At 42.0% G+C, this 144,179-nt stretch overlaps 1 protein-coding gene across 1 annotated transcript; it reads right to left on the bottom strand.

Moving 5' to 3' along the window:
• Nucleotides 1-70,956: 70,956 nt before the first annotated feature.
• Nucleotides 70,957-119,872, bottom strand: LOC147432340 (Transducin family protein / WD-40 repeat family protein). Its single transcript, XM_086492321.1, has 12 exons — nucleotides 119,720-119,872; nucleotides 119,495-119,545; nucleotides 104,109-104,215; nucleotides 103,911-103,989; nucleotides 103,646-103,819; nucleotides 103,297-103,564; nucleotides 103,110-103,216; nucleotides 72,844-72,983; nucleotides 72,074-72,146; nucleotides 71,836-71,948; nucleotides 71,624-71,741; nucleotides 70,957-71,448 (listed from the first exon to the last, which is right to left on the bottom strand). Exons 1-12 carry the CDS (start codon nucleotides 119,801-119,803, stop codon nucleotides 71,326-71,328), a joined length of 1,437 nt encoding a protein of 478 aa, XP_086348447.1. The 5' UTR covers nucleotides 119,804-119,872; the 3' UTR covers nucleotides 70,957-71,325.
• Nucleotides 119,873-144,179: the final 24,307 nt, after the last annotated feature.

Raw genomic sequence — 144,179 nt, 5'->3', positions numbered from 1 at the left:
TTGTTGCAAAAAATTGCAGATTTTGGCAAATCTGAGTATGCCAATGCGTCTGGAACGCCCAAAAACATAAAGATAGACTCTTGGATCACTGTATTTCGAGTTCGGGTGAGGGAGTTATGACCAAAAAACCTCTCTTTTTTGTTGTTTTCCAGAGCTGCGGAAACCTCTGTATCGACTGTAGCTCCGCAAACTGAGCTCTGATACCACTTTGTAGAGTGCGCAGGTGATGGAGAAGGTAGAAAAGAAGACTACGCATACACACCAACACACATCGAGACACACACACACAATCGTTACCCTGCAGCAGCCATTCAACGTGCTGCTCTTCTCTTCTTCTTCTCTTTTGAACTATTATCCAAAGTATATTTACAACATAGTATAGTGAGTGTCCAGTCGCCCATAGCACAATGGACATATTCTTTAACATCATATTCTTTAACAGGAGGAACACATCTTTGTTTGTGGCCTTCTTTGCGAGGTTGACCTTGTGCAGAACGGGAAATAGGTTTTCCACAATGCCATGCTCTTTGAGGGCATCCTTTAGGAGTTGGAAAATAGCCTGATAGGCTTTGGTGCTGATTCCAGCCTCATTACAAACTTGTTGCACGTCATCATCACTAACCGCATTTCTCAATTTACGGATAAGGTCCTTGGTGACTGCATCCTGCTTACCTCCAAGTGATTGTAAGATAGAAATCACATCCTGGGTATTGAGACAACTAGTGATAATGTTGACTCGATCATCTTGGCTTGTTCCACCGCATGCCTCCTGGATGAAGTTTCTAGCAACCAATAAAAATAAATGTTAGAAAATAGTATGAAGTAATAATACATCATGCAAGTAAAGACCAAATCACCTTGTGGCTGCCACTCATCGTTTGCATGCTCCACCCGAATGTGCAAGAGTTTCGATGGATGAATACGTGCATTTTCAATCCCTTGCACCAAGGGGTGTTTCTTTCAAGTATGTGATGGTGTTGGCAAGCTTCATAATGTGGGATTCCTTTTCTTATATTTGTTTTTTATGAAGAGTTTCAACCACCCTCTCCGAAGAGGCAACTCTTGTGTAATGCGCCATCTTGAGGTGAAGATCTTGACATTCGTGCATCCACATATGCAAAGAAGCACCTGCACCCATACACAACCGATTGCAATAGCCTAACAAGCCTGCTTCTCCCCTCCCAAGAAATTAAAGAAATGTCAAAAGGCTATTAAAGGATGGATGGAAGCGGCTTATAGGATCGTAAGGGTACAAATGGCCATCCACCCAAATGTCAACATTGATCTCACTAGCAGCACGATGTTCCTGTGATGACCTTTGATCACCCTCACATGCGGTCTTCGGTGCAAAGTGAATATGTATGCTTTTGGAGCGCGGAGTACGTGGTGGTGGAAGCAAACAATTTGTGATGCCCGTGAGCACCATGGCAGTTGTTGCGTGAGGAAGCAAAGGATGAAAAGATAGAGGGGGATGGGGAGGTATAGTGGGGAAGATGGGAGGAGAGAAGGAGAGAGGGGGGGAGGAGGAAGGTAGGGACAGGGAGGTAGAGGAGAGGGAGAGAGGAGGGAGGAGGAGGAGAGAACAAAGTGTTTTTTACTGTTTGGGGGAAAAGTTTTTTTTTTAAATGGACTTTCTAAGCTTATGGGTTTAAAAATGAGTCAAAAAATGATTTTTGGATATGTATATATGTGGGAGCGAGTTTTAAGTAAAAACTAAGTAAAAACTAAGTAAAAAATGAATTTTTTTTTAAAAGTCAAATTTTGACTCTTAGTGACCCACGTTTTTGCTGATGTGATCACATCCCTATACTTCCTTCACTTTAAAAAATCTAGAGAGAGAAAGTAACCCCTTAGGTCCACATCCTACATCTGTCTAAAACAAAGGCAAGAAAAGCCTACTCAAAACTACCTTCTTCAATGCCCTTGTCCCCTTAACCCCACACAACATTAGCCTTAATCCCTAAAAAATAGGATTCCTTACAAGGCCCATGCAAGGTCCATATTCTCCTAATGGGCAGTTTTATGTTGATCTTTGGGATCAACCAAAAGTTGATTGTATCCCAAAAAGCCGTCTAAAATGTTGTAAGCTTCTTTTCCTGCAACTCGTTCTAAAACATGTTCAGTGATTGGAAGAGAAAAGTTGTTTTAATGGTAGCGGCATTCACTTTCTTGAGATTGACACACATTCATAATTTTTCATTTTTCTTGGGTACTACCACAATTGGAGAAACCCAATTTGTGTTTTCAAATTCATTATTGAATTCGGCTTCCTTTAGCTTTTCTATCTGTTCTTTGATCTTTCTCGCAAATGTTTCATTGTAAGTGTATAGCCTTTGTCTACTTGGTTTTGCATCATCTCTCATGGATATGGTATATTGACAGATTTCTGGATCAACACCCTTGAGATCCTTATAAGACCAAGCAAAGATATCTTGATATTCTTTTAGTAAGGTTAAGAAAAGCTCTTCTTCTTCTTCTGTTAGGTCATCTGCAACGTAGGTAGGTCTAGGCTCTTATCTTGGTTCAGCCAAATCTATCTTTTTTGTGTTTTCAGGTCCTTCGTAGGACTCGCCCTGTTTTCGTAGTTCCCTGACAGGTTGTTCGACTATGATTTTTTGATCTTGGAGAGTTTTTTTTTTGTAATGAGATGGAACACTCATTACTTCTTTACCTTCCTCCTCAGTGGTTTCCATTTCAGTTGTATATATCTCCTTTAGAGCTTTTTTCAACTCTTGATACTTCGTTTTCCGTTCAACTCGTGTCATTGTTGAATTCTTGTCCTGGTGTTTTGGTTTTGCTTGAGTTTCCTTTCTCATTTTTCTCGATGTTTTTGATATTTCCTGTTTTTTGTTTGAAGGATATCTACCAGTGATTTTGTCATTGACACAATCATGTGCATCTATCTACATCAAAACACTGTGTTCTACTGGAGACTGATGGCATAGGTCTAGCTTTCAAGTTTCTCGTGTCTCTTTTTCTTCTATACCATTTCTGCCTTCTTGGTTTTTGGTTAGGAAAGTCAAAAAACTTTTCCTCTCCTCATTTCATAAGTAGCTTAGCTCTCACATGTTCTTTTTCCGACCCCGAATCATCTGAGGTAGCTGAGTGTTCTTCTGACTCATCTGTTGTATCATAGTAGAGGTCTGAAAAGACTTGTTGAGCTTTCATCTAAAGGAGTACGAGCAGAAGTGTGACGCGAGAGAGAGTGCGAGAAGAAGAGAACGACGATATGGTGAACTCGCTCTACTGTAATGTGTAGAGCATAGTGAGTTCTTATTAGGTTTTTACAAAAGAATATGTGTACATACCTGGCGGCCCGCCCACTTACCTGGGCGACCACATTGGGCTTTATACCCCAACAACCTCCCACTTAAAGTCCAATGTGGTACTTTAAGTGTGAGAGAAGCTACTATACAAGCTAATATACAAGAGATGTAGAGAAGTGATGTACTACCCTACACCTAACTGCTTGCGAAAATGCGCAAAGCTCTCTGAGGGAAGTCCTTTTGTAAGTAGATCAGCAGGATTTTCTGTGGTGTGAACTTTGACAAGCTGAAGTTTCTTATCCTCGAGCATTTCCCTGATGAAATGATACTTCACATCCACATGCTTTGTCTTTGAGTGATAAACTGGATTGCGAGCCAATTGTATAGCACTTTGACTATCACAATATAACACAGGCATCTCTTCTTTGATTCCCAAATCTGTTACTAGTCGATTAAGCCAAATTGATTCTTTGCATGCCTCTAATGTTGCAACATATTCAGCCTCTGTAGTAGACTGAGTAACACAATCTTGTAATCTAGAACGCCATGATACTGCTCCACCAGCCAATGTAAAGACATACCCTGACGTAGACCTTCAGTTGTCTAAGTCACCTGCATAATCTGAGTCTGTAAAACCCTTTACACTTAGCTCCTGACTCCCATCGCATATACGCATACTCTTTGTAGCTTTCAGGTATCTCAATATTCCTTTCACTGCCTCCCAATGTTTCTTGCCTGGGTTTGACATGTATCGACTTACTACTCCCACTGCAAATGCAATGTCCGGGCGAGTAGCAATCATTGCATACATCAAACTACCCACTGCAGACGCATATGGAATCTTATCCATTTCAGCCCGTTCTTCCTCAGACACGGGACAATCTTGTTTGCTAAGTTTCACATATGGTGGCAATGGAACACTCAGTGCCTTTCCCTTCTCCATATTGAAACGTTGCAAAACCTTGTCAATATACTCTGTTTGAGATAACCAAATCAACTTCTTTGATCTGTCTCTCTCAATGCGCATACCAAGTATATGACTTGCCTCACCCATGTCTTTCATGTCAAACGATTTTGCCATCTTTGACTTCAAAGCTGAAATTTCTTCCAAGTGCTTGCCAGCAATCAACATGTCATCCACATACAAAATAAGGATCAGCCAACTACCATCCTTAGCCTTCTTTGTATATAGACAGTGATCGAACTCACTACGTTTGTAGCCTTGAGAAAGCATAAACTTGTGGAATTTATGGTACCATGCCCTCGGTGATTGTTTTAAGCCATAAAGACTCTTTAACCAACTGGCATACCCAATCTTCCTTGCCTTTCTCAACAAACCCTTCTGGCTGCTGCATGTAAATTTCCACATCTAAATCACCATGCAAGAACGCTGTCTTGACATCCATTTGGTGCAACACCAAATCTAATATGGCAACCAATGCAAGAAAGCATCTCAATGTAGTCATCTTGACCACTGGAGAGAAGACTTCCTCAAAGTCAATGCCTTGTTCTTGCTTAAAGCCCTTGGCAACAAGCCTTGCTTTGTACTTTGGCTGACTATCATGAGCGGTGATCTTATACCTGTAAACCCATTTACAAGGTAGAGCCTTTTTGCCCCGTGGTAATTTAACTAGCTTCCATGTCTGGTTTTTATGCAGAGCTGTCATCTCTGACTGCATGGCCAATTGCCAATTCCCGGAGCCCTTCATTTGCACTGCTTCCTTGTAACATGAAGGCTCATTGCAATCAGTCAACATGACATAGTTAATAGATGGAACAAACCTATCAGGAGGTCACGTGACACGTCCAGATCTACGCACAATAGGTGGCTCAGGCTCAGCCACAACCTGTGGTTCCACTCTATCTTGTCCTTGCTCCTCTTAAGCCCTGACATTTTGTCTTGCACGTGTAGGTCCATCTTCTTGGAAGACAACTCTTCTAATCTCCTCAACCCTCTCTGTTTTAGAATGATATTTGGATTCATTAAAGTGAACATCATTGCTGCGGACAACCTTTCTGGATTCGGGATCCCAATGTCTGTACCCCATCTCACCAGAATTACCATAGCCTAGAAAGATGCACTTTCTACTCTTTGGCTCAAGTTTGTTCCTAAATTCCTTTGGAATGTGAGTATATGCCTCACAGCCAAAGACTCTGAGATGCTTGTATGAGGGAATTTTGCCTGACCATACCATCTCTAGCACTGAATCCTTCTGCAAAACCTTGCTAGGAGATCTATTTACAAGATGAACAGCTGTTGATACAGCTTCAGCCCAAAACCCATTTGGCAGCTGTGCATTAGACAACATACTTCTGACCTTCTCTTGTATGGTCCTATTCATCCTCTCAGCAACACCATTTTGAGGAGGATTGTAAGGAGCAGTAAGTTCACGTTTTATACCTTTCTACTCACAAAAGTCCTGAAAGGCCTTTGAAACATACTCTCCACCATTGTCAGTGCGTAAGCATTTAAGCTTCTTGCCACTCTGATTCTCCACAAGTGTCACAAACGTTTTGAAAACACTAAACGCTTCATCCTTGTGCTTGAGAAAGTAAACCCATACTTTCCTCGAGTAATCATCTATAAATGTCATAAAGTAAGAAGCTCCCCCTAGAGATAGGTTAGGCATAGGTCCACACAAATCACTATGAACAAGTGCCAACTGTGTATCTCTTCTACTGCTTCTATGCTTATGTGGCTGCTGTGTTTGCTTACCATACAGACAATGTTCACAGAATTCAAAATCATTAAATGAAAAGCCAGGCAAATAACCAGAACGAGACCAGATTTCCATTCCCTTCTTGGACATATGTCCTAACCGGCTATGCCACAAAGAAACGTTCGGCTTCTCGGTTACATTGATTACATTTTTAGAGACATTTGATACATAAATCATGTAAAGTCCTCCAGAATTTACTCCATGTGCTACTGTCATAGAACCCTTGGATATCTTCCACATGTTCTGTCCAAAAGTGGTGACGTAGCCAGCATCATCAAGTAAACCTGTGTTGATCAAGCTCTTTGTAATTGCGGGAACATGTCTCACATTCTTCAGCGTGAAAGAAGAGCCATTTTGAAACTTCAATTGAACATCTCCAACACCTAAAATCTCACATGTCTGCCCATTGCCTAGCCGAACATGATCTTTAGTGGTCACATAAGAGGTAAACCACTCCTTGTTTGGAGACACATGAAGTGATGCCCCTGAGTCTATAATCCAGTCACTCAGTGCATTTCCATCAGATGCTGTAAGAAGAGCTGATTCCATTGTATTCTTCAAGAAGTAGATGTCTCTTGACACTAGACTGTCATCCTCTGCAACAGTGTTTGTCACATTTATTTCTTGAATCTTCATTGAGGACTTGTTCTTCTCACCATGGTCTTCAGCTTTCTCTTTGCCTTTTTCTACTTTCCATTCTCTGCAGTCTCTTTTCATGCGACCCTTCTTGCCACAATGGTAGCATTCTATGTCACTCTTGCCTTTAGCACTGCGGGACTTGCTACGAGACTGATTCCTTTTTCCACCTTTGTACTTTTCTTTGGTCCTTCCCTTGACAACTAAGGCTGTTCCTTTGCCTTTGTCCATTGTCTTTCTATTGGTTTCTTCAGTAAGCAGACTTCCTTCTACACCTGCTATGTTCAAAGCATCTGGAGGTGCAGAATTACTCAAAGTTGTGCGAAAAGTGTCCCAACTTTCCGGCAATGTGATCAACAGGAACATAGCTCTAACAGGTTCATCAAACTTGACACCTTGAGCTGACAACTGACTATAGATTGTGTTGAATTCATTCAGATGATTGGACATAGGTGTCCCTTCTTTCATCTTCAAGTCAACAAGCTTCTTAAGCCAGTATACCTGTGAAGCTGCACTCTGCTTCTCATAAAGATCACTCAGCTTTAACCATGCTTGATAAGCCGACATCTCGTCTGCTACATTGAAGTAAACGCTTTCTGCCAAAGTCAGCATAATGGTAGAAAGTGCCAATTCATCCATTTCGCTCCATTCATCTTCGTCCATATCTTCTGGTTTTATCCCTTTGAGCTTTATAGGTTTTATCTGCTTCTTTTGTACCAACACGTGCCAAATCTGCTTCTTCCACAATGGGAAATTGTTTCCATCCAGCTTCTTGATATTGTAAAGAGCAGTGTCCTGTGATCCAGCCATAGCTACGCTTCACAGTAGTTTACTTTCCTGGGAAAAATTCAGCAGAGTTTCCCCTATAAACTGACCTCTGAACCAATATCAACCTGTCAAATGAACCAAGAAAGCTTCAGATTCTGCATAAATTTCGGCAGAGTCTCCTTTGTAAAATGGCTCTAGTGTACTCAAAAACAGACCAAAAAATAGCTCAAAAACACTGTCTCTCTGACACTGTAAGCTGTGGGTAAACCTGTCCTGCACATGTACTATCTCTCACTGTCCTGTCACTGTCCTGTAAGCATAGACTGCGACAATGCCTCAACGGCAGTAAAGCAAAGATGCAATCCCAACTGTCTAACTCACAGTCAATACATCCTAGCTGTCTATCTAAGGGTGCTCGAGGGATCGCTCCAAGACCTGTATCACCGAAAGGATCTCAACATTCGAGAATTCCCCCAGCTCAATAAAACCTCACTCGACCCTCAACAAAGGCTGCAGTAACTTTGACAGTACATAGACTTCCCACAAAGTCATACATCCACAAATTTCCCACTGTATGCTGTAACCGCTGCGGCGGTTGTTGCTGCGTGACTCACAGCCAGCAAACCCTCAACAGACATACATCATCTCTGACAATACATCCCATGTGGAAGTACCTGCAATGTCAGGATGAAATCTGGAATATCAAGCAGCAAACACAAGCTACCTGATGAACTAGTGGATGTCGCCTACAGTCTGTGTGTAGATGCGCCCGTGTCATATGTGACATGCCTCCAAGAACTGTGAGCCCTCCTTCAATGTGTAGACAGCCACAAATCAACACTCTTGGAGTGTCGATATCCTCAGCACCTGCAGTCGTAGGCCGAAAACCTCAAATTTGCAGAGTCGGATATACACCCGTCGAGACCACGTAGTCGAAAATGGCCTGCGCAGACCTTTGTCAAAGCCGAACGGTGGCCGAGATGACCTCAGAATGAAATTCTGACAACACCAAGTCCTTCGGGCCTCCCCACGAGATTTGGGGCCGTGTCTTCGCTTGTCGAATTTCACTCCAATCTGAGCTGGTGACTCTAGCCTCCTACAGTGCTGCCCCGAGCCTCGATCTGAGCTCTGATACCAGTTGAAGGAGTACGAGCGGAAGTGCGACGCGAGAGAGAGTGCGAGAAGAAGAGCACGACGATATGGTCAACTCGCTCTACTGTAATGTGTAGAGCATAGTGAGTTCTTATTAGGTTTTTACAAAAGAATATGTGTACATACCTGGCGGCCCGCCCACTTACCTAGGCGACCACATTGGGCTTTATACCCCAACATCATCAAGTCCTTGGATTCTGGAATTTCATCTTCAACGTGAAGGGTTGAGATCATTTGTATGGGAATTATGTCATAGCCATCCTCATTGCAAAATTGAGTAGGCATAGACGTATTTACACATACATCCATTGTTGCTAAAATTTGAGTCCACTCAAATGGCTCAACAAATGCTCTGGAAAGAGTTCAGGTACATAGGCTTTGTCTATGCAATCCCTTTCCAAGATACACTTTTCTCGTTTTAAACTCCCGTCTTCTAAGGCTCCGTATATCCAAATAGATGTGTCCTTGTTCAACCAAGATGGAAGCTTAGTTTCAACCGAAGAGACTGAGTCAAATTCTTGTATGGGGGTTTTCATGACATCTCTATAAGTGTGATCTTTTAGATTATCCCTTGTTATTGATCCCACTTGCTTCAAGTACAGATAATTGTTTCCCCAATCTTGGATAAGTTGTACTTGTTGCATGAAAGGTCTTCCCAAGATGATTTTGTAATTGAGTTTCTTTCCAAAGTCTACTATGGCAAAAGTGTGTTGATATTCAATCCCACAGGAATTAACTATCACTTTTTCAAGCAGTCCTAAGGGTCATCAACCAATTTCAATTTCAGTTGAGTTTGTCTAATGGCTAGTTGTCCCCATGATTCCCATACTGCTTTTGTGGCTATGGCTATGCCCGCCCCACTATCCAGTATTGCCATGGTTTCTATATCATTATATCTCACTAGAAGGGTTGTGTTTCCTTCTTTCCCTTCGTAGTATTCTCCGACTTTAATCATTGGAACATATCTAATATCTTTGGTATCCATTTCGTGTTTCAATTTTTCCAAAAAAAATTCCCAAATTTTTTGTGATTAGCCATGTTATCCCCACCTTCTCTAGAGTTTTTTGTAGATCATTCCATAAATATGGTCTAATTTTTGTAACAGTTATCCTAAAGTAAGAGTACATTGGATGGGTGTAGACATGATTGAATGGATGTTGTCTACTTCTAGGGTCTGTTCCACTCTCTTTATCTGAGTGGTTTTACACACTATGGATTCATCTTCGTTATCTCCCAAGTAAGAGGGTAGTGTTTTCAAAGTCAATGGTTTAGACATTCCTGAAGCTTCAGATCCGCAATCCCCATACAAGGATTGTACATCCATGTCCATATCAGGAGGTAGGTTGTCTATACAAAGTTCCTCTATAGGAGCTGACTTCAAAGTTAGTCTCCCATCATTAATCTCTCTAACTTTTTCCCATAAGTGTCATGAGCAGTCTTCTTCTACGAATGGAATTCCGTCTAAGTCATCTTCATTGTCAGGCACTATAAGTTCTGGCTCTTTTGTTTCAAGGTGGGGTTCTACCACCACTTTGGATTTTTCTTTTCCGGTTCCTACCACAAGCTCCTCAGGTTTTTCCATACTCTCAAGCTTGGGTTTCTATTTTTCTAGCATCTCTTGCGCGATTCTTACCAAATTTTGATAAGCTTCAAGCTTAGCTGCTTCCATGTCTGGAGAAGGATAGTTTTTCCATTTGTTTTCCATGTTTTGGCCTGCTTTAAGTCCCACTTGGTAAGCTTCCAAAGCTGCATTAATAGGCTCAAAAATTTTGTCTATCAAAATTGATCCTGCAGATTTTACGGTGGTTTCTTTGATTTCACTTCCAGTTTCTTTCACCTTTTCTTGGAATAGTTTCTTTGCTTTCTCCTCGATTTCAGCCCTTTGTTTTTTTTTTTCTCATCTCATATGTTTCTGCTTCTTTTGGTCTTTTGCAAGGAAATTTTTGTATTCTCCGAGTCATCAGAGGAGTTATGTTTCTTTTTCTTAGCCTAGGCTCTGGTGATCACCTTGATTGGAACAATCAGTTCACTCTCAGATGAGCTACTAGGTATCACTTGGACTACGTTCACTACTGTTTTGCCCTTGTTTAAAGGATTTTTCGGACAATCTTCAGGGAAATGTCCTCTCTTTTTGCAGCATTGTATGCAATAAGCTTCAACTGGCTTGAGATTTTTTTCAAGCTCTCGAAATTCATTTTTCCAATGATCATCTGCACCATAGTTATGACAGTTTCCAGTTCTTGGCTTAATCATGGGTCTTACCATAGGAGGTTTAACACCTTGATTAGCTACATAGTACATTGGTGCAAGCTCAGGTGTAGTATAAGTCACAGGTTCTTCCATTGGTGATGGATGTGAATTATACCAATCTCCTTCTACCATTACTATAGATGGACTAGGATCAGCATAGGGTGTAACAGGCACTAGTTCTTGTTCATCTATGACTCCCTTTGAATGCATGTACTTTCCAGGCACTGCATTATGTCCTGGATATGGAGGTTGTTGACCTAACATCGGTTGAAGTCTTTCCATACCCATCGGTGGTCTTTGAGCTGGGGCCATATTAGGTTGATATCTGTACATGGGTTGTCCTTGTGGCCTCGTAGGCACGTATTGAACATTTTCATCATACTTTGGTTAGTAATAGCACTCATTGGTCTCATGGTTGGTCCATTTACCCTCGATTGCACACCATTTTTGAGGTCTAATTGGTTGTCCCTGTTGAGGTATCCCTTGCCCTGGTTCCCTCATAGGTGCTTTTTGCATGTTATTCATCATGTCATTCATCCTTTTGAGCATGTCTTTCATGGCTGAAAGCGGTGCTGCACAGCAGCCTCCCACTTGTGTTGGTTTGGTGGATGTTGTTTTCTCGCTTTGGTTATCCTTAGGGACATCTTCTTCATTGAAAATATCACAATTGTCCCCTAAGTCAATAGCATCTGACACACACTCTTCTAGGGTTGTATGCTTCTTGCTATACAGTATAGCATGAAGTTCTTTGTTTAGCAGTCCCTCTAGAAACAATGATACTAGTCTTTCCTCTACAGGTATCTCTAGCTTTGGGCATCTTGCAATGTATTGCTTCATTCGTGTTGCACAATCCCTAACAGACTCACCTTGTTTCTATTTAAAGCTATAGATTTGAGTTACCGTATTGTGTTTGATCCCCGTTTTGGAACATGCAGCTACAAATCCTTGAGCTAATGTGTTTAAGTCCATGATTGACCTTGGTGGAATGTTTTGGAACCATGTCAGTGCTTTTTCCTCTAATGTCATTCCAAACCCCTCGAATTGAGTTTGGAAATCAAATATGTGTTCTGATCTTAGCACTTATTTAAAGCTTTCTAAGTGGTCATATGGATTCCTCAATCCACTGTATTTTCTGACCCATGTCTGAAAATCAGCTGGTCTAATTCGTCTATTTGGTTCAACTCTCGGTCTCCTAGCAGTTGGTCCTGTTTTGAGTCCTTCAAACCAGCCTGTTGGAAATAGTGACTCATGTAGCCCTGGACTGGCCTTAGTGTCACCCGGTTTTCTTTGTGATGAGGCGGTTTCTGATTTCTTAACATTACTCTCAAAAGATTTCTCAGGGTGTTCATCTCTTAGAATAGTTTCTGGTCCTTGGCCTAATATCCAATCCCTTATGGAGTACCCTTGGTATTTGGTTTGTTCCACCTCCTCGGGAGTCATCATAACAAAATTATTGTTATAACAATCCCTAAACAGGTAGGTTGGTAGATCTATCAATCCCTTGTCCTTGATTTTGTAGATATAAATGATCTTCATGGGCGTTAGCTGTCCTGATTTGGCATGAGAAGTCCAAAGAAGATCTTTGACATTTCTATCCTCCCAACAATAGACTCCGATACTAGGATTATCCGTACTAAGCCGTTTCAAAGGCTTCAAGTCAACTTGATAGTATCCCTCGAATTCTAAAGAGTTGGAGGTCCTTCTTTTGCTGCCATATCTGGAATTATGGTATTTACCTTTAATCCCCATTTGTCTATCATGTCAAGGTTTTCAACTTGTAAATACTAAGTTCCGTTTCTATCCATGTACATTTTTCCTTGTTTGTTTGCTCTAATTTCCTATTCAAACTCTATGCCATGTTCATCAATGCGAATAGCATACTCTTCATTAGGATCCAGGTAAACATGAGCTCCATGGCAATTAGTCTTATAAACAGAGAGTATATGCTTATAGGGCACCGTCGTTCCGGTTTCTGAATGAGTCGAATAGGAAGACATTTCAGGTGTTGAATCTAAAAAAGTTTATGAGACTTCTTCAAGGATAGTGTGAAAGGAATTGCCTTGATTCACACTTTCTGTGGTGGATACTCTACTATTAGTCTCTCCAAATATGCCTTGATTTGCTAGTATACGACCAGATCTAAGGTTCATATAGACTCGTGAAGCCCTAGATAGAGTACTTACAGTCAGATTGACTTATTGTCAATTTCTTTCACTTGACTTGATTGCAACTTCTGTCCAGCTGTCAATTCCTTGGCTGCAACCTGATTCTTATATCAAGGTTAATCAAGTTAGCTATTCTTTCACAAAGACTGTACAATTCTTGCTAACTATTGTGACTGGTCTATGTGTATCACTTCAAATCAAGCTAAGTGAGTCAGCAGTTGAGACTTTCAAATTCTACTTTTGCAAAAAGTCAAAGGACTAATCTGCAACCTGAAAACTGAGTGAACATGTACCAATTTGGATCTGATTCAACCCAAAATTGCCCGATGGCCTTGTATTATGTTGGTCTAACACTGTACAAGTTCAAAATTCAAAACTGGTGTCTCTGTGTAGCATGTAAATAATCGCGATTATTTACTTTTCTCAGTTTTTTGCACTTCTTGGCTTGATTTGCCAAGTATACAACCTATTAAGGTCTCTGGACAAGTTTCACTAAATTTGAACAAAATTTGTTCAAGTTATCAGTTGTTTTGTGTCCACACACTTAGTTTTCAAGAATCTAGCTTAAGTCTAACTTTTATGATCCAAATTTCACAAAAATTGATTTGTGTGGTCTACTTAATATGATTGACCTTGTGGTATACTCAAATGTGCTTGTAGCAGATGTAAATAATCGCGATTATTTACTCGAGCTATTTTTTGCAAGTTTTTGTCCCCATGGTTCATATAGACTCGTGAAGCCCTAGATAGAGTACTTACAGTCGGATTGACTTCTTTCACTTGACTTGATTGTAACTTCTGTCCAGCTGTCAATTCCTTGGCTGCAACCTGATTCTTATATCAATTTTAATCAAATCGGCTATTCTTTCACAAAGACTGTACAATTCTTGCTAACTATTGTGACTGGTCTATGTGTATCACTTCAAATCAAGCTAAGTGAGTCAGCAGTTGAGACTTTCAAATTCTACTTTTGCAAAAAGTCAAAGGACTAATCTGCAACCTGGAAACTGAGTGAACATGTACCAATTTGGATCCGATTCAACCCAAAATTGCCCGATGGCCTTGTATTATGTTGGTCTAACACTGTACAAGTTCAAAAGTCAAAACCGGTGTCTCTGTCTAGCATGTAAATAATCGCGATTATACTTTTCACAGTTTTTTGCACTCTTGGCTTGATTTTCCAAGTATACAACCTATTAAGGTCTCTGGACAAGTTTCACTGAATTTGAACAAAATTTGTTCAAGTTATCAATTGTTTTGTGTCCGCACACTCAGTTTTCAAGAATCTGGCTTAAGTCTAACTTTTGTGATCCAAATTTCAACAAAATTGATTTGTGTGATCTACTTAATATGATTGACCTTGTGGTATACTCAAATGTGCTTGTAGCAAATGTAAATAATCGCGATTATTTACTCGAGCTATTTTTTTGCAAGCTTTTGTCCCCATCTTGACACATATCTGTTAAGCATCTCAACTTAAGCTCCCTAGCCAAGTTTCATCAAGTTTGAATATTTTTTGTTCAAATGGTCATCAGTTTTGTATCTGCATACTAACTTATCAAATTTGGCCACAATTTTCAATCCAATGATCCAAATCTTACCAAATTTGGTTTGTGGGATTATTATAACATGGTAAAGCTGGTGGTATGCAGACTTGGTCAAAAAAGTTGAAAAATGGGACAGATGTAAATAATCATGATTATTTACTTCTGACAAATTTTTGCATCTTTTTGGTCAAGTGAGCATGTACACTTGTCTATCACATCAATATAAGCCTATGAATCAAGTTTCATTGAGTTTGAACAAAATTTTCCCCAAATTACACTCAAGTTCTCGAAAGTCAGTACAGAATTTAGTTTTTACCCAGTTTTTGGTCAGTTTGGTGATCAAAAGTCTATGTACCTTTACAAAAGTTGTTTGTACACATAAATAGAGTCTCTAAGATCAAACTTGGTCAGTTTTGAGCTGAAAGTAAATAATCATGATTATTTACTTTAGGCCCAAAATGAATACTTTTTTGAATTTTTTCATTGGACAGTCTTTTCATGAGTTATTTTAAGCCTCTAAGTCAAGTCAAAACTTAATTTGGCTTAAAATGTCAAGAAAAAGTAAATAATTTGAGTTTTTGCAAACTCTTGAAATTTTTACCTCAATGTGTCCTTGAGCTTACCCACTGGTTCATACAACTTTTAAAGCTTACTCTCCAGTCGGATTGAGTGGTTGACAGTCTTTTGGTGCTATTTCTAGCCGTAGACCTGACATTATGCAACTTCACATAACAACCCACAAGTGATTCTTTTGGAGAGAGCAATGTTTTGAACCCACCTTGGATTCTACTTACCCTACTCCTAGGTTCTACTGCAATGGGGTTGTGGAATGTTTCCAAAACACTCGTTTTCTTGTTTTTTATGGTTTTCTAAGCCTTGATCTTAAGACTTGTCTCGTCCCTCAATCATTCTCAAAATACTAATCTGATTCTACAATCCTACAATCCTAAAGGTACTTAGCAAGTACAACTTACTTCCAAGCGACCTTTACACAGCAAAAGACGGCAATCTTAAGCTATGCGGTTTTAAAAAGACAGTTTCTACTCTAGGAGATCCTAAAGGAAATTAAAGGATAACTTCACAAGACGCTCGTGTTTTTCCCTAGTTTAGGTGTCTACAATCCAAGGCAACAGCGGTGCGAAATGTGGGACGGCTGTCTAATCTCACTCATATCTTTTTGTAGACATAACGAGAACCACGAATAAATTGTCAATCCTTGGGATGAAGCTAACTCGACTAGTACATAGAGGCTACAAGAGGTTGTCAATATCTTGGAAAACAACAAACAACTCACACCTACCTCAGGCTACACTCAAATGACAAAAATCACCAAAAGCCAATCGCTCATCGGCAAACAAATCACATCTGTTGCAGCATCAAACAACATCCAAGTGTAACGAAACTTCTAGGACATGTTTATAATACCTAAGCACACATGCTTATGGTCTCAAATTTCACTTTAGGTCGTGCAAAAATCGTGATTATTAACAGCAGTGAGTTTTTGACCTAGTCGTTTTTGACCCAGAATGCATCTAAATGCTTAGCAATGATACCCCAATACCTCACCTATACTTAGATTTTAATTTTGAAGTGTAATTTTCTACTTATGGTGAGATTAGGCCATGGATCTGCTACGCCAAAAGCTACAAAATACTGTGAAATTCTTACATCAAGCGTAGAGCTTTTACCTGCGGTTGCAACGCAACAGACACAACTACAATGTGACAACCAGGGAGGGAGTAGGAAGCACGAGAAGGAGAGAAGTAAGCTCCGTTAGCTCGCGTTTTGTATTTCATTATCCAAAACTTATGAAAAACTTACAAAAATTAGCTTGTATACCTTAGCCAAGGTTTTTGGTGGTCAAAACTAATAATCTAGAAGTTCTAACTAAAGACAGGTTAATACAATCTAAAAGCTTGTAGCCCTGGCTCATCAATTACAAAGTTTATCCAAAAAATAGGGAGTTACAAAATTCCGGATTCATCAAAATAATAAATGTTTTTACAATGAGAGCTTCGAAAAATGGTATCCGAGTTAGCTTGCTGCTAACATTAGCATAAGCTACTTCGAGTTGTAGTGTAGTTAAGGGGGATAGAGAGAGCCAGTGGGGAGTGCAGTTTAAGGTAATGAATCCACTATCTTTGCAAAAAATCTCCTAAGGGGTGAATTCCTATGAGATATTTAGAAGGAGAAGGGTTACCCTCCATTTTTTCAAAAACAAACCAAACCGACTAGCTCGACAGTTCAGGTTTTCAACTTGAGAATATTACACAAGGTAAATAGGAAAAAATAAGTTTTTTTGTTCTATTTATAAATCAAGCAATTGTATAGTTATACATGTGTGTGTGTGTGTGTGTGTGTGTGTGTGTGTGTGTGTGTGTGTGTGTGTGTGTGTGTGTGTGTGTGTGTGTGTGTGTGTGTAGTTGTTAAATCTTAGATAATAAGACATAATTGAATTTTTACATTCAAAAGACAGTTGGCAATGGAACAAGGAATAGATAAGTACAAAAACAACTCAGTATTATAATCATTTAAGTACAATGTTTGTAGGAAAGAGATCCCCTTTCAGTATGCAGATAGTAAAGAAACTTCCCAAGTCAAAAGTAAGTGTTCCATCCAGAGTAGGATAGATTGCCAAAGTCAAAAAAACCTTCCAAGATAGGATAGAGTCCTTATCTGCATCCATCCAAACAAGACAACAATTTAGTTAGCCTTGGATGTGTTTTACAAGTATCAATGGACTATATCAGTTGTTATCCATGTCCATCTTTTTAAAAAAATTACCTTTTACAAGCTAAGTCCAAAGTAAATCAATTTTATATATATATATATTATCACAGTGTTTCTAGTCAACAAGAACCTAAATCTCTTCTAATCCAAGTATCGAATTACCCTCTTTTCTAAAACCACAAGTGGTTTATCCCTTCAAAAAAACAAAATACTTGAGTAATACTATGTTGGAATAATTAGGTTTCTAATAGCAACCAAGCCTAAATATTTTTTAACGAGTAGGTTCTACGTTAAGAACTGATAATGTTTTTTGTTTTTCATAAAATGGAGTTCACTTCTTCCCAAAACAACAGATCACTACTGCTAGTCAAAAAGGTAGCGGCATAGCCTGTCTAAAAGCAGTGACTAAAAAGTGAATGCCAATATCGTATTATCTTGCCTTAAAAAAACAAAATTAATACTGATCAGGTCTTATGAATTCCGCGGAACCAAATTCCCACCAAGGTTTAGAGAAAGTAACCAACTTACCTTGTTCAATGGTCAAAAGAGTATATGGTTTCTTTTTCCAAAAAAATCCATATGCCGCACTACACAGGGTTTAAATAGATTGCAAAAGCGACAACCAGCAAGAAACCCAATCATACCAACTTCAGTATGAGGTGTAACCCTTTCCAAGCCCAGATCGGATGTTTACCATACGAATGTCAAGCCAAGCGGCCATATACTTACCTTCCAATTTAGTGTACCAAGAAAAACCCTTTTTCTTAAACAGTAGTAGCACAGAGCAGTGGGATTTTCCAATCACCCAGCAATAGTAGCATTGATAAAAAACCATAATTCCAACTCAGATTCCCAGTATCCCATAATCCCCGATGCTTCCGATGTTAAAACTGCCAAGAACACCCCGATTTTATCTTTTTTTTTAAACTAGTTAGACGTTATGAACCGACACACTCTGCAAATGGAAAAAAACTACAGAAGATAAGAAATTCCAAGGTACCATAGTAATATCAAGACCACCTATCCATTATAGGAGTAGTATTTACACCAGCTACACATAGTGTGAAAACATGAACCGACACAGTCTACACACGGGAAAAAACCTGCAAAAGCTAAAAAACTCCAAGGTACCAAAGTAACAACAAGACCACCTATCATTCATAGGAGTAGTATATACACCTGTTGTGCACAGTGTGACAAAAAGGACAATTAACGACAGCCCTAAAACCCATCCTAACCCAACATGATCACAAGCAGTATACGCCTGAGGCAAGGTATAAACCATCACCATGCTATTGTCCGACAAACATCTAATACTTACCTTATTGTGCCAACTAATAAAAGATGAATGCTCAATGTAGAACTACAGAAAAAAATTCCAACATAACTAGTAGCGAGGCAAGCCAAGGTAGAAAAAAACCCGAGACACCTGAGTAGTGAGCTCCATAGCTCCTTTTGTGAAGCAAGCAGTAAGTCTTCTCAGAAAAAACATGATAGAACAACATTGGCTAAGTGAGGGGCAGAGATGCGCCCTCACCTGTTTAAATAGTGGAAGGAGGATGGAGTGCCAGTCCTCTTAGCGGGAGCCATGAGTGAGCCAGGCCGCCTTCCTGGAGAATGTGTGTGTGTGTGTGTGTGTGGTAGCTCTAATCGGCACGCAAATACCCATGAGTGGCGAGATCCACTCAAAGAAGGAGAGGCCACCTTCACGGTGTAATGAAGAAGGAGAACGTAACCACGCTTGGCATGCCAGAGATATCTTTACTTTAGATCCTTAGTTTAATAATCAAGGGCTATGCCCCATGGTCTCTAAAAAGTAATGGCATTTTTTGAGTAGTAACCCTAAAGTGACCCAGCAGTTTCCAGGCTAGATCAAAGGGGGGGGAAGGGGGGGGATTTGTTTTTGAAAACAACAAGAATACCATAGTACCATTGTGTGCGTGCGTGCGTGCGTGCGTACGTGTGTGTGTGTGTGTGTGTGTGTATATTGTGTGTGTGTGTGTGTGTGTGTGTGTGTGTGTGTGTGTGTGTGTGTGTGTGTGTGTGTGTGTGTGTGTGTGTGTGTGTGTGTGTGTGTGTGTGTGTGTGTGTGTGTGTGCCCGCCCTGTTCCCAGGCACCATACACAATGGGTCGATAGTAGGCCCATTATGAAAAGGCCTACTACCTAATCACAGAAATGAGGTTAATGTGGTTAAAATGTAAGCCAAGCCAATCGTTTTGAGAAAGGGATTGTGTGATTCTATTAATTATGTCCTTTGCTTGAAACCATTTAGGCAAAATTTATGTATAATAATTTTAACATCTTCCCAAGCCAAGAAGCAGTTGGAAGAGGAGTAAACTATAAGGTATAAGAGGCTGATACATGTACTACGAGCAGCTTATAAGAAATCTCATCCGAGAATAATCTATTGTTGAGTCTTGATAAGTCATCCATGTATCTGTAAGTATGATTAAAAAGTGAAAGTTTATGATCTCACTCATGGTTATGAGAAACACTTTGTATTCAAAGAAGGTGATTACACATTACTTTGATTAGAGCATTGTCCTCCGGAGACAAGGGTACAGTTATCAAATACCCAAGATATGTAATTGAGTAATTTTACATCATCAAAGTGAAGGGGATGAGAAGATTGTGACTTTTTAATTATCTAGGTTGTCTGGAGAGCGATATCTAAAAGAAGCCATTAATTCTAGCATTTTTGAAGGCCAGCTTAATCATCTGAGATAGAACATCTTTCAGTCCTAATTCCCCATCCAAAGGTATATTCTCATATCATTGAGTAATATCTGATGTGAAGAGATGAAACTTTTGTTTAGGGAGGTTTAGAGTAACCTCAGTGGCATTTTATACCAACCAGATGGGTTATAGTGAATTTGAAGAATGTTAGAGTAGATTTTTTGTTTAGAGGCACATACATTTTCAAAATTTGCAAGAATAAGGTCAAGGCAAAGGGTAATATCTTTGGTAATATTAGAAAAAATACTATTCGAGGCATCTGATATCCATCTAACCTTATGCTAATGTGATTTATAGGTGGAAAAAAGTACACGAAGTTTGGTATTTTGAATAAAATACCCTATACTTTCAAGATGTTTTGAAATATTATAGGTGATTTCATAGGAGAAAGTATTAAGTGGTGTGAATTCCTTCCCAGAAATCGTAGAGTGTGCTGCTTTCCAGGCCAAGTTTTTGCATATAAGAGTGGGATAATTGGGCTTTTATCAAGTCCAAATAAACCAGTTATGTGAAAGTTTTTGAAAGTCGTTAGCTAGTTGTGGTGTGATCCAAGAGTCTTTAGTAGACAGCCATTGAAAAGGTATATGTGAGATCTTTTGAAAGAAGCATTTTTCAATAAATTTAATAAATTCTAGTAGGATTGTCTTCTCCAGTAGGAGAGTGCTGACAAGGTCAGCTAAACAGCTAAGCAAAGTTGTTAAAGCAAGATATGGGTTTTTAGGAAAAGTGGATATGTGATTAAGTCCAAGGCTTTTCTTGATTGTGGTATTTTCAATGAGATCTTGATTACAAGTGCAGGCATGTAATCCATAAGTATCAAAATATTTACAGTAAGAGATAAATTTATCACAATCACAAACATGCATAGTGTTGTGCCTTAAGAAATCATTAATGTAGACCACATTCTTAATAGGTTGTTGATCTTTCCAACCAATAAGATCATTATCAAGTATCTCATGGTTTCCAAAAAATAAGTAAAAACATTCACAAAAACGTGTTTTAGGGTGTACCCAATCCATAAGTACATTTTAAAAAATACAATGTTCATAAATATACATTTTGCCATATGCCTTTTGGTTGAGAGATAATCTTCCACAAGGACCAACAGCAAACTGCACAATCATAAGTGATCATAAGTCAAGAAGGTGTCTGATAGGGGTGTTCCTTCCTCTTCCCCTAGTGAAGCTACGAGATTTTCCTCTAGTAAAATTAGAGGAGGACCTAGGTGTCAGGAATGAATTGAAAGAATTGGGGGTGGCAAGAGAGGTGGGTCTTTTTAGTGAGGGGGAATCATCATCATCATCAATACAAGGCTTAAGAAGACTGGTGATAATCTTAACACCCTTGTAATTTGCATAGGTAGTTAAATAAGTCCCTGGTTCATCATATTTCAATTCTTTGAGGATATCTAGCATAAGCCCACAAAAAATTTTGAAAGAAATTTAAACAATAACTAATTTTTTGGCCTAGCCACCAAGCCAAGAGCAGATGAGAGACAGATGAAAGTCCACCGATTTTTCAGGAAAGAGCTGGTCCAAATGATTAAGGATAAACCACATAGCATGGTCAAACCACATAATGTTGGATTCACATGAAGCTTTAGGGTCAAGAAATTTACAAGTACATTTAACATAAGGTCGAAAAACATTCCAAATGGATTCCGTGTAGAAATCAGGATTACTTTTAGCAAACTCCTTGTTCCCTTTTGTCCATATGTATAGACCTATATTAGAGGATCACTTGGAGTGGTCTATTAGGTTGAGGTTGAAGGGAGCTTTAATGAGTTTTGCTTTGTCTAAGAACTCGCCTCCTTTTAGAATTTTGAGTCTACAATCCTCAGTAGTGGCAGTTGGGAGATTAGCCAGATATACCCAAGTTTCGCTAAGAATAGGTGCCGGAAAAGCTTTGTTAGGAAGAACCCAAAGCTGATGGTCCACACCAAAGGATTCAATTTCAATCTGTCTAACAGGAAGGAAAGGAATAGCCTTGGATACCTTGGGTACCATTTCTAAAAGGTAAGAGTCACTTAGGGAGCAAAGATTGTTTTGGAATTCCTTGACAGCCTCAAGTGATGTGCTATCTCTGCAAAATATTCCACCACTTTGAGGATTAGATGGGCAGCAGGGGAACTGATAAAAGACGGATCGAGCCCATACAACTTTTTCAAATTTTGCTCCAGAACAAGAAAATAAGGCAAGCTCTTGCTGATATTGTATAGAAAGAATAGGCAATTGGGCTATGTACTGGGAAATCATATTCACCCCATCTTTGGAGTCCTTGTCCAAGGTAGCCAAAATCTTGACCCAATCATTAAAGGACAGCATGTGTAAGATAGACAGATTTTTGTCAGAAGATAGAGCCAAATTATATATTAATTGAGAAGCATCCAAACTGCCAATACATCAAAGGATAAGAGAGGTCGCCACAAGAAGGGGCTTAGAAGATAGTTCCAGGCCTTGTGAGAGAGCAAGGGTCTACAATAGACAAAATTATTTGGTAAGTCATGGATTATTTGTGGTAATAAGTAACACGGTGTTGGGCCTGTCTAGCCAAAAAAGGTCTAGTTCTAACAACTAGGGCAATTTTAGTAGTCTGGTCCTTTAGGTAAAATCTAATTTGTTCTCAAATCCTTGTATGTTTCTCCGGGTCATGGTTTCCCTTTATGTGAGCTATCAACTTAAAATGTTTGTGATCCTAAAAGAAAGTATATATAAGATTAGTCCAATAGTTTGGGCCCGAAATCCTTAAACGGGCAAGGTCAGAGACCATGAAATCCGTGAGCAGGAAACCAAAATCTTAGTCTATGTAGGACCACCTAACACCAGCCAACCAATCAAGGATTTAAAGGTAGTGGGTCCAAACATAAAACCATGATTCAAGAAAGTTTCTAAAGCCAATGTCCCGATTTTTTCAAAAAAATGAAAAAATCTTATGCATAGGACGTGTGTGTAGCTATTTAAACTTATATAATAAGACATAAATGAACTTTTTAATTCAAAAGACAACTCGCTTTAGAGAAAAGGAAAAAATTAGTACAAAAACAACTCAGTCTTAGAATTATCTTTGTACATGGCATATGAGAATGAAGCCTCATTCTAGTATACAATGATAGTGATGCAATAAAGAATTACTTCCCTAGTGGTGGGAGCAAGTGTACTATCTGGCAAATAATAGCTTTAAGCCAAAAAAAATTCAAGAAAGGATAGAGTCCTCACCTGCATCCATCAAAACAAGACAACAAATGCCTTAGTCTTGGATGTGTTTTACAGGTGTCAATGGACTATATCAGTTGTTATCCATGTCCAACATACAATTTCTTTTTTAAATCTTAAAACCATTTTCCAAAGTGTTCATGTATTTCAGTCCTTTTTTTTTTGCAACCCCAAAGATTTTAAAGGAAGTACTTAAAAGTATGGTATTTATATATCCTCATTTTTATAAAATTTAGACTTTAAATAGATATTAGCATATATATATATATATTATTTTGATCAAAAAGTCCACCAACCCTTCTGAACCAAGTGTCTTAATCCTCATATCATCTCTTAGATCAGTTTTGTCAGGCTCCAGTTTTACTAGCTTTATTAAATACCATGAAGCCATAAAGTACAACACCAGCTCTACAGATACCTCCCATTTTTTGAAAAAAACTCAGCTAATTTTAGCAAGCCACTTCAAATTTCTCATACCCATATGAGCCAAAGCCAAGAAGTTTTAGTAAAAAGAACCTAAAGAGGAAAAACCCATATATGTTTAACGGCTCTGTCAGCGTCATGCTATATAAGATAATAAACGAGATCCTTTGCAAGTGTAACAATCCCAATAATGGCATAAGGGAAAAACCCCCATTACACCACGCAGTAGTATGTAGATTTTTCCATGTGTTACATAAAGAGTAAAACAGCCCCTACTTTAGGCTCCATTAGACCAGACAAACGACAATACCAAGTATCAAAAGGTCCCCCATTTTTTATTGTATGAATACTGCCATATCAAGCACCACTACTATGGTTATCCATGGGTTACCCAAAAAATCCTCATCCAAAATGAATTTAAGGCGCTGTACAAGTTTGTCAAAAAACCTTTTGTCACAAGAAACTAATCAACCTACTAAAAAAAACCAAAAAAAAAACCCAACAATAGTCAGCGTGATTAGTTCCAAACTATCACCATCTAAAAATGAGTACTGCAAGCCATATATTTTATTTCACCATCCATCCCTCAAACAATTAATTCGAGCATAGTTCTGCAGTCGCAGCATACTATCAAAACAAAAACCAGGTACAGCAAGTCAATAACTGCGTGAATAGCAAAGAATAGCCTAACCTCCTCATAGTAACAGGAAGGGGAAAAAAACCTTATTTGTATGTCATCAAGATACTATTATCAAGGTGAGTACCGACCTAAGATGGCAATTCAACAACCTCCATAGCTACTCGGTATCAAAGCCCTCACACCTCTCTTTGAAATACACATGCAGAGAGAAAAAATACCCACAGACTAAGTGAGGGGCCAGAGCACCTTCACCTTATATAGAGCACTCGGCATGCTCAAGGTGAGAAGACGCCCACGATCAAGTACTCATTAGCTACTATCTCCCTAGCCGCCTCTATGGCCACTCTTGCTACCATATGGGGAGTTAAGAGGGAAAGAGAGCAAGTGTAGGGGTTAGCATAAGCTAGTGCGAGTTGTAGTGTAGTTACGGGGGACAGAGAGAGGCAACAAGCATGCAGTTTAAGGTAATGAAAGCCACTATCTTTGCAAAAAATCTCCTAAGGGATGAGTTCTCATGAGATATTTAGAAGGAGGAAGGTTACCCCCATTTTTTCAAAAAAAAAAAAACCACACCGACTAGTTCAGGTTTTCAACTTGAGAATATTACACAAGGTAAATAGGGAAAAATATGTTTTTTTGTTCTATTTATATAATCAAGCAGTTGTATATGTATACATGTGTGTGTGTGTGTGTGCGCGCACGCATGTATAATCAAGCAATTTATGTATACATGTGTGTGTGTGTACACACACACATACACATAGAGAGAGAGAGAGAACAATTGATAGTAGAGATACCCCAAAACATCAGGATGCAAGAGGGTCCACAGGTCCAACGTTCGTGTACATGCCACAAGATCTATCCAGGCTTGCAATTCTATGCTTAGCATGTGAGAATGTCCTGTGGTGTTATCAGATGAAGTCGACGCATTGTTGAAATCACCACAAAGCAATGCATTGGAAAGCCATGGATAAGAAAATATGTCACGCCACAAAACAACCTATTGTCTCGAGGTCATATGCGCATAAGCACCACCAAATTCATAAATCTGACCATTGATTGTGCATTGGACCATTGTTTAATAACCCGACTGATCATTATACGCCAGAACTGGCTGCAACTCATGCCTTACCATAATGAAAACACAGAAAAAGCCCAACAAACCAACATATGCTATCCAGTGTCCTGCAAAATACGAGCATTGCCCAACATTATTATGCTCTTGTAAAACCACAATGCCTGCCTTACATGTATGTACATAGTGCCAGGTTAATCTCCACTTATCAAGGCTGCAACCCACGCACATTTTATGAAATGCATTTTACATGACTATGCATTCAAGAGATATGTACATAGGAAAAGTAATAAGGGACTACGTTGAGGTGCCCATAAGCACATCAACATCAACAATCCAGTATTCAGTAAGCCTGTCTCAAAGGCAACTAACGTTGCAGATGCTTGAGAAGTCCCATGAATCACTACATCCGTGTAAAAGTGCATCACCTAATTGTTCCATGCATCCACAAGAGTGCAATTATTATTACAAGGAAGAGGTTTTTGTCCTGCATATATTATCTCAAGAGGTACATAATTACAAGAAGAAAGTTTCGAACGCATCTTAATAGTGTTTTTGGGGGTTGCCCAAGGAGATCCTTTTGCCGAGTCCACATTCCCCCCTTGTTTTTGGTTTTAAAAGTAGAAATCAACTTGCCTTTACCATGAGAATTTGGGAAAGCACTGGGTTTAACCTTGCCTTTATCCATAGGTAACGCATCAGGCAATGCAGAAGTTGCAACAACATTAGATCTGGGATTAGGGACTTCTTTCTCATTAGAAACCGCAAGCTAAGGGACAACTGAAGGACAGGGTTGCAAATAATTAGGCTCAAAAAATTCAGATTGTATGTGTCCAAATTTCACACAACAAAAACATGAATTTGCAAATTTTCCCCATCTGAGCTTGAAAGGGCATTTCCCAATGAGTGGGTCCCCCAAATTGACAATAATACCCTCACAGATGGGAACATCCATGTCCCAAAGCACACATAAGAGATTTGTATTGGCATCGAGTTTGGGAGGACAAATCACTTTCCCAAACGAGAGGCGAGCATAGGAAGAAAGTGGCACCAAGTGCGTGGAGAATCAAGGATTTCCTCCCATATAGGGCACTTATGATGGATTAGGATTTGATAGTCCTTGGTAAGTGCCCACGACAATACATGCGTCATTTGAGTACCATAAAACAGACAACTCAAGCAACATGTTACGGGCATCAATGTCTACTAGAGAATGCTCTGGCACCAAAGTAAACGCCTCAAATCGCCTGATGTTTAAGAAGGAAGTCTACCCAATGACCCATGTCTTGCGGAATGGGCATCTTTCTTGGGAAAAACAAAATAACCGCATTCAAAGCATATTGTGCCACTAGGTCCATCAATGCTTGAATAGGAATGAGCACTTTAGTAGCGGGTTCCTGCCCCTCTCAAGCATTCTATGCACCGTCAAAATCCTCTAGTAGACATACTCGGATTTCACCCATTTCTAAAGACTTAGGTGCCATCTGTTTTCTTCGTTTATATGAGCTAATAAAGGGCACACCAAAATCTGACATACGCTAAGAACTGGTGTTTATGAACTACTGCCTACTTAAAACCAAAGAAATAGATTTTTGTACACTGCCCACAATATTGTACCAAAATAACTCTACTGTACACAAGCCTACTTATTGAAAATAAACTGCAATCAAGCTGGAGATATCAACACACACTATCGATCACACAGATAAACACGAAACCTGAACAAAAGATATAACGATCTTCAAGTCCACAGACACGCAGGGCTGCCCAAGAGGCTGCTGCAACAAGACGAGCTAAGACTGAACATGTTGGAGCTCACATCACCACGTAGACAAAGCACACGCGGGCTGACCTACCGTAAGCTATTGATTTGTGCAGGGGAAAATACACGTACAGGTGCTAAACCACGCGCAGGGAGAGGGCTTGTGCAGGTGAAAAAATGCGTAGGCAGAGGGCTCGTGCAAGTGCTATCTCCCACACACATACATCCACGTGTAGGCAGAGGGCTCACGTAGGTGCTATTTCTTTCTCTCACTTAATCTCACCCACACCCACACAGAGAAAAAATCTCTTTTGAATTGATGTATGAGGTCTCTTTGTATTGTTTCTATGAAGTTAAAAATTCTAATATTATTATTTTTATTATTATTTTTCTTCTCTCTCTCTCTCTCTCTCTCTCTCTCTCTCTCTCTCTCTCTCTCTCTCTCTCTCTCTCTCTCTCTCTCTCTCTCTCTCTCTCTCTCTCTCTCTCTCTCTCTCTCTCTCTGTCTCTCTCTCTCACACACACACACACACACACACAAAATATGTTTTGAGTTTGAGGCTCGTGTTTGAGGCCTCTTGATATTGTTTCTTTAGCACTAAAAGTCTCTTCTTGGGGGGTTGTGTGTGTATGGCAGAGGGGAAAAAAGAGAAGTCTTTAGTTTAATACTTGTCAAAATGATTCTTTAGGTCCCTTGAGACATATGCCTTTAGTTCAAGACTTGTTGAATTGGTCTTTGTGGTCAATTTGATTTACTCTCTCTCTCTCTCTCTCTCTCTCTCTCTCTCTCTCTCTCTCTCTCTCTCTCTCTCTCTCTCTCTCTCTCTCTCTCTCTCTCTCTCTCTCTCTCTCTCTCTCTCTCTCTCTCTCTCTCTCTCTCTCTCTGCCTCACAAGGGAATAAACACCAATTAAGGTTCAAAACATTGAAATTGTTAAAGAGCTACTGTCTCAAAAGCACGCCATTCATATGCAAAGGGTAAGACGTCTTCTTGTAGAGCACTTGCACTCCATCATATTTCAACAGACTTTTTTTTTTGCATATTGTACAAGATTAGATCGGTGGTATGTCCTCGGAACACTGATGTTATTCATGCACGCCAACTTTTGTTATCTACAATGCATTCAATTGTCTTGCCTCAGGACGCTTTGGCCATGGAGGCAAAACTTACAAAGAATGAATTGCACTCAGTATTGCTTGCTCTCGGAAGATGGCATTTGCCTTGTTGGGATGGGCTCACTGTGGAATTTTTTATGTCTTTATAGGAGCCTCTGAAAGAACCTTTACCTTATATGATGAATGTTGTGTGGGCAAAACAGGATTTTCCAATGTCTTGGAAAGAGGGTTTGTTGAAGTTTCTCCCTAAACAAGCGATTTGTGAGCAGTTCTCGCATTGGCGGCCGATTTCCCTTATGCCGGTGATCTATAAAATCTTGGCTAAAAACATTGTGAATTGTATCAAGGAACCTCTTATGACTGGTATCTATTCCATGCAATATGGCTTTATTCCTCATTACCAGTTTTAGGATAATCTGGCTAATGTATTAATTAACATAGAATATGCCAAATATACCCAACAAGATGTTCTCATAATGCATGTAGACAAAAGGCTTTTGATAAGGTTCAATGGGATTTCATTGTTTCTACAAAAAAGTGAGTGTGTGTGTGTGTGTGTGTGTGTGTGTGTGTGTGTGTGTGTGTGTGTGTGTGTGTGTGTGTGTGTGTGTGTGTGTGTGTGTGTGTGTGTGTGTGTGTGTGTGTGTGTGTGAGAGAGAGAGAGAGAGAGAGAGAGAATGAATGAATGTGCTTGGACGTCACTATTTTAGCTAGATGTATGATCTTATTAGTGTGCATGCAAAACATGCATAGCAATCAAATATTAATTATCACTTACCCCTCATTATGGGTGCACAAAGTATGCCCATATGTGTTGCTGCATTTATGAGGGAGGAGAGTGCTACAAGAACGAGACAAAAAAATTAGTCTTCCATACTGCTCTTTGTTGTTCCTACTTCTTGGTTTCAACAGTTTGATTTTTCTCAATTTCCTCTGGAATTTATTCAATCATAACTCCTTTACTTTTGGTCACGACTTGACTTGCATTGGTTATGGTGCCTTCTATTCAAATACCTTTAAAGGGTTTGGCAGCATATGGGCATTGAGCCGTATTTTCCATATGTATAACAATTCAGGATCCGTTTTTAGGGTCCCCTTTGCCTCTTCCCCGGTCAGTACCTCCCCCTGCCTTGTCAGTACCTGAACTGGTTCGATGGAGAAAATAAAAAAGTGGAATAGATGGAATAAGTGGAAAAAGAGATGTGGTAGAATTGAAGGGTTGAGAAGTATTCGCTTGTTGCCGTTAAGTGCACCCAAAAATATCATGGAGACATTGAAAATCCTCGCCTTCAAAATATGGTGAAGCGAAGAAATCTCCACCACAAATGGCACTTGCTTTAGAACAGATAACAGAGCATTGAGATAACAAGAATAATTTTTTTCTACAGGTGTCACAAAATATACAAGTTTTGATGAACAATACATATAGACCATAAGACCAAACTTGTGCAGCCAAAAACACAAGCACAAAGATGTCTTTCTGAAGATTGCAACCAAAGATTGTCCGCGGTCTCCTATTCATTCTACTTCCATTGAACCATTGACTACTCAGATGTCGTATTATATAATTCCGAACACAAAAATGTTTATTCCTTCACCACTATCTATTCTGATTGTTGTTCCTCAATCTTCATTGGTGGGAGGTGTTTTCCACATGATGGCGAGTAAAAATCTTTTAACCTTTTTGGATGATCTTTTACCCTTTTGATTGCTTGAATGAGGACCAAATTGCATGAAATTTCAAGTCTGTGTTATCAAAAATGATGGATCATGATCCATGCACCCTTGTAGAATCATACAAGACTTTCTAGATCTCCTCTGTATGCCTTATGAAGCCAGTTTCAAGTTTCTTCATGCACAAATTTCACCAATTAGCTTGAAGCAAGAGATGGAAATTAATCTACTTAACCTACTCTTATATGTATAAGAATGAAAGACCTCAAAAAGTAGTTTGAAAAACTTTAATGAAATTGAAGTTATAGCGACAATTTAGAAAGCATATGAATTAAAATCAAATGGACATGGAGTACGAACCAAAACCATGACAGCATAAATAAGAGAACTAGAAAGCACCACCATCTTCTAGCTTCCCTCAAGCATCAAAATTTAGTTATGTTCCACTGTCGTAGATGCAATAGAATTGGTACTCTATCTAATGTAGAAAACTTCTAAGCTAAGAATAGGTCACTCTACCAATCTAGATTTGATCCTCTGCAACAATGAAGCCAATGCTAGTAGGTTAACATGATGGTGGACAATCCAATATAGATCTCTATGTGCTAATATATCTTGATGTCAATACACACGGAGTCGACATAATCAAGGCACATAGAATATGTCATCTTTTTAGGAAAGACGGAACCATTATGGCTTATCCACATTGATCAATGAGATAACAAATAATAACAACATACTAAGTCCAATATGTAGACAATCTTGATCGCACACCTACTAACTAAATTGGACATTTTGAAGAGAAAACGAGCCCAAAATCCAACAACATAAAAGAGAGTGATGTCCTACTTAAATACAATGAGCTAGAATTGGGAAAAAAAAATCAGTCCAAGTCTGCCAAAAACTTGCAACCATCATTTTAAAGGTGGTCTAGCTGACATAAGCCGAGAAAGAAATTGTGACTAATGGTCACTACATATGCCACACAATAGGATGGGATGATCTAGTGGACTCCTCATCACTACATGCATATCTTCCCAAATGTCACAATAATTAAGTGAGTGTAGAACTAAAACATAGGCATCAAAATGGGGAAGAAAGACCCTCAACTTCAAAGAGGGTTACAATAATTGGAGGAAGGATCCAAGACCCTCTAATGAGGCTTCAATACAAGTGCTTCTTTCTCCTGAGGCTCCTATGGAGGAATTATCTATAGAAAAGAAGGTAAGGCTATCCTTATATTGATAGGGACTCTTTCTCATCATACATACTAAACACAAACAAAACATAGCATTTTGATGCATAAGAGGCATGTTGAAACGTTAATGAGTACCACTAAACAAAGATATGCCAGTCATATTGGCATATCTTTGTTACCATATACATGTGGTAGTGATGTGTGTGATCGCACTTAGGACCGTCGAGGCATTTTTCCCCTCACTAGGACTTCCCCCCCCCCCACCCACCCATGCATTGTATATACGCCCATCACTCTAGGGCTATCTCATCTTTCCATTGCACACTAAGTAATACACTCTCTATTGTATGCCTTCAGCTTTCTTCGTCTTCTCCAAGCTATGTGTATTTTCTTGCCACCCTTATTCCAACAATTGGTATCAGAGCAGGTTGTATCCTCTCGAGCTTAGTCACCGGTCGCTCCAACTCACGCCTACTCACTTTCTCTGATTTTTGTGAGCTTTGGCGAGTGTCAATAGGTCAATAAATACTTTGGGCCTAGCTCATAGAGCTTGCTCTGCTCATATTTTTTATTCGCGCTCATTTTGGCCTCCGTTTCCACGCAGTACTACGTAGGTAATTTCGTCATCTTGTGCAGAATTTTTGTCAATGTATTTTTCTGCATAACAGGTTCCTTACAGTCTTCTATGATTTGTGCTATATAGCACGTTTTGTTCTCGCTTTGTTTCTCCTCTTTTCGGGTAGTTCTCACATCAAGTGCAATATTTTTCCAGCTAACAACAACACAGATGTGTTCAACTTGTTTGTTGTTGAGGACAGAATGGATGGGGACAATTACCCTATATGGGCTTATAAAGATGCAACATTTCCTTGTGTCAAAGGGTGTTTGGAATATTATGGAGAGCATTGATGTATGTCCTGGTTCTGAGGATGTTGGTGATGTTGAGGATGTTGCAGGTTTTGGTGGAAAGTTTGATGTTGCCACAGTTGTTTTGCCTACAGTTGAGCAAGCCCGTTGGGATGTAAAAGATGCATAGGCTTATACTTTGATTCCTTGTCTGTAAAGAGCACTATTACTCCTCATATTCATTCAGCAAAATTTGCAAAACAGGCTTTGGATATTCTGGCTGGTCTTTATAGAAGTCGCAATGAGGCTAAAATTGCATTGCTGCGTAAAGAGCTGGACTCGAAGACTATGTACGAGAAAGATGAGATGGACAATTTTCTTGTTGGTGTAAAGGATATCAATGAGCAACTTATTTCTATAGGCAAAGTCATTTATGACAGTTTCTTGTCTTTATAGAAGTCGCAATGAGGCTAAAACTGCATTGCTACGTAAAGAGTTGGAGTCGAAGACTATGCATGAGAAAGATGAGATGGACACTTTCTTGTTGGTGTAAAGGATATCAATGAGAAACTTATTTATGCACGCAAAGTCATTTATGACAGTTTTCTTGTGCAGACGGTTCTTGATGCTTTGCCATATTCTTACCAGAATTTTGCTAGTACTTGGAGACTTATGATCCAAGGAAATCCAAAAGTTTTCAAGTTTGATGCATTATGCACATTGCTGCTACAAGAGTCACTTTCCAAAAAAAAAATAGGACTAGACAATGTACAGTTGAATAGGCCTTTATTGGTGCTCAAAGAAAAGGTGGTATCAGCAATGTAGCCACTTCTCATGGTTCTTTTGTGAGTGGTAAAGCACATGTTCTAATGCTTCTGTTGGCAGCACTTTGTCTGAGGATTCTTGTGATAAGGGCAAAAAGAATATGTTTTACCATTATTGTAAATCTAATGATCACTTGATTAAGCAGTGTTCGAGATTGAAGGCAAAAGAGGCTAGATCAGCTATAGGGTCCAATACAATTGCAAATATTGTAGAGTCTTCTATGAAAGGAGACTGTGATGTTGATTTAGATGCAGAGTGGGCTTTTAGTGTAGAGTGTACTTATGATCCTCATGTCCATGATGTATACATGTTAGTTGCTACAGATTCACATGCGTGGTATTTTGACACTGGTGCTACAAAGCACATTGCCTTTTACCCGATTCAAGGAGTTGGAAATATTGTGCTTACTGCTACAAATGGAAATTCTTTCACACTTGTTGATGCATTGTATGTACATGGGATCAAGAAGAATCTTTTGTATGTTTCTGCACTTGATAAACTTGGTCTTGTAGTCAAATTTGTGGATGACAGATGTATAGTACATGATCTCAATTTTGTTCATGAAATTGTTGCATCTGGCATTTTACGTCGTGGACACTATAAGCTCACTTTGTATGACAAGTGTGGGCAAAATTTTGCAACTTTTGTTGTAGATTCAAAGGTTGTTTCAGATGCAGAACTTTGGCAGGCACGTTTTGATATGGTTGCTTCTTTTTCGCCTCTTGAAGCACCTGTCAAACATGTTTGTGAATGATACACATGAACTGCCAAGCATGAAACAAAAACCACTTGTGGACAATCGCGTGTCAAAACAACCAGCCCAATCTGAGTCCGAAAAGCAATGTAAGCCTGGCGGCAATGATCCCCCCTTGGGATAAAACAAGCCAAGATGTAAAGTGCCACTAAGGTAGCGAAAAATCCTCTTGACAGCCTGCCAATGCTTAGACCCTGGGCTATGCATAAATCTGCTGACCTGTGAGACTACAAACTGAATATCTGGCCTCGTGTTGCATACATAAATGAGGCAACCAATAGCAGTTTGGTAAAGAGTGAGATCAGCAGGATCGCCAGCTTAATGTAGACTCAACTTCAAACCTGTTTCCATGGGAGTGGAAATAGGTTTGCAATCCTCAAGTCCAAACTTACATAGCAATGTCTCTATGGAACTTTTCTGACACAAGGCAATACAACCATCACACTGCTTAGACTGTATACCCAAGTAATGATGCAACAGCCCCAAATATTTCATCTTGAAAGTAGCATTCAAATCAGCCTTAAATTCAGCAATATGTCTCTCATTTGGTCCAGTGATCAGCAAATCATCGACATAAAGAACCACAATGAGAAGTACATCACCCTCACGCTTTACATACAATGTGCTTTCTGTTGGACTATTACGAAAGCCTTATTTGACCAAATGAGTGTCAGCTTTCTCATACCAAGAACGAAGAGATTGCTTCAACCCATACAAAGCCTTCTTACATCTTCACACTTTGTCTTCTTGTCCTTTTATGACAAAACCGCAAGATGCGTTACATAACTTCCTCAAATATGACACCATTCAAGAAAGCAGTAACAATGTCTCATTGATGTACATCCCAACCAAAATGAGATGCCAATGCACATAGAAAACGCACAGTAGTCATACGACAAGTGGGAGCAAAAGTCTCTTCATAATCTATGCATTTTTGTTGTGCATAACCCTTTGCAACAAGTCGAGCCTTATGGCGATCGATCTCACCATCCGGCTTGCGTTTCAACTTGTAAACCCACTTCGTACCAATGGCCTTTTTGCCAAGAGGCAAATCACATAAAGTCCATGTGTCATTTTCTATAAGTGCATCATATTCTGATTGCATGGCAGCCATCCAATTTTTTGAATTCTGTGCTTCATCAAAAGACAGAGGCTCCTCAACATCATATAAGCTAGACACAGCCAAATCATAACAATCTGATGCATAAGATGCATGGGAACGAGTATGACTAGACAAAGGTGCATCCAATTTACTGTTACGCAAAGTGTGCACCAGCCATTTTGGCATACATCTAGCCTGCTCATTTTCAGCCCTTTCCTCATCAAGTACATCATGTACATCTGCATCAGTAATAGGCTGATCTAGAACATTTTCAGAAACCCCCTTAGGTTGTACATTTGCCTCATTGGAACTTACATTCGTATTTCCACCACCAAAAAGAGGCAACAAAGTGTCATAAATGTCCTGTGAGCTTACATTACTGTCTCTAGTACATGACAGCAAGGGCTGAACAGAATCTTCCACAAACACTACATCCCGTGAAACCAGAATACGTTTTGTTTGCGGATGATACAACCTGTAACCTTTGCTTTCAGCACTATAACCAACAAAAATACATTTGACAACCTTATCATCCAATTTTTTGCGCTGCACTTGTGGCACTAAACCATATGCCAAACAGCCAAAAACACGCATGTGCTCAATAGAAGGCTTTCTATCATGCCATGCTTCATATGGAGTAATAGACTGCAAAGCTTTCGTAGGACACCTGTTAAGTACATAAGTGGCACACATGATGGCCTCAAGCCAAAGAGAATGTGGCAAAGCTTGACTTTTGACCATACATCATGCCATTTCCGTCAGTGACTTGTTTTTCCTCTCAGCAACACCATTTTGCTGAGGTGTATAAGGCAATGTACATTGGTGTTTTATCCCACGACTAGCCAGAAATGCATACAATTCCTGAGACATATACTCCCCCCTCGATCGGAACGGAGGGTTCCCATAGTACATTTTGAGACATTTTTAGCCATAGCCAAAAATTATTTGAAGCACATAAAAACTTCAGACTTCGCTTTAAGTGGAAATACCCATGCATGCCTCGAGTAATCATCAATGAAATTCACGAAGTAAAGGTAATTTCCCAAGGACGGAGTTTGCATGGGCCCACAAACATCACTATGCACATGCTGCAACCTGCATGTGGCCCGAACTAAACCAACCTTTGGAAACTTAGAACACTGTATCTTACCCAAAATACAGCCTTCACAAACATGTTTGAAGGGTGCTTCAGGAGGTGGCAAAGAAGCAACCATATCAGATTTCTGCAAACGCAGTAAACTGGCAAAATTCAGATGACCAAAACGTGCATGCCAAAGTTTTGCATCTGAAATAGCCCTTGAATCTGCAACAGCATTTGCAAAATGTTGTCCACACTCGTCATACAAAGTGAGCTTATACAGCCCACTGCACAAAAGGCTAGATGCAACAATTTCATCACCAAAACTGAGATCATGAACTCTACATCTGTCATCCACAAATTTGATTACAAGTCCGAGTCTAGCAAGTCCCAGGTACATAAAGTGCATCAACAAGTATGAAGGAACTGCCATTTGCAGCAGTAAGCACAATCTTTCCAACTCTCTGAACCGGATGAGAGGCATTATTGGCACAAGTGACTGAATTCTCATGAGGGACAGACTCGAGAGAGGTGAACAATTCATGATGTGAGGTAATGTGCTTTGTAGCACCACTGTCGACATACCACACATGTGAATCTGCAGAAACTGACAAGCATGCATCATGGATAGTAGGATTGTAAGTGCACTCTGTGCTAAAATCCCATTCTACATCAACATCATCATCATAGTCTCCTTTCACAGAAGACTCAACAATGGCTGCATTTGTAGTGGAGCCAGCATTTGCAGTGGAACCACCCTCTTTCTTCTTAGCCTCTTTGGCCTTCAACTTAGGACACGACTTGATCAAGTGACCATTAGCTTTACAATAATGGCAACGCATCTTCTTCTTGACCTTATCACCAGAATTTCCAAACGAATTGCTGCCAGCAGAAGCATTAGGAACATAATTTTTGCCACTCGCGGCAGAACCATAAGAAGTGGCTGCATTACTGTTACCACCCTTTCTTTGAGAAGCAATAAAAGCCTGTTCAATTGCACGCTACCTAGTCCTGTTTTTTTTGGAAAGTGACTCTTGCAACAGCAATGTGCATAATGCATCAAACTTGACAACTTCAGGATTTCCTTGGGTCATCAGTCTCCAAGTACTAGCAAAAGTCTGGTAGGCATCTGGTAAGGCATCAAGAACAGTCTGCACAAGGGAACTATCTGAATGACTTCTCCTGCAGAAATAAGTTGCTCATTGATATCCTTGACACCAGCAAGGAAAGTGTCCATATCATCTTCCTCATGCATAATCTTTGACTCCAGCTCTTTACGCAGCAAAGCAATTTTAGCCTCATTGCGGCTTGCATAAAGACCTGCTAGAATATCCCAAGCGTGTTTTGCAGATTTTGTTGAACGAATGTGAGGAACAATGGTGTGCTTCACAAACAACGCAATCAATGCATGAGCATGTGCATCCTTTACATCCCAATGAGCTTGTTCTACCGTAGGCAAAACAACTCTAATAGCAGCAATCCTTGCAGCAAGACCTGCAACATCCTCAACATCGCCTACATCCTAATGCCCTGCACAATGTTCCAGACGCCCTTTGACACAAGAACATGTTGCATCATATAAGCCCACATAGGGTAGTTGTCCCCATCCAACCTGTCCTCAGCAGCAAACATCTTGTACACATCTGTGTTGTTGTCAACCATGGTAAATGCTACACCTGATGTGAAAACTGCCCGAAAATAGGAGAAACCGAGCGGGAAGAACACGTGCTATTTAGCACAAACCGTAGAAGACTATGAGGCACCTGCTATGCAAAAAACGGCATTGACAGAAGTTTTGCACAAAATGACAAAATAGCCCGAATCAAAAATCTGAGCAGACAGAGCTCTACGAATTTACCTAAAATTTTTGTTGACCTGCGAACTCTTGCCAAACCTCATTGAAATCGGAGAAAGTGAGAAGGCGTGTGCTGGAGTAGCTGACGACTAAGCCCGGGAGGACGTAACCTGCTCTGATACCAATTGTTGGAATTAGGGTTGTAGAGAAACGCACACAGCTTGGAGAAGATGAAGAAAGTTCAAGGCACACAATAGAGAGTGTGTTACTTTGTGTGCAATGGAAAGATAGATAGTCCTAGAGTGATGGGTGTATATACAATGCTCGAGGGAAAAAACCTCCTAAAAAGGGAAAAATTGCCCCGGCGGTCCTAGTATGTTCACACACATCACTACCACATGTATATGGTAACATATATGTCTCATGAATTTAATGCATTTTTGGCTAGTCGTGGGATAAAACACCAATGTACAGTTCCTTATACGCCTCAGTAAAATGATGTTGCTGAAAGGAAAAACAGATCACTTACAAAAATGGCACGATGTATGGTCAAAAGTCAAGCTTTGTCGCATTCATTTTGGCTTGAGACCATCATGTATGCCACTTATGTACTTAATTGGTGTCCTACAAAAGCTTTTCAATCTAAGACTCCTTATGAAGCATGGCACGATAGAAATCCTTCTATTGAGCACATGCGCGTTTTTGGTTGTTTGGCTTATGCTTTGGTTCCACAAACACGGTGCAAAAAACTGGGTGATTAGGCTGTCAAATGCAAATTTTTTTGTTAGAGTGTTGAAAGAAAAGGTTACACGTTGTATCATCCGCAAACAAAGTGTATCTTGGTTTCACGGGATGTTGTGTTTGTGGAGATTCTGTTCAACCCTTGATGTCATGTACTAGAGCTAGTAATGTAAGCTCACAGGACATTTATGACACTTTGTTGCCTCTTTTTAGTGGTGGAAGTTCGAATGTAAATTCCAATGAGGCAAATGTATAGCCTATGAGGGTTTTTGAAAATTTTACAAATCAACATATTATTGATGCAAATGTACATGATGTACTTGATGAGGAAAGGGTTGAGAATGAGCAGGCTAGAGGTATGCCAAAATGGCTGGTGCATACATTGCATGACAGTAAATGGGATGCACCTTTGTCTCGTCGTACTTGTTCAGGTTCTTGCCATGCATCTTCTGCATCAGATTGTTATGCTTTGGCTGTGTCTAGCTTATGTGATGTTGAGGAACCTCTGACTTTTGATAAAGCACAAAATTCAAAAAATAGGGATAGCTGCCATGCACTCAGAATATGATGCACTTATAGAAAATGACACATGGACTTTATGTGATTTGCCTCTTGGCAAAAAAAACATTGGTACAAAGTGGGTTTACAAGTTGAAATGCAATCCGAATGGTGAGATTAATTGCTATAAGGCTTGACTTGTTGCAAAGGATTATGCACAGCAAAAAGGCATATTAGATTAAGAAGAGACTTTTGCTCCCACTTATCACTGTGCGTTTTCTATGTGCATTGGCAACTCATTTTGCTTGGGATGTACATCAGTTAGACATTTTTACTGCTTTCTTGAATGATGAAATATTTGAGGAAGTTTATGTAATGAAGCATCGCGGTTTTGTCAAGAAAGGACAAGAGGATAAAGTGTCCAGATGTAAGAAAGCTTTGTATGGGTTGAAGCAATCTCCTCGTGCTTGGTATGAGAAATTTGATACTCATTTGGTCAAATGAGGCTTTCTTTAACATTCCAACAGAAAGCACATTGTATGTAAAGTATGAGGGTGATGTACTTCTCATTATGGTTCTCTATGTGGATGATTTGCTGATCACTGGACCAAATGAGAGACATATTGTTGAATTTAAGTCTGATCAATGAATGCTTCTTTCAAGATGAAAGATTTGGGGCTATTGCATCATTACTTGGGTATACAATTTAAGCAATGTGATGGTGGTATTGCGCAGTTACATAGAGACATTGCTATGTAATTTTGGACTTGAGGATTGCAAACCTGTTGCCACTCCCATGAAAAGAGGTTCGAAATTGAGTCTTCATGATGCTGGTGATCTTGCCAATATCACTCTTGACCAAACTACTATTGGTTGCCTTATTTATGTATGCAAAACGAGGCTGGATATTTAGTTTACAGTCTCACAAGTCAGCAAATTTATGCATAGCTCTAAGCATTGGTAGACTGTGTTTTCCTACAACCCTAATTTCAACAACCTCTAGCCTATTGAGTTTTATCCTATCCTCATCAATTACATCTTATAGTATCAATGATGCTACATATCAGTCATCTTTTGTTATAGATCTACAAAATGTATTAGAAGAGCGTATGATCGAATCATTTTGCAATTAGTAATTCTTGATTTTTATAATCAGATACAAGAAAATCTCTCTCTCTCTCTCTCTCTCTCTCTCTCTCTCACACACACACACACACACACATATCAAATGGGAGGGCTACATCAAATTTGATGCTTGAGGGCTTGATCAAGAAAAGTTGAGGAGCTTTATCCACACACATATATTTTACAATGACTGGAGCTTCGTAGTGAAAGTAAATAGACGTTGTGAGCGGGATGGAAACACACAGAACGCCTCTATAACTACCCGACACACACTCTTGGAAAGATACACACACACACACACTAGGGGGAACCACTCGGCTTACACAACACACCTGGTCGAGACAGGACACACACCGATGGAGTGAGAGGAGAGAGACTATCCACTTGCCCACTCTGCACAGACACACACACACACACACACACACACACACACAAAACTCAGCTCAAAAGAGGAGAATTTATGATGTTTAGATACAATAGAGCTTGGGCCAACACCAATGGGGAAAATAGCTCACACAATATGGGTAAAAGATACCAGATACAATCACAAATTGGAGCAGAAGCTTCACTCATAGGAGAAACTTACACAACCAAAACAGACAAAAAAGAGTGAGGAATTTGTCAAAATGGACAGCGCCATCGCATCCGGAACGGCCCAAAACCTCAGTCTACAATGTCAAAGTGCTCAAATCCGACTTCGGATGAGCAGTTTACGGCCAAAACAGGCTCCAAAAACCCCTAAAACACACCTGCGGCTGTTCCTCCTCTTCTCTCCACGTTTTTTCTAGTCTTCTCTCAGTTTTCTCAGTTCCCACACTTACTTTATTAGTTGGGCACCCTTGGCCTTCTAGATGACCTCAAACGGACCCCGAACAGGCCAAAAACTACCTTGTAGTGCATAGTTGTCACCTTTTTGCATCATCCGCACACCTAGCACTCATTTCTTTTCAATAATGCGTCTCGCAACCACGTGAAGTGGCCCCAAAAAGTGGTCCTAATGATAACCTTTCTGCATAACTCTCACAAGAAAACACCCACGTTGTGTCCGTATTCATCCACGTGCAAATATTGACCCCGTTCGGCCTCCTGACGCCCCTAGATGCCATCTGACGCACCTGCTTACCTCATGTCGTCGACCCGTGGATAGCTTCCTCGAGAAGTTTTAAGCACTACCAACTCCTCATTATTGTAGAAAAAACACACTGGTACTGGTAATAGTGAAAATCGATGCACTATGTACATGGTGTCCTACCTGTAGACATGTGGGCCCCACGTAACCACCTGGCTCTGGAAAATGGGAAATCCTTTATTCGATGCACCATGCGTGTGTATGTACATATGCACAATCCCTTGCTCCAAAAAACTCCTGACATAATTTGCCCATCCCCTAGCCTGCTAGATCATTCATGATCAGCAGCAGCAGCAAAGAGAGATATGAGACTCGCCGCATCACAGGTCTCCTCATCCCTCACCAACAGTGCTTGATCCACAGACAGATCATCTTGCTCCACCATCATCAATCTAGCATGATACAATTTAAGACGCAATCCATTTACCCTTGACTTATGTAGAACACCATCCAGGTTAGCCAGCTGATATGTGCCATTTGGAAAACACTCCACTACCTTGAAAGGGCCTTCCCACTTAATTTGAAACTTCTTTTGGAAGGTGTTGTCCAGCTTACTATTGTAGCGCAAAACCAAGTCATGTTTCTTGATACCCTTACTTTTGACCTTTTCATTTATCTTTGCCAAAGCCTTATCCTGCATCTGCCCATAATGCTCCAATGTGCTCATCCTATCCAACTGAACCTCTTGTAACTGCAAGAGCCTCTCTTTGAATGCATCACTAGGCGGCCCAAGCAACTTCTCTAACATCTTGACCGCAGGCAACTCTACCTCCACAGGCAATAGTGCTTCCTTTCCATACACCAAATGAAATGGAGTAAACCCTGTACCTGTCTTCACCAAAGTACAGTAAGCCCATAATGCACTAGGCAATTCCAAATCCCAATTCTTTCCTTGGTGCTCTGTCACTTTAGAAAGAATTTGTACCAACTCACCATTGAATCTTTCATTTAAGCCATTACACTGCGGGTAATAAGGAGTGGTATGCTAGTGCCTAATCTTCATCTTTGCGCATAATAAGTCTAGCAGTTTAGCTCTAAATCATGGCCCCTTATCTGAAAGTAGCTCTAATGGCACCCCAAACTTGCAACATATTTCATCATACACAAATTTTGCCACATCCTTTGCAGTGATCTGTTTTACTGCTATAGCCTCTGCCCATCTATAGAGATAGTCCACTGCCGTCAAGATATAGCTTTTGCCCCTGCTTGTGATAGGTAACGGGCCTATTGCATCAATCCCCCACTTTTCAAACACATCAAACGCCATAATGGTTTTTCGTAGCTCTGGCTTCAACACTCTCTTCCCAAATGCTTGACACCTATTGCAAGACCTACACCAATGGTGAACATCCTTGTGCAAACTAGGCCATACATACCCCTCTTGCAAAATCTTATGCAAGGTGATCTTTAGAGAAAAATGGCCACCACATGCGCCTTCATGATTCTCTTCCAACACTCTGTAAAGCTCCTCCCGCCAAGGTACACGTCTCAAAACGAGATCAGCCCCTTTTATGTATAAGACATTGAGAGCGGATATTTTGAGATGGGGCTCAACTCAAGGCTCCCACCAGACAACCACTCCGTGAGACCCTACACACGTATATTTCTTAGGGGCACCACCCTCTTTTATGGAGAAAGAAGGAAACCAAAACAAACCATATACAACACACACACACACACATACTCACACCTTCCTTATGTGCTTCAACACAAAATGCCCTTCAACCATTCAACACACACTCCTTAAGCAATCCCTTTGAACACTGCACAAACTCACATGCAAAGATTGACCTTCACCATATTAGTGCTCATATACTTCTAAGAAAAGCAAGCACAAAACCTCAAAACTCAAAACACCATAATGCACAAATACTTGACAACTCCTTTCCTTTCCCAAAAGAAGAGACTACTTACACACATAAGGCGGCATGCATAGAGAGCTCTTCTCCATCTATGCAGCCCCAAGACTTACTTACACACAACATAAGGAGAGAAGCCAAGCAAATAGACACCATGGTGCACAAAAAAATTTCTCAACAAACAAGCAACCCAATGAACACAAAATATGAGAAGCTGCCAAGATAGGCTTACCAATTTTACATGCGTTTAGAGCAAAAGTGTGACGACGACACCCCAATTGCAACAATTTGTTGATCAAACCATGAGATAGATCATTGAACTTGATATCCTTGCTCTCATATAGAATCTACAATCCTTATTTAGGGATGAGTATGATAAGAGAAATGTTTGCAAGAGAATGGTAGCAATAGCATATTGATGCTCTCTCTATGGTGCCGCTTATGATAGCGAGCTTAGGAAATGGATAGGGAGACAAGAGGAGAGAGAGATTAGGGCTTCTTTAACCTTAGAGGAGCTTATTTGCAACAATGGAGTAAGTGTGTGTGTTTTTGTGCTTGCCAAAGGGCCTTTTTATAGCTGTACAAGACCTTGGGTTAGGTTAAACTTGACTAGGGTAGGTAATTAACCATAGTTAGGTTCCCTTTTGACCATTCCTTCAATTATGCAAATAAGGGACTTATTTTTTCATTAAAAGTAGCCTTTTAGGTCGTGGAGGCTCCATAAGGGTTGATAATGTATGTGGGCCGCACCATGATGTCCCTCCAGTGGCTCCTGCAGAGTGTCCCCATCCTGTTTGTCGTGTCTCTGGAAGCATCTTGAGCCGACCCCTCCACATGCAAGTGGTTTTTAACTCCCCATTGGTATTTTAGAATGTTGGAGAAGTCAAGAAAAATTTTCACCTTTGTGGTTTACCTGATTGTAACTTTGACCTGCAGTAACAGTGTCCGCAGCACCTTGTTTTCACCATAACTTTCAGCCTGTAACTCAGAATTGGGTGCTGTAAAAGGCAAAGTTGACCTTCTCAAAGTGTTTAAGATGATTTTGGAGTGTTCCTCAAGTATATCCATGAGCTAAGGAGTTCAAGATGCATCTAAAACACCTTTTGAACCAAGTCTCCTTGTAGGGGGCCCTTTAACATGCATCCAAGGTGTAGCATGCTTTTTCAAAAGAGATTCCACCTTAAACAAATGAGGTAGGCTCCAATAAAGTTTGATTTATTGGGGATATACATTATATTTAAGATTTGTTGACCAACACAAGTAAATGATCCAAGACTTGGGTCACATAATGGTGGGGAAGGGAAGGCCTACAAGGTTAACCCTACCCTTGAGAGAAGATGGGTAAGATAAGTGCCCATAAATTATTTATTTACAAATTATGGGATGTAGATAGCTATTTAAATTAGTAAAGGTAATTAGTTAAAAGAATGTACAGTAAAAAAAACTAGGAGAGTAGAATTAAGTTTACTATTTACATTTAGCATGAAGAGAGAAATGTGATGTAAATGCATAAAGATCTGAGAAGGGTAAGGTGTTTGTATGGAAAAAGGCTATTACGGAAAGAGAGAATGAACACTAGGTTAAAACTTTGATAAAAATATATATACATTTAAGTAGAAATGTAGTGCAAATGCAAGGTTACCATTTAACGCTACTCATATTAGCCCTCCCCCTTCATCTAGGATCATTCATGCTCCTAGATGAAACAAAAGAGTTTTTTTTTCTTCTTCTTCTTTTTTTTTTCTTTTTTTCTTTTCTTTCTTTTCTTTCTTCTTTTTTTTTCTTTTTTTCTTATTGTTCTGAAAAAAGGAGGAGCGATATATACTCTTTTACTCCATTAGACCTGCTTTTCATTACCTCAATCCCATAAATCGGAGATGGGAGGGTTGCCTTGGGTATGTTGAGATTCCAAGGCTGGTTCTTCTTTGCACATCAAAGCTTTAAAAATAGGTGGAGCATTTGCCAAGCAGAAGGGAGCCATGCCAATTTGGAGCTTAGACGATGTAAGTAGATGACTTCCTATCAACGGATTGATACGTTGAAAGTAGGGCTTTAATCTCCATCCATTGACTCTGGTCTTGTGGAGTTTTCCTGATAAATCTGCTAATCTGTAACTACCATTCCCAAACTTTGTTTTTATCATGAAAGGTCCCTCCCATCTTTGCAAAAACTTTTTGTCAAGTCGAGTATCAAGTCAGTTATCATAGCGAAGAACCAACATACCTTCCTTCAATCCTTTCCCCTTGAGCTTCTTGTTGATTTTGTCCCTTTGGCTTGTGGCTTGGGCAATGTAATAGTCGATGGACTCTTCTCTATCAAGCTCAAAGTCGTTGAAGATCTAAAATTCTTTCCTGCAAAGCTTCTTTTGGCCTCTTTGCTCCCCGTGAGAGAATGCGTAGGCTTGCAATCTCCACCTCAATAGGAAGGAGTGCCTCCTGTCCATATACCAAATGAAAAGGAGTGAATTGAGTGGATACCTTGAAAGATGTTCTGTATGCCCATAGAGCTGCAGTCAAATGGCAATCCTAGTCGTTTGGTCGATCTGCAACCTGCTTAGAAATGATTTTACATATCATTCCATTCACCTTTTCAACCAACCCATTGCACTGAGGGTAGTAAGGTGTAGAATGCAAATGTTTGACTTTTAACTTTGTCAAAAGATTATCTAGGAGCTCTGCTCTAAACCCTGGACCACGATCTGACAAAATCTCTAATGGTGTGCCGAATCTACTGCATATGTGATCAAAGATAAATTTTGATACCTCCTCGACTGTAATTCGTGTTGTACTTGCTGCCTCCGCCCATCGTGTCATGTAATCTACTCCCACAATGATGAAGACCTTCCCGGTAGATGTGCGAGGTAAGGGGCCTATTGCATCCACACCCCACTTCTCAAAAGGACCATACGAAATTATTGGAACTCGAGGTTTGTAAGTGAGTCGTCGATTTCCAGCAATCTGACAACCTTTGCATGACTTACACCAATGCTGGACATCACGGTGTAGACTTGGCCAAACAAACCCTGCTTGCAAAATGTTCCTGCTTGTAATATCATGAGAAAAATGACCCCCACAGACATCATCATGGCATGAAAAGAGGATTCTCTCTATTTCTTGAACAGAGGGCACCCTTCTTAGCACCAAATCTTTTCCTTTATGATACAGATCATCTCCTATGAGTTGGTAAGGAGTTGCCTTTTTTACCAACCTATGCCTTTGCACTTTATCCAAGTGTTTAGGGCACTCACCAGTTTGGAGGAAAAATATGATGTCCTTCAATTCCTCTTGGCCTTGGTACTTTGGTTCGTAGAGCTTCACACCTCCCACCATGATCTGAAGTTTCTCATTGGCAAGATAATCTGCTTCCTTGTTGAGGGTTCTCACAACATGCTGTACCTGTGTAGCTTCAAAGTTCTTTATCAAAGCCTTCACCTGTCTAAGCCACTCCACTAGAGTAGGGTTCTTGCACTTCCATATCCCTTGGATTTTCCTAATAACTAGTAAGGAATCACCTCTTATTATAAGTCTTTCGATGCCAAGTTTTCTGCATTCTTCAAGCCCCAACTTTAAGGTAACATACTCAGCCTCATTATTAGAATGAACATTTTCCAAGGTGATACCTTTCTTAACAAGAACTTCCCTTTGTGGACTTAGAATAAGAACCCCCCCTGCTGCCTGATCGTGTTGTCGTCGGTAAGCTCCATCAAAGCACAAAATGTGTGCATTGTCCATCTCCTCCTCATTATTTTGTGGTGTAGCTTTGTCTCCTGCCTTTGGTGACTCTTTCCTTTCTCTCACTTTGTATGTGAGAATGTCTGCAAGACCTGCCCTTGTGCTATCTTCCACAAGAAAAGTGTATTCAAACTCTTGAAGTTCTAGAACCCATTTGGCTATCCTAGATGAGAGGCTCATGTGTTGCACAACATATGGTAAATTGTTTTCCATGGTGAGAATGACAAATGGTGCAGGTAAGAGATATGATTGGAACTTTCTTACCGCAAACATAATTGTGAATACCACCTTCTCCATATCGGTGTAGCCCTTCTCTGCAGCGGTCATGACTTTGCTTGCAAAGTATACTGGCCTCATGTAGCATGTTTTTGGGTCTTTTTGCATGAGAACTACACCGATGGCCTCCATTCCTACACTTGGCGTGATGTAATATGTATCCTTTGGATTTGGTGGCATTATTGTTGGAAGAGAGTTTAGAATACCCTTTACTTCAGTAAAGCATAATTCGTGTTCCTCTCTCCATTCAAATGTGGGTTTGTTTGCTAGCTTGTGCAAAGGTGCAATAGCTTCCGCTAGAAGGTGAATGAAACGAGACATGTACCTTACTTCGTGGTTGAAAGTCATGAGCTCCTTGGTTGTCGTTGGTGGTTGTAGTGACAAGAGAGCATTTACTTTTGATGGATCCACTTGAATTCCTTGCAAAGAAACCACATGACCTAGCAATACCACTTGTGACTCTGCAATGTGACACTTCTCAGGGTTAAGCTGTCCCCCAAATTGATGAAGCCTCCTAAGCCCCTCCTCAACTTTTTGGCAATGAAGTCTTTGGCTACTATAGATACAGAAGTCATACATAAAAACCCTAATTGACTTTCCAAAGAAGGGCTGAAAGACAAGAGTTGTAAACCTTATAAAGGTACTAGGAGCATTTGTGAGCCCAAATGGCATCACTCTATAGGCAAAGCAACCCCAAGGTGTGATGAAAGTGGTTTTTAACTGATCTTCTTCTGCTATTCTGATTTGAAAATACCCTGAATACCCATCACACACTGTGTAACATTCATAGCCGGCTACTTCGTTTAAGATTTCATCTTGGAAAGGAAGAGGAAAATGATCCCTCTTTGTTGCAGCATTGAGCGGTTTGTAGTCAACACAGACCCTCCATTTTCCGTTCTTTTTAGGGGTTACTACAATTGGGGACACCCACTCAGAGTTAGACACGGGGTAAATGAAACCAGCTTTGAGGAGTCGGTTAAACTCTGTCAAAAGTGCCTCTTGTTGTATTTTTCCTAGGCGCCTTAGCTTTTGAGCCACAAGTTTAGTACCTGGTTTTAATTCTATGCCATGCTCTATAACATCCACACCTCTAATTTGTGAGTAATCAGTGATAAACAAATTGGGATACCTCTTGAGCATATCGATGTAGGACCGCTTCTCCTCAGGGGTAAGATCTTTTGCAAGCATCCTCTCAAAGTCTTCAAAGTGCTTGTGGTCACCTTTGTCATCCTTTGTTTGCTCCTTCGTTGGGTCAACCTCTATTGATGGAGTTTTTGATGTGTTGAAGATGATTCCCATTACCTCCAAAGATGATTCTTCTTCGCTATTGGATGTAGTGGTTGAACTTTCCTCGTCGCTTGAGCCAAAACTCTCTTCACTTTCTTCATCAGCCGTGGTCTCATAGTTGATGTCGAGCTGCTTTCCTTCATTCCAATCGTGTACTACATGTTGCCCCTTTTTGAGAATCAATTGTCCTCGTCCCCATTTTTGATCTGCATTCACAGCAATGAGCCAAGGCCTCCCTAGGATGATGGGATAGCCCTCCCCCTTGGCTGGCATAACATACATGTCCACACGTGCATCTATATTACATACAGAAACTTTTACATTCTCGATGATCCCTAGGCACTTCACACTTGCATTGTTGGCCAGCCTAGCTTGACAATTAGAGGATTTAGTGATTTCAAGCCCTAGTCTATTCATGGCTCTTTCCGTGATCACACACATTTGTGCTCCACCATCAACATACACATTGGATACCTTCCTACCCCTTATATAAGCATCTACAATAGGTTCCACATCTTGTTGTGGCTTTGAAGTCAATGCTTTATTGTCACCTTTTCTTTCTTTCTTGGGAGTCTTGTGCTTACAAGTTTGGACCAGTGCTTTCTCACTTTGGGTGATAGATGTAGGAGTTGAGGCCAAGAAATATTGGGCTTTTGAGTTTGCAAATCTTCTAAGATGTTGTAGGGTTCCATATTCTTTCCTAATGGAAAATCGCTGATGCCGATCTCCCTTCGCCTTGACCTCTACTTCTTGCCTCCTTCCTCCTTCTTTGACTTTTTCTTCCTCTCCTTCCTTGCAGGTTCTGACTCTTCATTCCTTGTGTCTTCATCCTTGTTGTGTGCTCTTGTGCGCTTTTCTGCTGGCATAACATCAAAATGTATAGGGCTCACCTCTATCTCCTCTTCCAGCTTTATGACATTTACTCCCCTCTCTTCCTCCACTGGTGGGACAGGAGGGATGTTTGCCACTGGAGGTGGTGGTGGTCGACGAAAAATTTGCGGGGCTTGAGCATGCTCTTGCTGCACCATGAGCGGAGGGGGTCTAGGAGGGTATATGTCCCCTGGAAGCCTTCGAGGGTGAGGGCAATTATACATGCCATGACCAACTTCGTTGCAATTCCAGCATCTCAACTCTTGTGCTTGACGTTGTTGATTGCGATTCCCTTCTCTTGGTTGTCGTTGTTGGGGTAGGCCCTGCACTAGATTCAAGGTGAGACTCTCTAGTTGTTGAGTTAATCTTTGCAAGATCTCTTGTTGTGATCCTTCCCCTATTTGTGAAGTTTGGGCAAGAGAGCCCCTAACTTGTGCTCCCATGCTTGGTGAAGAATCCCTCTCAATGACTTCATTTAGGTCCCTTGTTCTATGTGCTTGAAAATTTAACTTCTTGAATTTGACCATGGCCACCTCACGTGCTTCCTCAAATGTTGATGGGAATTTTAACTCTACCTTGGTCTTCAAAATTGGATACAAGCCAGCCATGAACGTATCTTTCTTTAGAAAGTTTGGTGCACCACCTTGGTTTTGTAAGGTAGCCTCCCATCTATCCCATAGGTTAAGGAAAACGGCCTCATAAGATGGGTAATCTTCAAGGAATACCTGTTTATGTTGAAGTAGACAATTCCAAAGACCCTCTGGAGTATCTCCTTGCCCAAATTTGGCAAGAAAAATTGCACGTAGCCTCTCCCAATTGGTTTTGTTTTGAGGTTGCAAGGCCTCGTACCATGCCTTAGCCTCCCCTTTGAGAATGAGTGGAAAAGCACGCAGCTTTACCTCTTCTTGATCTCTCCCAGAGATGAGGTGTGCCATCTCCAAATTATCCAGAAATTCTTGGGCATCCTCACCATTTTTAGAATGAAAGGTAGGAAAAGTGCTTGACATTTTTACAATACAAGGAGGTTTGTGTACCACAAAGTTTTGACTACGATGAGTGATCACATCAAAATGAAAATATATACATCAAGTGTTAGTTCATAATTTATCATAGGCAAAATAAAAGGGTTGATTGAGGCATTAATTTCATTAAGGCGAGTGGGTCCAAAAATTCTCCTAATGGTTGCTTGAAATCTAAATTTTGTAGCAATTATGATGTGCACAGATTGACAAGCTATGGGTGTAAAAGGAGAAGTAGCTCCAGGTTGGTTCATGTGACAATGTGTTCTCCTTTTTCTTTCTCCTGAAGAAAGTTTCCTTTGAGTGGATCGCTATCTAAGCGCCTCTTGTCCCTGCCTCAAAATAAAAACATGGACATCAAATGAATCATCATAATTAATGAATGGAAGAATGATGGGATTTGGAGATGCCAAGATTTCACCAAGTCTTTCTGCTCCAAACATAAAAACAATGCGTTGTTGGTAAAAAAATTTGCGATCTACACAAATGTTAATTATGATGCGTTGTGAAAAATGAAAAGCATATGGTGCAACTCTATTGTTCATGAGGAGAATAGAAGGCAATTAGGAAAGTTCCTCCGTGGGGGCACCACTTTTATGAGAGCGGATTTTTTGAGATGGGGCTCAACTCAAGGCTCCCACCAGACAACCACTCCGTGAGACCCTACACACGCATATTTCTTAGGGGCACCACCCTCTTTTATGGAGAAAGAAGGAAACCAAAAGAAACCATATACAACACACACACACACACATACTCACACCTTCCTTATGTGCTTCAACACAAAATGCCCTTCAACCGTTCAACACACACTCCTTAAGCAATCCCTTTGAACACTGCACAAACTCACATGCAAAGATTGACCTTCACCATATTAGTGCTCATATACTTCTAAGAAAAGCAAGCACAAAACCTCAAAACTCAAAACACCATAATGCACAAATACTTGACAACTCCTTTCCTTTCCCAAAAGAAGAGACTACTTACACACATAAGGCGACATGCATAGAGAGCTCTTCTCCATCTATGCAGCCCCAAGACTTACTTACACACAACATAAGGAGAGAAGCCAAGCAAATAGACACCATGGTGCACAAAAAAATTTCTCAACAAACAAGCAACCCAATGAACACAAAATATGAGAAGCTGCCAAGATAGGCTTACCAATTTTACATGCGTTTAGAGCAAAAGTGTGACGACGACACCCCAATTGCAACAATTTGTTGATCAAACCATGAGATAGATCACTGAACTTGATATCCTTGCTCTCATATAGAATCTACAATCCTTATTTAGGGATGAGTATGATAAGAGAAATGTTTGCAAGAGAATGGTAGCAATAACATATTGATGCTCTCTCTATGGTGCCGCTTATGATAGCGAGCTTAGGAAATGGATAGGGAGACAAGAGGAGAGAGAGATTAGGGCTTCCTTAACCTTAGAGGAGCTTATTTTCAGCAATGGAGTAAGTGTGTGTGTTTTTGTGCTTGCCAAAGGGCCTTTTTATAGCTGTACAAGACCTTGGGTTAGGTTAAACTTGACTAGGGTAGGTAATTAACCATAGTTAGGTTCCCTTTTGACCATTCCTTCAATTATGCAAATAAGGGACTTATTTTTTCATTAAAAATAGCCTTTTAGGTCGTGGAGGCTCCATAAGGGTTGATAATGTATGTGGGCCGCACCATGATGTCCCTCCAGTGGCTCCTGCAGAGTGTCCCCATCCTGTTTGTCGTGTCTCTGGAAGCATCTTGAGCCGACCCCTCCACATGCAAGTGGTTTTTAACTCCCCATTGTTATTTTAGAATGTTGGAGAAGTCAAGAAAAATTTTCACCTTTGTGGTTTACCTGATTGTAACTTTGACCTGCAGTAACAGTGTCCGCAGCACCTTGTTTTCACCATAACTTTCAGCTTGTAACTCAGAATTGGGTGCTGTAAAAGGCAAAGTTGACCTTCTCAAAGTGTTTAAGATGATTTTGGAGTGTTCCTCAATTATACCCACGAGCTAAGGCGTTCAAGATGCATCCAAAACACCTTTTGAACCAAGTCTCCTTGTAGGGGGCCCTTTAGCATGCATCCAAGGTGTAGCATGCTTTTTCAAAAGAGATTCCACCTTAAACAAATGAGGTAGGCTCCAATAAAGTTTGATTTATTGGGGATATACATTATATTTAAGATTTGTTGACCAACACAAGTAAATGATCCAAGACTTGGGTCACATAGTGGTGGGGAAGGGAAGGCCTACAAGGGTTAACCCTACCCTTGAGAGAAGATGGGTAAGATAAGTGCCCATAAATTATTTAATTACAAATTATGGGATGTAGATATCTATTTAAACTATTAAAGGTAATTAGTTAAAAGAATGTACAGTAAAAAAAACTAGGAGAGTAGAATTAAGTTTACTATTTACATTTAGCATGAAGAGAGAAATATGATGTAAATGCATAAAGATCTGAGAAGGGTAAGGTGTTTGTATGGAAAAAGGCTATTATGGAAAGAGAGAATGAACACTAGGTTAAAACTTTGATAAAAAATATATACATTTAAGTAGAAATGTAGTGCAAATGCAAGGTTACCATTTAACGCTACTCAACATCACCAATCAATTTGTACCTGTATGCTCTACGCACAAAGCCATACTTCTTAGACTTCTAAATCTCCTTTGGAATGATTCCTGTTAGCAAAAACTCCTCTTCTTGAGCCAAACTTTCCCGGCCATGATAAAGAGGTAAAGTGGTCCTCAACACAAATAGCTCCCCAATCATGCCTTGAGCTGCTTCATGTGCCTCTCCATTTAGAGCACGTTCAATGTGTCTGATGCTCCATGCTTCGAACTTTTTTAACAGGCCTTTTATTCTGAAGCACATTTCCTTCAATGAGGTGTTCTTACTCTTCCGCACACCCAGCACATGCTTCACCACTAACAAGGCATCACCTTTTATGCTCAACCTTCTAACCCCATGCTTCAAACAAATGTATAATCCAGCTTCCAACGTAGCATATTCAACCTCATTGTTACTATGCGCATCCAACTTGAACCCTTTCTTGCATACTAGCTTCCCCTCTGGATCATAAAGTGCTATACCCCCTGAAGCTGCATCATGGCTCTTTCTGTATGAACCATCAAAGAACAACACATGTGCATTGCTGATCTGTGGCACTTCTTCAACTACCTTTCTCACCACCTCTTCCTTAACAATAAGGGGATTCTCCTTGTAGGTCAACAAATCAGCTAGGGTAGCCCTTGTACTATCTTCCACTAGGAAAGAGAACTCAAACTCGTGTAGCTCTATTACCCATTTCTTCACCACATTTGACATGTTAGTACCATTAATTAACTGTGGCAAAAAGGCATAACTCGTCAAAAAAACCAAAGGTTGTGGTAGCAAGTAATGACGAAATCGTCGACAAGCAAATATTACATTGGCCATCACTAGCTCTACTTCCGAGAACTTTCTCTCCGCTACCAACTTCACTCGGCTTGCACAATACACTGGCCTCATATAATGGCTGCCCTTCCCCTTTTGCAATAGCATGGCTCCAATGGCATCATCCCCTACTGATGGATTTACATAAAACACTTTCTCCCAATCAGGAGCCTGCATGGCTGACAACCCCCCTAACACCTCTTTCACCTCTTGAAACACTTCTTCACACTTGTCATCCCATTGCAATGGATCATGCTTTGCCACTTGTTGTAATGGATAAAGGAGCTGCGAAGACAATGGAATAAACCGTGCCATGTACTTCACTTTGTGTATAAATGTTGTCAATTGCTTTGTACTCGTAGGTGATGGAAGAAGAATAATAGACTTAACCTTGTCTGGATCAGCCTCAATGCCATTTTCTGACACCATGTGGCCCAATAACTTGGCTGTGCTAGATGACATTTCTTTGGATTTAGTTGTCCTCCACATTCATCATATCGAGCTAATACCATCTGCAACTTCTCATGGTGTTCAGCCCTACTGCTATAGACACAAAAGTCATCCATAAAAGCTTTAACACAACTACCAATGAATGGTTTCAATACCCAATTTGCTCTCTCTTGATAGAAAGATGGTCCATTTGTCAACCCAAATGGCAATACCGTGTAGCAATAGCAGGCCCATGGTGTAATAAAAGTTGTCTTTGTGCGATCTTTAAGAGCAATCTTCAATTGAAAATAGCCTGAAAAACCATCACACGCACTGTACCTCTCATAACCCGCCACTGAATCCAAGATCTGATCAATGAATGGAAGAGGATATGGGTTCTTCTTAGTGGCTGCATTTAAGGGTTTAAAATCTACACAAATCCTCCACTTTCCATCCTTCTTTGGACTGACCACTACAGGACTCACCCATTCTGTGGTCTCCACTGGAACTATAAACCCTGCCTTCAATAACTTGTCCACCTCTACCCGCAAGGCTTCCATTTTCTCTTGACCCATCCTTCTTAGCCATATTCGTACTGGCTTAGCACCTTCTTTCAGCTCTATATGCATCTCTTCGCCCTTGAACCCTCTGATATCTTCATATGAAGTAATGAACAAATCAGGAAAACTAGCCAGCATTTGCAAATATATCTCCTTCTCCATAGTTGAGAGGTCTCCACTGATCATTTGTGTCATCAATTCCTACTTCTTTGACAATTCAACCTTGGTTTGCATCAGCCCTTCAATCACTTCATAAGGCCCTTCACTTTCATCCTCAACTTCATTTGCAAATGTGATTAAACCAGACTCCTGGATTTCTTTATCCATCAAAAGAAATGCAACATCAGCATCCTCATCACTACTGGTAGTGCTATCACTGTCCTCATCTGTCACCGTGGAAGAGTCTTCATCACTAGACCCATCCTCATCTTCATAAAGCTCCTCTAATCGTTTCCTTGTGTCCATATTGTATAGCTTCTTGGCACCTGTCTTTCCATAGAGGCTAATCGTACCATGTCGCCAATCTTGAACAGCTCCCACTGCACGTAACCATGGTCTGCCCAGTATAATAGGATATGCTCCCAACCCTGCTGGTGTTGGGGTATAGGCGTTTGTGCCTTGCCCGGCCGCCCAGAGTCTGGGCGCCCACTGACTTGTATACCTTATACATAGCATAAGTGTATAGGGGGCTACTCACTCTTTGAGTCTCCCCACCCACATCGTGTGTCTCCTGCTCTCTCTCACTCTCCGTCTGTGGTGCTCCCCGATCCCCTTCAATTGGTATCAGAGCTATGGTGACCGCGGAGAGCACGACGGCTTTGAGAGCTTCGAAGCGATAGCTCGCTCGCTCGGTCTACAACTTTGCAGAAAAAACTTTTTTCAAATTCCTCACCGTTTTGCTGATATTCAGCTCAGACTGATTGTATACAGAAATTCCAGATTTTCTGTTGTCGCATTGTGTGCGATTTTGATGCACTTTTGGAAGCACGGGAGATGCTTGAAGTTGAGTGCATAAATTCTGAGCTGAAGATGCAATTGCAGCTTGTGTTAAGCTTGTGGTTTGAGGGTTTTTTAGTAGACTTGGGCAACGAAGTACGGAGGCGTTTACACACCATCAAGGCAGTCTCTTGAGAGACGCAGTTTTTTGGAGCACACAGGTGGAGCTTCTTTCACTGGTTTTCACAGAATACTTTGGCAGTGATTTTGTGCTTGGATTCATGGTCTTTGCGGATGGTTTGCATATGGTTATGGCACATGGTTGATGCCCATTATACATGCATTTTGGCGAGCACTTTCAAGTGCCGGTGAGCTCTCTTGAGAGCATTGTTTTCGCATTGAATATGTTTCCGGATTGCAAATCTTTTGGCACTTACTTATGCGCGGTCACTCCGTTGATGTACGTTGAGTGCGGATTGCCATTGTATGTGAAAATGTGGAGCCATTTTGGCATTTCTACTCATTGGCATTGAGTAGTGTTATGGTTTATGGTAGAGATTGTAGTTGAGTTTTTGCTCAGTTTTCAGGGGAAATTCTGTCGGATTTTTCCCAGATTCTCGCCATAGTTTGTGATCGAGTGTTTACTCTCACTTTGACAGGTTTTGTCAGTTTGGACACAGTTTTGTGTTTTTGTATCCACTCTCGCAAGAGTGAGGAGTTGTGTATCTTTCTTTGCTTGAGACAATGGTTTGCTCTCAGGTGGGAGAGTCTTGTGATCTCGAGCATTGTTTGCCATAGTTTTGCAGAGCTTATGCATGTATATTGAGTGTAGTTTGATGCGCATTGATTGCTCATTGTATTGAGCTTGCAGGACAATGGTTATTTTGTGTTGATAGCCATTGTGCGTCAAACTCTGGCGAAATTTTCCCAGGAGTTTTATGCGTATCATTTATGCGATCTAGGTAGAGATTACGGGTTGCACTCAGCATTTGCGTGCGGTGTTCTTTGTAGGTGGGAGATTTGTGCATGTGTATGCATCGATACCACACAGTGTGGGCTTGGTGATTAGCTCACAGATTGCAGTGTGATACTAGAGCATGCGAGGCTTGTATTGACATTGCGGGAGCTCTATTTTGGAGTGTGTCTCACAGGTTTTACATTGTGTTTCTGGCCATATTTGTAGACAGTTTCCAGGTGTTATTGGCGAGGTGGTTTTGCTTTCTAGTTTGCTACATTGTGCTCATGGCAGAGACAGGTGATCGCTCAGATTATGATCTCTCCGAAATGTGCATGTTTGATGGGTCAGACTTTGCAGCATGGAGAGAGTGTATGCTTGATGCATTGACACAGCGAGGGTTGCATCGACCATTGAGTGGTGATGCAGGTAGACCTTCAAACATGTCTGACGATCAGTGGTAGGAGCTAGAGGAGATGGCACTATCTACACTCTCTTTGCACCTTGTGGAATCTGTATATGCTCTTGTTATGTATGAGGCTACTTCGAGAGCACTTTGGCGCAGATTACATGAAATGTATGATAGATCTGAGTCATCATGGACTCGTGTGAGACATGTACATTCACGAGTACGCCGACAGGTGATATGTTGGTATTGTGGTCATTCTGGACACGTTAGACGGCGCTGTTTTCGTCGTATGCGACATCGTAGGAGACATGACATTCTCAGAGATGTATGTAGTGATGCCATGGACTCAGTTGCTTTGACAGTTGAGGCAGATGTAGTGTCAGAGTATACTAGTGACGGGGATGTCACTTTTACCTCGAGCTATGCACGAGATGCTATACATATGGATAGTGCACTCCCTTCGCAGTGGTTGCTAGACGTAGATGCTATGTTTCATGTCACGCCGCATCGTGAATGGTTTTGTAGCTATTCTAGCGGGATGCTTGGCAGTGTACGTTTGACCGATGGATCGGTGAATGCGATAGCAGGTGCAGGAGATGTGAGACTGCCATTACCGAGTGGTGCATCTTACTTGTTACGACATGTGCGCTATGTACCAGATTTGACGGTGAGTTTGATCTCGATTGGTCAGCTTAGAGATTGTGGATGTCAGATTTCGCTTCGAGAGCGAGATTTTGTGATGCATTTGGGTTCGCTAGTGATTGCGAGAGGTGCGAGGAGTGGTACAGGTTACCCATTGCATGTGGATCACGGGAGAGACGGTGTTGTCTCTGTGATCACGCAGCCAAGTAGAGAGCGAGAGAGCAGGTGAGTCTCTTTTGCTCATGGGTTGCAGGGTACTTTGCATGGAGTGCAGAGTAGTGAGCTCGTTGTGCACACAGTTGGGGCACGACTTGAGTAGTCACACAGAGAGGTGACAGAGTCACACATGCATGCTTTGCTAGTGACTGAGCAAAGCAGAGAGTCAGTTGTGCGAGATACGTCTATGCAAGATAGACAGGTAGAGCGGTCTTTCTCTAGTGAGTCACGACAGGAGGACGTTGTGCAAGAGTCTATGTATACGGAGTTAGAGCATGAGAGCTCTAGTGAGTCACAGCAGATTGAGTGGTCATGTTTGCAGTGGATAATTGCAGAGGAGACTGAGATGTCAGCGATTATGCAGTCATTCCTTTCTATGCTCGACAATGAGCATGGGGATATAGTTGTGCAAGATATGTCTTTCAGCAGACATCTAGAGCAGCTGGTTTGCTCTGAGGTTGCACGACAGGTTGATGCATCTTTTGCGGACAGTCAGGAGATGCATGTGGCTGACACGCCTTGTCAGTCAGAGATGCCTATTGCCAGGGATATATATGTTGATGCATGCTCTGTAGAGCTAGCAGGGCCCGCTAGCATTGCATCGACATTCGGTGGTCTCATGTATGAGATGTTGATCTTGAGACTGGATATTGCAGCTGCAGTGGGAGCATTTGCAGTTGGGGTTGTCAGTCGTTTGTTGACTGATGATGGCATAGTGCACGAGGGAGATATGCAGGTATTGCGTACATACTTGCAGTACGTGTGCGGTACGTCTGGTGGTGTATGGACTTACACGGGAGCAGGACAGCCGGATGCACACGATCACAGCCAGCCAGTGGGCATCGGTTGAGAGCAGTTTTCTCTCGGCTTTTGTAGTCTTTAGACTAGGTTCTCTTGCTTAAAGGCACGGTCGCCTTTAAGTGGGAGGTTGTTGGGGTATAGGCGTCTGTGCCTTGCCCGGCCGCCCAGAGTCTGGGCGCCCACTGACTTGTATACCTTATACATAGCATAAGTGTATAGGGGGCTACTCACTCTTTGAGTCTCCCCACCCACATCGTGTGTCTCCTTCTCTCTCTCACTCTCCGTCTGTGGTGCTCCCCGATCCCCTTCAGCTGGCATCACATGAAAATCAACCACTGCCTTTACATTATATGCCTCCACTTCTAAGCTCTTTACAACACCCAAGCATTTTACTTTTTGATGGTTTGCTAATCTGATACGAAAACCTCACACCCCAGCCACTGTGAGACCCATCTTCTCAACGCATGAGTGTGTTATGACACATATTTGGGCTCCACCATCCACATAACCTTGTCCCAAATTTTTTCTTTTGTGCCACACATCTACTATTGGACAAATGTCTAGTAGCTCATCCATCGCCAACACCTTCACTGAACCTCTCTCTGGATCTTTCTCCATTGGGTTAACCATCCTCTTCCACTGTCGCTTTAGCTTAGGCACCATCTCTAGAAGCTGCCCAAAAGTAACATCTACCTTCCTGCTCGTCAGATCCTCCTTCAAGTCATAGCTTAATTGCCCATCCCCTAGTGGAAAATCTGAAACATGAAAATTTCGACGAGATCTCCTTTTCCTCTTGGCCTTGACATCCTCGCCTTCATGGCTCTTTCCTTTCTTCTTACTAAGACCTGGGGCACTTCTTCCTTCCTTATCCTCTGTGGTCCTCTTCCCAATAGGCATCACTAATGTATCCTCTATCTTTGATGCCTTCTCCAAGGTGACTACACTTAGGACTTTTGTCTTTCCTTTTTCCTGCTGGGTTAATCCACTGGTTCCTTCATCTCCCTTAATTTCGATGCCATAATCATTTAACCTAGTTAACACCTGTCTTGGCAATGGATACATGTCTCCCCCTATCCTTGGTGGCTTATCACATTGCGGGCTGATGTGACCCAACTCTCCGCAATTGTAACATGTGGGCGTCTGCCTCCAAAACCTACCATTGCTTTGTCCAACACCATTCCTAGGCCTTTCTTCACCTCCTGGCTGATTTGCAAACCTCCCTCGACCTCGATTATTTCCCACTTGACCTAGCATGTTTAGGCTGAGATTCTTCATCAAATCTACCACTTGCCTCATGTCTTGCCTTAGCCCATCATCTTGCACCGATGTAGTGACCACTGCTGGTATAACGTGAGTAGTAACAGGAACCACTAGTTCATGATGAACCCCTGACATGCGACCTTGTAAAGACTCTATAGGCTGAAATTCAGACCTCATGGGCAAAGACTCCACCCCTAACTGGCTCATTTTCCTCAACTTCCACTCTTTGTTCATTGCTACATCTAGTGCATCTTCATATGTCCTAGGCTTCTTTAGCTCCACTCTCCAACGTATATTCTCCCAAAGACTAGCCAAGAACCTGTCCTTCTTCATCATGTCAGACGGGGGTACCTGTGGTGCTAAGGCCTTGCACATACGCTCCCATGCCAATGAGAACTTACGTATGTACGCATCTACTGGCTCACCTTCCTTTTGCACCAAACCTTGTACTTCTTGCCACACTTTGTCAGGATCTTCTATCTTCACAAACTCCACTTCCAATCCACGCCTTAGATTGTCCCAACTCAATCTTATAGGTGGATCAGCCACACGCAACTCCTCTTCAAATGCTTTGGACCAAACTCGTGCATCACTCTTCAAACAAATTTGGAGAAGACGTAACATCTGCGCAGGGTCATGAATCTGGTTGCTAATGCAAGCAACCTCCATCTTTTCCAAAAAATCTTCCACATCTTCATCACTTCTTCCATGAAACTCCGGATAAGAGAAAGCCATGGCTACCCAAGTTACAATGCTTTGAGAACCCCTTTGAACACACATGCAAGAACCCAAAACTTTTACTAACTCAATTCCCAGAAACTTCAATGGAGCTCAACTTTAGATAAGGACAAACACATGCACATCAAATGAGTTTTCATAGTTGATCATCGGAATTACAACAGGCAAAGGACATTCCAAGATCTCTTGTAATCTTCTTGGCCCGAACATAAAGACTATGCGCTGCTGGAAAAAAATCTTCCTGAACACATGAACATTTATCTGGATTCTTTGAGTTCAATGCAATGGAGTGAATTGAGGGCCATTTTGATCATCCATTAAAGCCAATCATGCACCTCCCAAGAAGGCACACCTGACTTATCCTCTGATTTTGCCAAAATTTCAGCAGCATCACAGCATAAATGGCTCAAAAGACCAAAAAACCAGCCATCACAACTCGGAAAAATTTTGGCAGTGTTTCCCCAGAAGTAGAGCAGTAGGAACCCAAAATATAGACTGTATATGTATGCATAAACTGTCAACAATAGAACCCGAGCATCAAATAGGACTCACTAGTACGTAGCCTATGGCGAGGTCACGAAAAGGGTGCTCCAGCTACCTGTATCACCGAAAGGATCTCCACATTTGAGAATCCCCCAGCTCAATAAAACCTCATGCTATCGACCCTCACACGAAGGCTAATGCAAATCGAGTATAGTCAAGTCTCAGAAATGACTATCTTCCAGACCAAGTCTCAGAAATGGCTGGGACTGCCAAATAAAACAATATATGGCTCCACAAAGGCGTACCATGTCAGTTTCCATAAGTAACGTACAATCCAACAGACAATGCGCTCACAGGCACCAAGTGATGCATACCCACAACAACTTCAACTGACACCAATGCTAGTATATCACTGTACTCCAGATACCTGTACCTGTGTGAATCACCTGTACCTGTACCAGTCCCTGTAACATGTAACCTGTAACCTGTAATCTGCAACCTGCAACCTGTAATCCCGAATCTCGAAGCTTGAAGCTCGAAGCAGAAGGTACTCGAAGAAGATCCTCCGTGGGGGCGCCAAAAGAATGTGAGCGGGATGGAAACACACAGAACGCCTCTATAACTACCCGACACACACTCTTGGGAAGATACACACACACACACACACACTAGGGGGCACAACTCGGCTTACACAACACACCTGGCCGAGATAGGACACACACCAATGGAGTGAGACGAGAGAGACTATCCACTTGCCCACTCCGCACACACACACACACACACACACACACACACACACACACACACACAAAACTCAGCTCAAAAGAGGAGAATTTCTGATTTTTAGATACAATAGAGCTTGGGCCAACACCAATGGGGAAAATAGCTCACACAATATGGGTAAAAGATACCAGATACAATCACAAATTGGAGCAGAAGCTTCACTCATAGGAGAAACTTACACAACCAAAACAGCAGAAAAAGATTGAGGAATTTGGCAAAATGGACAGCGCCATCGCGTCCGGAACGGCCCAAAACCCCAGTCTACAATGTCAAAGTGCTCAAATCCGACCTCGGATGAGCAGTTTACGGCCAAAACAGGCTCCAAAAACCCCAAAAACACACCTGCAGCTGTTCCTCCTCTTCTCTCCACGTTTTTTCTGGTCTTCTCTCAGTTTTTTCAGTTCCCACACTTAGCTTTATTAGTTGGGCACCCTTGGCCTTCTAGATGACCTCAAACGGACCCCGAACAGGCCAAAAACTACCTCGTAGTGCATAGTTGTCACCTTTTTGCATCATCCGCACACCTGGCACTCATTTCTTTTCAATAATGCGTCTCGCAACCACGTGAAGTGGCCCCAAAAAGTGGTCCTAATGATGACCTTTCTGCATAACTCTCACAAGAAAACACCCACGTTGTGTCCGTATTCATCCACGTGCAAATATTGACCCCGTTCGGCCTCCTGACGCCACTAGATGCCATCTGACGCACCTGCTTACCTCATGTCGTCGACCCGTGGATAGATTCCTTGAGAAGTTTTAAGCGCTACCAACTCCTCATTATTGTAGAAAAAACACACTGGTACTGGTAATAGTGAAAATCGATGCACTATGTACATGGTGTCCTACCTGTAGACATGTGGGCCCCACGTAACCACCTGGCTCTGGAAAATGGGAAATCCTTTATTCGATGCACCATGCGTGTGTATGTACATATGCACAATCCCTTGCTCCAAAAAACTCCTGACATAATCTGCCCATCCCCTAGCCTGTTAGATCATTCATGATCAGCAGCAGCAGCAAAGAGAGATATGAGACTCGCCGCATCACAGGTCTCCTCATCCCTCACCAACAGTGCTTGATCCACAGACAGCTCATCTTGCTCCACCATCATCAATCTAGCATGATACAATTCAAGACGCAATCCATTTACCCTTGACTTATGTAGAACACCATCCAGGTTAGCCAGCTAATATGTGCCATTTGGAAAACACTCCACTACCTTGAAAGGGCCTTCCCACTTAATTTGAAACTTCTTTTGGAAGGTGTTGTCCAGCTTACTGTTGTAGCGCAAAACCAAGTCATGTTTCTTGATACCCTTACTTTTGACCTTTTCATTTATCTTTGCCAAAGCCTTATCCTGCATCTACCCATAATGCTCCAATGCGCTCATCCTATCCAACTGAACCTCTTGTAACTGCAAGAGCCTCTCTTTGAATGCATCACTAGGCGGCCCAAGCAACTTCTCTAACATCTTGACCGCAGGCAACTCTACCTCCACAGGCAATAGTGCTTCCTTTCCATACACCAAATGAAATGGATTAAACCCTATACCTGTCTTCACCGAAGTACAGTAAGCCCATAATGCACTAGGCAATTCCAAATCCCAATTCTTTCCTTGGTGCTCTGTCACTTTAGAAATAATTTGTACCAACTCACCATTGAATCTTTCATTTAAGCCATTACACTGCGGGTAATAAGGAGTGGTATGCTGGTGCCTAATCTTCATCTTTGCGCATAAGAAGTCTAGCAGTTTAGCTCTAAATCCTAGCCCCTTATCTGAAAGTAGCTCTAATGGCACCCCAAACTTGCAACATATTTCATCATACACAAATTTTGCCACATCCTTTGCAGTGATCTGTTTTACTGCTATAGCCTCTGCCCATCTAGAGAGATAGTCCACTGCCGTCAAGATATAGCTTTTGCCCTGCTTGTGATAGGTAACGGGCCTATTGCATCAATCCCCCACTTTTTAAACACATCAAACGCCATAATGGTTTTTCGTAGCTCTGGCTTCAACACTCTCTTCCCAAATGCTTGACACCTATTGCAAGACCTACACCAATGGTGAACATCCTTGTGCAAACTAGGCCATACATACCCCTCTTGCAAAATCTTATGAAAGGTGATCTTTAGAGAAAAATGGCCACCACATGCGCCTTCATGATTCTCTTCCAACACTCTGTAAAGATCCTCCCGCCAAGGTACACGTCTCAAAACGAGATCAGCCCCTTTCATGTATAAGACATCACCAATCAATTTGTACATGTATGCTCTACGCACAAGCCATACTTCTTAGACTTCTAAATCTCCTTTGGAATGATTCCTGTTGGGTCTTGAACTTTAACCGTCAACGCGAGAGACGAGTTGTCAAACACCTGGCCTACGGGCGTTGGCGAAAAGGGCCAACTTTTACATTGTAACCCAATGTGACACAAACTGGGCGCCCACCTCAAAAAATCTAGGTTGGGCAGGCGGCCCAATGTGATAGGGGCCAAAGCAGCGTTGTTTTTCTTGAGAGGCTCCTGGCCATGTGATTGGAGTTGTGGAAAATGGCTTGGATCATGCCAAGTGGCCACTTATGAGCTCAAAGATCCTGAAAATGACCTTTGGCTCACCAAGTAAAAAAGCAATGTTTTCATGAAAACCACCTGCCACAAAAGCGATGGATCCAGAAATTTATATAACCTCCTCGTCACCTACAAATTCACTAACATTGCAAGTTATCTCTTTCTACTTAGAATCTATCTCTTGTGCTTAGAGAGTCCATGGTGGTGGATGTGAACAATGTCCAACGTAATTCTCACCACAAGCCATCTCCAATTGGTAGCACATCTGCGGTTGTTCTCTGTGAACAGATAAAGCGATGGCTATGTTTTATACAGCAACAAGCAAGGAAAATGCATAATGCAAATTTCTTCACACTCAAGAGAAAACTCGTGACTTGGAAAGCAAGATGTCCTTTATCAAACTTGTCTATTTAGGGACAATTGAGAACATAGACGACTTTGTGATGCTCACAAACTCAATGTTTGATTTTTGAGAGAAACGGGATATATAGAGGAAGGGTGTAGGCAAGAATCTTGAAAATTGGGCTCAACATGATATCACCAACAGAGAGAATACAAGCTATTAGTGTGTTAAAAGAAAAGAGCAGACAAGATACGAGTCAAGAGGGTCAAGAAAGATCTAGAAATGTCGAGATGCAGGCCTTCTAAACGAGGGCACAACATCTCTAGATCTCCCTAGACCTCCCCGACTCAAAAATTTGGAGTTGTGATGAGAAGGGAGAAGTGGAGCGTGACACAACACGAGGATTGTAAATCATGACTGCTGCACGGGACCTGCACGCCCGCCACCTTTGGATTTGCTTTGAACTATCACGGGACAGGATCATTTACATTGCCCTCTGCTACTTCCCCCCTCAGGTTCCAGATTTGCCACTACAAAGATGGAGAGGCACAAGGAGGACAGACCATCCCTATATGCATGCCTATCAAATGAGATTATGGAGTACTCGACATTCGAGGAATTTTTCCTTATGGGAGACTTCAATGCCATTCATGTTGTGACCAGTGTCAGACATACGACATGGAAGACCTGATGGCACTGGAGACTACAATGAGAGATTCAGTAGACAAGGCCCGCATCACAGAGTACGGCCACCATCTGCTCAAATTAGGCTCTCAGCAATGTCTTGTTATTTATAACAGGATGGCCCAGTGGCTCACTTTAGGAGGGCTGACATGGTATACCACATGGAGTTACAGTCGGGGGGGAGTACCGTGGATTACATATGGGATCAAGAGAGGCCACCCACCTACTCAGCTCTTCACCAGCCCACCCATACCTAATGGAGCCGATCACACCTATCTTGCACTCTCCTTCACTGGAAACACCACACCCTCCACACCCATGACACGGTTCCCCACACACCACGATTCATTTCACACACAAGCTACCCCCCCTATCCTCGACAGAGGTTGAGAAGGGACTCCTTTTACTCCACCCCTCTACACCACTACCTCCCCCATCACATCCATCCTTCAAACATCGGCTATTAGCTCTTTCCCCTTCACCACCCACACATGTCACACCTCCTGCCAAGGGACTATGCCACACAGAACAGTTTGTATGATGATGAGTTCAAAGACCTTTATCACCAGTTGCGTGCAAAGCGGACCCTTGGGGAGATCACTAATTGAGAGGCTAGGCGACATATGAAGATACTCACGCGCCGAAAGTGGCGAGCCTTTGAGGAGGCACAAGAGCTAGAGTTATGCCGCTTATTCATGAACATGGGCAATGCCATAGCATGGTGAACCCTTCTAGAGCCACAATCGCCTACCCCTATTGAGGATCCACGAGTATGGCACAATTATGCAGAGAAAATATATGAGGTACCAAACTAGCCTCTGATCCCTAAACCACCTGGGCCTCAACCCATGAGCTCCTCTTTCTTCACAGCGGAGATGGTCAAGAAGGCCATCCATAGTCTATAGCACCATCGGTCTTCAGAATATACAGGATTATAGAGTGAGCACCTCATTTACGTAGCCACCACTATAGCCCCATTGATTGCACATGTATTCAATCGAGCTATAGGGGAGGGAGACCCAGAGGAGTGGACTTGACACCGATGCACAAGTATGGGGAGGGACACCTTGGACCCAGGGTATTACAGGACTATTATGATAGGTCATACAATGGCCAAACTTTATGGGGCAGTACTTGAGGCTGAGCTCAGTTCATATGGAGAAAATGAGGGCCTACGGGCTCCTGGCCGAGCAGGGTTCAGGAGGACCTTCTCCACTTTTTATCACATCTTCATTCTGCATTGCCTTATTGATGGGACAAAGGTGTGAAAGAAGAAACATCGATGAGATATCCGACCGCACATTACGAGCAGGAGGAGTAGCTAACCTAGAAGGTACCCCAATCCACATTATGCTATACGCTAACCTAGCACCAGGTTATGGGTATACCAAAACCCTTGGTTGTGAGAGAACCTAAAACTCACGGTTGACGAGAACACCAAAAACTCAAGATATTGTGAGAGTGATGTATCTAGTTCGGGCTTGAGCGGGGGATTGTTAGGTTTTCAAGCCCAAGTTTGTGGGAACATGCCCCATGGCATGCAAGCAAATTCACTTCTAGGTCAAGTTTGCATGGCAAAGTTAAACTCCATATATATGTAAAAAGCTTTTGAATTAAAATAGACATAGTGTTATTTTTTGTATAGTGTCGAACTCCTCTCTCTCTCTCTCTCTCTCTCTCTCTCTCTCTCTCTCTCCACCTGCACGCTCCAAGCTCGCCATAGTTCCTTCACATCAACACCCTCCATAGTTGGGATCTCCTACAGAGAGGAGGTGGAGGGTGAGGAGAACTTTTTTTGCAAATGCAAAGCTTACGATGATATTAGAGGCAAATACGAGTCACTTTTCAGAGGGACACCTACCCTCCGCGAGATCATGCACTCTTGAGATCAGAGACACTTGGGGCACTATCCGCTGGAGATACAGAGGCACGAAGACACACTTGTACAACAATAGCTTACAATTTTTTTGGACCACACACCCTCCACTCTGAGATCCACCAAGGGGAGTGACTCTCCAATAGGCTAAGACGAGACGGGCCCTATGACTCCACAGACCTGAGCGCGTTGAGCTACTAAGGAGGACGTGCCTTAATGATGGTCACCCATCTACGTTCATCCAAGCAACCCTTGCTCACGATCCTCCCATGTATCACATTTTACACCCTCCAATTAGCACAACATGGAGCTAGCTAGCTTGATGCATTTGCATGGTTGTACTACCTAAGCATATAGACATGTACATACCCCTAATACTAGAGCTCCATCCCCCCCATAGATCCCATCACAAACCAAGGTTTTTTTAAATCCTTATCCTTATTTTGTACAGTTTGGATTGTTTTGTCTTTTTTTATAGATGGAGGACAAATACACACGTATATTTGATTTGTCTCATAGGCTAACTTCGGCCTCACAAAGACGTTAAAAATATCTCTCTCTCTCTCTCTCTCTCTCTCTCTCTCTCTCTCTCTCTCTCTCTCTCTCTCTCTCTCTCTCATAGATCTTTAAGGTCTCTTGGGATAGTTTCCTACAACCTTAAAATTCTCTTCTTCTTCTTCATCCTCTCTCTCTCTCTCTCTCTCTCTCTCTCTCTCTCTCTCTCTCTCTCTCTCTCTCTCTCCCTCCCCATCCGATAATTTACCATTTGACCAAGCATGCCCCTAGGAGAACAATGGGAATAAAGAAATTAAAGACACTTGAGCAAATAAAACACCCAATTTAAGACACAAACAAATAGCACACTCAAAGTGATGGCACCCGTATACTGGAAACATAGTAATAGAGCTAGGTACATTAGCACTATGGTTTTTGATGATGTATAGACCCTTATAAGTTCAGAATAGTTTGAACTCACAAATTATAAAACACTCAAAAAAAATACAAAAGCAAGGGACACAAGAAAACAAGAAAAAAAGAACTAAATCACTTTATTTGCTACTGAATAACACTAGATAGAATAAACATTCTTCCCTAAATAATGTTTAGAAAAGGCATAAGCAAAAAAAGTTGAAGCAGCTTACTTGACTAAAAATTGAAACAAGTACTCAACTTTTAACTAACAAGGATAAGACATCTTAAAGACTTAATCATAGAAATCACACTCCATATAACAACTTCTAAACGAGCAAATTCTTAAATCCTAATGTAAGCTAAATACTAGAAAAGAATACCACTACAAACCTACAAAGAAAGGCTAAAAATAACCAAAGAAGTACAAAGATCCAAATATGTGACCTCAAGTTCGTTGCTTGCCCAAATAGAAATAATAAAATTATCACCTTTATCATGCATAGCTTGGACAACAGCTATAACATCCCTACTCACGTCATCATTGCCCAAGAGTAGGTGCACCTACGAAGGATCATGCAAAGAAAAATTCATGGTTAAGATAATTTTAAGAAAATGAACACGAGCGTAAATGAAAGTAGCAAACTTGATTATTGGACTAAATGAAATCCATCAAAGAAGTTGAACTTTTAGTCTTGACAGAGGCATATGAGTAGGTAGAATATGAAAAAGGTGGCATCGTCACTAGGATTCCAAACTCACATGTATACATCCCTACAAAGAGGCCCTAAAAAGGGGGAAGGATTTGGTAAGTCAACAAATGCATGCATAGGACAAGCCCATCTTCATCGAGGAGGAACCTCACATAGAGTGTATCATGCAACGAGTGTTATACAAGTAAATGATAAATACATGACTTGTGGATGTTGAGATGGCTACAACTAAGAGTCCATTGTGTTGCATATGGTGGATCAATGTTGTTAAGGTGGTGAGATGGTGCCATGAGCATTCCAAAGATGCCTGGGTTTTTAGTGAACGAGTGGAGATCGGGATATACACCATGGAGATAAACAAGTGCCTTACAAGGAGCAATGGGTGGTGTCTTTTCCCTTTGTTCATTGATTGTCCCAAAGGGAATCAACATCAAAAAAGGTACAAGCCTCAAATATAAATCAACAAATGTGTTGTGATGATCATTAGAATATAACATGTGTGTTTGTCTCCTTATGTCTGAGGCTCAAAGTGAATGAGAAAGGGGTGGAGAACGAGGACTACTATGCCACGTCAAAGAAGGGCAAGAGGAACGCCGACCAATGCACCTCCAAGCCTAGGCAAATTGAGAAGTCCCCCCCCCCCCCCCCCCCCCCCCCCCAAGAAGCGTAGAAAGTCGGTGGAAATTGAAGACACCAAAGAAGAGAAGGAGTGGGAAGATAGCTAGGGGGAGTCTCACCATAAACCATCACTCACGTGTTGAAGAGGGACTTTTGCATGAACGTATAATGACCAAAACTCACACTGACCATCCAATCGAGGACAATACATAACAATTAGAAAGAGATATCTTGAGTGCCTTTACGACAAGTATGTAGTTATTGTGGATAAACTCATGCGACATTAATTGTGGTGTCCTTATGGCTTTATGTCTCTAGAGACAAGTTTCAATATTTGATTGCAAAAATTAACATTGTTGTGGGACCTTGACGAAATTATTGATGATTTATACAACACACAAAGCAAAACTAATTAACGCTCTCAAAGACACTTTCAAATCCGTAAGGCTCAAATAATCCTTGCTTATGATCGACTTATTAGTTTGAAGGAATTTGGTGCAGACGTGACATCTATTTTGTAGATTGGCTAGGTTTGATGACATGGATCCCAATTTAGCTTTGTGCAGAGCCCAAGTGCTATGGCTCGGCCTTCCCACACGCGTCGCTGTGTCTCACTCTAGCCCTCTAGTAGCTACATGGAATGATATGAGATTTGATGTCATCAAAACTATTGTGCCTCTTAGACATTAGTATTTGTTAGAGAATGGCACTTTTATCGTCATCATGCAAGGTGATGACTCTCTAGAGTGGTCAACATTAGCACAAACGCAAGCTTGACACTTTGGCACGCTTTCTATTTGAATGCTGTCAGAGAGTTTTGGAGGTTTGAAAATGACGAAGACCTTGAGGTTGTAAGTGCGCCAGTCTCTCTTTGGCAACTTTGAAGTTTCTTTAGTGTTTAATCTCGTGTTATGTGCCAGTCATCACTATCTTCTAATAATCTCCAAGGCTTCGAGAAGGATGCCTGTGGCATGATAGACAAGGTGAGGGCATCCAAAAAGTAAACACATGCCTTGCCACTCCTTGTACAAGGACAAGGAGCGATAGGTAGTAGCACATTGGGCTTGCAAAACGGGTCCCATCCTTCGCACAATATATATCGATAGCCAAATGAATGAGGTTTCTCATTGTTAGTATGTACCTTGTGTGGATGCTCGACACTTTTACGAAGGCTAAAGACATCGTCCTTGAAATGTTTGTGGGCACAACAATGATATAGCAAACATGTCTCCAATTGCACAAGCGTTGTTGGCCTCGAGTACGAGCTTGCTTCTCAACTTGCTTGAAGGGAATGGAAGCTCTATCCCCAATCTTGGGAAGACAAGATATGTGGATGTCATCACTCAAAGCAAGTGCAAGTGTGCAAACAACATAAGGTACAACATTTGCTCCAAAATTTCAAGTGCTCAACATTTATGGTTTTTTGCATAAACGTCCTCGTGGGATACAAGTTTTATTTGTGTCTGTGCATGAGGCAACTTGTTTAATTTAGAATGAGCTATTTTGAGAAGTGCTTGATCCAAACAAAACCACAGACGAAGGTTTAGGACAGGCTCTCTTACTACAGACTAAACTTTACACCAAAGTTCTGCCCATGATGACTTTTGAGGAAAATTGAGGAAATTAAATTTCTTTGAACAGGAGAAACTTTACACCAAAGGCCTACACGAGTGATAATTTAAGGAAATAGCAAGACAAATCGGATGTAATGATCCCTCTTCATAGGGCTGCTTGCACTCCTATGCAGTAGAAGACCTTTGACAAGGTAAGACAATATGGTGAACATACCACTCACTCTAACCAGAGAACGTGCTGGACTTGCCCCTCAACAACTTGATGATTCCCATAGGCCCTCCTCGCATAACCTTCGATGACAAAATCTGCTGTCACGACGCATGTCCCTGGTTCTATTTGAGGGTCTTGTTCATGTCCAAAGTAGAGCTTCTTCCTACATGGGCTTTCCACTGTAAACTACGACGTGTTAAGGCTTTCCAGATTGGATGGCTTAAGCACATTGAAGCCATCTGCTGCAGTTGACATTAGTAAACCGGGAATTTGAGGATGCCAATGAAGCTCTTTCATGTCCTTTTGACCCTGCAAATCATGTGGTGAAGTCAAGTAAGCAATTACTTTTTGTGGCAGTTGGACTGGAAATTCACTACCACCCTATTTAATGGCATTTATCCTATAAATTTGAAACGCAGCCTGATGTAAATTTCGCTTGGCAGGATGACCAAAGTTTACTTTTTCCTTCAGAGATTTTAATTACCTGGTGTACAAACAAAAGCTGGGGAGGTAAATTCTCTGGAGCCTCCACCTTTTGCTTCATTTGAGCTTGAAACTCTGCTTCCTCTTCTGTATCCCGCTCCAGAGATAAATCCCAGATTCTGCATTATGTAAAATTTGCGTGTGTTATATGCAAACTCTTTTTTACATGAGTAGTTGAACTGGGTAGCCAAAGCTGGGAAAAGCACGCATTACGTTAATTGGTCATCCGCAGAGGTAACACCTATCGTTGATGCTTCATGACTGCTCCACTCAATCGATGTAATAGGTTCCTTATGGTATTTGAAGTGAGCAACAAAGGAGTCCTCCTGCAGCAAGGTGCACCTATTTAAATCAAAATGTCGTATGGTGCAAGTACTTTCCAGCTATTGGGAAAAACCCAATCATCAACGTCGCATAGGAGAGTTTAAATAAATTCAGACTTAATGGAAACCTTAAAAGCTCGCAAGTCCCATATACGGAATGTTCCATCGTCACTTCCAGAGGCTAGCATGCAGCTTGCTAGCCTGATACATGCACGCAGCAAGAAAAAGCTTCCTTAAGCATTCAGCACATACAAGGTCACCTCCTTACAGGCAGAATGATTCACTATATTATTTTGGCACAAGAACTTGCAACACTAGTCAAGCACGACAAAAAAAGAGGGAGAGACTACAAGAGCAAGCAGGTGAGAAGGATGACATGAGGAGCATGCCACAATAAAGAGAGACACAAAAAAGCTGTGAATCCAAACAGACCTACATTTGGAGCCAACAGACAGGAGTCAACTGAAGAATGTACTGGTCCATGGCCCAACAAAATGCAGAGAATGAGATGCAAGAGATTGGGCTGTGGGATGCACATCCCCAGTCACACACACGCTGTACATGTGTCAGAATCATGCCCTTATAGCAATGAGACCGAAAGCGCGATTGGCTGTGAGATGCACATCCCCAGTCACAGACGCTGTACTGCCCTTATAGCAATGAGACCGATGGCACGAGTGCTTCCACAAGGATTTTAACCACTTAACACGCTCTTAGTACCCACATCAACATAGAGTAGCACACAAACAACACATGGATTAAAAAAGAAGAGTCAATAAAGAGGCTAACATGCAACCACAGAAACAGAGACTCGTCATTTTGTCTACGGCATGCATGCTCCACCTCATGCACAGACAACCCTGTTTAGACGTTCACAAAAACCACATTCAGTGAAAACCTGTTCCATGAAATGACATTAACATCTGAATCATGTGCCTTGACTGAAAGAACCATCCCATCACGTCGTCGTGCATCCCAAATCCCTACAGTTGTATCCACCGAGCAGGATGCGAACACATCTGGTTCTGTCGGACTCCACTGCAAGTAGAAGAGCTCTTATCATCTTTGACATCTCAGCATTCTCAAAACATAAAACAGCAACAGCATTTTCCGACCATACAGTTTGCATGACACACTACATTTTACATGTTACAAAATAACAATCCCAATACTTTACTTCATCATTCTCAAGCTAAGACATGCAAACAGCTAATGCTGTGTACATTTTATCACGAATAAATTGGCCAATCCAAGCTATGAATTTATGTTTTGCAATAGATACCTTGGTGAACTACAAGATGGGGTAAAAACACTTGCACTAAAGACACAATCACCATTTCTTTCCTTTGCTTACATTTTTTAAGATCTACCTAAAAATGCCTTAGGCAAACAGATGGACAGAGTACACAAGAGAAGCTCACTTGAATGGAACTTTGTAAACAGGCTCAACTTTAACGCCAAGCACAGCAAGGACATAAGACTTAATTTCTAGATTTTGAAGTCATGCAACAACATCAACCTAAAGAGGGAAATGTGCGGAAGATTCAGTTTTTTATTCTCGCAAGAATGCACGATTGAAACATGACCTCACTCTCTTAAGTGCAACTGTTATAGGCTTGGGCACTCCAATGAGAAAATGAATAGCAACACACGAACAAAATCTGCAAACAACTGAACTTGACGGGCACGCGCACACGCGAGAGAGAGAGAGAGAGAGAGAGAGAGAGAGAGAGAGAGAGAGAGAGAGAGAGAGTCGACACGGCATGGCGGAGTTCCGAGCCAAGACGCACTAGCCCCAAAGACTGACCCCCCTTTCGGTATTTCTTTATTATTGCTTCGCAAAGGTACAACTCCCCAAGGGTACAACTTTCTCCGAGACTCTACGTCCATTTGCTCTCTCAAAAGTGACGCTCTAGGCACTTATAAACGTACGAGGGATGCCCAAAAGCAGAGCCCCAGAAGCACTAATCTCCAAAAGCAGTGGCTCCAATGCTGGCGCCCAAATTTGCCAAGAACAACAGCGCAAATTGCCGAAATCCGTACCTAGTGCCACAAGGTAGCAGCCAGCACAATTTATGGATTTCACATGTAGCCCTTACGCTTTTTATCAGTAGGGTTTAGGCCTCTCGCCTGGTGCTCCATAAGTTGGTAGGGGTTAGGATTTTTCCAATCCCTCAACCCTTGGGCCCCTTGACCCATCTTTTGGATTTACTTCCTTGTCCTCTTGACCAATTCTTTCAAGTTGGGTACGCCACGCCACCAACTTGTTCCTGAACAAAATGTAATCCAGGGCCCTCGATTACATTCCCTTGCAAAGCAACCGAAGGACAAGAAACTTCCTTAAGTAGACACTAACTCTATGTACCCATGCACTAGACTCCACAAATCTAGCACTTCTATAGAGACATCAATCAATGATCAATCACACTTCTGTCAAGGGTCTGAGATACAAATCATGATCATTGTACTTACTCAGCAATCACATCCAGACCACACTGATCTTTTCACAGATGTCTTGATCTACTAAGTCTTGTTACTATCAGATTCATATTCTTTTGTTTTCAAATTTCAAGCAAACCATGCCCATGACCATCACCACATGCAGTACATTCACGAAGCATACAGTTCACAAAATCATACACTTAGTTCACATTGAATACTGTGTTTCGATCTTTCAATTTAGCCATCTCATCCTATCCAGAACTCAATGCACCTAGATCACTCTTGTAAGCTGCAACGGAATGAATGTTTAAACTTTGCTCAAGATGAGTGCTCCGATCTGTGCTCAAGGTTCCTTTTTATTCTTATGGAAGGGAGAGCCTTCCGTTCTTAATGAGAGATTTCAATGGATACAAACAAAGTGAATGGACACTATGCGTGAAAGTGTATGAGACTGAGAGATAGAGAGAGAAGAGAATATGACACCAGAGACGTAAAACCCTCCTCCAAAGGCCCCACTCTCGTTGGCGAGAGTGGTCTACTATTGATTGCACAAACTGGTACAAAGTGGATGTATGAGAGCTGATGTAAGTCTAGGGCTATGTCGATGTCGACGACGTGGATGACGAGACCGACTCTATGGCTGAAAACTGGTGCACTTTCCCTACTATCCAAAAACGCCAATGGGCTGAAATCTGCTGATGCAAAACGCAGGTCCTTTATTGCTGAATTCCAGATGCTGTGGCGAAGCTGAAAACGCTAGATGGCTGGGGTCTTATGGCGATGCTACTGTGGGCTGAAAACGCCAGGGTGCTGGATCTCCATGGCGAGGATGACTTGATGAAAAACGCCAAGTGCTGGGGTGTCTTATGGTGATGATGTTGTGCTGAGGGTTCTTGCTTGGAGGAAAACCGCCACCAATGGGGGGGGGTCTTGCTTGAGAGAGAGAGGGGGAACCTGCTGCCTGTGGCATGTGTTCTCCTTCCTCTTTTGCCAATTAGTGCTAGCCTAGGTTTGCTTATATATTATCTTACCCAATTTGCCCTACTCAGTTCCCAACAAAAGTCACTTGAAATAATAAGTGAAAAATGTCAAAAATAGGAAAAATAGGTAAAATACACTGGAAAATTCCCCTGAAGGATTCTGATGGATTCTATTGGGAATGCTTATGATCGTGCTATGTGCAACCAGAGGATATGCATCTACACTAAGTGCCTGGGCATGCACGGTCTGCGAATAGTCTGCGAATATGCACGGTCTGCCGGAACACTTGCTAATCTAGACTGACTGGACTGACGGAACCCTTGTCGTGTTGTAGCTTGTCCACGGACACATAGAGTTGGATGTGTCACGTGACATCCTTTCCTTTTCAAAGTGAGATACTGGTACCGAACTGTATGGCGTCGAGGGAGATCGCCAATAGCATCCGGAATCTTGGAAGGGACTCTTCACCGGCACACTCTGATGTGTGGGTTGTGCGGTACTTGAACTTCATAAAGGTCTGCAACGCTTGCTTCTTTGGGCCGTGCCGAAAGCAACACAAAGTCTTCTGAGGCTCCTTCAATGCTTCAACTTCATCTAGAGTCATGCTTCTTTCTCCTTCAAGAATCTCCATGGCTGAAAATTCTTGAAACCATTTCCAACACAAAACCATGAACATATCTATTCCATGTAAATGTAAAGTGACTGGAAAAAAAATTGTCTTCCTAAAAGATTATGCATGCAATGTAGATGAGCAAAGAGACGGAGTGTCAAACCGTTCACCACACACACGCAAACAATGAGATCGAATCTTATCTTGCTGACCTAAATCAATCAACGGTGGCAATTCACAACGGAAATGCCCATGCTTGGTGCTCATAGTACATACTTTCTTTCTTTCTACAACTGTGTCGTGCCAAGGAAGAGACATGGAATGTGACTTCCTTGAATGCATACTTTTCAGCTTTTCATGAAAAATCCCCATACATTCGTGCTCATTCATGAGTGAAACGTGCTCACGTACAATATGTCATGCCTAGGAAAAGGAATCACACAAAGACGCTGACGAAAATACAAGAAACGCTCACGAATGAAACACTCGTACAATGCGTGCTGACTAATCATGCGAACACATAACACTTCCTGTGAGGGTTCCTTGGACCTAGGCTCGAGAGCCAAGATCGGTTCTTCGTGAGTGATCGAATTTGCAATGAGGTTAGCTTCGCTAGAAAAAGTATCAACAAACACATCATCCTTGTGAACAATCACATCATCTTCATGCAACTCATCATGCTAGTGAGAAATCAAATCCTGATCATGCAAATCATCCGGCTTGTGAGAAATCACATCTTGATCAGCATGCAAATCATCATGATTGTCATTGTCATCCAAATCATCATGCTTATCATCATGCAAATCCTGTGTGTCATGCTTTGGAGAAGAAGAGACTGAGAGAGTCTCCTTCTTTTGAATCCGTTCAATCTTCGCCTGCACATTAGCAATGAGAGATGGAGAATGAACAACTTTCTCTCTAGGAATGACAATGGGAGAGTCACTTTTGGCATTGAAAGTGAACGTATTTTCCGCCCAATCAATGAGAGGGTTATGCTCACGAAACCATCGAATGCCCAAAATCATATCACATCCTGAGAGAGGAGAGACAAAAATTTTCTATGGAAAGCAGCTTGTTGAACTGTAAACAACACATCAAGGTACTCTTTCGTGATGAGAGAGTCCATATCGGGAGCAAAGAAAGAGACCTTGAGAGAAGATTTCTGACTAACCTCTAGGCGGGCTCTCTCAACAAGAGAGGGACTGATCACATCATGCATACTGCCTGGGTCAAACGATAAAACAAAACGCTGCCCCGTCATATGACCATAACATTTAATGAGAGACTCATCAATGGGAGGGTCAGGAGAAACTTGGGGCACACTCGTGTTATCATTAATTGCATTGACAGAGGAAGTGGGTTCTGTGGATTCTTTAGATTCATTAGAGTCAAGCTTAGGACATGTTCTTTTTATGTGACCCTTATTTCCCGTCTTCTTAGTTGTCGCAAAATAAGCATTAAATTAATGCAACCAAGAATGAATAACACTAGCGTTGTAACAGACTAGGACACTCAAGTCAAGAATCAACCGCGACAGCACCAAATTACCACTTCAAAACAATTCACAGATCACAATAGATTTGCACTGGCCCGGCGGAGTTCCGAGCCTAGAGATATTGCCCTAAAGTCTGGCGCCCCTTTCGGTATTTCTTTTTATATTAATCAGTTCCAAGTACAAGAGAGTGGGTCGGGATTCACTCTCAGACTCTGCGTCCAGATGCTCTGAGAAGTGAGGCCCTCACCACTAATTTAAAGGTTACAAGGGATGCCCAAAAGCAAAGCCCCAAAAGCTTCAAATCAAAAGCAATTGCTCTCTCTCACACAGAGAGTCAAAACTTGAAAGCAAAAGCATTCTCTCTCTCTCTCTCTCTCTCTCTCTCTCTCTCTCTCTCTCTCTCTCTCTCTCTCTCTCTCTCTCTCTCTCTCTCTCTCTCGTTGCGTAGAGAAAAAGCAAAATTTACGTCGCTCATCATTAATTAAAATATATTTTTTTTATTATTATTTTTTATTTTCAACCTCCGCGATTTTCGGAAATTAGGGTTTTTGGTAGAAATTAGGGTTTCTGTTGTCCGCCACGTCATCACTTGGTGACATACCCCCCTCTTGAAAGCATTGTAATCGACCGCGATTACGCCTGCAAAACCGACAAAAGCCATAAACCGTCTTAGCAGACACTGACTGTTAGTACCTACGTACTAGGAACACACATCTAGCACATGTACAAAATCGACAGTCACATCACACGACATCACAGGACATCACCAGACATCACAGGACAATCAACATTCATTCGGATCTTAGACCATGATTTATCGGCAATGTAGCTAGCAATCACATCTAGGTCCAATCGGGACCTCATCGATGTCCGATTGACTAACCCCTATTGCAACCATGTCTATTCGAGATCAATCAAACCAAAATACTGCAGTCATTTCGGCTATCAGTTCCTGCACTCAAAAGAAGTCAAGAACAAATCAGTATCATTATCAGGAACTTCCATTTCATAAAGTCATCCAGCAGAATATTGTCAGCTCTCAATATCCCTGAAGCTCAAAGAGACATCAGTGACTTTAGTATCAAAATCAAGGCATCTGTTGATAAAGGAGCGGAGTCACTCCCCTCTTGTGCATCCCACTGCACCAGATCTTCGGCCAAGCTGAATTTCTGGGTTCCGTTTGGAGTAGACTATGCTAAACCAAAACATCGAGGTAAAGTTTCACAATCCGAGGAGTATCTTCTAGGTCCTCCTCCTCCATCCACTTCACATCAAATGCAAGAAAGTTCTTGAACTTAACCAAGAACCGCCTTCGGACTTTACCTTTCTTCGTATCCGTATGTGCCAAAATCTGTTCAGCAACAAGGGTCTCCTCGTTTTCTTCCACTGCGGGTTGCTCATCAAGCTCCCCATCATCAGGCACATCACCCTTAACAGGTTTCAAGAGACTCACATGCAATGCATTGTGAATCCTCCAAGTATCTGGCAGTTTCAATCGGAAGGAGACATCATTTATCTTTTCAGTACTCTGGAAAGGTCCGTAGTATCGCATACTAAGCTTTGGGAAAAGCCTCTCCTTTCCCTTTTTCTTTCTTAGGCGTGCCTTCTCAAAACGTAAGAGCACCCAATCATCCTCCTTCAGTTTCAAGTCGCGACAATGGCGATCCGCTGCCTTTTTCTGTCGTTCTTGAGAATTCTGCAAAGTCTCGCGAACATTGGTAAAAGCCGTATCCAAATCTCGCGAATATTCATCCGCTTCAAATATCTAATCTTTCGTGCTCAGGAAGGATGGAACCTTCGTAGCCCTTCAACAATCTCAAATGGCGTCTTCCTCGTCGAAAGTGTATCTTGTTATTGTAGGCAAATTCCACCAAAGGTAAGTTCTTTTCCCATTGAGTCTTCTGATCTGCGATACAAGACTTCAATAAATCTAAAACCACTGAATTGGCAAACTCAGATTGCTCGTCAGTCTGCAAGTGAAACGATGACGAGAACTGCAACCGCGTGCCAATGTTCTCCCAAATTGCCTTCCAAAACAAACTCATAAATCTGGGCTTTGCCTTTTTCTTGCCCTTTCCGAAGCTTTGTTTCTTGCTTCGCTTTTTACCTTTTCTATCTTCTTCGCTCGAATCTGAAGAGCTAGAAGAACTGTCAGATGAAGAAGAAGAAGAAGAAGAAGAAGAAGAAGAACTGGGTACTCCTTGAAATCGAACACACTTCTTCCGTTTCTTTGCCTTGTCAAAAGCCGCCTGAGTAGGCCGAGGCGGGCCATACTCTCTGTCTGAATCTTCGTTGTGATCCCTGCCCGCATCTTCAGATGCAGAGGGAGTCGACTGATCCTTGCGTGAAGCCATAGCTGCCGTGGAAAAAAATTTGGGGATCGGATTTCTCGTAGAAGAGAAATCGGCCGTGCTCTGATACCATTGTAACAGACTTGGACACTCCAAGTCAAGAATCAACCGCGACAGCACCAAATAACCACTTTAAAACAATTTACAGTTCACAATAGATTTGCACTGGCCCAACGGAGTTCCGTGCCTAGAGATATTGGCCCCAAAGTCTGGCGCCCCTTTCGGTATTTCTTTTTATAGTAATCAGTTCAAAGTACAAAAGAGTGGGTCGGGATTCACACTCAGACTCTGCGTCCAGATGCTCTGAGAAGTGAGGCCCTCACACTAATTTAAAGGTTACAAGGGATGCCCAAAAGCAGAGCCTCAAAAGCTTCAAATCAAAAGCAATTGCTCTCTCTCTCGCACAAAGAGTCAAAACTTGAAAGCAAAAGCATTCTCTCTCTCTCTCTCTCACTGCGTAGAGAAAAAGAAAAATTTGTGTCGCTCATCATTTTTTTTAATTTAAAAAAATCAGCCTTTGCGATTTCCGAAAATTAGGGTTCTGGCAGAAATTAGGGTTTCCAAGAATTTTAGGATTTTTGGCAGAAAATAGGGTTTCTGCTATCCGCCATGTCATCACTTTGTGACAAGCGTCCATCCTACCATCATACTTACTGAACGTCAACTTCTCAATGAGGGGGTTGTTGGAGTCCGAATCTCAGCTTGCGCCACTTGATGAACCACCAACTTCTTTGGCCGGTTCAGGTTTCGAGGTGAGAACATGTAGCACCAAGTCGTTCATGCGTTGTTCTCTTTGGGCCTCACGCTCTAACTCCAAAGTAGCCTTTCTTTCTTCGGCCGCTTCCCTTCTTACGTCGGCCGCCAAGCGCGCTTGCACAAGCTCACGCTCAATAGTAGCCTTTCTTTCTTCAGCCGCCAAGCGAGCTTGCTCCAAGTCGCGGCCTTTCTTGCCGCTTTTTTTCCTTTCCATTCCTCGACCGCCAAGCGATCGCGATCCTGTTTGTCTTGGCGGGTCACGCTCCGCAGCATGTTGTTGTCTTGGCCCTCACGCTCCGCAGCAATGCGAGTCACCTCTTACTTTGCCATCATGTCCATCATTGTCTTAACCAAAGCTTCCATGGAGTTTGGTGCAATTCCTGGCATAGATGGCGAAGGGGGAGGGTCAGGAAAACTTCCCTGTTGCTGAAATTCTTCTTCACTACTTTCTTGCCCATCACTCTCATGCCCGGTGTCCATTCCACTTCGGGTGATGACCATGCACTGAAGTTGTGAGTTCTTAAGTTCAAGAGGAACTTGGGTTCTTATGGGTCTTGGGTTCTTGGGTTCTTGAGGGTCTTGAGTTCTAGAGGGTCTTGAGGTTCTTTTTTTGCTTGCAATCTGTGTTAGAGAAGGATCTTCTCTTCACCCGAGTTCTTCTCTTTTCCGCGAGTGCACCCCTTGGCAGCCTTGCGCTCACACCAAGGTTGCTTTTTCCCACCTCACATCGATTGGCCGGTCACTAAGTGCACAGTCCACTCTCAATGAGTGAAAAGAGGCACAAGGGGAGGTTGGACAAGCCCTTCTTTCCTGGGATTCCTGTCACTCTTCAAAAACACGATTAGGAATCGACACGCCCAAGAGAACTTGGGTTCGTGCGACCGCAACAAGCAAAAAATATATATTTATGTGGTTCTTGTGGTTCTTTCCTTGAGTGATACTGAACACTGCCAAAGCTCTGATACCAATGTAAGGTGCAGCGGAATGAATGTTTGAACTTTGCTCAAGATGAGTACTTCGATCTGTGCTCAAGGTTCCTTTTTATTCTTATGGAAGGGAGAGCCTTCCGTTCTTAATGAGAGATTTCAATGGATACAAACAAAGTAAATGGACACCGTGCGTGAAAGTGTATGAGACTGAGAGATAGAGAGAGAAGAGAATACGACACCAGAGATGTTGTAAAACCCTCCTCCGAAGGCCCCACTCTCGTTGGTGAGAGTGGTCTACTATTAATTGCACAAACTGGTACAAAGTGGATGTATGAGAACCGATGCAAGTCTAGGGCTATGTCGATGTCGACGACGTGGATGACGAGACCGACTCTATGGCTGAAAAACTGATGCACTTTCCCTACTGTCCAAAAACGCCAATGGGCTGAAATCTGCTGATGCAAAACGCAGCCCCTTTGTAACATAAAAAACGTTGTCTTGCTGCTCATAAAACGCTGATTTGCAGCCTTTAAAGTCCTCCAGAAAACGCTGATTGGGCTGGTCCTTTATTGCTGAATTCCAGATGTTGTGGCGATGCTGAAAAAGCTAGATGGCTGGGGTCTTATGGCAATGCTCCTATGGGCTGAAAACGCCAGGGTGCTGGATCTCAATGGCGAGGATGACTTGATGAAAAACGCCAAGTGCTGGGGTGTCTTATGGCGATGATGCTGTGGATGAAAAACGCCAAGTGCTAAGGGTTCTTGCTTGGAGGAAAAACGCCACCAAGGGGGGGATCTTGCTTGAGAGAGAGGGGGGGAACCTGCAGTCTGTGGCCTGTGTTCTCCTTCCTCTTCTGCCAATTAGTGCTAGCCTAGGTTTTCTTATATATTATCTTACCCAATTTGCCCTACTCAGTTCCCAACAAAAGTCACTTAAAATAATAAGTGAAAAATGTCGAAAATAGGAAAAAGAGGTAAAATACACTGGAAAATTCCCCTGAAGGATTCTGATGGATTTTGATGGGAATGCTTATGGTCATGCTGTGTGCAACCAGAGGATATGCATCTACACTAAGTGTCTGGGCATGCACGGTTTGCGAACACTCACAAAAGTGCCAGAACACTTGCTAATCTAGACTCACTGGACTGACGGAACCCTTGTCGTGCTGTAGCTTGTCCACGGACACATAGGGTTAGATGTGTCAAGTGACAACTGTGGAGTCATTTCATCCTTTCAGAACTCTTGATTCACACACAACGGGATTCAACCATCTCAACCAGATAAAAATCTTGATGCACTGGAATCTCATTCACTTAGCCATCACATCGAGATCTTGCTGATCTCTAACAAATCTCTAGATGCACTAAGTTCAAATCATTCATCAAATAAAATGTTGCAAACATTTCATCTTTCTCTACATGTCTCTAACAATACACACATGAAAGAGCACGTCTTCAATTCAATCAAAGAAATTTCCAATTCAATGTACATAGTTCATTAAAGCCATTCCGCAAAATATTGTTAGCCTGTCAGTATCCCTAAAATCTCAAGGAGAAACTAGTGAGTTTATTCAATCTAGGTAATATGTGAGGTGTGCAGTCCACATTGGCACCACGTTATCAAGTGATTCCCTTACTTCTTTGAATGCTTTGATGAACTTTCATCTGGTTCCCTCGGTTCTTTCATTTCCCTGGAAGACTCTTGCCCCGTCGAGGTGGACATTAGCTTGTTTGTAGGATAGGTCAATGAGCCGGCATGCATACTAAACCTTGCTTGGCATGTCCCATAAGTCTTTGAATGAAGTCAAGACTTCTGTTGCAGACAATATCATCAAACCCCTTTTGGCAAACCACAACAAAGCTCCTCGATCTGGTCCTTCAAAGTGATCCTCTGAAACGAGGAGGCTGGCAAATAGGTATCCCAAAATCTCTTGCAATAGTGATCCAAAGTGTCTTCCTTATTCATTCTCACATAATGCCAAACCGTGATGACAGCTTCATAATATCCTTCCATTATCCAATCAGAAGTGAAAACTACCGTGAATTTTACCCACTTCTTAGGTGCTTTTATGCACAACAACAGAGTGGACCAACATGTCTATGCATTTCCTTTAAAGTAAGATGCCACTGTAACAAACTGCTGACGTGTCGAAACCCTAATTCTGTTGAAACCCTAACCCTAAAATCAAAAACCCTAATTATGTCTGAAACTCTAATTCTGTTGAAACCCTAACCCTATAATCAAAAACCCTAATTTTGCCCAAAACCCTAACCCTAAAATCAGAAATCCTAACCCTAACCCTAACCCTGATTTGCTGACGTGGTGGGCTGACACGTGGCTTGCTGTACGGACACCAACGCGATTTACGAAAAGCTAGCAGCTTTTGGCATTGCTTTTTGGACTAGGAGCTTTTGAGTTTTGAAGGCTTTTCACTGTAATTGCTTTTTAGGCCAAGGGCCTTTGAATATGAGGTTAGGGCTCATTCTCTGACATGCTTCCTGGAGAAGGTGCGGAGTCTCGAGTACCGACTTGTACTGTGTTGGTGCATTTATAAAGAAATATTGAAAGGGGCGCCAAGGTTTGAGGCCAATACTCTCTGGGGTAGAATTCCGCCACTCCGTGTCGCGTGCCGTCTCTCTCTTTCAGTTCAACTGTTATTGAAGTGCTAAAAATCTGTTCAGTCTATTCTTTTCTATTGGCACGTGGTGCCCGCCTTGTGACAGTGGTATCAGAGCATCAGGCATGTGCTTTTTTGAAAGCATACCGGTCCTACCAAAGAGCAGTCAAAGCAAGATTGCAGTTTCAAAAGTTCATTGAAAATTTTGGCGCTCGCGCTTCGACCCAAACTTATTGGCCACTCCCACCCTTACTTCATCGCACATCGGGTGCGCTCTCGTCTTCACCGCTCATGTCTTACAGGGCATAAGCCATTAAGATCATTTGCAAGAGAAGGATCCAAGATTTGTTTCGAGCTGCTGTTTTTCTCAGAGACAGTACCATGCAGATGTTGATAGCTACCAAGCAGCATACTCCAAGTACTTGGCAAGATTTCAAGAAAATTTTTGCCGAAGTTATATGGTTTCTAACATCTTCCTTCGGAGTGCAACTTCTGGCAGAGTGGGGTATCCTGAAATGCTTGCCATGGAAACCCTAGCAGATTATATCTTGAAATTTCTCGACATCTCTCAATAGATGTCTCTTCACAAGCAGATGACCTTGGAGGTTTAGTGTGATTGCTATCTTGGGACTACCATCACCGCCAAAGCAACACTGTTTGTCCAAGAGCTAACGGACCATGTTGTGATCGGCTACGACCTCATGGAGGAAACCTAACCCTAATTTTTGGTGCAGGTTTCAAGATGGAAAGTCAGTCGACTTTTCGAGCTCGACTGATGTCGAGATTGCTTTTTAAGTTTGAGTTATGTTTGATCTTGTTTGGTGATCCTGTTTGGAATTTGTTTGAAATGGATGGTATCTGTTTTGAACCTATTTTGGTGCCGATTTGAATTGTTTGACTCTGGTTTGATACTGGTTTCAATGATTGGTGATTTTACTCCCGGGTGGAGAAGTGAGAAATACTGTTTTGGTATTGTTTGAACCTCGGAACGACGAAGGCCGATGCCTGGGGAGCGTTTCATTGTATGTTTGAAAACCTCCGCGCGACGCATGCCGATGCCTGGGGAGCGTTTGGTTCTATGCTTGTAAAATTATTGTTGTTGTGACTCCCGGCCCGGACCTGGATGGTTATGCGGGAGGAGTATTAAGAAGTCTGAGCAGTGGTTACTCTCAGTACCCCCTAACGACGCAGGCTGCGGTCTGGGGGACGTTTGGTTGTAAAAGGCCTCTATATCTCCCGGCCCGGACCTTTTTAGGTTATGCGGAAGGAGTGATAAGGGAGTCGTTGAATATCTCCCGGCCTGAACCTTGTTAGGTTATGCGAGAGGAGTGTTCATCGACGGTTTTATGTTTCTATGTCTTGTAACATGCATATGTAAGCATTTGTGTTGCATTGTGATGTGCCAACCACTGAATATTCCTAATTGGATGAGATTGCCTGGGTATGTAATTTTAGTGCATCAAGACACCCGTGGAAGATCAATACGGTCTGGGTTTGATGGCTTAATTTATTACGCCGGAATATAAAGAGTTTCGATCTGGACGAAAGGAGAAGCTAACTCCTTGACCAAAACAATCGAAAGGAGAAGCTAACTCCTTGATCAAAACAGCCGAAAGGAGAAGCTAACTCCTTGATCAAAAGAGCAGAAAGGAGAAGCTAACTCCTTAATAAAAAGAGCAAATTGATTGTCCCTCAGAATGTCCCTCGGAATGACCCTCGATATTTCAGCTAACTTGAGTTGTTTTGCAGATATGTCTCTTTCAACAAGGGGAGATGTAACAAACTGCTGTCGAAACCCTAATTCTGCTAAAACCCTAACCCTAAAATCAAAAACCCTAATTCTATCCGAAACCCTAACCCTAAAATCAAAAACCCTAATTCTATCCAAAACCCTAATTTTGTTGAAACCCTAACCCTAAAATCAAAAACCTTAATTCTACTCAAAACCTAACCCTAAAATCAGAAACCCTAACCCTAACCTTAACCCTGATTTGCTGACGTGGCGGGTTGACACGTGGCCTGCTGTACGAACACCAATGCGATTTACGAAAAGCTGGCAACTTTTGGCATTGCTTTTTGGACCAGGAGCTTTTGAGTTTTGAAGGCTTTTCACTTTAATTGCTGTTTAGGCCAAGGGCCTTTAAATATGAGGTTAGGGCTCGTTCTCTGGCATACTTCCTAGAGAAGGTGCGGAGTTTGGAGTACCGGCTTGTACTATGTTGATGGAATATAAAGAAATACTGAAAGGGACGCCAAGGTTTGGGGCCAATACTCTCTGGGGTGGAATTCCGCCACTCCGTGTCGCGTGTCGTCTCTCTCTTTCAGTTCAACTGTTATTGAAGTGCTAAAAGTCTGTTCAGTCTGTTCTTTTCTATTGGCACGTGACAGCCACCCTTCGCACCTTGGAGCGTTCCTAGAAGCGACCTCCCGACAAGGGGACGTCAAACTGTTGTATGACTTCAAGGGCTCGATGGGTTTTCTGGTAGCTTGAAAACGTGTCAGACTTGACTGCTTGACTCCATTCTTGAACTCCTTGGTCTTCTTGTTCTTTTGCTCACTTTGAATTGTCAACATTGGACAAAATCTCCTCCTCTAACTGCAAGATAGCCCCCTGTGTCTTCTAATCTTTTTCAAAATCTGCTTTCCTTGCTTTTTCTCCATTCCTTCCGCTTTTTCTCGTCCTCGGTGGAGCTAGAGGACGACAACCTATCGAAACTCTCTGAAGACGAAGAAAAATCTGGGTCATCCTCAAAACAAACACACTTCTAGAATATACTCACCAATGGTGGAATTCCACCCCAAAGAGTATTGGCCAAGGTGGTACCATACGTAATGTACGGTGCGTATCTGTACGTACTGTACGTCGACGGTCGTTCTGTATGGATGAATTTTTATGTACGTAAAAATATGTACCTTTATAAAAACCAATAAATGAGAGGACATTTTCCATTCCTTAGTAGAGATTTAGAAAATGTATATCATGCAAACTACTTGGGGACACATAACTACAAACATTATCAACTGGAGATTCACTAACCAAGTACCTAGTAACAATCGTGTAGAACATTCAATAAATATTTGTACTTGCCGAGAGCCCCTGATTTCACCGGTCTTCAACATTTGCACACCCTAGGTGCACATCCATAATCGGAATCCCTAGTCGCTGCGACACCATGTGGATGCCCAATCCCCCAAAAAAAAATTAAAAAAAATTATGCGTACAGAACTTTCAGTCTGTGTACTATACGGATCAATATGGACATGTCGTACAATACGGATCAGCACGTACGGACTGGTACAACCTTGGTTACTACTGGCCCAAACCTTGGCGCCTCTTTCAGTATTTCTTTGTATTACTTGAACTCAATACAATGCCGGTACTCGCGCTCTACACCTTCACCCGGAAGAGTGTCAGTGAATGAGCCCTCTACACATATTTAAAGGCCCTTGGCCTTGAAAAGCAGTTACATGAAAAGCTTCAACTCAAAGCATCTGTAACAGACTTGGGCAATGCATACCGAATCTCTGCTTAGCATGTCCCATCAATTGTTAAATGGACTCTGACTTCTTCTCAAGACAGTAGTCTCGAATTTCTTTGAGGAGTCCACAACAAAACCTCTCAATCTGTTCCTTAAAACCGATCTTCTTGAAAGAAGAGGTCGGAAGGAAAGTATCCCAAAATCTTTCACAATAATCATCCAAAGTGTCACCCCTCATCATCCAAAGACAATTCGAGTCGGTTCTCACATCTCGTTCATACTCTTGGGTGAGCCATGCAAAAATAAAAAGTTTCTTGAATTTCAGCCACTTTGTCAACGCTTATTTCCTTAACAAAAGAGTGGATCACCATGTCCATGCATTGCCTTTCAGTAAGGATGTTGTCCGTCTAATCTTGGAATGCTCTATGTAGTGGCCTCCCGAAAATGCTATATGAAACTGTTGGATAAAGGCTAAGGCCTTGGGAGCATCTCGAAACCCTGAAAAGGTTTCAAACTTTACCGCATGTCTACCTTCTTTGAATTCCTTGGCCTTCTTGCCCTTGTCGTCGAGAAAATCATACTGATTAGCTCTATAAAAGTGCTTCCTTTTTCATAAAACGTATACTCAGTTCGTCGTTTCTTGCCCTTTCTATCAACTCAGAAAAAGATGAGCTATCCGAGTTGTCAGATGAAGATGAGGACGAACTGGACAATGCTTCGAAGCGTACATGCTTCTTCTGTTTTCTTGCTTTCTCAAAAGAGGATTTTCGGCCCAAGTAACCAAGAAAGTCAGCTCCCTTGTTACGTTTCTTCAATTGCTTCTCCTTTGACCCAAATAGTTAGTTGACTCGCTTTTCAATAATGTCCTCGAGTTCATCTTTAATAAACATCCGTAGGACAGGAGGTTTCTTGATTGCCGGTTTTATTGGTGACTTAATGGCTTTCTGACAATGAGTATGCATTTCATCAATCCGATGCCGGGTCAAAAATTTGGCGTATTTTGGATCCTTGGCAAACTGAAGCATTTGCTTTGCACACTCGTCAACCTGCTGTTGACGTTGCATCTCCATGAGTTCATACTATAAAGGCCGAGGTGGCCCGTACTCGTTCTCTGTTGATCTGCTTGAATCTTCCGTACCACCTCCCGCTTCGGAGATGGCAGGAGAAGTAGTTTGATTCTTGCCTGAATCCATGTGTAATCTCGGATTCTTTATGGCTTTATGCTTTGTAAGACAGAGCGATGAAGACGAGAGCGCACTCGATGCACGATGAAGTAAGGGTGGGAGTGGCTAATAAGTTTGGGGTCGGGGGACGAAGATTTCTCAATAACAATTTCCAAAGTGCCCAAGTGCCCTGTTTGCTCTTTGATAGGACCGGTATGCTTTGAGAAAAGCACACGCCTGATGCTCTGATACCACTGGAACAGACTTGGGCACCCCAAGTCTAGAATCTGTCGCGACATGAGAGAGAGATTCACTAAAAAATACTTCACAACTTAAATCACATTTCAATTCGAGACGACACGGCCCGACGTAGTTCCGTGCCCAGAGGTATTGGCCCCAAAGCCAGCACCCCTTTCGGTATTTCTTTATCTTTATTTTATTAAATCTTGAGCAAAGTACAACTCCCGTAGGTGACCTCCGCTCTCAGACTCTGCGTCCAGATGCTCTAAGAAGTGAGGCCCTTGGGGCTCTTTTACTCTTACAAGGGATCCCAAAAGCAGTTAAACTCAAAAGCAATGAGTTCCCCAAAAGCAACTAGGTCCAAAAACTGCAAAAAAGCAGTCAGCGCAATTTACGGAAATTACGTACACCAATTAGCACAAAAAGCGGACATGTCCGTACAGTCTGCCACGTCAGCATGTCAATGGAAAAACCGAAAATCCGTACTGTTGGTCCACGTCAACGTCCGTATTGCCAGCCACATCAACCTGCCACGTCAGCCTTCTTCTCGAGTGGTCATGCCACGTCACCACTTTGTGACAGCATCTGGTCCCAAAAAGCATCTTGCCCAAAAGCTACCAGTGCAAACTGTGGAAATCTGTACAGACTGCCACGTCAGCAGTCAACATAAAACGAGAAAATACATACAGGTGCCACAACTTGCTGGCCTTCTGAATTGAGGGAGGTCTCTATACCGCTACAAGTCTTGACCATGCAAGGATTTATGCTCTTGGTTCAAGGAAGGTCGTAGACTTATCTTCGCGACAACTATCTACCCCCTCGTCGGCGCACCCCACATGCAACACGCGGTAGACCATCGGTTGCTATTTTCGGACGCTCAAGGCACACGGTCCCATGCGCTATGGCAGGCCTGCTATTCTGTTCCAAGAGTGAGGGGAGTGTCACCAAAATACTGCAAAACACAACCTTAAACACGAGAAAAAAAAAAATTCTTTGGGGATTAGCGGTTTAGAGCAAAATCTTCAAAGCTCTAATACCAATGTTAGGTGCTACAAAATTGAGATGGTGACAAGATCTTGACTTTACACTTCCACAAATCTTTACTACTTCAAAGCTCTAATACCAATGTTCGGTGCTACAAAATTGAGATGGTGACAAGATCTTGACTTTACACTTCCACAAATCTTTACTACTTTCCTTGCTTGAATGTGTGCTACTTAGCACGAATGGTGGTTCCTTTTCACAATCAGTGTAAGGTCCGGAAATTTGTACAGTTCTGCCACGTCAGCAAGTCAACGCAGATCTCGGCATGTCCGTGCAACTGCCACGTCATCAATTTTTACGCTATCTCTGTGTGTGTGGGTCCAACTTTATTTATTCTTTGTGTCACTTGGGCCCCATTGGACGCGGTCCCATAAGTTGGTGGGAACTCTTCTTCAAAAAAAGGCCACTCGGCCAAACTTTGCAAGTTGGTAAAAACTTCTTCTGTTGCTTTTGCTAGGGTTTAGGCCCCTCGGCCGAGATCTGCATCGACCGGGATCTACAGGTTGGCTCCATTCTTCAGTGGCTTGACACGTCAGCAATTTGTGACACAGACTGTATGGTTCTACATGTTTTACCTCAAAATTAGCTATCATCAAATTAAGGCAGCTCCTCAAGATGTATACACGACTGCGTTCAAGACATCCTTTGAATTGTACAAGTATTTGGTAATGCCTTTTGGTCTCACAAATGATCTTGCAACGTTTGATAGGATTATGGACCGGATTTTTAGGGAGTACAGGCAGTTTGTGAGCACCTTCTTTGACGACATCATCGTATTCTCCAAGAATGAAGAAGATCACGGGAACCATCTCTTACAAATTTTTGAGACACTACAACGGCATCGATTGGTGTTCACAATCTATAGGGAAGCCCAAATTCACCCTTATCAGAAAGTGCAAGGTAGAGACTCATGGTAGTCAAAGCAATGAAAGTGCGAATTTTTTCACACAGAGTTGTTGTATCTTCGTCATCTCATCTCGACCGATGGCATCTGAATTGATCCGAAAAAGGTACAAGTGGACCTAGTGGCCCGTTTTACAAACCATACAAGAAGTGAAATCTTTCCTAAGTTTCACCAAATTTTTGAGGAAATTCATAAAAGACTATGCCCAGATTGCTAAACCCTTTGCATGTTTGGTGAAGAAAGTTAAAAGCAAGAAGCATTGTGTTAGTCCATATGTCACATGGACCGATAAGCTCAATCAATTTTTTCAAACATTGAAGCATTTAGTACGGTGGATCCAAACAAACCATTTGTGGAGGAAACGAATGCCAACAACTATGCCATGGGTGCTCTTCTCTACCAAGATGGCCAACCTCTTAGCATTTAAAAAGCCACAAAATCTGGCAACCTTCAACCGGCAGAAGCGAGCAAATTTCCAGGGTGTTTGTTTTCTGGCAACCCTGGACCCTTATAAATCGCTATCCCCTCACCCCTTTCCTTCACAAATCCAACAAGCCTCAAGGCTCTCCCTCTCCCTTGCTCTCAAGCTCTACCCTCAAGCTCTCAAGCTCTCTCCCCCTTGCTCTCAAGCTCTACCCTCAAGCTCCCAAGGACCCAAGCTCTCTCCCTTGGACTTGCCCTCAAAGCTACAAGCTCTCTCTCCCTTGGTCTCAAAAAGTAAATCCCCTCTCTTAAGCTCTCACAGAGTCAAGCCTCTCTCTCCAGCCCTCTCTCTCAAGCTCTCTCTCTTCAACCCTCAAGGATCAAGCTCTCTCTCTTTCTCGGATAATCCATGGCCTCGTACAACCCCCTCCGTTTATGCGGGCAACACTCAAAAGGGGAAGGAATGTTCGTGGTGGGATGAAGTGACCTCGAAGGGCACCTTGTCATCGGCGGGAGGTTCTTGTGCATGGGCATGCAAGCTATGCTCTTACACGCAGAAAGGGGGGCATGACAAAGTGAGGGCACACTTTCTTCTATGGCCTTTGTCACAAATGGGGAGGCATCAAACAGGGCAACAACAGCTATTGTAGAGGGCCACTATCCGCATGTGACAGTGTGCTTTTGCATGGCACACTGCTTGACAACCTTCTAAAAGACATCGGCAAGCTAGAATGGATCGCTCAAGTCATTGCTAATGCAGTGAAGATTGTTGCTTTCATCAACTATCACAACTTGATTCAGAGCAAGTACCTCAAGAGGTCAGGCGGCAGAGTGCTTCTAAAGTATTCAGACACCCGCTTCGCATTCAACTTTCTTCTTGTGCGCAGGCTGGCTGGATGTCAAAATGCGGTCCGAGTCCCGACAAGTCTTCATCAATGATGAGTTCACCACCTCCCCCTATGCAAGGATAGTTCCAGGGATTTTGTGCAAGGAGAAAGCAGAGGATCTTGAGTTATGGAAGGAGCTCAAGAGTCTAGACGCACAGGTAAAACCGGTGGTTCATTTGCTTCGAGTCGTGGATGGCATGGACCCTTGCATTGGCAAGGTTTATGCGGCAATGGACCGCATGATCGAGCAGCTTGCACAGCTTGAGCTGGATGTAGAGCGATATGAGGAGATCCATGCTCTTTGCAACTCGAGGTGGAATTCATATGCCTCTCGTTTACACGAGGCAACGTACATGGTGGATCCAAAGTTCCAAGGTGCACGGTAACAGACAGATAGAGAAGTCATGAACTAATTTACAGAGATCTTAAACAAGATGGTTCTAGACAGAGATGGGCGACGCATTGTCAGAGATAAGTTGTGGCAGTACAGAGAGATGCGGGGGTCATTTGGCAGTCCAGATGCTCAGATTGATCGTAGGAAGATGGTGGGAGGACTATGGCTATGATGGCCCTGAGCTGCAGAGATTGGCGATCCGTATTCTCAACCAGTCAGTTGGTACCTCATGCTTGAAGCAATTGTGGAGTACCTTTAGCCACATTGCTTCCAAGAAGAGGAATCGGCTAGGAGTAGAGAAGGCAAATGATCTTGTCTTTGTCAACGCAAATTTGAAAATACTTTGCAAGAGTACAAGTAAACAGACATGTCCTTTTACACAGTGGGAGATGGAGCAAGAGGCTCCTTAGACAAGTGGAGATACAGAGGCACCGACACCAAGTACTTCACCCATGGCTTAGGTCGAGCCGAGCCTAGAGCTGGATGATGAGGAATGGGAGGATGTGCATGACGTACAGCCGGCTACTACTAATTGGGAGGCTTCTCAAGCTAGTGGCTCTTGAGTCTCGAGTCTTGAGACGGTTGGTATTGTGGTTTGCTCCCCTTGTAGTCTCATTATGGTATGTGTCACCTTTGGTTTTTTTGTAGCGCCTTGGCGAGCCTTGTTAGCCAAAATTAAGCGAAAAGTATATTTTGCTCAATGTTATGGCTCAACTTTCAAGTCTTATCTCTAAATTCTACTCTTGAAATTATTTAAGAGCTCTAATCTATAATTGCATGTGTCGTTGCGTATGGGCATTGTGTCTGTTGTGTATGTATTATGACCGCGGCACCGCACCTCACAATCAAGTCATAATAAGGTTGAATTGTCACAAAGTGATGACGTGTCTGCCCAAGAGCATGCGGGAAACCCTAACCTTGACTACTGCTGAAACCCTAATTTCTGGAAACCCTAACCCTAAAACCTGCAAACCCTAAAACCTGCCAGAAACCCTAACCCTACCCTGGGGCAGCAGAACTGGAATCCCAGAAAAAGCGCCAACGTGATGATGTGGCGGAATCCTGTAAATTGCGGTAGCTGATGCTTTTGCGTGAGATAGCTTTTGCGGCAATTGATGCTTTTTCTCAATGCAATTTGAAGAGAGAGACTTCGCTTTATTTTATGAAAAGCTCTAGAGAGAGGGCTTGTGAGAGAAAAGAGTTTTGCTTTATTTTTAAGCTTTTGGGGCTCTGCTTTTGGCATCCCTTGTAAACTTTAAATAAATGGTTTCCGCTCACACTCTGCAGAGCATCTGGACGCAGAGTCTGAGAGTGAGACCCGATCCACTCTTGTACTTTCGAACACTGATTAATACATAAAGAAATACCGAAAGGGGGCCAGTCTTTGGGGCCAATATCTCTAGGCACGGAACTCCGCCGGGCCAGTGCAAATCTATTGTGAACTGTGAACTGTTTTGAAGTGGTTATTTGGTGCTGTAGTGATTGATTCTTGACTTGGAGTGTCCAAGTCTGTTACAATGGTATCAGAGCACGGCCGATTTCTCTTCTACGGGAAATCCGATCCCAATTTATTTTTCCGCGGCACCTATGGCTTCACACAAGGATCAATCGACTCCCTCTGCATCCGGAGATGCGGTCAAGGATCACAACAAAGATTCCGACAGAGAGTATGGCCCGCCTCGGCCTACTCGGGCGAAGCAACGAGAGATGAAGCGTCGTCAATTGATCGGCGATGCAACAAAGATGATGCTCAGTTTTGCGAAGGATCGGAAATTGGCAAAATATATGAGCGAGACTTCTTTTCAGGAAGTGCACGAGCAATGGCAGAAAACCACAACACCGCCCCCGAAACCCGCTCTCAAGAAACCTTCTGCTCACAAGACCTATTCAGAGAAGGAATTGGAAGAGGTGGTTGATGCACGGATTGCTCAGCTTTTTGACGTGCAGACAAAGCCCAAAAAGCACGGCAAAAAGCAGAAGAAAGGCATTGACTTCCCGGGTTATTTGGGTCACCAGTCGACATTTGATAAAACAAACAAACAGAAGAAGCGTGTTCGATTTGAAGAAGTACCCAGTTCTTCTTCTTCTTCTTCTGACAGTTCTTCGCCCTTCAGATTCGAGCGAAGAAGACATAAAAGGCAAAGCAAGAAACAACGCTTCGGAAAGGGCAAGAAAAAGGCAAAGTCTAAATCTCGCCCAGTGAGTGACAGTTCTACAGAGGACTCGTCTACAGACAGTTCAGACTCTGATGACGGAAATTTTTATGTGAACAAGAAGAATTTTTATAAAGCCAACCAATATAACTTTTTGGAAGATAAACGCAAGAAAGTCCAAGAGTTTAAGGAAGTTGGACAGTCGATCAAATTTGACACTTTTTCAGGATACAAAGATGCTTCGAAGGCTTTGTCTTTTCAGTAGTTTGACATCGCTTTCGCGGGAGGACGCTATTCAAAGCACTCCAAGATTCGGAGAGCTGCCTCGTATTTTCAGAGGAATGCTCGAACTTGGTGGTCCATGCTTCTGTTAAACAAGACTGCGCCAGTTAAATGGCTGAAATTTAAGAAGCTTTATATTTCTTCTTGGTAGACTCAAGAGTATGAACGCGATATACGAGCTGCTTGGAACCATCTTCGGATGACCAAGAGAGATACAGTGGATACTTATTGCGAGAGATTCTGGAGCTCTTTTCTACCCGCCTCTTCATTCAAGAAGATCTCGTTCAGAGAACAGATTGAGCGGTTTACCTTGGGTCTTCCTACAGAGATCCGAGATCACTGCTTGGAACAGAAGTCAGCTTCTATTCAGGAGTTGATGAGTCATGCGAAACGGGGCTTTGCCATTCACTCTGGCAGTCTGACCTACCCCATCGATGAGGTCATGACACAACGAGCAGAACAGACTTCAGCGAATGAAAGTAGAAAGAGAAAGAGCGACCCAAAAAGGAAGGATGCACGACCCAAGCTTACTCCTGAGGAGAGAGCTCGCTTCATCAGGGAGGGGAAGTGCTTTGGATGCGGGGAACATGGACATATCTCCGCGAAGTGCCCTAACAAGGCACCGAATGAACAAGATGAAGAAAGGCCAAAAAGATCTAAAGCAACTGAGAGACGTGGTAGAAAAGGCAAATAAAAAGCAGAACTGGTACCACATGGCGTGGGACCTGAAATGAATCAAATGAATGAAAGTACAAACTTTGCCGCTTTTGGGGCAAAGTGAAGGATCGGAAAGCTCTTTTGAAGGAGCCAAGGCCAACTTCTTTTCACTTGGAATTGGCGGCTCAATTTGAAATTACGCCCGACAGGCTGAGGCCACTGGCAGAGGTAGTTCAACGGGCACCCGGACGAGACGTTGCCATTACACCGAGCATTGGCAAACTTCGTTTGCAATGACAGGGGTGTTCAGGGCACGCGAGTGACGTTCAACTCGAAATCCCTTGGTACCACAAGAACTACGCCGAGGTTGACTACCGGGCCGAGAAAGCGACTTTGATAAATGAAGGGCTCAGAGATTGTACTTGATGAACTTCAGTTTCTTTACTCATTCTTTTGGGAGAGAACTGAACGATGGATAAAGGTTGAATATGTTTTGACATGAACAAAAGAATGCCAAGATTTTTCTCCACACTCATCCCGATTGCCTTTTAGAGGGCCTGAAGATCATACCATTGATCTGATACCTGGAAGCACACCACCGAACCGGCCACCTTACCGTGAGAGCCGAGCACAGAATGAAGAGATTATGAACCAAGTGAAAGACCTCTTGGAAAAGGGTCTTGTCCACCCTAGTACTCCACCGTATTGCTCTCCAGTGTTGTTGGTTTTGAAGAAAGACGGATATTGGAGAATGTGCATCGATTATAGAGCTCTCAATAAAATCACCATCAAGAACAGATTTCCGATTCCTAGGATCGATGATATACTCGACAGATTACAGGGATCCTCTTGCTTTAGCAGGATTGATTTGAAGAGTGGATATCATCGATCAGAATCACGCCGGGAGACTTCTACAAGACAGCTTTTCGGATGATTTTTGGGTTATTTGAGTTTTTGGTAATGCCTTTTGGCTTAACCAATGCTCTTGCGACATTAAACCGGATGATGTACAGGATTTTTCGAGAGTACACGCTATTTGTTGGCACTTTTCTTTGACGATATCATTGTTTTCTCCAAGAATGAGGCAGAACGCAGAGATCATCTGCTTCAAGTCTTTCAAGCATTACGAGATCACAAGTTAGTGATTAATGCAAAGAAAAGTTAATTTTTCCTACCAGAGATACACTTTTTGGGACACATTGTCTCAGCAACAGGAGTGTAAATGGATCTACCCAAGATAGAGACTATCCGTGATTGGCCCGATTTGAAGAATGTCCATGAAGTTAGAAGCTTCTTGGGACTGTGTTCGTACTACAGGCGGTTCATTCGAAAGTTTGCAGAGGTTGCTTCCCCTTTGCCTATCTTGACACAGAAAGGAGTCCCTTTCTCGTGGGGACCCACAGAGGTGACTGCCTTTCAGACATTCAAAGAGAAATTGACTACGGGACCAATTTTGACTTTGCCGGACTTGCAGAAGTCATTTGAAGTATATTGTGATGCTTGTGGTCGTAGTCTGGGTGCGATCTTAATGCAAGAAGGCCATGCCATTGCTTACGAGAGCCGATTGTTCTCAAGGCCGAAAATGACAGCACAGATTTATGAGAAAGAGCTTTTGGCGGTTATCCATGCTCTTACTCAGTGGCGGCATCACCTATTCGGAGCGGATTTTACTGTCTTCACAGACCATCAGAGTTTGCGCTACTTCTTGTCACAGAAGCAGCTTTCGGAAAAGCAAATGCGGTGGGCGAAAGGACGTTTGCACCTATGTCGTACATGCTCACAGTCAACACTGATGTATTCAACACCTGTCGACACATGTGCAACACATACATGCTCATTGTCAACCCTGGTGTATTCAGCACCTCGTCGACACATGTATTGCTTGCGTGTGAACCCTGTCCCAATGACATAGTGGTAGCTTCGCACTTTGCCATTGCTTGAGTCACTAACTTTCCAATGACAAAATTGTAGCTACACATTTTGCCACTGTCTTATAGTACACGTTGGGCCCAGTAACACTTTCGAGCATACCCAAACCGACAGTTCAAGAATGCAGTTACACATGTACCCTTTAATAGAAGCAATTACTGTATCCTTGACAAACTGACAAGAAATACTCACTTCTATAGCACTAACCAAACTTTTGGACATTCCATAAGAGCAATTGCCAAACTGACAATCTGTACAGCTCTAACATTCATGTAACATGTATTTGATTTGAGCTCACTTTAAATACCATGTACATCATTTGTTTCAGAAGCCATTGTCACACTGACAATCCATGTAGCTTTGAAACTCAAGGGGTCAAGGTAGGTTGCAAATCGAAGGCTTCAAGGTAAAGTGATAACACAATTGGTGACTCTGCAAGTTCACCTTCTTCCATCCACTTAGCATCCATTGGTGGATAGTTTCTGAACTTTACCAAGTAACGCCTAGCAACCTTGCCTTTCACTTTTCTTTCTTTATGTGCCAAAATCTATTCCGGGACCAAGATCTCGTCAAGTTCCTCGACTTCCGGCTGATCTTCAGCTGGCATATCCTCCTGGCACCGCACTGTACATAGGAGGGAAAGGAAGCACTCCATAGCTCTTAACCTGTGACAAAATCTGCAAATGAGCCTCTTTCCCCTTCAAATTCAGCGCCACCTTCTCTTGCATGAGGAAGTGCACAGAAATGTGCCACTTGGCACATTTACAAGTCATTTCATGTTTCGGGGTTGCCGCCTAAAAATCTCCCAACCGGTTGCCCAGTTGACTTCACGGCAGAGTAAGAAAATGTTCCCCTTGTCATTCCGGAGGTACTGACGCAAACACATTTTCAGGTCCCAAAATAGCAGTTCCCTAAATTTTAGGAGATGCTGCCATTGTATCTTTCTAGGTCATCTGACCCCCTTTGTACACTGCAGCCACACCCAGAATTGAAATGTAGCCTCTGTAGCAAAGGATTCCACTTTGGCTAGTCAATGACCCCACTTTTGCTAACCATAGTCCTTGTCCAACCTTAGTGCTCTCTTGCCCTCAGGCCTGGACTCCCTCTGGACAGTTCCACACTAGCTATGCAATGCAGGGCAATTAGATTTCCCGAGGGGTGTTTCCAAAAAGTGAAAGTAAATAAATAATAAGAAACAAATCAACAAAAAGAATAGATAGTAGTCACACGCTGGTGACAGCGAACATCTTGTCACAGTTTCACTTCCAAATTATCCATGTTCAGGGACAGAAAAATGTGGTGACAGATGCTTTGTCTCGAAAGCCGTTGGTTCTGGCTATTTCCGCGATATGGTCGACCAGTATGCCACAGATACAGATTTTGCAGACGTTTTCACACGGATACGGGATGGAGAGACAGTAGCGGGATATTCCATTCGGGACGGCTACTTGATGAGAAAAACCATGTTGTGTGTTACACTGTTGAGGGAAAAGGTTATGACTGAATGCCACTGACGGGTCACCGCGGCATTGCTACCACCATGAAAGGGGTAGAGAGATACTTCTTTTGGCCGAGACTCAAAAAGGATGTGGAAGAGTTTGTGCGCAGTTGCTTCGTATGCCAGAAGGTCAAGTTTGACAGGCATAAAGCACAGGGATTGTTACAGCCTTTACCCATACCCACCCGCCCCTGGGAAAGTATTGGAATGGATTTCATTTTTGATCTCCTGAGAACACAGAGTGGTCACGATGGTATCTAGAAAACAGTCAAGCCGGATCACTTAGCGAGAGTGTTTGTGGCCCAGATTTTCAAATTACATGGCATGCCTGAGACGATTGTCTCCGATAGAGACCCCAAACTTTACGAGTTTGTTTTGGAAGGCAATTTGGGAGAACATTGGCACGTGATTGCAGTTCTTGTGATCGTTCCACCCCCAGACTGACGAGCAATCTGAGATTGCCAATTCAATGTTCTAGATTTATTGAAGTCTTATATCTCGGATCAGAAGACTCAACGGGGAAAAGTACCTACCTTTGGTGGAATTTGCCTACAATAACACGATACACTCTTCGACGGGGAAGGCGCCATTTGAGATTGGTGAAGGTGCTGCAAAGGTTCCACCCTTCCTAAGCACGAAAGATAAGATTTTTGAAGCGGATGAATATACGTGAGACTTAGCTACGGCTTTTGCCAAGGTTCGCAAAGACTTTGCAGAAATCTCAAGAACAGCAACGCATCGCCATTGTCACGACTTGAAATTGAAGGAGGATGATTGGGTGCTCTTACGTTTTGAGAAGGCACGCCTGAGAAAGAAAAAGGGAAAGGAGAGGCTTTTTCCAAAGCTTAGTATGCGATACTACGGACCTTTCCAGCTCTCTGAAAAGATAAATGATGTCTCCTTCCGACTAAAACTGCCTGATACTTGGAGGATTCACAATGCATTTCATGTGAGTCTCTTGAAACCCTTTAAAGGTGATGTGGCTGATGATGGGGAGCCTGATGAGCAACCCGAAGTGGAAGAAAACGAGGAGATCCTTGTTTCAGAACAAATTTTGGCACATAAGGATACGAAGAATAAAGGTAAAGTCCGAAGGCGATTCTTGGTTAAGTTCAAGAACTATCCTGCATTGGATGCGAAGTGGATGGAGGAGGAGGACCTAACAAATATTCCTCAAATTGTGAAAACTTTACCTCGAGGCTTTTGGTTTAGCATAGTCTACTCCAAATGGAACCCAGAATTCAGCTTGGCTGGAGATCTGGTGCAGTGGGATGCACAAGAGAGGAGTTACTTCGCTCCTTTGTCAACAGATGCCTCGATTTTGATACTAAAGTCACTGATGTCTCTTTGAGCTTCAGGGATACTGAGAGATGACAGTATTCTGCTGGATGACTTTATGAAATGGAATTCCTGATTATGATACTGATTTGTTCTTGACTTCTTTTAAGTGCAGGAACTGATAGACGAAATGACTGCAGCATTTTGGTTTGATTGATCTTGAATAGACATGGTTGCAATAGGGGTTAGTCAATCGGACATCGATGAGGTCGCGATTGGATCTAGATGCGATTGCTAACTACATTGCCGATAAATCATGGTCTAAGATCCGAATGAATGTTGAATGTCATGTGATGTCCTGTGATGTCTAGTGATGTCGTGTGATGTGACTGTCGGTTGGTACATGTGCTAGATGTGTGTTCCTAGTACGTAGGTACTAACAGTCAGTGTCTGCTAAGACGGTTTATGGCCTCTGTCTGTTTTGTAGGCGTAATCGAGGGCGATTACAATGCTTTCAAGAGGGGGGTATGTCACAAAGTGATGACGTGTCTGCCCGAGAGCATGCGGGAAACCCTAACCTTGACTACTGCTGAACCCTAATTTCTGGAAACCCTAACCCTAAAACCTGCAAACCCTAAAATCTGCCAAAAACCCTAACCCTAACCCTAAAACCTGCAAACCCTAAAACCTGCCAGAAACCCTAACCCTAACCTTAGGGCAGTAGAACAAGAATCCCGGAAAAAGCGCCAACGTGATGACGTGGCAAAATCCCGTAAATTGCGGCAGCTGATGCTTTTGCGTGAGATAGCTTTTGCGGCAGCTGATGCTTTTTCTCAACGCAATTTGAAGAGAGAGACTTTGCTTTATTTTATGAAAAGCTCTAGAGAGAGCTTGTGAGAGAAAAGAGTTTTGCTTTATTTTTAAGCTTTTGGGGCTCTGCTTTTGGCATCCCTTGTAAACTTTAAATAAATGGTTTGGACTCACACTCTGCAGAGCATCTGGACGCAGAGTCTGAGAGTGAGACCCGATCCACTCTTGTACTTTTGAACACTGATTAATACATAAAGAAATACCGAAAGGGGCGCCAATCTTTGGGGCCAATATCTCTAGGCACGGAACTCCGCCGGGCCAATGCAAATCTATTGTGAACTGTGAACTGTTTTGAAGTGGTTATTTGGTGCTGTCGTGATTGATTCTTGACTTGGAGTGTCCAAGTCTGTTACATGAATGGTCTTCAAATCGTGTTTTTTGTGGGTATTAGAGTCAAAGAACTCTAGTACTACTTGTATTCAATCGCATAACGCTAAAAAATGTATTATTTGGGTGTTTTTTAAGCCTCTCGTTCCGTGCCGTTCTCGTTCCGCACCCGTTCCCATCCCCCCGTTCCGCAAGAAGGCCCGTCGTCATTCCCGTTCCGCGTTCCGGGTAACTCTGGTCATTACCTCTATGGTGCCCACTTCATGGTATGGACAGACCACCATTCATTGAGATCTCTCTGTGATTGGCCTGACCTTGGTCGCAAGGCAAGGTGGGTCGAGCTCATGCAGGAGGTCGACTTTGAGATACGATATTATATATTATAAAGACGCTACCAATGCGGTGGCTGATACCCTTAGGAGGATCTCGAAGGCTCGTGTTCTTTCATTTACTGAAATCTCAATTGACTTCTTTCTCTCTCAAAGGGCGTTGCCAGACAGATTTGGCAATGAGTCCACGAGGGATTACATACCTTATTTTGATAATTCTTCTTTAGCTGAGCTTTGTGCCTCAAGCACTACTCCATAGAGTTTGGCCAATGTGTGGCCAATCACAAAGGTCCTACAAAAGTCTTTCCATCTACTTGGAGAGTGGAGCCGCTCTTCTTAGGGAAGCCAATGATGCAGATCTTGAGGCCACAAGGCTAGCCTCATTTTCTCTTCCTCCAAAGTAGGGTGTACAATTTGCGATTCTTCTTTTTGTGATTCTTCCCGTACCTCTTTGCACAGGTTTTTCTTCACCAACGCACCCATCCATCCTTCATGGATTCAATCTTCTCATCTGCGCTTGCAATGATCACCATTGTGAGCTCTTCCTTGATGGTGTATGGGTCCATCTCAGAGATTTCTCCTCCTTCAAAGGAGGTCTCATAGAGACTCCACCTCCTCTTTGAGGAGGTCAATCTCCGGTCTCATCACCCCCTCCTATTGTGTCCAATACTCCTCTTTCTTCCACTCCTCTTATAATTGCTTCCATTCTTCCTCCCATACTTTCTTCAAGGCCTCGGAGCCCCTTTCCTTGAGCAATTCCACTTGAAGTGAATTGATGATGCCAAGGGAGCTTGCAGTTCGTCATGACGGCCACAGGCACCAGGTCATTTTAAGATCTTCCACACTAGCAAGGTAGCTTAATAGGAGTGGTTCTCCTATGATGCAAGATAATGGCCTTAATCCTTCCATATAAAACACTAATCCTAATGATGTAGATCTCTTGCAGTTAATATAGCTAGGTTCACTTGTAATGAGAGATGATGGCTACATGAGTAGATCAAGCCTCCTAGGTTCAAAAGCTTTACATTATAAACCATTGATGCACGCATATGCACAAGACCACCAAGATGGAAAGCTTGAACCATGCTACCACCTCTTTCAATAAGCAGGCTAAAAACAAACTTACTTGAAGGTCCTCAACGCTTGATCTATGCCCCTGGAAAGGCTTACTGTCGACAACCCACTTCCCGTCAGCTGTTGGCTCCCACAGGTGAATCGCACTCTTACAATCACCTACAAACAAAATAAATCAATAAATCTGATAGCATAAAACAGACATCTTTACAAACTTGACTTTTAATATTATTGCATACCTGAAAGCAATCTACCAGGAACTACGGAACTCCAATCCAGGGAAAAACCCTCATCCTTGTGACCAGTATATATATGAAGAGGGGCTTGCCTAAAAACATTACTTAGCCCATTGCTCACTGACGGGTCTGCAGTTAACAAGGCCCGTAAATGGGCACTCATGTCCCAAACCTGGACATAGCCGTTATCTCCCCAAGATGCTATAATGTGTGGTTGCTGTTGCATTGATCGCACACGATTTATACCACCTTGATGGGAAATCAAGCGTGCCTGTAAATAAAGAGAGGTCCCGATGATCAATAAAGGAAGTGCTGGTGATTTGATGTAAGAAAGCCGGCGCTAGAGCTGCACCTGCAAAGCAGGCCCCTTCAGATTTGACACAGAGCCTGTCTCATCGTCCTCATCGCTGCTGCTGCTATCACTGTCATCTTCTTCTTCAGGATTAGTAGGCACAAGCTTACGTCTTGTGCCAGTGATATTAGATAATCTGGCTACCACTACTGAATTATTTGCTGCCTCACCAGCCTGAAAGTAACATTCCAAAAAAGCTCGAGATCTCTTCAACTGAAGTGTAAACAGGAAACATGCATTTAGAGCAGAAAAAGTGTGTGTAAACCTGTGTTCCAGCAACACAAAATAGCGTATGGGGAAACTCGTTTCGCACCAGTCCTAGCTCATCACGAAGAAAATCAAAACTGTAGAGAAAATTAGACATGATAGACATTAAAAACAACAGAAATCCAACAAAAATCAAACTGAAATCCCTCAACCTTAGCAATACAAGCAAATCTCACATCAACAAAAAACAACCAACCTTAAGCAAGGCCAGCCAAAATTGAAGGCATGTAAGCAATCATAAGCAGACGGATCAAACTGAAGTTGTTCATTATCTTCCAGTCCATCAACACCTGGCTGCCATACCTGCAGACGATGCAACTTATAATGAGTGGATAATTGTACGCCTTAAAGTCTACTTGCACATTACTCAAAAGTTCAACAGAATTTTTAGTACAGATCCTGTCTTTGTCTTACCACATATTCAAATATCATTTGAAGTACATTGTGATACTTGTGGGAGCAATATTGGTGTTGTTCGATAGCAGGATGTGTACATTATTGCCTATAAGAATCAGCTTTTTATCAACAAAACCAATTTTAAAGGTTTGGGAGAAATAACTTTTGGGAGTGATACATGCTTTAGGTCCTCAGAAGCATTACATGTTAGGAGTTGTATTTTCGGGAGCAATACATGCTTTAAATTCTTGGAAGCATTACTGTTCAGGAGCTGATTTTATGGTTCACACAGTAGCATCAGAGTTTGTGGTACACTTTGACACAAACCAAACTTTAAAAGCAGCAGATGCCAAGTAAAAATTTCCTTTCTTTCTTTGATTTTCAGATTGTTCATGTTTCTGGCAAGAGAAAAAGAAAGTGATAGCAGAAGTTGCAAGCTATATGTGGCAGCAATGTTTCTGTTATGGGAAGATCATCCAAAGATACTTGTTGAGCTCTAGATACTGAATGGGCACCCCATGCGGACGAAAAATTAAAATTGAAAACGACTTTAATACTTTAAACACTTGAAATTGAAAGAGATCTTCACACTGGAGACAAGACGTGAGAGTGGCGGAGTTCCATTCCCAGAGCCACCGCCCCCTAACTAGGCACCCCTTACGGTATTTCTTTATTATTGCTCTTCAAAAGTACAACTGCCAAGGAGAGGCACTCACCAACTGCTCAGAGAAAATAACTCCCCCAAGGCACTCTTTTAAGGGCCTTGGCTTATTTTTCCATGATAAAAAGCCCTCGGCTTTTAATATCCCAAAAACGACAGAAGTCAATTTTCCTTGGACAAATCAGGAAGACAAACATCTGATTCGACCATGACAATAATTGAAATTATGGCATGTGTGAAAGCATTTAAAACGTCGAACCTCTTGCTAAAGAGTTTCTTCGCGATTAAGTAAAGTGTAAATTTGGTTGCTAAGGTTGATTGGATTGATCTCTAGAAGATGATCAGGTCTATAGAGCATTATTTTGAATAGCTTTAGCCATTTCAAGTGCAAAGATAAGTTTTCCCTTCACAAGTTTATAGCTGACAGCGCTTTGAAGTACTCTTGGGGGAGAGAAGGCAATCTAGTAGTATAGCGCTCACACTGATCCTCTAAGGTTAAATTTTTGAAGAAGGAAAGTGGAAGACATCCAAGAATCTTTAGTTGTGATCTTTCATGGTTTCGATGGCTATATCTTCAAGTTACCAATTTTACCATAAGTTGCTGATGTCCTGATTGTCTATATGCTATATCTTCGAGTTTCAAGAATAATTTTACTCACTAATGAGTCAACGCTCTCGAATTGTCTAGCGTCAGAGGTAGTAACACTTGAGGTATTACACAAGGCATTATGTAATTCAAAAGCTGTTCGAATTCTGTAAAACCCGCATACTCTAGTAGTACTGACAGTCCAACGTCACCGCGAAACGTTTCAGCCCCGAAACATTCCATGGGCAAAACGCGGTGGTTCACCCTGAAATGTTTCAACCTCCATGAAGGTCTTAGTGAAACGTCTGACTGAAACGCCACTGTACATTATACATGTATGTGTATGTAGTGAATGCTGAATATCACGTATAGTCTAGATAAATTGTAGGATTCATATATCTTAATATTACAACTAGATACAATCTCCATGTCACATGTGAAGAGAGAGAGAGAGAGAGAGAGAGAGAGAGAGAGAGGAAGAAGACCCGTCTATTTCAATCATAGCCTACAAGGGTTGAGAGAAAGTACTTATTCACCCTCTATGTATAGTGAATGTGTGTGAGATGTGCAGAAAACAGAGAGGATCGACAAGGTCTTGTAGGAATATTCGTTCAATAGGTTAAACATATTGTTGCTAGTAGTAGACGAAAAGCACATGCTATGTTCCATTTTGTAATATTAAGATATATGAATCCTACAATTTATCTAGACTATACGTGATGTTCAGCATTCACTACATACAATCTCCATGTCACATGTGAAGAGAGAGAGAGAGAGAGAGAGAGAGAGAGAGAGAGAGAGAGAGAGAGAGGAAGAAGACCCGTCTATTTCAATCATAGCCTACAAGGGTTGAGAGAAAGTACTTATTCACCCTCTATGTATAGTGAATGTGTGTGAGATGTGCAGAAAACAGAGAGGATCGACAAGGTCTCGTAGGAATATTCGTTCAATAGGTTAAACATATTGTTGCTAGTAGTAGACGAAAAGCACATGCTATGTTCCATTTTTCAACCTTAAATTCCATAAACATTAAAAGAGAAAACATAATTTTTTTGGCGAAGTTTTTATGGAGAGATTTTCTTTTTCAGGCATTTCGGTCATTTCTGTCACAAAATGACGTCGTGGCATGTTTACCTGAGAAATTGACTGATAAAATGTCTTAAGTTATCCCAACTTATGGGGCCCTGTCCAATGGGGGGCCAGAGGACACTAAGACTTTAAAAATAAAGATTTTGTGTTGGGAATGCTCACATGGCAGGTTGTACGAACGACCGCAAATTGTAGCGCAATTTTCGCTGGCAGCTTTTGGCACTAGCTGGAGATACCAAATGCTTTTGAAACTTGAAGCTTTTCATGTTTTGCTTTTGGGGCTCTGCTTTTGGGGCATCCCTTGTAAGAATAAAAGAGTCCTTGGGGCCTCACTCTGGAGGGCATCTGGACGGAGAGTTTGAGAGCAGAGGTCCCTTGGGAGTTGTACTCGGTATTTCTTTATCATTAATCATTGCAAAGTACAACTCCCGAGGGACCTCTGCTCTCATACTTTGCATCCAAATGCCCCCCAAAGTGAAGCCACAAGGGCTCTTTTATTCTTACAAGGGATGCCCCAAAAGCAGAGCCCCAAAAGCAAAACATGAAAAGCTTCAAGTTTCAAAAGCATCTGGTATCTCCAGCTAGCGCCAAAAGCTGCCCATGAAAATTGTGCTACAATTTGTAGGCGTCCGTACAGCCTGCCACGTCAACAGCTAGCGTGATTTACGATTGTCCGTACAACTTTTTACGTCAGCAGTCCCCACGCAAAATCTTTATTTTTAAAGTCTTAGTGTCCTCTGACCCCATCAACGGGACCCCATAAGTTGGGACAACTCATGACATTTTATCAGTCAATTTCCTGGGTGAACATGCCACGTATTCATTTTGTGACATACCCCCCTCTTGAAAAAATTGTAATCGCCCTCAATTATGCCTACAAAATCAAACATAAGCCAAATACCAGTTCAGTAGACACCGACTCTAAGCATTATCGCACTAGAGAACACATAGCCAGCACTTGCACAAAGACGACAGCCATTGAACATTCAAATCACATCACACAAAGTCCATCGAGATATTGAATCATGATCTATCTGCAATGTGTTTAACAATCACATCTAGATCTATCCCAAATCTCCACAAGTGTCTCAAATGACTAATTCTTACTGATGTCATGTCCATCTCATCAGGAATCACGAGACCAAAATGTTGCAGTCATTTCGTCTTTCAATCACGCACTCAAACACTACTCACATAAGAGAGCATATATATATCAGATTCATTTCGGGGATTCCCAATTCAATTACTTCTTTCATAAAGTCATTCAACAGAATACTATTAGCCCGATCAGTATCCCTAAAATCCAAAGGAAAATCAGTGACTTTATTCCATCTAGGCAATCTGTGACAAAGGAGCCGAGTAACTCCCCTCTTGTGCAGTCTCACCTGCACTAGATTCAACCCGCTGATCTCCGAGAACTCTTGGACTAGTCGAAGCTAGACCAAAAGTATCAAGGTAAAGTTCCAAATCTGAGGAGTATCTGTTATGTCCTCCTCCTCCATCCACTTCGCATCCAATGCCTGATAGTTCTTGACTAAGAACCGCCGTTCACTTTACCTTTCACTCTCCTTTCCTTGTGAGCCAATATTTGTTCTGGAACGAGAATCTCCTCACTCTCTTCCACTTCACGTTGCTCCTCAGGCTCCCTGTCCATTGGCACCTCACCTTTGAAAGGTTTCACACACTCACATGAAAAGCATTGTGAATCTTCCAAGTATCTAGCAACTTCAATCTAAAGGATACATCATTGATCTTCTCTTGAATCTACAAAGGGTCATAGTACCACATACTTAGCTTTGGAAAAATCCGCTCTGTCATGTGCACGTGGCTCTGTGTGCCACGTGGACATACTTTATCGACTTCCAGAGCCAGTTTTCCCCGTCTTCCTAGATAGGGATGTCTAGAATCCTAGGAGGATTAGTACCGGCAATTTTGTGAGCCTGTTCGTAGGACCTCCATGTCTGGACAAATCCATTAGATTAGGTTTTCCAGTTTGGAACCTCTTGCATAAATGGTTTGTATACGCGTTTTGACAGATGTTATTACACTACGGTGGGCATCTGGCATGACGAGCATGTAGTTCTAGGTTAGAGGAATCCAACGTGCCAGACTGCGCATCGATCGGATTCTCGGGTGGGCAGATGTGCGACAATCTCACCAAGTTTGGACCAATTTTTAATAAATCATTTTATGATTTAGTTGTTGGAAAAACTGGTGGACACTTGCCCTACCTAAGGCCTAATAATTACTTTAAGGCCTATTCTTTCCCTATAAAGACACCCAAGGAGCTAACAGCATTCTCATTCTCTCAGGGACTGCAATCCAGCTAGCGTTTTTAGAGAGGAACAACCAGCGTTTTCAGAATTCAGCCCTTGGTGTTTTCAGCCCTGCACAACAGCCAGCGTTTTCAGTTTTCAGCCCATCGCCGTCGCGGTGCGGGTGAGATCTAACCTACACGGCTGCGGTCCAGTACTTTGGCAGCCCATTGAGCCTCCTCTCGGCCATTCCCTCGCCGGCATCGAGTGCTCACATTGCTGCCCATCATCACCGTCATCGAGATCTGCGTTTTCAGCCCTGCTCTACGCGAGACATCTGCTGCGTTTTTCGTCATAGATCTGCGTTTTTGCAGCCATCATTCGCCCCTTTATTCCTCTCACATCGGGAGCGCAAATCAGCCCCAAATCTACCCTTGGTGACCATCCGCAATCCCACATCGAGAAGGATCCAAAGGTGCATCAAATCAACCCCGGAGGTGCCTCTTCCCGAGGAGTTACCGTGGTGATTTGTCATCGTCAAGTCATTAGAGTCTGCATTGAGGTATTGCATTGTGTATACATTCCATTTACGCAATCTAAAGCAAATACCACATCGGGAGCGCAAATCAGCCCCAAATCTACCCTTGGTGACCATCCGCAATCCCACATCGAGAAGGATCCAAAGGTGCATCAAATCAGCCCCGGAGGTGCCTCTTCCCGAGGAGTTACCGTGGTGATTTGTCATCGTCAAGTCATTAGAGTCTGCATTGAGGTATTGCATTGTGTATACATTCCATTTTCGCAATCTAAAGCAAATACCACATCAGTAACGGTGGGGGGGCCCTTGAGAGGGTTGGTTAGGACCCCATCCGGTGTCGTTCTCTTCTCTCTCTTTCTCTCTCCCTCTACACATCTCTATTGCATTCTCTCAACCCCTCTCTTCAGGGGAACATAAAAGGAACATTCATTGAAGTACAAAACATTCACTAACGCAAGGAAAGAAGGAAAGGATTTTGTGGAAGTGTAAAACTAGATCTTCACCATTTTTATTCCGCTGCACCTGACATTGGTATCAGAGCTTTGAAGATTTTGCACTAATCCGCTAATCCACAATAAGTTTTTTTTCTCTCTTGTGTTTTTTGGTTGTGTTGGCAGCCCTTCGGTGTATACTCCTCCCACTCTTGGAACAGCAGGCCTGCCATTGCGCATACAACCGTGCGCCTTGAGCGGTGGAAAATAGCAACCAATTGTATACCGGGTGTTGCATGCGGGGTGCGCCAACGAGGGGGTAGATAGTCTCCCGAAGATTAGTCTGCGACCTTCCTTGAACCAAGAGGAGAAATCCTTGCATGGTCAAGACTCGTAGCGGTATGAATACCTCTCCAAATCAAGAAGGCGAGCAAGAGCCACCTATGGATCCTCCCAACCCTCCCCCAACTCCTCCACCTTCGCCATCAAATCCCATGAATGTTATGATGCACATGATGATGGAGATGATGATGCGGCAAGACGAAGCTCGGGGACAAGAGCGTGTGGAAGCGGCGAAGCGTTAGGAGCGTCGATTGGCGGCCGAAGCCGAGGCTCGTAGGCTGGAAAGGGATTCCATGCATGATCTCATCACCACTTTGGCGGTGCGCCCCGATTCCCCATCTTTGGAGCCCGATTACGAAAAGCTTGCCAAGACCATCGCGGAGGCAACCATTGCTACATGGACGACCAGTGATCCAATTCCCGAGAAGATCACATTCAGTAAGTATGACGGTAAGATGGATGCTACTGTCATTTACTCATGGTTGCATCAATTTACATCCTATTTTGCAGTTGTTAGAAAGTATAAAAATAACAAGGTTCTCTTGGCTTCCATGCATCTCACGGGTGATGCCATCACTTGGAAGGATGAATGGATGGAGAAGCAAGAGGTGGCCCATGCGGCTGCCCATGCCGAGTCCTACCTCGTTCCCCCTCTCGAGCTTAGTTGGGAGGAGTTCACGGAGGATCTCGAGACTCGCTTCCTCCCTCCACAGTACTTGAAGCGTCTGAAGGAGGATTTTCGGGCTTTGTCTCAACAAGGTAAACCGGTGATGTCGTATGCTAGCCGTGTGTCACAGCTAGGTGGACAATTGCGAAATTCGGATGAGGAGAGGTTAGAGGCTTTTCTCTTTGGATTGGACCACTCGATCAAGTTTGACGTGGAGGCCGGTGATCCAAAGACATTGCAAGAAGCAATCCGCTTGGCTCAACTCCAAGAGATGAAGCACAACAAGGGTAAGCTTAAGATGGCCTCAGGTAATGGTACTCCTTCCTCTCCTGACTCGTCTAAGGAAAAGGACAAGGATTCTATTGGGAATGGTAGCCATAAAAAGAACTCTCTCAGTTCTTCTTCTTGATCTAATTCTCCATCTCGATCTCGATCTAAGGGCGATAACTCTAAGGATAAGGGTAAAGGAAAATCTGATAAACCTCAAATCACACCTGATGAAAATATCGCCCTAGGAGTTTTAGGTGGTCAATTAAGTGAAGAAGAACAAGCATTGAATGCAAAGGAACATAGGTGTTTTCATTGTCATGTAGTCGGTCACATGAAAAGGGAATGTCCTAAGAAAGAATCTAACAAGGAAACCTCTGAAGGCACAACGAGTTTCCAAAGTGGACCTATCGAGTTGCCGCCACAAGGGTGGACTTCCAAGGAGCAATCCAAAAGAAGAACCACCGGAGATCATTGTTCCAGTCAAAGTTACCAAGTCGAAGTGTTTTCGAATGCTTCCATTTCAGTTTGGCAATAAGAAAGAAGCACGACAATATTTCCTCAAATTCAAGGATCGAGGGACACATGAAGCGGCGTGGGTGGACGAGGAATTCTTCATCGACTACCCGGATTTGCTAGCCTCATACAAGGAGGCCATGCAGATCGGTTCCCGTACCTCACCTTAAGCAGGAGGGGATGTCACGTGCACATGGCTCTATGTGCCACGTAGACATACTTTATCGACTTCCAGAGCCAGTTTTCCCCTTCTTCCTAGATAGGGATGTCTACAATTCTAGGAGGATTAGTACCGGCAATTTTGTGAGCCTGTTCGCAGGACCTGCATGTTCGGACAAATCCATTAGATTAGGTTTTCCAGTTTGGAACCCTCTTGCATAAATGGTTTGTATACGCGTTTTGGCAGATGTTATTACACTACGGTGGGCATCTGGCATGACGAGCATGTAGTTCTAGGTTAGAGGAATCCGACGTGCCAGACTGCGCGTCGATCGAATTCCCAGGTGGGCAGTTGTGCGACAATCTCACCAAGTTTGGACCAATTTTTAATAAATCATTTTATGATTTATTTGTTGGGAAAACTGATGGACACTTGCCCTACCTAAGGCCTATTCTTTCCCTATAAAGGCACCCAAGGAGCTAGCGTTATTCTCATTCTCTCAGGGACTGCAATCCAGCCAACGTTTTTGAAGAAGAACAACCAGCGTTTTCAGAATTCAGCCCTTGGTGTTTTCAGCCCTGCGCAACAACCAGCGTTTTCAGTTTTCAGCCCATCGCCGTCGCGGTGCGGGTGAGATCTAACCTACACGGCTGCGGTCCGGTACTTTGGCAGCCCATCGAGCCTCCTCTCGGCCATTCCCTCGCCAGCATCGAGTGCTCACATTGCTGCCCATCATCGCCGTCATCGAGATCTGGGTTTTCAGCCCTGCTCTACGCGAGAGATCTGCTGCATTTTTCATCGCAGATCTGCGTTTTTGCAGCCATTATTCACTCCTTTATTCCTCTCGCATCGGGAGCGCAAATCAGCCCCAAATCTACCCTTGGTGGCCATCCGCAATCCCACATCGAGAAGGATCCAAAGGTGCATCAAATCAGCCCCGGAGGTGCCTCTTCCCGAGGAGTTACCGCGGTGATTTGTCATCGTCAAGTCATTAGAGTCTGCATTGAGGTATTGCATTGTGTATACATTCCATTTTCGCAATCTAAAGCAAATACCACATCGGTAACGGTGTGGGGGGCCCTTGAGAGGGTTGGTTGGGACCCCATCGGGTGTCGTTCTCTTCTTCTCTCTTTCTCTCTCCCTCTACACATCTCTATTGCATTCTCTCAACCCCTCTCTTCAAGGGAACATAAAAGGAACATTCATTGAAGTACAAAACATTCACTAACGCAAGGAAAGAAGGAAAGGATTTTGTGGAAGTGGAGCACCCAATCATCTTCCTTCTGCTCCAAGTCGCGCCGATGCTTTTCTGTTGCCTTCTTATGCCTTACTTGAGACTCGCTGAGCAATCCGTGCATCAACCACCTCTTCTAATTCCTTCTCTGAGTATTGTTTGTGATCAGAAGGTTTCTTGAGAGCGGGTTTCGGGGATGGTGTTGTGGTTTTCTGCCACTGCTCGTGCACTTCCTGAAAAGAAGTCTCGCTCATATATTTTGCCAATTTCGGGTCTTCGCAAAACTGAGCATCATCTTTGTCGCATCGCCGATCAATTGACGACGCTTCATCTCTCGTTGCTCCGCCTAAGTAGGCCGAGGCGGGCCATACTCTCTACCGGAATCTTTGTTGTGATCCTTGTCCACATCTCCAGATGCAGAGGGAGTCAATTGATCCTTACGTGAAGCCATAGGTGCTGCGAAAAAAAAATTGGGGATCGGATTTCCCGTAGAAGAGAAATCGGCCGTGCTCTGATACCACTGTAACAGACTTGGACACTCCAAGTCAAGAATCAATCACGACAGCACCAAATAACCACTTCAAAACAGTTTACAGTTCACAATAGATTTGCACTAGCCCGGCGAAGTTCCGTGCCTAGAGATATTGGCCCCAAAGACTGGTGCCCCTTTCAGTATTTCTTTGTGTATTAATCAATGTTCAAAGTACAAGAGAGCGGTTCCCTCTCAGACTCTGCGTCCAGATGCTCTACAGAGTGAGCCCAAAACCACGTATTTAAAGTTTTTACAAGGGATGTCAAAAGCAGAGCCCCAAAAGCTTCCAGTCAAAAGCAAATTGTTTCTCTCACAAGCCCTCTTTAGGACTTTAATCAAAATAAAGCAATGAAACTCTCTCTCTCTTTCATGCCCAAATTGCATCGCCAAAAGCTGGCTTTTCTTTTTCGTAATTTTCGCCGCAAATTTCAAAATATCCGTACTGCTGCCACGTGGCATTTCTGTCGCCCGAATTAGGGTTTCAGCCACATTTAGGGTTTTGGCAGCAGTTAGGGTTAGGGTTAGGGTTTCCAAAATTAGGGTTTCTTGCAAAAATTAGGGTTTGCAGGTTTTAGGGTTTCTGCAGAGTAGCCATGTCATCACTTTGTAACAGATTGCCTATGAAAGCCGATTGTTTTCAAGGCCAGAATTGACATCACAAATTTATGAGAAAGAGCTATGACAGTGATCCATGCTCTTACTCAGTGGCGACATTACCTACTCGCAGCCGATTTCACGATCTTTACTGATCATCAGAGTTTACGCTACTTCTTGTCACAGAAGCAGCTTTCGGAAAAGCAAATGCGGTGGGCTAACATCTTGTCACAGTTTTACTTCCAAATTGTCCATGTGCAGGGACAGAAAAACTTAGTGGCAGATGCATTGTCTCGAAAGTCCCTAGTCTTCGTTATTTCCATACCCAGTTTATCCCATTGAAATTGGAACTTTTGATACGCTAGATTTATCCATACCAATCATCACATCCAGTTCTAACTCGAACTTTACGGATGTTTGTGATGAATTAGTACATCATCAAGATGGTCAAAATGAGAGAATAAATCAACAATCTTAAATGGGGCCTTCCCTGTCAATGTACGTATTGTGTTTTTATAGGCAAACTTCACCAATAGCAGATATTTTTCCATAAGCATTTCCAAATCCACGTCGCTCGAATTCCTCATATCTAGCAAAAGGATCACTTGCTTTGTCTCATAATGAGCATCATAGACACCTCGTCTTTTGTTGGGTTGACACAAATCATTGGTTGCTTAATGGAAAACAGATTGTCCCCCCATAAATCTGTTTGACTCCATGTTGAGTCGGGCCTTCTGTCTTTGACGTACTGCTGCAACCAATCTTTCTTGAGTCGCCCTTGCCAGAAGTTGTGGGTTGTTTGCTTTCCACTGCTTTACTACCGTATCAAGATTTTTTGCCGCAATGAACTTTGAAAGCTTTGAATCCTTACTAGCAACAAGAAACTGTTGCATGAGTTGCATGGTTTCTGTTTTAGCTACTTCTTCATCATCCGCTTCAGAGAAAACATCCTTTATAAGATCCTTCTTTTTTATGTCGTTCCCGAGCTCTACTTCTTTATTGTTGTTCTCCTCTTCACTTTCGTGAGAGGTAGACTCTGAAACCATCGTGCTCTGCTACTGTGGGAAGGATCGGATTGTCCGTAGAAGATCAATTGGGCTCTGATACCACTGAAACCTTTATGTACGTTAAGCACATAAGATGAATCACAATAGAAAACACTTCTACTTGAAAATAGAGAGGGAGAGAGAGAGAGAAACCAAACATGAGACACAAGAAGGCAAAATTCCTTCCTTATAAGCGTTGGACCTCAAGATGAGCGCCCCCGAAGGGTATTTCTTTTATATTACAAAAGATGGCATATACACGTTGTTGTCACAAGTGCTCAAAGTCTTCTTGATCTTCACAAGACTCAAGTCTTTGTCGTCTTCAAGAAATGCTCAAAGAGAGAGATCGCCCAAAAACTGAATATTCCCACAAATGCCTTCAAGAGGTCTTTATATAGGTAAAACCCTAGCCTTTTGAGTGCCCTTGACCCTTGGTTTTTCAATCGTCCGACCTTTGGCTTTTCATTTATCCGACCTTTGGCTTTTCATTTGTCTAATCTTTGGCTTTTCATTTGTCCAATCCCATGGCTTATAAAAAGAAGGGCACCCACCCACCTCAGTAAATTGCCCTACCCAAACTTTGACAAATAAGTAAAACAAATACCTAAAAGCCAAAATAAATAATGATATCACTTTGAGCACTTCACTTGAGATGACATAAACTCTTAACACCCTCTCTGCAGCTCATAGTGGACATAAACATAAACTCTCAACACCCTCTCTACAGCTCATAGTGGACATAAACATAAACTCTTAACACCCTCTCTGCAGCTCATAGTGGACATAAATAGTGAGACCAAGTCGATGAAGAAGCTACTGTGACGCCCCAGGAGCTGGGCGCGTCATGGAGAGGTGCGTGGTGGGCGCGTTTGCGCTCAAAGGGCCCGGCTCGGACGGGACCGGCTCGGGCGTGGTTGCGTTCCATGGGTCGACGGCCGTGTTGCGTTTCGCGGGTCTTGCGTTCCGGGTCCCTAGCCCCACGTAGCCTCAGGCTCCGCCGCACTCACGGAGGGTCATAGCGTGCCCTGGGGAACCTTGCGTGGAGTCCCCACGGTGCACGAGTGCGTGGAGTGAGGCTAGCGTGTCTAGGTGGGGGGTCCCCTCCCGTGGCCGTTTTCGGGAGGCTCATACCCCTTATATACACCCCCGGTTGAAGAGAGTTCGACGTCCTCGTCGAACAAAGGGAAAAGAGAGCTTGGCTATGCATGAGGCCAAGGGACTAAGGGGTGCATATAAGTGCAAAGTGAGCAAAAACTGTACCCGAATGCAAGTATGTAGCATGCTTTGTTTTTGGACTTTTTGAGAATAAAGTGTGTGTGTATTTTTGTGGTTTTTGGCAGAAGGCTGAAAAAGTATGCTTTGAATACCCAAGTAGAATTCCCCATACTTGTGTATTCCCCAAAAGGTAACCCTGAGTGCGCGGAGCCACCTGCTGCGTTGGCCCGCGCGGAGGCTTCTTGAAAGCCGAATGTGAAGGAGAGTCCATCGCAATGCAGCCCTTGCGATGTTTGCAAGGAAACTTACCGTCATTTTGACGCGCGTTGTAGACTAAGGCTGACACCAGCTTTGGTTTCCAATCGCCGAATCTTGAATTGGGCAAGGTTTCTTGGTTAGATGCAATCTTCAGGTTGAAGTAGCTTTGGTCGTCATGACACCATGAAGGCTTTGGCTGATCTTCATTCTTCAAACTGATCCCTGTTTGTCCCTGTGTGGACGTAATTTGGAGGGCTAGCTCGGTGCCCTGTGGTCTCTCGTAGACTTGAGTGGGTCTTCAGCTCAGCATGGGCCACAAAAGTGGCCGGGGCACGACGAACTCAGTTGGGTTGGTCCGTCGCGTTTTTCGTCGTTCTGATTTTTGTTATAAAGAGCCCTGTCTGGCTCGCATCTTTCCTTTTTGTCATGTGGAGGTGCCCGGCTCGGATCGGGACCGGCGCGGGTCACGGGTGACGGCCCGGGGTTTGGACGCGTCACGGGGACGGGGAACGTGGAGCTCTTTTACCAAGTGTGACGACCCGTGAGGTTGGGCCGTCGGGAGTAACGTGCGCGTCACGGGCACGGGGGTCTGGAGCTCTGATACCAAGTGTGACGTCCCAGGAGCTGGGCGCGTCATGGAGAGGTGCGTGGTGGGCGCGTTTGCGCTCAAAGGGCCCGGCTCGGACGGGACCGGCTCGGACGGAGGGGTGTTTTGTCTTCAAGGGCCTGGCTCGGACGGGACCGGCTCGGGTAAGGTGCTTGACTTCAAGGGCCTGGCTCGGACGGGACCGGCTCAGGTGGGCCCGGCTCGGACAGGACCGGCTCGGGTCGAGGTGTTGTCTTCAAGGGGGCCCGGCTCGGACGGGACCGGCTCGGGCGTGGTTGCGTTCCATGGATCGACGGCCGTGTTGCGTTTCGCGGGTCTTGCGTTCCGGGTCCCTAGCCCCACGTAGCCTCAGGCTCCGCCGCACTCACGGAGGGTCATAGCGTGCCCTGGGGAACCTTGCGTGGAGTCCCCACGGTGCACAAGTGCGTGGAGTGAGGCTAGCGTGTCTAGGTGGGGGGTCCCCTCCCGTGGCCGTTTTCGGGAGGCTCATACCCCTTATAGCTACCATGGACACCCCAACAGCTGTACACTCCTTTGGATACACCTCTCATTTGCTTCCCTCAACTTTTCTCCTTAGAAGAATGACATCTTGAACATCGGTTGCCATTTAAAAAATTGAACTGTAGACCACACTACGTCCAAAAATCCCCATTCGTGGACTATGCACACATCACGTCCAAAAATAATACTCCAAGATAATGAAATGTGAAACACATCATGTCCATGATCCGACCAACAACAATGGGTTGATCCATAGTGATTTAGATACATTTGATTGGTTCCCTACCAAATGCATGTGCCTTGAGCTCCGACCCAGGGGTTCAAACACCGATAACTTGAACTCCAACACAAGGGTCCAAATTAATTATACAGAGTAGTGTTTGCCCCTCTCTACCACTTACAAGTCTCTCTAGTTGAAGCTAGTGGCGGCAACAGCCCTTTGACTAGAAATCTGACGTCAAGCCATTGTGGTCACTGCCACGTATGCCATGCCAATCTCCTCTGTCAAATCTTTATTACCATAATCTCTGTCCAACTTGCCTTTGTCTTTGTTTTCATGTGAGTTCCTGCTTTTGTCTTTGGCTTCAAACTCCCGAGCCAAACCGTTGTCTCACATTTATAACAACTGTGGTCGGACCTCATGGGTACCGAGACAGCTATCTGAGTACTGGTATTGTCAACCTTGCCAAGCTTGCCTTTCTCGTTGTCCTCTAACGAACTCATGCATTTGCTTTTGGCTTCACTATCTCGAGCCAAACAATTTTCCGATTTCCTTGAGAACTGTGTCAATGCATAGGCCGCTAATTGGATGGTCGATCTGCTATCCATAGCCATATGGTGGTTTTGGTCATAGTCGCACACGCTCCAGCAAGGGGAGGCCATGTTGAAGTTGCAAGATTTGGATAGTGTACCTTCTTGCACTCCAAAAGGATTGAAAAGTTCCACCAAGCCGCTCCAAAATCTTCGTTCAATTGACTTTCGATGCCCTCGCAAGTCACCGTGTCACAAATCAACCCTGAAAGTGAGGCGCATAACACAAATCAACCCTAGAAAGTGGATATATGTGACCCCTTGCCCCCGTTGTACATTATATCAATTATTCATTGCCAAGGTTGGTTGGTTCAAGAGACTCTCTCTCTCTCTCTCTCTCTCTCTCTCTCTCTCTCTCTCTCTCTCTCTCTCCACTTCCGCATCGTCAACTTTGACAATTATAACAAAAAGCTATTCCCCTCGAAGCTCCAGAGCTATAGAGCACAAACCAAAGATACATATTTCATAGGTCGTACACACCATCAAAAGTAGAAAAAATTCCCACAATATTAGTTGGTCACAAGCTGGTAAGCTGCCATCATTAACGTAGCAAGGCCGAGTTATTATCTCACACTTTGTCAATCAGATCTTTTCATGCAACTCTTAGCATTTTGGTCACGTAAACAACTGCTTAAATAAAGCTCAAAGATTAATTTTATCTGAAGAATCTGATCCTTCCCAATACTAGACACAGTTTTGCAAGGGTTTGCTCCAAAATATTTCTGGACCTCAGAAAAAATGATGTACTGTACTTCACGAGCTTTAAGCCAGGTTAAGCTAATCGACATACGCGGCCGTTTCTACCTTACCTTCATGTGGTGTATCATGAGCTCACGGCAGTAAGATTCTAGATTACATCATAATTTAATATAAATACCTTGGCTGGTTCATGCTCTAGGGCTGAAGGTCCTGCTGCTGTCTTGTTTCCCTGCATTCAATATTAAAACCCAGACACTCTCTCTCTCTCTCTCTCTCTCTCTCTCTCTCTCTCTCTCTCTTCTCCACGACGTTAAAAATTCTCTTCTTCTTCTTCTTCTTCTTCTCTCTCTCTCTCTCTCTCTCTCTCTCTCTCTCTCTCTCTCTCTCTCTCTCTCTCTCTCACCTTAGACTTTTTAGAGCCCTTCTTCTTCTTAGGATTGCGCGGCATCGTTGAATCGCGCAGAAACGAAGCTCGGATAACACACATTCAACCAGCTTCCATTGAAGTGAAGTGGAAACATTGGCGAAAAGGGCAACAATAATTTGCTAAAACCCTACGCTAAGTTTGTAACTCGTCCATCATCTACAATTTCACAACAATAAGGTAAATTAAAATTGAAAAGGGCATGCCTTTTCATCAATTAACAAGGTCAAGCAATTGTGAGAAACTTACAAAAGCCTGCCTGTTGTGTGTGTATAGGAGTTAGAGAGAGAGAGAGAGAGAGAGAGAGAGAGAGAGAGAGAAAGAGAGAGGGAAATTTTTGACATACTACAAACAATCCACGAGGAGAGAGGTTTTAAGGAAAAGGAGGGAACTACCTTTGAGACAAAATGCATAGGCAAGCCAAAAAGAATGATTCATACTCAATGGACATAATTTTGTGCTCTCTCTCTCTCTCTCTCTCTCTCTCTCTCTCACATAAACAAAGAAGAGAGAACTAGTGAGAAAAGGAGAGGGAAAAAAATTTACTAAAGCTTAACTCAAGAAGAACCTAATCTATAAGATCTTAAAAGAAATCTCATTATGGCTTCTTCTCGTAAATCGAAAAATAGACAACCAGCTCAAACTTATGATTGTTTGAGCTAATCTAATGCTGAGGAACCACACAAGGATGGAGACCACAAGATGAGATAGAAAACGAGAGGGTCGACAAAAAAGATCTACGTGACAAATAAGTTCTCAATTAAAATGGTTTAATACAAAGTTTATAAAGCCTTCAAGGCTTCCACGCAACGATCGACTCTAACCATTCATACTCCTAAAACTGATGGTGCACACTCTACATGATATTAGAGTCCCATTATACATAGGAAGGTTTTATTCTAACATTCCCCCCTATAAAATTAACTCCATTAGACATCTATCATTTGAGACAACCACTTAATACAAGAGTAGAAATTCCCCCCTTAACAATATAGGGTATATGTACTTTGCTCTGAAAACAATCACAGTGGGACATCATTGGGTGCACAACATACGGATGAGTTGCCAAGACAATAAGACTCTTTGACCGAAAAGTGACCCAAGGACAAGACATATGTTTAAGCACGCTTTTTGACGGAAAAAAGGCCAGAATAGCTAAGTTTGGGGTCTTTTGACATTCAAACACAAATCTAAACACACCAGGGTGATCAACACATCAAGGAAAAGTTGTGGGCCAAGTTGGGTTAAATTTTGATGCAAAAGACATCCTACACGTAGGATGTCTAATGCATGATTAAAAGGCCAAAATTATATTTAAGACATACCACGCTCTCATATAGCCTTAGACAAACCTCCTAGTCAAGTTTGGTCCAATTTGGAGTTGATTTGACTGGTGAATCATCAGAACAGACATTAGGCTTCTGGAACAGATTTCTGATCAGTTACCAACTTATAGGTGTCCAAACCAAAAAGTGAGAACATCTGTGAGCTCAGCACATCAAGGGAAAGCTACAGTGCAAATTTTATCTGAAACAGAGTAACTAGACATCCTACGCGTAGGATGTCTACAGGATCATTTTTAGGACAATCTCATCATGTTTATTATATAGCAAAAGAATTCAGCAATAACCTTCTATACAACCAACTCAAAGTAACGATTATGTTGGTAAAAGAATACAATATACATAAAAAACTGATCATAACTTTTCACAAGGTGAAGGATCACGATGGCATGCATAAGAAAGCTTAATGCAAGCATAGGTCGATTGTGGTTGAGAGATAGACGACTCTTGATTTAGGAAAGTGTGTTCCTACATCAAAGAAGTTTAGGATAAAGGGATCCACATTGACTTTAATGGACAAAGAAAAACGTATTCCATGACCAAAATGTGGCCCTCAAATTTCTTTTGAAGTAGGATTGAAATTATTTGTATAGGCTTAAAAATAGCTTGAATTTCTTAGATCTTACTTAAACTGAGCAAAGCCTATCCTAAAATGAAATATGTGGTTAACATTGTTTTCTTGCACAATTCCCTAGTTCCTACTTAGCTCTTCCAATCAATAATCAGAGGTCATGGTAGGCAAACAAGGGATAGAAAAAGTCTTTTGGTAGGCTAACACTCAATTGCAAAAGTCAACCATCTAATTCATATGGATGCTCGCAATGGCCCAAAGAGAGAGTGCGCCCTCTTAATATTGCAACAAGTAGGAGCAATGGTTCTAAACAAGGAGCGTATTGTAGCGGTCACATAGGTGGGTGAACATGTGTATACTTGTGTGGTGAAGGAAAAGTCTTTCTCGACATTTGATAAACCCTACCTTTTGGGATGTACTTATGTATCTGGCCACATTTCAAATGCAAGTTTGGAATGCGCATATGAGCACCCAAGCCTCAAATTTGAATGGTTTGCCTACTTTTAACACTACGTTGGTAATGAGACACTTTAGTGTCCTTCTAAGTGACCAATTTCCTTGAAGTATTTGAAGAGTTGCGAAATAAAATTTTCACTATTCTCTAGTCACAAAGTTGGCTTATGAGTTGCAAAAAACTTGGCATTTTTTTGGTCTATTCATTCCCCCTTTAACCTTATGCTTACAAATGATTTTCTAACCTAAACTGCACCCAAACACGTGTGCTGTTTTTGGCCATTTTGTCAAAGTTTTGCAAGTATACCACTCTACAATTGTTGGGAGAAAAGGGGGAGACCGGTTGCTTAAAACCATTCAACACATGCTCACAAACATCACCATCAACCTGTCAACCTCTATCCTCAATGTCCAAGCACACACACACATACACACACACCTAGACTATGACACACACACACACACACACACATTAAAAGCATAGAATTAACAAACAAGGTGTAAGAAGGTGTAAGAGCATGTAAGAAGGTGTAAGAGCATGGAAGAGAAGACGTAGACTTAATTAAGGAGTACACAAAGAACACAACATATCTTAAGAGATGGGATATGGAAAATGGAGAGCATCTGCACAAGAAATGCCTAAAATCATAGCCCCAAACTCCATGGGACCTCTCTTGTGGAGTTGGTATTTGATATTTGATTTATTATTGGTGCAAAACTTGAGGCTCCTCTTTTACACTTTAGTTCTACTTAAGTAATGAGTGGTACACACTAGTTATTGCATGACCCTCTTAGGGTGGGTTCTCACTGTTCTATTTATAAGAAGCCATAGACGCTTATTTCTAAAATATTGTGTTAGGATAAAATGACAGAGAATTATTATTTGCCGGCATCTCCTCGTCAACTCCCAGAGTTCCAATCTACAAACCATCATGCACTCATTGTTAGTAAAATTCAAATAGACAACACATAATTAATCATTAAGCCAGCTATCCCAATTGCAGTTAACCACATGCAACAGGAGGGAGCCCAGCCTCGTAACATCCCTCCCACCAGGGATAGCAACTGTCCTCAATTGCTCACTAAAGAATCAACTGGACCGTGAGTGACGGAAAGTGTGGAGAAGGTCTGGGAAATTGCGGAAAAAAAAATTCAGGCATCCATTTGGCATCCTCTCGAGGGTGGTCTTTGAAGGTCAAAAGATAGCGGTTATAAATTGTGCCAATGCGTGTGGTGGTGGTCTCTTGATCAACTATTTGTGCAACGATCAATTGTTCTTCTTGGTTCACAAGTGAAGGTGGGTCCTCATAAATGTGGTGTGTAGGTAGGGGTCCTCTGAAAGGTCTTAAAAGACTAATATGGAAAGCATTATGAATGTGCCAATGTGAAGGTAGGTCTAAGCGAAATGAAACATCATTAATTATAGCAAAAAAATTTGAAAGGTCCATAAGAACGAAGAGCAAGTTTAATAAAACAATAAGTATCAACACTATTAATCCTTCGTTTTTCAATGCGAAGCATAACATAATCACCTTCTTTAAATTGTTGTGCCTTGCGGTGCTTGTTAGCATACTTAGTGTAAAGTTCTTGTGAGTGTTTAATGGTAGAATGCACACTTGCATAAATATCATGAAAATTGGTAGTAAGATCATTAGCGGTAGGCACGATATTGGAAAGACGTGAAGTAGTAGGCAGAGAATGCCCATACACAATTTCAAATGGAGATTTACCTATGCCAGTGTGAGTGATATTGTTATATGCAAACTATAGAATATGCAGGTAATCATCCCATTTCTTGGGTTGAGAAGAAACATAAGATTTTAACAAGTCAATGATGGTGCGATTAGTGACTTCGGTTTGATCATTAGATTCAGGATGGAATGCAGAAGTAAAATCAAGTGTTGTTCCAAGATTTTCAAAGACATTAGTCCAAAAAGCACTACAAAATTTGGAATCTCGATAAGATATTATAACTTTAGGCAAACCATGATGTGGAAAGACGGCTTTGAGAAATAGAAGTGCAGCTTGATGTGTTGTGAGTGTTTTCTTACAAGGAATGAAGTATGCTTGTTTAGAATTTAACGGTCAATGATAGTCCAAATCATATCATGCTTATGAACAGTAAGTGGAAATCCAGTGACAAAATCCATTGAAATATGTTCCCAAGGTTTTTTAGGAATAGGAAGAGGGTGTAAAAGTCCCATTTTCTTACTTGTTGCTGCTTTGACCTTTTGACAAATTAAACAAGTTGAAACATACTGTTAAACATCAGTTTTCATAGTAGGCCAAAAAAAATTATGACATAAGTTTTGAAAAGTAGCAGCAAATCCTCTATGTCCAGCATAGGGTCGTTTGTGCAACTCTTCAATTATCAATGTACGAAAGGGTTTAGTTGTGACACACAATTTTTATTTGAATTAAAGAAAGTTTTCTTGAATAGTGTATTCCAAAAATGTGTGCGCAGAGTTCTTGATCATATGCAACCATGTGGTTTTGAAATCATTATCTTGTGCATAAGTGTCAGGCACTGAATCACATGAAGTACCCGTAATAATTGTTAGATTATTAAGAGAGAGTCTTCGACTCAAAGCATCAGCTGCAACATTCTCCTTACCAAGTTGGTATTGAATGCTGGGTTGAAAACTTTGAATGAAGGCAGCCCATTTAATATGTCTATCATATAGTAAGGGTTGAGACAGTAAATACTTGATACTTTGTTGATCAATTTTGATGATTAAACTAGCACCCATTAAATAGTGTTTCCAAATTTTCAAGGCATGTACAACAATAGTCAACTCTTTGTTATATGTACTAAATTTTGTTTCAGATGGTTTAAATTTACGACTTTCAAATGCAAGTGGATGGTTATCTTGCATAAGGACTGCACTGATACCTTTTCCACCAGCGTCTGTGACAACGACAAAGAATGCTCTATCGAAATCAGGCAATTGCAGTACTGGTGTATTTATTAAAGCATTCTTGAGTGCATTAAAGAAACTTTCTTCCAAATTAGCCCATACATAAGGAGAATTTTTTTTAAACAAGAGAGTGAGGTAATGAGATTTGTAAACAAAGTTACATACAAACTTCCTCTAATAACTACATAGACCAATAAAAGAACGAAGTTCATGCAAATTTTTGGGTTTAGGCAATGATTGAATGGCTTCAATTTTTTTAGGGTCTACATGGATTTCCTTACCCGATACAATGTGTCCCAAGTATTCAATTCCAAATTGAAAAAATGGACTCTTTTTAAGATTCAGATACAAGTCGTTGTGTGCAAGCAGTTCAAATACATGTGTTAAGTGCTCTTTATGTTCTTGTTCTGATTTACTGAATACAAGAATGTCATCAAAGAATACAATCACAAAATGTTGATGGTCAATGAAAATTATGTTCATCATGCGTGTGAATGTGGTTGGTGCATTTGTCAAACCAAACGGCATGACAAGAAATTCATAGTGTCCCGTTTCTGTTCTGAAAGCAGTTTTGTATACATCGTGATCAAACATTTTGACTTGGTGGTACCCTGATTTGAGGTCAATTTTACTAAAGATGTTTTCCCCTTTTAGTTTGCCTAATAGACCTATTCTTGATGGTGATCTTGTTTAAATCCTTGTAGTTAATACACATATGAAAAGTCCCATTTTTCTTCTTAACGAGAAGTACTAGAGCTCTATATGGTGAACTATGAGGCCTTATAAGTCCCCAATCAAGCAAGCTAGTGATGTGAGTTTGTATCTCCCTGTGTGCAGTTGGATTTACATGATAAGGTGCTCTACAAGGAGGTTCATTATCCGGTATAATATCTACTTTGTGGTCTTCTGGGCGTGAAGGTGGTATTCCAGGTGGTAGATCATGCATGAAACAAATCTAAAATTGTGAGAGAAATCATCATGTGGAGAGTTATGTGAGGTTTCGGGTTCAGCGAAAATTTGATTTACCAACACTAGATATGTTTTCCATTGTTTTTGAATGGCTCTTTTGGCTTGACTGTGAGAAAGTAGTGGAAATTTTTGGTGTGCTAGTGTTGCTTAGATGGAGAAATTTTTATTAATATGAGTGAGAGACATAGTACAGGTTTTATAATTAATCAACGGGTCAAATTTATGACGAAATGGCATTTCCAAAATCATATCATTAAAAACGGTTTTGACTTTGTGAGGTGAAGAAAGTTAAGAGAGAGATAGTTGTTGTGCCAACCGTGTAGAAATAAAATCATGGCTACTGCCATCGTCTAAAAGAATGATAACACGTTTCATCTTTGTATGTGCCTTGCACTTTACACAAAGTGTGAGGAGATATAAGATAGGTTGTTATTGTGATCATACTCAGGAGCATATCCCTCACCGTAATTAGCTTCCACTTCATTGTCATCGGGATTAGCATCTTCGATGAGGTTAACAGTAACATTGGGGCCATTGTTGTTGAAGGTTTTCTAGCTTGGATTTTGGCTGACTCCATTGGATTGGCCATTGCTCTTAGCACGACTTTTTGGGCACTTATCTGCATAGTGACCATATTGAAAACATTTGAAACACTTCACCTTTTTATTACCATTAGAGTTTTGAGTAGGACGTTGGTTGAAAGAATTTTGGTTGCCTCGTTTTTCTACATGTCGTTGGTGTTGTTGTTGTTGTTGTGAGATTGAGAAGTTGTAGCAGAATTATCAAATCTGCATCTGTTGAAAAGGTACGGCTTTGATGTTTGTTCTTGTCAAAGTTAGGAGAGAAACAAGCTCTCTTGTACGATTAGTGTTAGCAGTTTGTTCAGTGTTGTCGCCCATGAAGATTAGAGATGCTCTTGATAAGTGTGTTCTGATGTGCAGATGTAGCTTCAAGTTGTTGTCAATTGATTTGGGTAGCCACTTCCTTATTGCTGATGTAGAAGTAATATATACAAGAAGATGATGATGATGGTTTCTAGATTAGGGTCTAAAACTTGGATGACCAAAGGGACAAAACTCGGTAGGAAAAAGGTCTTTTGGTATACGCTCTTATCGGAGTTGAACATTTGGACTTCAAGTGACTGTCATGTAAGGTGAGTGCTTGGAGAAACAAAGGAAGAGTGCTTAATGCAGGTGCCAATTATGAGACACCCTATATGCATATGAGAAATTTGTCGAACAAAAGCATGCAATGTAAGAGATGTAGTTGATGGGTGCTTAAAGGAACAAATGTAGCACATGTGATGTCAAAGGATGTATCAATAGCTCGTTTCCAAGAAGGGTTTTTGATGTTGAAGCTTTTCCACTCATACCTCACTATGCTGAAAGCATGAGTGTCTTTTGAACTTCCTCCTTTACTTCGCCACTATACTACAACGACTTCGACTCTTATTCTCACCTATACCAACATGAGTGACACAATGTAATTTTTCTCAACTCTTCTAGCTTGAGTAGTACCTAGACTAGCTAAGACGCTTAGACCACATAGAATATTACTTAATCTTTGGGACTAACGCCTCATTCATTTAGTAGCTTAGCTATCCGAAGCTGAGTTTTATGCCATGTATGTTTAGTGGCAACTTGGACTTACATGTTCAAGGCCAAAAGCCCAATTCCATAAGTTCTGGAATTTAGGCCTCTTCCATTGTGTTGGTCATTGGATGCCACAATTTTGTCGAGTAGGCTGGTATATTTTGGCTCCACTTGACTTGATTTTTGAGTGACTGATGTAGCCTTTGCTTTATCTCGCATGAGAAACTGTTGAATCTGTGTGTGGGTTCTTTGTGTTTGGGTTTCCAGGAGCAATTTTGGAACCCATCTTGTTTTTGGTCCTTGTGTGATCGGCTTTGGCATTTTCTCTTCTGCTTTGGCTTGATGGACACTAGGCTTTGGTATCCATATCTGATGGTTTTCTTTGTAGAAGCTTTGGTTTTGCAGTTGAAGATGAGGTATCCATATGGAGGTTGTCGCAGCCTTGGTTGCAATCGGATTATGTTGGCTTTTGGTTGTCATTGCTTGCCTTTACAGAATCTTGTGCTGCATGTTTTATCTTGGTTGTTCCAGATTGAGCTACAACTTTCGGTAACCATATTTGAGTGTTACCTTCATAAAATACTTGTGCTTTAAGTAGATTAACTGGAATCATATGTTGCTTCACTTGTTTGTGTTGGGTAGCTTCATTGAAGTAGTTTGACTTTGGAACCCATACTTTTCGCATTGCCGGATTGGAAGGTCTTTTCTTCTGCCTTTTTTTGTTGTTCTTTTGCTTGCGTGAGTTGTTTGTATTCCATTAATAGCTTGGCTCGCTCCCTGTAGACCTTCTTTCTTGAGGTAAGTACACCCAGGCTATAACATTAGGCATTTTGGCCCAAACATTAATGTTTCCTTGGAAATAGCCTTAAGCAGTGATTGACTCATTTGATGCCACCCACCCTGTCAACTTTTGTTGTTGAGGTTCAACTTATCTCTCATGTATCCAAACTGGGTCTTTGACTTGGATGTGCTCTTTGGATACTGACACTTGGTTGATTCCCTTCAGCTTCTTCTTGATGCTTTTTCGTGATGGAAACTTTAGTTGATACACTTTTTGTTTCGGTTTCCATTGCATTGTTGATGGTTTGGCTCGTGATGTAGAGGCTTCGCGGGAATTTTGATGAAGGCTCGTTGAAGATAGAGGGTCGTCTTCAAGGTTGATCTTCTTTAGACTTTACCTTAGCTTTACCTTTTTTCGCGATAGTTGGCGATTTTTTCTCTGCATGGATTTGAGATTTTTTGGGGCTTTTGGTGTTGTTGTTGAAGCTTTTCCTTGTGGTTGAAAGAAGATGTTCCTCCAGTTTTCTATCAGGAATAGGCTCTCCTTGATGTGATTTGAGTCAATTATATGGAAAGAATCCGTGTACTCCTTAGTACTCAACTTGAGTACGACTTCTGCCATGCCAAGGCTAGGAATTGGTATTTTTGAACTTGTGTACACGATCTCCTCTAGCTTGGTGATCGATGACTTTCCCATCATTATCCACGTGTCATAAATCATTAGATTCTTTGTTGATTCTGGATCTATCACAACTAAACATGCAATTTTGAGTCTTGTTTCTCCGCATATGCTAAATTTGATCATCGTAGGAGATAGTCAATCTTCTTCCTTATCCCTGTTTTTGTCTTGATCTTGTGTTTTTTGAACATTTGACAATTGTGCTCTTTCTAGAATCGGATTCTTTGAAACAGCTTTTGTCGATTCTTCAGGTATGTCAATGATGACATATTCTCATGGTTGCTCTGCTTCCTTCGTTTTCACGTTGGCACCACGCTCCATGACGTAGCTATCCGTCTCACCTTTTCTGCTTTCATAGTCACAAACCTTGTTAGCTTCCTTCAACACCTTTATTGTAAATAAGAAAGTTATATCATAGCCATATTCATCGCAAAATTTGGTTTTGATCACCTCATTTACACAGGCATCAAGAATAGTAAGAATTTGCTGCCATTCAAATGGTTCAAATATTTCTTCAGGAAAAGGTTCTGGAAGAATACAATCCTCCTTTCTCAGACTTACACTCTCGAGAGATCTGTACATCCAAATATGTGCTTTGTCTTGCAGCTTAGCCGGTATCTCATCTTCCTGATCCGTAGTAAAATTTAGTTCTTCTCCCACAATCCGTTCAACATCTCTATAACTACGATCTTTGACACTGATTTTCGTAGTGATTTCCTTGTGTCTTAAGTAGATATAGTCATAGCCCCAATCTTGTACCATTTTGAGTTGCCGCATAAATGATCTGCCCAATATGATATCGAAGTTGATACTCTTGTCAAAATTCATGATGGCAAAGGTGTGTTTATACGCAATGCCACAAGAGGATACAATGATTTGTTCTAATATACCAATTGATTTCTCCATGTATACATCTGCTAATTGCAGTTTCATTTGAGTTTTTCTAAGAGCAGGCTTTCTCCATTTTTTCCACATTTTTTTGGTTGAAATGGCAATTCCTGCCCCACTATCTAATATCGCCACCGTCTTTACTCCTTTGTACTCACTCAAGTGGTAAGGTGGTGTTTCCTTCATCGCCTTCGCAGTAATCACCCACCTTATTTACTGGTACTGGTCTTGCTTGTGGTTTCTTAGGCAAAGTTTCATCCATGTTTTCATCTGCAAGTTGGTCATGTGAAGGAATTTTTAACCCCATCTTTTTCAGGTGTTTTCCCATTTGGCCCCATAGATGCGGTCTAATTTTTGGCAACTCTAAGAGAGAAAGTGTGCATTGAATAGGAGAAGATATCAATTTGTGCAAGCTCTTGGTATCCATCATTTTTGGTGTGGTTTTCCACTGAGAAGGTACCATTTTAACCTCCAATTTTGTTTCGAGTTCTCCTATGAAAGATGGCAAAGTCTGTAGAGAGTGTGGTTTGCTCTCTTCAGATGCGATAGACCTAGTATCTCCGTATAGAGATCGTATAATCCCCCGAGAAAAATTCATGATCCATGTTCATTTCAGGGATAGGTGTTGACTAGAAGGTAACACTACCATCTTTTTGGCTTTTATCAATTCCCATAAGGATTGTGGCCACGGTTCTTCTACCTCCAAAATTGGCATTACTGCTTGTGACTCCACCCCATCTGTGGTATTGGCTACTTTCCTTGTATCTAAAGGTGCCTCAAATCCCGGCTCTTCCTGGTCTCTGTTTACAATACCTTGGCTCTCCATTTCTCGAAATTTTTTTGCGGATTAGCACCTTCGTTTTTGGAGCATCTGGAATATGTGGTTCCATAAGAGCTTGGGCCGTCTTGATGAGCCCCTTGCACATTTTGCAACCTCTCTTTTTCATATCGTGGATGAGGATACGTCAACCATCTATGCTCTTGGGTTTGATTTGGTTTTAGCCTAGCTTCGTAGGCATTCAAAACTGCATCTGAGGGTTCAAAGACTTTGTCAATCAAGAATGAACCATTTGAGTTAGTCTTTGACTCTTTAGGCCTCTTTGCGCTTTTCTTGCTTTCTTGCTCATGTTTAAGTTGTTCTCTTGTTTGATGCAGTTTTGTTTCTAAAGTTGTTTTCTCCTTCAATCTATTTTCTTTCATTTTGTCTCATTTGGCTTTCCATTATTTCTTGTAGTTCTCATCAATAACTTTCAATTTCTGTTTGGACAAGCACTGTGGCTTCCTTGGCTGGTTTGGTTTTGGAAACTTCTTGAGCTTGAGCTTGAGTCATTATCTTTAAAAGAATGGCGGCTTCTACCTTGGAACCGTTTGAAGAAGGAATCAAGCCTACAACATCCATGTTGCTTTCCCCTTGTAGTTTGGATTCTTAACACAAATGTGGGAGTAGGTGGTCTCTCCCACAACCGACACAAAATACAAATTATTCTATTTATGTACCCTTGTTTGGACAACCTCGTGCCCCATGGTCACCTCCACATTCATAGCATGGACCTTCTTATTTCATAGTTGGTGATCCAACCAATGGTTGTTCTTGCCTGGTAAGAATGTTCTTCAAACCATACTCTTGATTGGTTATGAACATGAGCATATTTGCATCCATGGAGTACTGATTTTTCACGTGTTGTGGCACATGAGTTGGCTAAGTGTAGTTGACTACTACTCTACCATCATTCAAACGATGCGTTTGCTGCCCTCACAGACATTGTGTCTTTGACTGAGTGCTACACCATGGAGTGGGTTGATCCCCTTCACAAGTATTACATCTTCTCAATTGAGGTTTCGTACATTCAGGTTTTGTTTGTAGCCTTGGTTTATTCTTCTAATCACCCCCTCGACTACTTGATCAATGATTGGTTCCCAAGGAGTTTGAACCTCTCTTTGTTGTTGACTCGCTCTTCAGAGATGAGGCACTACTAGTCGCGTTATCTGTATCTTCACTCACCTCTCCGTAGTCCTTGCAATTGTCAACTAGATATAGAGCTTCTCTAGTGACTTGCTTAAATGTTGTGAATCCTTTTAAATGTAGGTCCTTTTTTAGAGTTCATTCCTCAAGCCCTCTATGAAGAGAACCGTTAATCTCTCATCTTGCGGTAGCTCTCTCATAGGACATCTGTTTACGTACTATTTGAAGCAAAGTAGAGCTTCCTTCACTTTTTTGTCCTTTTTCTGTTTGAAAGCATAGATCTGGGACATTGTGTTGTGTTTGATTCCCCTTTTTGAGAACTCCTCTACAAATTCTTTTAAGAGTTGTGCTATGTTGGGAAAATCATCTCTATTTAGTGGTTGGAACCAAGTTAAGGTTGTTCCTTCTAATGTCAGCCCAAATCCCTCATACTGAGTATGAAAATCCGCAATTTGTTCAAATGTCAAAACTTGTTTGAAGGGTGAGACATGAGCATATGGATCCCCTGGGCCACTTGATATGGTTTTAATTGTTGTGGTTTAGTCACCAATCTAACCAATTTTTGGTCTTGTGGAAAGATATCTCTCGTGCTCTCCTCTCCTCTTGGAGAAAATCCCGGTGGAATCCTCTCAGATGTGTGCTCAGGCATCATTATTGGCTAAAAGTAAGTAGAGATCGGAGTACCCTTGTATGTGTATTGTGCTAAGTCAATTGAATCGACAAGTTTGTACTCTCTTTCGTACTTATCTACCATCAAAATTTGCACTCCATGGGCATCTGTATATGTGAATGTATAGAGGTTCTTATGGGTGGTCAGCTCTCTCATATTGGGTTCTACATACTTGTAGAAGATATATGGATCCCCATTTGTGAACCTATACAAGCCTTCATGAGCATAATCCGTAAGAACTCACATGGCTTCATTGGTTCTAATGAATCTCACATTCGGTTTGTTGCTTAGAGGATGTCTCTCCTCTATGTATTCTCCCAATCTCGTTGTTGTCGGCATTGTAGTGTTTCTTGCGTTTTTCAAGTCTCTGAGTGGAGTAGAAAACCGTGGTGGTGGATGATTTGTCATAACAAAGGCTCACTCAAAACTCTCAAGATAGTCCTTGACAAGCCCACTTTGGCTTAGTGCAACTTATCCCTATTTTGGCCCTGGTCAGGTCTCTCAAAATTTAGGTCTTTGTGGCTTTTTGGTCTCTGGGGACTGGTCTTGGGGTACCCTAAAATTTAGATTAATTTTGGTGAATTGGATTTGAAACAACACTCAAAACAGTTTCAGGACCACAACATAGGAACTTTGGCTTGTATCTTGGTCTCCAGAAGGTATTTTAGCTCAAACTTGAGATTTGGGATGTACTCAAGTATGCCTACAAGATCATCAAGTCTGATACTCCTGCTATGATGAGGTACATGGATTGCGATCCATGTTTCCCTGTCAAATTTGTTTCTTTAAATTTTTCCAAATTTTGATAGTATGTAGACAAGGTCATATGCAGGCTCTGTACCAATTTTCATCAAATTTTGAGGTTGAGGTACATGGATCGTGATCCATGTTCAACCACATCTGGACTTGATCTCTTAAGATTCTGTTCTTGACTATGTCCACAAGCTAAATCTCAAATCTTTTTGGATTTGGACTTGTTTTGACAGTTAAATGGCCAACACTAGGTCTGCACTGCGATTTTCAATGCGTCACTTGTTTTTCTTTCTTTTGACTCAAATTTGCTCATTTTTTTTCTCAACTAGGCTTGGGAATATGTTTCCTTGTGTATGCACTACTGATCTGGAAAGTTTCATGTTAAGTTGTTACTATGGGTACATGGATCATGATCCATGTTTGGAGCCCAAATTGACTTTTCTTGGTACCATCACAATCAGCATGATTAGTAGCTCCTATGGTATCAATTTTTTTGAAAATGGACCTCTGGATTGAAAATTAGGTCAATTTTGAAACTTGCTCAGAGTACTTGGCAGTTCTAGGCTTTTGGTCTAGTTTTTGATATCCAAATTCACTTTTGAAAAGACCACTAGATTCCTTGTGACATCCTCTAGCTATGGTGCAAGTTTGGTCTCAGTATGTGACAGAGGAACATGGATCGTGATCCATGTACCTATGTGTCAAAATGTACTAAAACTTGGCACACAGCTTGTCCTTGGTCTCCTAATCCCTGCTATATGGTTTTTGTGTGATTTGGACTTGTTAAGGACAGGCAAAAGTCGATTCACTGGTCTGTTTTAGGTTTTTCACCTTGAACTGTTTTTGGCGATCCATGTTTCACCACTTTTGGACTTGATCTTTGGTGTGTTGATAGCTTGTGATGTTTGCAGCTTGCTTCACAAAGAATTTTTTGACGAAAACACGTGCTACATGCTCCTTATGTTCTTGCTCAGATTTACTAAACACAAGAATATCATCAAGAATTGTTGAAGCAACCGTTCTCTTGGAGGTATTTAAATTTTGTTATTGGTTATTGGTGCCAAAAATTGGAGGCCCCTCTTTACACTTAGTTCCACTTTAGTTCTTGAGTGGTGGCTACCACTTATTGCAAGACCCTCACTATGGTGAGTTCTCACTAATTATTTACAAGTGAGCCATAGTGGCTTATTGGAAAAATAAACTATAACACTATGAAAATGGAAAATATCGAGAATAATTTATTGCCGACGCCTTCTCCTCAACTACTAGTGTTGCAATCTACACAGCATCAAATCACTGTAAGAAAAAATAGAAAGATAGCATAGTAATTAACCATTACGTGCAAGCTATCTCAATTGTAGTTAACCACATACAACAAAGGGTGTCCAATCTTGTAACAATCATGTCCACACACAAGTATACTCGTACTTGATGGATGCTGTGTTTCTTGACATCACTTCATGAGACATATTCCACATGTGGAGAATGAGTCTCGGGGACTGACATTGATGCATGCAGTTTCTTTAATTATGTGTCATGATAGAGTCCCTAAGGGTTGGTCAAATCCGTTTATTAGACCATATTGAGAACATGAACAATTTCAATGGCTACAAATTGTTAGATAGCAAGTAAGACTTGTTTAGGTTACAAGTAGTTTTAAACAACATTAACGAATGGTTGCTTACACATATAGCAAGGCTATGTTTTGTTACTGAGAATGTTTCATTGTTGGTGCCTAGATGTGATTAGTTCTCACATTCTATTATAGTCCAACTAGTTTAGTAAGGCTTTCAAGCAATTAACGAATGGTTGCTTACACATATAGCAAGGCTATGTTTTGTTACTGAGAATGTTTCATTGTTGGTGCCTAGATGTGATTAGTTCTCACGTTCTATTATAGTCCAACTAGTTTAGTAACGCTTTCAAGCAATTGCAGTGGGAAGTGTTTAGTTTCTTTTTGTAGAACTATTCACCCAATTTTTTTACTCCTCTTCTAGGGGTGCTACGAGCATAACATCCACCATAGGCATTGGCAACTAAAGTCGTGAAAATGTAGGCTCTAATACATTTTTGTTAAATGCATGCACACTAAGTGTTATGGGTCCTAATATTTAGCAAAGGCTTATTTGAAGCAACATGCAAATTCATAAAATTGATAGGTTATGAAGCATTTGGCACCACAGGTGCAAAATCTTTATGATATTTATTGTGGGTCTACCACCACAATAAGAGTTGATAGCTCGATATATATGCTTGTAGATAAGTTGATTAAACTTTGTAAAGTATGTTCAATTCACTATTCAATCCCTACAATTAACCAAGTTGATTGTATGTAATTTCATAGATTACTCATCAATATTGGAAGTAATTGTAAGTCACATTTATCGCTTATTTCTACAAGATTGTGTGTAAATAGTTGGGGAGAAACAACTCGATATTAGTACTACCACCCATTTAGAGATTAATGGGCTGCTTACAAGTGTTAATTTAGTATGCTAAGAGCATACATTAGTGAAAAGCAATCTAATTGGAAAGTTCACCTTTCTAGTTTTTGGAGTTTGCTTATCATGATCAAAAAATGTTACGCGATTAGGTTTATTCCTTTCATGTTTATGTCAGGTTTCAAACTCAGTCACCAGTTATGGTGGGGCTGCCTATTGACGAGAAAGGAAAGAAAGTCAAGGACATAATCTATGCTACTGAGCTATGTCAACCTATCACTTTCATGGAAAGTTAAGATGAGGTATTCTTGAATGTTTAGTCATTTAGAAAGTCTCAAACTTAGTAATCCATTTAGACACCTCTTAGCTGTGGTAACTCATTTAAAATACTCAAGTGAGTTATAAATCGAGTCTACACACTATTTTGGATATAAGCTAGCTACACAAATGGCTGCAAAATGGACAACAATGCGAAACTGAAGATGGTTTTCTTGGTTTCATTGAACCTCCTACTGTACAGTGTATCGATCAAATGGATAGATGGATTTGTGAGGGATGCCACTATGGACAAAATTAGTTTTTTGTAAGGCAAGGGCAACCCAGGGGGGGTCACATTCTAGGCCAAGGCCTGACTGCCTAGATGTGGACAAGGAATCCTAAATATAGAAGGCCAAGGGCTTATAAATAGGGTGATAGGGCGGAGGATTTTTAGGACAATTCTCAAGGGGTCTTTCATCGGTATCAAAGCTTAGAATTTTAGGGGAAAGAGGGTGTGGTCTCTTTGTCTTGTGCATGAGGGCATGGTCTCTTGGTTTTTGCACACCTTTTACATTCTCTTGCATGCCGTGGAGTGGAGAAGAAGTGGAGCTGAGGAGAGTTGGCCGAGCACGGCGTGGGAGGGAGGGTTAACACATATAGAGAGGCAGGTCAATCCACACCAAATCAAGTGCAAAATCCATCTACCCGATTGCGCTGTTGTGTACGGGCCATTTTTTGACTCTGTGGCATGGCAAACTGGGCTTCACCCTAGTACTCTCTCTCTCTCTCTCTCCTGTATCGCATGTGCGCTGCCATAGTTCTTGAGGAGCTTATTCTCATACCAAGGCACCCAATTTTGGGTACCTTGGCCACCCTAAAAATAAATTAAGGGTGCATGCCCACCCTACCCACAATCGTAGAGTTAACAAGATTGGCAAATACATAGCTTTGGACACAAAAACCTGGCAAGCCAAGGTTGCAAAGCCTTTCAACGGGGTAGGGAGCAAGCTTACAATAGAAGTTGCAAAACTTTTCAGTAATTTTTTTTCAAAGATGCCTTAGGTTTGAGTTCACGGTTTTGACAACCGAGCGGATTCGACAAGCACACAAAGTCGATCACCTCTTAACACAAAATTGGGCAATCATCAAGGTGATTATTGCAAAGCATACGTGGTCATCCTTCACCAAGTGATTCTTGAGATTTCTTGAAACGTGCTCTTTTGACATTAGCACCAAGGTTGTAGATTTCTACTTGGCACGACCAAGCACAATAGATTCAACTTGTTCTCATCCAGCCACTTTGGAGATAAGCATCAAAGGTTGGAGATTTCTACTTGGCAGGACCAAGCACAATAGCTTCAAATTGTTCTCATCCAACCACTTTGGAGCTAAGGTATCTTCTATTCTCTTGCTAACACAACACGTATTGCCATGGATTCAGACATTAATATGAATCATACATTTGATGTTGAGCATTTTGCACCAAATCCGCCTGATGTTGCCCCACGATCAAATACTCTCATGGAGGGTTCCTGCACGACACCAGGGTCGGATGATAGTTATGAGTTGCTTGATATACAAGAGTTTTGTGCATTGCAAACACGCATGTCTGTATTAGAGAATAAATTTTCACATTTTAATAAAAATGTCACTAAATTATCAGAGTTAGTAGTACAATATATGCAACAACAAACCAAGGGATCTGCTGACATGCATATGTAGGAGAAAGGATCCAATCACGGGTAGGGTCTCACCAATCCAGATTCTTGACACTCTCTCACCCAAAAAGAGGTGGATGATTTGTTGAAAAATACAAATCCACGGATTTTTAGGGGAGAGGAAAGAGACCACGATAAAGATACGGTGAATATATTCCTTAGTAAATGGGATGGGATTCACGATCTAAAACACACTCCAAATGCAATCAAGGCACTCCACACAAGTCTAACATTAGAAGGCAAGGCCTACAAATGGTGGATGCCTCTCAAAGAGAAGGGCATCATACAACATACTTGGGCATTCTTTGAGGCTGTATTTAAGAAATAATTTCTACCCACAAATGAAACAAAAAGAAATTGGTCTGTTTGGGATAGTGTTGGAGTATATCTCGCACTATTGTGATGTCATTCTCAAGCTTGAGGGGTTAGATACCTTTCATCAAGTGCGTGAGTTTATCCATGGTCTGACACTAGAGCTTAAGAAGCATGTCAAGACTCAAGGTCTTAAGACGCTTGAGGAGGCTATAGTGCAAGCTCATATTCACAAAGATCTCAATGAGAGAATAATCACATGCATGCCGCTACACATGCAAGTTCACGCACACAACATGGACACAAAAAAGATGGGGGCCTCCAAGAAAAGAAAGTTTATAGTAGCTACATCAGAGGCCTCCAAGAAACCCAAGGGTCTACGGGTCCTCTTTCCACTGAAGATTTTGAAAAGGCCAAAAAGAAAAATTGTGTTTCACATGTTTAGGGAGTAGGCACGGCAAAAAGGATTGTCCCAAGGGAAAATCTATTGCCCAATAAAAAGAGAGAGAAGTGCACATGGTGCATCTATTGCCTCTTGAGTCCTCCACTCGTTTCTTCAATGTGGAGGTAGCACACATCAAGGTGGTGCATGAATGTTGTATCATGGTCTCCATGAGATGGTGCACATGCATGGGTCCATCCAAGGGGAAAAGGTGCAGATCTTGGTGGATGATGGTGCTTTGCACAATTTCATTCACTATAAGTTAGTGACGGATCTTTTGCCCCAGACTCCTAGTTCTCATTGTTACAAGGTAGCAATGATGAACGGCCATGACGTAGAGGTGTGGGATGCTCAAGTGAAAAATGTGCCACTAGAAATTCAAGGGTATCACACGTCCTTGAATTTGTAGGTTATGAATATGGAGCGGGCAATATGATACTGGGTCGAGAGTGATTACATAGTTTGGATCGTCACCTAAATGTAGCTATAAGCACAACAATTTGATGTTTGAACCCAGTGGCGTGCATGTGGTGCTGCTGTTGGGAGAGAAGGATGTGCCTTCCTCACCACTCATTTGTAGAGTAGAGCTTATGAAGCTCACTTCCCATAATGAAATAGAAGAAGTTTTTTTGTGTTACTCCATGTGTCATTCTCTTTTGAATAATGAACCACTTTGAGGCTGCTGAGGTGGGATGTTAGCTTGCTGACTATCTCAGCATAGGTTTTATACAACCCAGTTCTTCACCATGGGCTTCTCCCATTGTATTGGTGGTGAAGAAAAAAGATGGTAGCATGCACATGTGCGTAGACTATCAAGGATTGAACGCGGTTACTGTTAAGAACAAGTACCCATTGCCAAGAGTGGATGAGCTATTTCATAAGCTCACACATGCTCATATCTTTACAAAATTTAATTTACGATCGTGGTATCATCAAGTACGCATTAGGCTTGTGGATATACCAAAAAATGTCTTGAGACCATATCTCGACAAGTTTATTATTGTTTTTCTCGATGAAATTCCCGTATATAGTGCTTCTAAAGAAGAGCATTTACAACATGTGAAGCAGGTGTTCGACTTGTTACAAGAACATAAGTTATATGTCAACGAATCAAAGTGTGATTTTCAAAAGGATGAGATTCACAATTTAGGGCATTTTATGTTTGCTGACATTACACATGGATCGATCCAAAGTGGATGCCATTCAGAGGTGGGCCTCTCCCAAAAATATTGAAGAACTTCAGATTTTCTTGAGATTTGCAGGTCTTATCAAAGGCTCGTTAAAAAATATGCTCATATAGCAATTCTGATGATAGACCAATTGAAGGCCAAGGGCTCAACTTTTCGATGGGGTATATCTCAACAACAAAGTTTTGATGCTGTCAAGGATACCGTTTAGCTATACAACTCCTATTTTAGCTATTGTGGACCTTTTGAAGCCATTCATTTTAGAAAAAAATGCCAGTACTCATGCTATTGGGGCAGTCTTTGTACAAGAGGAAAGACCAATCACATTTGATAGCAAGAAGCTTGATTCAACCCATCGGAATTATTCTGCTTAGGAAAGAGAACTCTATGCAATAGTGTCAGCTTTGAAGACTTGGAGGCATTATTTATATGTGGCACAATTTGAGATTGTGTTTGACCATAAAATCATAAAATGGTTTATACAACAATTTTATTTGAAGGGTAAAAAGTTTAGGTGGGTTGAGATTCTTCAAGAGTATGATGCTAAGCTCCAATATCATAAAGGACGATATAATCGAGGATATTATGTTGAATGCTTGAGTTCAACTCTCTTCTCATTAGGGGACATTTGAGGTCTTGAATTCGCCCTGTAAGAAAAGGTAGAGGAGAAAATACTTTTTATTTTTAAAATATTGAACAAGTAAATTTTAATCTCAAAATTGGGAGAAAACCTTTATATTTTTATTGGGAGCATTGAATGTTACTTTTTGGGGCCCCAAGTGTAGTGTCGTTTTAAATCTCTTGGGAATGTTTCCCTTCCCCCAAAATTCTCCTTCCCAATGCACCGCTTTTCTCTTTTGGTCTAATTTCCCTTTGCTCATTATGTCCTTTCTCTACACTTTTCTCTGCATCTTTCCTTGCACCATATCCAAATCATCATCTTTCCCACATCTCCATGAATCCTGATAAAAGAGCTATCTATCATCTCCATGTCGGGTTGGAGGATGAATATTCCCCTCTGCAAAAAATAAATAGGCTTTGTGAAACTCCTCCTTCTGCCATAGAAGCATTGAGATTAAAACAAAAGAAGCACATTGATTTATGGAGAGATGGTAGATTGTATCCCATAGACTCCATCATCAAATGCACCCCAACATTCTTCAACTGTTCTGCAATGATGAGATTTGTAGGAGATGGTATGAAAGGTCTATTAGGCTATACACAAAACCTTGTGGCAGAGAGGCACATTCTTAAGCTGGAAAACCATTTGCTTCTATACTTCAAGGATTCTCTTAATCATCAGCTTCAAGAAAGCAAGGAGAAGGTAAAGAAACTCCAATCATTGTTGAATACAGCCAAAAGAAAGAAGACAGAGCTTGGACTTAGACAAAGACAAAAGAAGTTGAAGAATATGAGAGTCTCAAGCGAGGAGGTGGAGGCTGTAGCAAAAGAATCAAAGCAGTGAGGTAAAATTTTTTCAAATTGATATTTGTTTTGCAAGTTAGTATCTTTGGGTGCTATAGTCTTTCCTTGTGTTTACTGCAGGTCCTTGGTTCAACTAGATTGCTCACAAGGAAACATGGGAGGTGCTTCACAATCATTTTGTGAAGTGATTCCACCTGTTCTTGCTGGCAACCTATGATTGAAAGAAGATTTAGGATTGCTAGGCAAAAATGCATCAATGGTTTTTTGCAAATCTCTACTTTGGAAAAAGATGAAGCTCAAGGCACTTTGGACAAAGTCAAAATTATTAGGGCAAGTTATCGAAAGCTATTCAAGCTCATCAATAAAAACTTGAAGCAATCAAGAGTAAGGGATTCCTTGCTTCCGAAGCCATCAATTGTTCAACATGCCAGGCTGAGAATCAATTCCAAGGTTATGGAGATGCTAGGAGAGCCATTCCACATCAATGACATATATCCTGGTAAGAAAAAAGACCTCAAGTTTAACTCTTTCAACAATCTTGATCGAGGCTTTCAAGAGCATCATCGGCTGCAGACTTGATCATTATTTTCAAGCTACTCTTCGTTTTGGATTGCCGTTCGCTTTCGAATTCAGTGTTTTTTCCCATCCAAGGCGTAATTATACGGTTAATTACAGCAACCAGCTACGAGCTCGTTGGAATTCAGGTATTCTTCTTTCTTTTCTCGCACAGTACGTCCACAGCATGGATTCGGACATAGATATGCATCATGCATTTGATTTCGAGCAGTCCGCACCCGTTTCGTCTGTCGATGCCATGCGAATGGTTCCTCTCACGGAGAGTAATCGTGCCCCAACGGCAACAGACGATGCGTATGAGTTGCTGGACATGCAAGATTTCCGTGCATTGCAAACACGCATGACTGTGCTTGAAACGAATTTTGCACAATTAAATCAGAATGTCACAGCATTATCCGATTTGATTAAGTTGCATATGCGGCAGCAGGCCACGGGCACTGCTAGTCAGCCAATTCAGGAGTACGGCTCCACACCAGGCCAAGGGCCATCTGCTAGGCAAGGCCCTCCTCCGGGACCGCTGCACTCTCTGACCCAAAAAGAGGTGGACGATTTGTTGAAAAATACAAAGCCACCAATTTTTCGGGGAGAAGAGCGTGAGCGAAACAAGGACACCGTGAATATTTTTCTCAGTAAGTGGGATGGTATTCATGACCTTAGACGTACCCCGGATGCGGCCAAGGTGCTACAGACAAGTCTGACTTTGGATGGCAAGGCCTACAAATGGTGGATGTCTCTCAAGGAGAAGGGCATGCTACCACAGACTTGGGCAGCTTTTGAGACTGTCTTCAGGAAGGAATTTCTACCTACCAATGAGAAGGATAGAAATTGGACCGCATGGGACGAATGTTCTATGCGCCAGCATAAAACATTATTAGAATATGTTTCCCATTATCAGGATGTGATCCTCAAGCTGGAAGGGATGGATACCTTTCAGCAGGTGCGTGGGTTCATCCGTGGGTTAACTCCCGAGCTTAAGAAGCACGTTAAAACCCAGGATCCACAAACACTTGAGGATGCAATAGTGCAAGCTCACATCCATGATGACCCCGATGATCGGGCATTGCATAGTTCGCATGTGCATGGCACTACACCTGTTTCAACACGTCCACAGCATGTGCATCATAAAAGAAAAAATGTCTCTACTGCATCAGAGACCTCCAAAAAGCCCAAGGGGTCACGAGGTCCTCTCTCAACGGAAGAGTTTGAGAAAGCCAAAAAAGAAAAGTTGTGCTTTAAATGTTTGGGAACTGGACATAGCAAAAAGGATTGTCCCAAGGGGAAATCTGCTGCTCAAGACAAGGGGAAGGAAAAAGCAGTGCACATGGTGTAGCTTTTACCTCTTGAGTCCTCTTCCCAGTTTGCTAATGTGGAAGTAACACACACCGAGGCGGTGCATGAGTGATGTATCACGGCCTCCATGTGGTAGCAGACTTTCGGACCACATGAGTTGGTGCGTATGCATGGCTCTATCCAAGGGCACAGGGTGCGGATCTTGGTAGACGATGGTGCGTCACACAATTTCATCAATTACAAATTGGTGAAACGACTCAAATTGCCCCAAACCCCGAGTTCCCATCGCTACAAGGTAGCAATGATTAACGGCCATGATGCTGAGATATGGGAAACTCAGGTTAAAGATGTACCTCTAGAAATTCAAGGATACCGTACCTCTTTGGATTTCCAAGTCATGAATATGGAGAGGGCGGATGTGGTTCTTAGTCGTGAATGGTTGCATAGTTTAGGATAATCCCTTAGACGTAGCTATGAGCATAATAGTCTAATGTTCGAATCCAATGGTGTGCACGTGCTGCTGTTGGGGGAGAAGGATGTACCTTCCTCACCACTTATTTGTACAGTTGAGCTTATGAAGCTCGCTTCTGATGATGCAATAGAAGAACTCTTTTTGTGTTACTCACTGTGCCATTTTATTTCCAATGTGGATGATGTTCTTAATGATGATAAAGTTTTGAATAAAACTTCCTCAACGCCGCATTCTTCTCTCTCTCCTCTTCCAGCTATGTCTACTAATTCAAAACAAGCAAATGTTGATAATGAATTAAAGGAACTTTTAAGGGAATTCAAGGATGTTTTCCCAGATGATTTTCCACCAGGGCTACCGCCGACACGTTCTGTGCAACATGGCACAGACGTGGTTGCAGGCAATAAGCCAGTGAGTAAACCGCCTTACCGAATGAGTCATTCGGAGGCTGCTGAGGTGGAACGTTAGCTTGCTGACTATCTCAGTAGAGGGTTTATTCAACCAAGTTCTTCACCATGGGCCTCTCCCATTCTCTTGGTGAAGAAAAAGGACGGTAGTATGCGCATGTGCGTAGATTATCGTGGATTAAATGCGGTTACTGTTAAGAACAAATACCCATTGCCACGAGTGGATGAGCTGTTTGATAAACTCACCCACGCTCGTATATTTTCAAAGATTGATTTAAGATCTGGGTATCATCAAGTACGCATCAGGCTTGTGGATATACCCAAAACAGCATTCC

This window comes from Adiantum capillus-veneris, chromosome 20 (genome assembly GCF_014529385.1).
Source record: "Adiantum capillus-veneris isolate H3 chromosome 20, ASM1452938v2, whole genome shotgun sequence".
Classification (NCBI taxonomy): domain Eukaryota; kingdom Viridiplantae; phylum Streptophyta; class Polypodiopsida; order Polypodiales; family Pteridaceae; genus Adiantum; species Adiantum capillus-veneris.
This window is presented reverse-complemented; position numbering and strand designations above follow the sequence as displayed.

Coding starts and splice junctions, on each gene's coding strand:
- LOC147432340 (XM_086492321.1), bottom strand. CDS start 119,803: ATGTGTGTTATCCGAGCTTCGTTTCTGCGCGATTCAACGATGCCGCGC. Junction 72,147..72,843: donor AATGTCATTTCATGGAACAG/GTTTTCACTGAA, acceptor TGCATGTATCAG/GCTAGCAAGCTGCATGCTAG. Junction 71,742..71,835: donor TCTGCGGATGACCAATTAAC/GTAATGCGTGCT, acceptor TACATAATGCAG/AATCTGGGATTTATCTCTGG.